The 144,179-nt window shown below is 48.9% G+C and overlaps 2 protein-coding genes across 2 annotated transcripts; one reads left to right on the top strand and one right to left on the bottom strand.

Annotated features, from left to right (window-relative positions):
* Positions 1 to 25,446: 25,446 nt before the first annotated feature.
* IDH3G (isocitrate dehydrogenase (NAD(+)) 3 non-catalytic subunit gamma) lies at positions 25,447 to 65,624 on the bottom strand. The gene is made up of 13 exons (XM_085629780.1): positions 65,469 to 65,624; positions 54,154 to 54,207; positions 49,185 to 49,282; positions 48,468 to 48,583; positions 48,284 to 48,344; positions 47,465 to 47,597; positions 42,012 to 42,145; positions 35,351 to 35,453; positions 34,428 to 34,574; positions 31,125 to 31,219; positions 28,253 to 28,313; positions 28,049 to 28,155; positions 25,447 to 26,578 (listed from the first exon to the last, which is right to left on the bottom strand). The coding sequence occupies exons 1-12, from the start codon at positions 65,562 to 65,564 to the stop codon at positions 28,054 to 28,056; spliced, it is 1,200 nt and encodes a 399-aa protein (XP_085485906.1). The 5' UTR covers positions 65,565 to 65,624; the 3' UTR covers positions 25,447 to 26,578; positions 28,049 to 28,053.
* Positions 65,625 to 118,894: 53,270 nt separating this feature from the next.
* On the top strand, positions 118,895 to 129,672 carry SSR4 (signal sequence receptor subunit 4). Its single transcript, XM_085629779.1, has 6 exons — positions 118,895 to 119,047; positions 119,920 to 120,038; positions 120,924 to 120,998; positions 124,808 to 124,897; positions 125,519 to 125,584; positions 129,437 to 129,672. The coding sequence occupies exons 1-6, from the start codon at positions 118,984 to 118,986 to the stop codon at positions 129,539 to 129,541; spliced, it is 519 nt and encodes a 172-aa protein (XP_085485905.1). The 5' UTR covers positions 118,895 to 118,983; the 3' UTR covers positions 129,542 to 129,672.
* Positions 129,673 to 144,179: the final 14,507 nt, after the last annotated feature.

Genomic DNA, 144,179 nt, shown 5'->3' with positions numbered 1-144,179 from the left:
TCGAAGGCTTTAATCTGACCCCATTTCCTCTTCATGATGAAGAATCTGGCCGTTCTAGGCTCGGTAAATAAGCAGCATAATCGGTCTTTCTCTTGAGTGTCTTTGCAGGCCTCCCTGAAGACAAATGAAACGCTGCACTTAAAAAGATATATATAAAACAACTGTTCCTGGTTCCCCGCACGTGAACGGGACTATTCAGTGCTGGGGACTATAATGGGAATACCCCTACGAGAGAACAGGAGTTAGAGGTAAGAAACCATTCCTTTTATGTCTACCCCATGTCAATGTTCTCCTCAACAGACAATGGTCTTCGATTGTATGGGCCAGATATTCCGCTGCAGTCATTTTTGCATATAATAGGGCACTGCAAAAAAAAAAAAGTACAACTATGTATGCAATAAGTGTGCCAATGAATAGTAGGAGTATTCCTGTGTTGTGGGGTGTAGTAACCTCCATATGTTGTGTATCTGGTATTGTCTACCTGGCTCCTAAAGTGGTGTGTCTGTCTACAGCTAGTGGCGTTCAGCATTGGGGGAAGGAATCGATCCCATTTCTGGTCCAGGACATAGTTGAAGTACCCCACACGCACAGGGCTTGTAAGTTGCGCAGAAGGGCTGGGGGTCAGTTTTTTTAAATGCTATAATAATTTACGTTTGGAGCATATATTGCTATAAGAGTTAGTGGTTCCCTATCCAACTGTCCCTTCAATACCACATACCTGCCATCTGGGTCTGATCTACATGTCTTTGTGAAAAAGAGGACCTCTGGAGCTATCCACAGTAGCACTTGACGGGCATAAGCTCAGTAGTTTGTGCCATATATCTGTCCCCACCATCTCTTGCGGAGCTTGAGTAGTTCTGCTTGTCCTAAGTGGGTTTCCTGATAGAAGGCAATGGGTATGTTGGCATTTGAGGTACGTGTGCACTGCATGCCGCCTCTTTGGTGTTGCCATGGCCCCTACATTCCAAGTTATAATGGTACAGGAGAGGTTATGGGTTTTAGTTGTTTGCGCCAGCAAGCAGAACTTTGCTTACTTGTCTCTCTGTGTAAATAGGCCTATTACTGGTCATCTGTATGTGCACTCGGCCCCCTAGTCCCTTTCAGATAGGTCTTCCAGCGATGGTTTGTAATTACAGTTGGTGGAATTGTGTGGTGTACCGTGTGTAAAATATAGCTGCCTTTGACAACCCCCACAATATTCCCCCCTCCCAAGGCATGGTGCATGTCGTGCACAATGCCAGTGACAATTACTAAATGTAATCTGAAAACAAGTCATTGAAGCTGTCATTTTGTTCCATTCGATCGTGGGAGCATGTCTACAGGCTTGTTGTCTTTTTCTCCATTGCAGTACTCCTAATTACTGCCAGCTGTTCCAGCCTGACTCAATACTGCTTCTGCTATTGTTGGGGATCCCGTACAACCCTCTTGTAGTTCCAGCCAGATGACCAACCCTTCCCGTAAAATGAGGCTGTCTACCAATCTAAGCATCAGGAATGGGCAATGCTGGGTACCCTCAGATTCTGAGTCAGATCCATGTTCTGATCTCAATGATTCTCTCTGGTTTCTGCTGTGTTGTTTGAGGTCCTCTACAACTTAGCCCCATGGGTGGCTGTGGGATTTTTTGCTCCTCCTTCTATTTGGTTTATGAGTCTCTATCTCTCCGCGGTTGATCGCAAATCTGTCTGGATAAGGCTCCCTTCGATTGCAGCCATGTCCAGGTTTAATCCGGGGTGTGGAAGAAGTGTGACATGTCTCCCTCTGTTACTCGAAGTTTGGTGGGGGACAGGAGTGCATATCTCAGTCCCATGCATCAAAGTTGTTGCTTCGCTGCCGCTAAGGAGTTGCGGTGTTTCTGTTCCTCTGCAATGTAGTCAGGATAGGCCTGGACTGTAATGATTTCTAGGTGCCATGGCGCTTTAGTTTAGAAGAGTTGCAGGATACGGTCCAGGAGGAGGGGGGTAGTCCGGCATCCAATGCACTTGTTCAGTAGAGAACAATTTGGAGAGCCTTTTAGCCAGCATGTTTCCGTTAGCCATTTCTCCAAGAAAAGGTCCATGTTCGGTTCTTCTGCTAGTTCTGGTATCCCCAGAAAGCAGATATTATTACATCTAAAGCAGGCTTCCACGTCCTATGCCCGACGCTGTACTTCCCTCACCTCTGCTCAAAGTCCCTGCATTTGAGTGTGCATCTTGTTAATTGTAGGATGCAACTAGGTTAACGTCACTTCCGTGTCATCGACTCAGTCTACTAATTTCCTATGATCCGCTTGCAGCAGTTTCACTTCTATAGTACCCGTATATATTTTTGTTTTGAACACCATTTTGGTTTTCTTTATCGTCTGAAAGACCCATTCAACTTGTCCCTTGTGCTTCTCCAACATGGCTTCTAGCAGGGTCAATTGATTGCCCCAGGAGAGTTGTGACGGGAGCATGTCCACAACTTCCCTGGCTGGATTGGGTACTGACTTAAGTTGTTTAGGCTTTACCATCACTAGAGGGCGGGTATCAGGCAATGTAGCTTTAAGGGTGTGATACCATGGTGTTGCTTCATGCAATGTCTTTTCAATCTGTACTGGCTGTTTGTCCACTGTGGTAATAGTCAGGGGAGGGAGGGCCAACTCGGGGAGGGGAGGGGTAAATAACACAACCCTGCCCTGGGCCACACTGCCGCTACTCTACATCCTCAGAAAAAGAGCGGTGATGACCAATCAGACAATCGCACCGGTCAGTCGTGCTATATGGGAAGCTGGGCTTAGCTCTCGCCAGCTCTGTGTTAAGTTTTGTTTTTAGGCATAGGCCCCTGCACTGGCTCGTACAGTAGGGATCAGCTCCAGACCCCCACATCGCCCTATATCACAGTCTCTTTCCGGCGGCCCTTTAGGCCTGAGCTACGCTCTCTGAGGCCACAGCTTAGGCAACTCTTGGAGATAATGGGCCCGCCGAGCACTGCTGCAACTTCCTTGGGCTCCCCCAGCACCTTCACCTCGCTGACATGCGGCCTTTCTCTCTCCAATTGACGGGTCTCCAGGGTGCCATGCCCGGCTCATCTCTGCGCTGCTGGATCCTTAGCTTGCCATGCCTCCACAAGCTGCCCTGGGCCTCGGCCCCCTCTCTGCATCGCAGGACCCTCTGCGCTGGACACGCATTGCTGCAGCTGCCCCCTGTGCTCTCCCGGGAGCCGTGGGTCTACCGCTGATGCATCCAGACCCCTGAGGCCACTCCTACCGACGCACCTGGATCAGGCCAGGCCTGGTACCCGGCTGCAATGCAGATCCCCTTCAGCTGCTTGGACCTGTTCTGTGTACACACATGCTTCAGCTCGGTTCGGGTCATATTAATCAGGATATCTGGCCAGGTTGTGGACGGAGCTGTTCAAATCAAATCCGTCGCCATATTGAACAGCTAACACAATTTTTACATGGCATTTATTAATCTGGTGTACATTTGGCAAGACCTTGAAATTTGAATAATTTATCTCGTGCAATATTCATTGAGGCGCTGATTAAGTGTGGCCTCTTAATTCCGATGTGGTGACAAGAAGAGTTTCTACCCAGATCGAAATTACCTGCATTTCTGCGAGTTTGCAGGGTATGCCCAGACATGAGTCCTTGCTCACTTTGCCACTGGATTCAAGCAAGCCTGGCTGATGAGGGGTGTTACCCCGAAACTGGTCCCATGATGCTTGTTTCCTGTCCAGGAAAGGCCTGGCTTGGCATTTCGGGCTGGACTGTTCCCATGAGGCACAGGGTCAGACTGATTTGCATATGGCTGGGTCTGGACTGGGGTTGCCAAGTGAGCTAAAGAACGATGATGGATTCATCCCAGATCTGTGATTGGGGGAGAGTGACTGATAAGTTTCAGCGCTCCGTCCATCATCTCCTTGTGTTTGCTCTGTATTACTGTATGCAGTAATATCACAGGTGACTCCAGGCATACTTGCACCAGCTCAGAGCTGGTGGAAATTTTCATTGGTGTTTGGTGCAGTATTATACTACCCGGGATATTGGTAATACCGCACTACAGTACATCATAATAGAAGTGTTTAGAATTCAAACGCCCAGGGATTAGCTTTCAGGGATAATCTCCCTTTGGAACAGAAAGGTTCGCTCATGATACATCTGCCTGCCTCCATTACCAACCTCATAGGACCATCCATTTCACTACCTTCTAACAATTTATTGCATTCTCTGGTGAATAAAAGTCATTAGAATATACGTGCCTTGCTCAACACACCTCCTTGGCTTCATTTTAAAAATATGCTACTCCTGCTCGGGAACAGAAAGTAAGGCTGTCGGCATACGTCAACCTCCCTCCATGACCAACTACGGACCAGCTGAATAGGAAGACCGCCCTCCTGACTCTTCCCATCTCCCTCACCTGCCCATTATATGCTGTGCCAGTCTTCAATGAGGATCTGGCGTTGGGCTGCTCAGGGTCTCACTCATTAAGCAAAACTCTTTGTGTGAAGCCTGCTTTTTAAAAAAGTTTTTATCCTGTTCACATTAATTCGAATGCATCCTTTGTTTTCAGCCTGTGACCTGCCATCGGGTAAATGCATTAAGTTCACAATTCTGTGAGTTTCTCATGGATACTTCTAAACACAGATGCCTCACCTTTAAACTATTTCCAGGTGCCAGACTGGATCCAGAAGAAGCATAGCCCCTGCATGTCAGAAGGGGAAGTCCTGCGGCTCCACGTCGACTCGGCTCTGCCCTGAAAGTGATGGCTGTTGTCACATATAGGTTCCACCCAAGTGTGCTGACGTCAGTTTAATTTTTTCCATGCCTTTGTATGCAGGTCCAGAGCTAGCTCCTATTTTTTTCTCCTCAGTTGACAAGCATTTTTCTTCTCAAAATGTATTTCCATTGTGCAAGGAAACATTTCACCTCCTAAAACTTCAGGATTTAAGCCTTGTAGGAACTGTTTCAAACTAGTGTCTATAACAGATACCTAATGAGGTGTGTCTTAGTTCGGACCAAGACTCCAAGTTGTGCGGGAGTGTGGCCTTTTCTCCAGTATTGGGGTGTCTTTCATAGATTCACATGCTTGAATATTCCCCGTCGTCGGAGTGGGAGTCCCACGGTAAATAATATAGCAATATATATACAGTCATAATATAAATATATATATACATAAGTAATCATAAAAACAGAGATATAAGTAGGTGATAAACATCAAGAATGTCCCTATATGAAATCTCCATAGAGATACATGGAAAGAGAAATAAGACATTCGCAGTCTATCTCGGTCATTATGTTAGTCCAAACTACAGCCAATCAGGCGCCAGCTCCTCTCTAGAACCTTCTCCTCAGAGCTCCTAACCTCAGATTTTCTACCGCACGTCGTGTGACAGGGAGTCTCCCTGAGCTCTGCTCAGTTTTTTCTCTTCAGCATGTCTTCAAGTAAGAAGTCTTTGTTTAGACCTTGTTCCTCTTGTGGAAAACTACGTTTATTCTCAGAAGATCCACACAGTAAGTGTATTTACTGTCTTTACCCTGACCATGAAGTGGGTAAATGTAAATTCTGTAGAACTTTTTCTACAAAAACTCTCAAAGACAGGGAAGGCCGTCTCTTGTTGTGGCTCCAGAGACTGAAAGATAAAGATGAAGTGGTGTCTGAAGTAGAAAGCTTTACTTCTGGCCGTTCCCACACAGCCTCAAAACGCAGTAGTGTACATGATTTACCTTCGCCTTTTCTTAAAAAGAAGAAAATGTCTCTGTCTATGACAGCTGCCACGTCTTCTTCCTTGGCTACTGCGTTGTCGCCCACGAGCCATAGCTCTCAGGCTGCTGAGGCTTCAACTTCCCAGTTTTCTGGCAAAAAACTGGCTTCATCGTCGACGAGGCTTCCGACGACGAAATCCGCAATTTCCTGCTCGTCGACGGTGACTGACGACGACATCAGCATCAGGATCGTCGACGACGGTTCCGTCGACGTTGTCGACGATGATCATCAGTACTATAAAGACTGTATCATCTATATTGCCTATTGCATCGTCGTCGTCAAAGAAGGAAAAGATCTCGTCGACGTTACCATCGTCGACGTCGAACCTGGTAAAATCTGCCTCGTCGACGATTACGTCGTGATTCACCCGGCGACGAGTGCTCCGTCGACGAAGAAGAAGAAGACCTAGTCGTCGTTCCCGTCGACGCCGATCCCGTCGACGATGGTTCCGTCGACGATGGTTCCGTCGACGATGGTTCCGTCGACGATGGTTCCGTCGACGATAGTTCCATCAACGATTCCGTCGACGAAGATGTCTTCAGTAGCCTCTATGCCTCAGATCCCGTCGACTGCGGTCTCATCGGTGAAAATAAAGATTAAAAGGACGACTTCTGCGCAGAGGTCATTAAAGGACCAAACTTCTTCCACGCCTTCAGCGTCTACTGCGTCCTTTGCCGCTGCTCCTTTGTTACCATTGCCACCTAGTACTCGACAAGGTATGTCAGGTGAGGTTATATCTTTGGATGATTCCCACCTTCCTTCACCATTGTTTGCCACTGATTCGGATCAAGATTCAGAAGAAGGTTTACCTGAATCATTTGGGGCGGCACACAGTCCATCGGATTTAATAATTAAATGCCAAGATGATACTAGTGAGGATGAGGAACGATTTTATCAGGAAGAAATTCCTACGGAAGGACAAACTGCGACGCTACCATTGTCGCTTATAACGAATCTTCAACTCATGTTGGATGATTATAATCGGCGTTTTCCTTTATCACCTCAACAGTCTGTGGTTCCGCCTACTCCAGTGGTACCAACAACTATATCAGAACCAGTGCCGGTTCCAATACCTTCTATTGTACTACCTTCAGTACCGCTGCGACATTCTTCAACTCGGACAGTACCTCCTCATGATACTGAAGAAGAAGTTCCTCAGGACAGGGAAGATGGTGAGATTATGGATGATGGTGGCGATGATGAGGATGATGGTATGGCGGAGTGGGATGACTACCATGCCCAAACACCATCTCCCTCTCCGGTAATACCTGGTGACTCACCACCTGTTGACATTGCAAGTTTTCACCAGTTAATGGATAGGGCAGCCCAAACGTTCAAATTAACAACGGAACACAAGGAAGAGGATTGTTTCCTGTACGATTTTACAAATCAGCCTTTTAAACAAACACATACAATCCCTATTATCGAATTCATTTGGGAGGAAGGCAAAAAGATTATGAAGACACCAAATAGCCTTCCGGCACAGGTGCCTAGATTAGAGAAAAAGTACAAGTCACCATTAGGAGCGCCAGCGTGCCTCACTGGTCAATCAAAGCCGGATTCTGTAATCACACAGGCAGCGCAACGTTGGGCTAGAAACCCTGCATCTACGATCACTGCACCACCTGATCGTGATGGACGTCGTTTGGATGCTATAGGGCGAAAATTTGCTTCGATGGCTTCTACCATTGTGAGAGCGGCTAACGCCTTAGCCATCTTAGGTCGTTACGACCGTCAAGTTTGGGCGGATATATCAGCGCTAGTTGAACAACTGCCTGAACCGTCGAAAAGTGAAGCCGTGAAGCTACTCCAAGAGGGAGAGAGCACATCTGCGGAGATAATAGACTGTGCAGTTGATATCGCCTGTACGGGTTTCCGTCAACTTGCTGGAGCAGCGGTACTACGCAGGCAAGGTTGGTTGCGCTCAACATCCTTTCGTCAGGAAGTGCAGGCACGGATATTAGACATGGCATATGATGGAGAGGCTTTATTCGGAGATCATGTGGATGAAGCTCTCCAATCGATAAAGAAGGATACAGACACTGCTCGCTCTCTGGGCACATTGCAATTTCGAAAACAGCACCTTTCGGGGGGTGCACGCGGACGCGGCACCTCCTCTAATTTTCAAAGAGGAAACAATCAGTATCGACCATATAACCAGGGTTCCAACCGTTATTCCTATAACCAACAGCAATCCTCTCGACAGCAGTCTTCCAAGACTTACAGAGGAAAATCCTCTTACAGGGGTTCCACTCCTAAGAGACAATGACTTGTATCAGTTCCAGAAAATTGGAGGTCGAATCTCTCTGTACTCTTCTCAATGGTCCTCCATAACAAGGGACCGTTGGGTTTTGGACATTGTAGAAAGAGGTCACACTTTAGAATTCATCGAATTCCCTCCACCCACACCACCTACCGGACCACCACCGGCTCATTTCAAGGAACTGTTACATCAAGTTCAACTTCTAATGCACAAGGGAGCCATAGTGGTAGTACCAAGATCTCAAAGAGGAAAAGGATTTTATTCCCGATTCTTCCTTATCACCAAAAAGAACGGGGTATGGAGGCCCATTCTAGATCTGAGGGCTCTCAACAAGTATCTAAAGAAACAATCCTTTCGTATGTTAACACTAGAGATCTTGCGCTTACTCTCACAGGGAGATTTCATGGCAACAATCGACCTCCAAGATGCATATTTTCATATCCCCATACGACAACAACATTGGAAATTTCTACGCTTTCGAGTGGGTCGGAAGGATTTCCAATTCAAGGTATTACCATTCGGTCTACGCTCGGCCCCTCGAGTGTTTACAAAGGTGCTAGCTCCTGTGGTAGCGTTCCTACGTCTCCAGGGTGTTCAGATCTTCCCATATCTGGACGACTGTCTCCTAAAATCACAATCGGAGGTTCATCTTCTACAGCACACACGTCTTTGCCAGAAGGTATTTTGCGCCTTAGGGCTCTCCATAAATACCACAAAGTCCCATCTACAGCCTTCTCATCGCAAGGATTTTCTGGGAGCAACTTTAGAAACAGTGTCAGCAAGGGCATTTCTCTCCCAGGACCGTCCTCAAAGGATTCTCCGACTGGTAACCCTTATCAGATCAAGAAGATCAGTTTCTGTAAGACTGTTAGTCATTTCTGGGGATGGCATCATCGTGCATTGCCTTGATCCCTCATTGCAGATCACGGACACGCCCCGTCCAAGAAGAACTGGACGTTCAATGGTGTCAGATTACGGGTTCTTTCAACGATGTTGTAAACGTCACAGATCGCATGAAGTCGGCGCTCAAGTGGTGGACACAACCATTAAATCTAACAGAAGGCATTTCATTTCTGTCAATAATACCAGACATGACAATAACAGACGCCTCTCTGGAGGGATGGGGTGCTCATTTGGAGGACTTATCAATAAAAGGAAAATGGACAATATGTCAAAGAGCCTGGCACATCAACAGGCTGGAGCTCATGGCTATATTTCTGGCACTCAAATCCTTTCTTCCTTTAATCCAAGAAGAAACAGTACTAATACAGACAGACAACACAACCTGCATGCACTATATAAACAAGCAGGGCGGAACAAAATCTCCGAAACTGACTCGACTGGCTCAGTCAATCTGGGATTGGTCTCTCGATCATCACATCACGATATGCAGCAGTTCATCGACCGGGGGTATCCAATATCCTGGCGGATTCCCTGAGCAGGTCCTCCTCATCGACCCACGAATGGGAGTTACATCAACCAACTCTAGAGATGATATTTCGACGATGGGGTCGCCCTCAGCTGGATCTCTTTGCCTCACCAGAGAACCGGAAATGCCGAGACTATGCAAGCTGGCATCCCCACCAAGGCTCACGGGGCAATGCCCTTTTGATGAACTGGTACAATCTGTTTGCCTACGCTTTTCCCCCAATCCCTCTCATACCTCGTGTCCTGTGGAAGATGCGGAGGCAACCTTGCCATCTACTTCTAATAGCCCCCCGTTGGCCTCGGCAGGCATGGTTCTCAGAATTACTCCTACTGTCCCAATGCGAACCAATCCTTCTACATCCTCGTGCAGATCTACTCACAATGAGCAAAGGGAAAATTTGTCATCCGAATCCCTCCTCACTGAGCTTATCAGCTTGGAACCCGAGCACTGTGAATTTGCCCATCTAGACATTCCACAGGACTGTAGAGACATCTTGGCTCAGGCGAGGGCTCCTTCTACGATAAAAACGTACAAGTTAAAGTGGAGAAGATTCTGCCACTGGTGTGCATCTAATGGGGTTCACCCGTTTCACTCTACACCAGAACAATTGTTACCGTTCTTCTTGCAGTTAGCTAACTCCGGACTATCTCATGCAACCTTGAGAGTTTTTCTGGCGGCAATTTCCCGTTTCCGTCAGGATGGTTCGACTTCACTTTGTTCTTCAAGGATTATCCATCAATTCTTCAAAGGGTTGTTTCGCAAATTTCCTCCTGTTAGACGCCCTCCTCCGATGTGGCATCTTAACATCGTGTTGGCACAACTAATGAGACCACCGTTCGAACCTATTCACAAAGTTGAATTGAAGTATCTAACATGGAAGGTGGCTCTTTTGGCGCTAACGTCTTCACGTCGCGTCAGTGACATTCATGCATTTACAATAAATCCACCTTTCCTACAGTTCAAACCAGATTCTGTAGTATTGCGCACAAATCCAACATTCTTGCCGAAGGTGCCTTCAGACTTTCATATTAACGAACCAGTGATTTTAAAAACTTTCTTTGCTAATCCTCAAACTCCTGCGGAGCAAAGATTACATTCCCTGGATGTGAAACGATGTTTAAAGTTTTACATCAGCAGAACAGCTTCTTTTCGAAAATCTGATCAGCTCTTCATAGCTTATGGACGCTTTCACAAGGGACGTCCAGTTACTAAACCAACTATTGCACGTTGGGTTTCAGCTGCCATCGTCTTCTACCATCAAAAGGCAAACAAGCCTTTGCAGTCACCAGTGAGGGCTCACTCCACTAGAGCGATGTTTTCTTCAACCGCATTGTTTGCTGGAGTGCCTTTGCATCAGATCTGCAAAGCAGCTACGTGGTCGAGCAGACATACGTTTACAAGACACTACTGCTTGGCGACTTTAAACGAGGAGGATGCTGCAGTTGGGCAGGCAGTGCTTCGCAATCTTTTTAAATAAGGTGACCCTCTTCCTTCCCTCCTCCATATTGTTTCCATGTACCGTTGAATAATGGTTTCATTTGCACTTATATAGATATTGAATAATATATATATAAGGATATTGATTGTCATTACAATTTTAAGTGCTGTTATAATTATGGAAACAATGATAATGGTTACTGCTGGCTATTCTATATTCAAGCATGTGAATCTATGAAAGACACCCCAATACTGGAGAAGAACAATTGTTACTTACCTGTAAACAGGTGGTTCTCCAGTATTGGTGTCTTTCATAGATTCACATGCGACCCTCCCTCCTCCCTTCTGAGGCTCTCTTCTCCTCATACACTCTAAAGTCACTTTGGTGCTACGAAAATCTGAGGTGAGGAGCTCTGAGGAGAAGGTTCTAGAGAGGAGCTGGAGCCTGATTGGCCGTAGTTTGGACTAACATAATGACAGAGATAGACTGTGAATGTCTTTTTTCTCTTTCCATGTATCTCTATGGAGATTTCATATAGGGACATTCTTGATGTTTATCACCTACTTATATCTCTGTTTTTATATGATTACTTATGTATAAATATATATTATGACTGTATATATTGCTATATTATTTACCGTGGGACTCCCACTCCGACGACGGGGAATATTCAAGCATGTGAATCTATGAAAGACACCAATACTGGAGAACCACCTGTTTACAGGTAAGTAACAATTGTTCATACACCCTAAGCTGTACATCTTCAAGTACTGCAGGAAGTTGCTTAAGGCCTGCTCCTTTTTTTTTTTTCTTTTTGTGGGTAAAAAAGCTTTATTGTGCAGAGAAAAAGGGTACAAGCACGGGCCTACAACCTCCTGGGCCGGCCGCTAGTATTCAGAGATGTTCAAGCAGTTCAAAAAACAATGACTGGCCCACAGGGGCTCCGCTAAATTACAGGAGATCAGACTGCACATAAGGGACGTCAGGATACACCCTTTTAAAAAAAAAAAAAAAAAAAATTAAATAAAAAACCAAAAATCAAGGCGAGAAACATTTAAAGGGCGTCTAACCACAGCAGAGGAACTCCACACCCGACCACCATAGGGTGGTCAATAAAAAGGGGGTCTGAGCGGGAGGGGGGGCCACGGGAAAACCAAACCTATACACAGATGAACAAATTAAGCAAGGAACCCTCAAGGATCAGGGGGACAAGGCAACCTCAGACGCATCCACCAGGGGGGAGAACAGATAGTCCCTCGATACACATTCCACTGACCCCAGATTCTACCCCATGCCCCCGGTTTACCACGAGCCACATACACCGTCTTCTCCCTGAACATGCACCAGTCCATGTTCTCCTTCCATACGGACACGGTGGGAGGCCGTCGGGAACCCCAAAGCTGCGCAATATCTCTCTTTGCAATCATGTTCCCAAGGGCCGCCCACCGAGCCTGGGCCGCATTATAGTCATTGGGCTCCCACACATTCAGAACACATCGGCGCACCTCCGGCAGCAGAGCAACCCCAGTGACTCGTTTCATAACATCATGCACCTGGCGCCAATATTCCGCCACCTCGCAGCACTCCCAGAGGATGTGGAGAAAGGTGGCACTGAGCCCGCAGCCACGCTTACAGAGCCCGTCGTCAGAAAACCCCATCGAGACCAAACGGGGACCCGTCACATAGACACGATGGAGAATCTTAAGCTGGACCAGACGGAGACGGGCCGGGATGGCAACCTCCTTAGGGGATGACCGCGCAGACTGCCAGTCCTCGTCATCCAACTCAACCCCATCCCCCGTCCACGCCTCCCGAAGACGCACCAAGAGATCAGCCCGATTATTTATTAGTTTTTTATAAATCAGAGAGATAGTACTGTCGGGCACGTGTCCGTCGAGTATACGGTCCTCGAGAGGCGAAGCAACAGGGACCGTGGTCCCCTCCCCAAAGACAGAGAGTAGGGCGTGCCGAACCTGGGCATAGCGGAAGAACTCCCTTTCACTAAGCTCGTACTCGCTCTGAAGCGCCGCGAAGGATTTAACCGCGCCTTTAACCCATAGGTCCCCCACTCTGCTAATGCCGATCGTATCCCAGTGCTCAAAGCCTTTCGTTGTCCAGAGGCTTCCCAAGCGCTCTGAGGCGAACAAAGGAGTAGCACACGTTAAACGCTCACTCCAGCCCACAGCTACATTCGCCGCCTTCCACACACGTACCGCAATCCTAGTAGGGCCCGTGAGGGTCCTCCCGGCAGATCGAGAGTAAAGCGCTCTGTTATAGTTACCGCCGGGAAGCAGGAATTTATCCATCTCATATGCCGGGTTTGAACCAGGAGCGTACGTAGCATGGTTAATGGCAGACAGCTGGGAGGCCCAATAGTACCTTCTAATGTCAGGAAGCGCGATGCCCCCGTCATACCAGGGAAGAGTCAGCTTTGCCAAAGCGATACGCGCCCGACCGTCCCAAACCAGTCTCCTCTGCAAACTCTCCACTTCCCTAAAGTAGGCCGCCGGAATGATATCGAAGGAGTTCTGGAGTGCGTAAAGAAATCTGGGGAGGGACATCATTTTAAACAGTGCTGCGCGACCAAGTGGAGACAAGGGCAAGTTACACCACCGAGCCTTATCCACCCTCAAACGCCGGAGGGGAGACAGGAGATTCTGCTCGTAGCGGACCGCCGGATCCAACGAAACGTACACCCCCAAGTATTTAAAGCCGGATTGAGATGTTTGAATCGGAAGCCGAGGCGGTAAGAGAGGAAGGCCACCGGAGATAGGATACACGCAAGATTTGGACCAGTTAATTATCAACCCCGAATTCCTCCCGAAGGAAGTAAGGACATCAAAAAGCACATTGAGCGACTACCGCGGCGAGGTGAGGTACAAAAGAATGTCGTCCGCGTACAATGAGACCCGATCCTCGAAGCCCGGGGCCCACCGGATCCCTCTGATCGAGGGCTCCCAGCAGAGCCAGGCAGCGAGCGGTTCCAAGGCGAGAGCAAAGATCAGAGGGGACAACGGACACCCCTGCCTAGTACCCCTCCCGAGAGCGAAGGGCCGAGAAACCCGCCCATTGACAACAACCTGAGCCATTGGTCCAGCATAGAGGAGCTTAACCCAACTAATAAATCCCTCCCCAAAGCCAAACTTCGCCAAGATGGCCCAAAGGAATGGCCACTCGATGGTATCAAAGGCCATCGTGGCGTCTAAGGAAACCAATATGGCCGGTTCAGAGAGGTACTCCGCCCTAGCGAGGACGCCGTGTAGACGCCGCAAGTTGAGAGCAGTATTCCGATGAGGGATAAAGCCGCATTGATCCGGATGTATCAAATCACATATAACTCCCAGCAAGCGATTAGCGAGGACCTTGGCGAGGATTTTCGGTTCGGCATTTAGTAGGGAAATAGGCCTATATGAGGCACAGCGGTCTCGTGGCTTACCGTCCTTGGGAATCACAACTATAGTAGCCAGACGCTGGTCGTCGGGGAGGGAACCCCGCTCGAGCGACTCCAGAAACATACGACGGAGGAAGGGCGCGATTTTATCCGGGCGTAGTTTATACAGTTCAATCGGCAGTCCGTTGGGGCCCATAGCCTTGCCCGAGCGAAGGGAACGAATCGCGGTAGCAATCTCGTCGACAGACAGTGAGGCCTCCATCTGCTCACGGTCCTCGACGGATAAGCCGGGCAAGGCAATATCCCGCAGCAAGAGACGAGAGTCATCCTCATCTCTATCAGACACCGGGGAGTACACCGTCCGGAGGTGGTCCGCAAAACACTCCACAATCTCACCAGGGTCAGTCACACACACTCCATCCAAACTCCGAAGCTCCGGGACCACACGATTCACGCTCTCCTTCTTATCCAACCAAGCAATCAGTTTACCCGCCTTGTCCCCGGCATCATACAACCTACCCTGCTGCTCCCTATACATGGTCTTGGCAGCGTCCATAACAAGAGACTTATATTCAAACTGCTTCAAGCTGAGGGCATGAAGCCCATCCTGAGTGACACCCGTCTCCAAAGCTGCCTCCAGCCCCGATATTTCGATCTCCAGCTTCACCACCGCCTCATTCTTGACCTTCTTAGCCTCCACTATCTGGGATAGGGCATGCCCGCGGAGCACTGCTTTGAAGGCTTCCCACAGGGACACTGAGGACAACACCGACCCCTCATTCTCGAGAAAATACTGATCAATCGACTTAACCAGGCTATCACGAATCTTGGGGTCTCGTAAGTACCAAGGGTTAATAGGGGCGATCCGCCCAGCGGACCGCGTCCCGGTGTCGAAAAGCAACCACAGTGGGGAATGATCAGAGATACCCCGGGCCAGGTGCTTAACCTCTCGAATCCGGGCAGTCTGGGCCGCGGGCATAAGAAAATAATCCAATCTGGAGAGACTCCCATGGGCCCCAGAGTGAAATGTGTACTGACACTGTGTCGGATGCATTAACCTCCAACAATCCACCAGACCGAAGGTATCCAAGAGCCCGCCGAGCCACGCCTGGGCAGCAGGGAGGGCCCTGGGCGGGTGGCGATCCAGATCACCCGAAACAACCGAATTAAAATCCCCACCCATAAGCAAAAGACTGTCAGGAAGCTCAAGCAGCATACGACCCAAGTCTGAGAAAGTGGAGTTCTGGAGGCCCGGGGGAACATAAACCGAAACCAAGGAAAGGGACTGTCCCTCCCACCTCCCAGTCAGGGCCGCATAGCGCCCTCTATCGTCTAGGACAACCCTGGTGATCTCTAGCGGAAGTGAAGATCGTAGGAGAATGCCCACCCCTCTAGAGCCGGTCGTGAAACCGGAATGGGCCACAAGTCGGTAGCCCCCCCTGTTCATGGCATGACAAACATTACCAACCAAATGCATCTCCTGTAAGAATACCACATCAGGAGTCAAACGACGCAAATATTGCAGCACAACCCCCCGTTTGATACGATCCCCCAATCCGTTGACGTTCCAAGACATCAATCTCAACCCGTCCCCCCCATCCCCTCCAGTAGATCAAGGGTCCCCCAGCAAATAGCGCGACACCTGAAACTGAAACAGAGCCAATACCTCGCCTTGAAAACAAAAAACACAAATCCAAACAACCCCTCCCACCCACCAACCCCCCCCCCCCCCCCAAATTCAACTCCCCCCACCCTGCACCCCTGCGGTCCAAAAAACCACCCCAACTTGCAGTGTGCCTGTCGCCCTACAAACCCCATTCTATGAAAAGACCCCGGAGGAGGAGAGGGACCTGTCCCTGCCCGCCCCCAACACAGATCATAATTAAACAAAATGTACAAAAGAAGTAGAACCCCGCCGAACAAAACAAAATGTCAAAGTCAAGGACCAAAAGTCACTCCGAAGGAGGCCCGCCACCCTCGGTACCACCAGAAGGCCCAGGCCGGTCACCCCGGTCCGGCAGAGAATCCAGCCAGTCACTCACAGTCGCAGGACAGTCAAAAAAGGTAGTCCGGTCTTCGTATTCCACTCGGAGCCTAGCAGGAAAAAGCATGGAGTACTTAAAACCCAGGTCCCGGAGACGGCGCTTCACCCCCTGGAAGCCCATCCGCTGTTTCTGGACAAGTTGGGTGAAGTCCGGGAAAAATTTAACGGATGAGTTCTCATATCGGACCCGGCCATGTACCCGTGAGGCCTGCAGAATCGCATCTCGGTCTCTGTAGTGAAAAAGTTTTGCAACAATAGGCCTCGGGGGAGCTCCCGGTCGCGGCCGACCGCCTGGGATTCGATGGGCTCGCTCCACGGCAAAGAACTTACTCAGGCCAGCGGGGGCAAGCTGGTTGAGGATGAGATCTTCAACCATAAGATCAACCGGGCGATTGTCGAAGGTCTCTGGAACACCTATGACGCGGATGTTATTGCGTCGAGCCCGTCCCTCGAAGTCCTCCAGCCGCCGGGCCATCAGGTCGTTGGCCGACTTGAGGTCGCCAAGAGCAGTCTGCAGGTCCGACACATCCGTACCAAGGGTGGACGTCCGCAAATCCAGCGATTGAACCCTCTCATTGGTCTTAGAGAGATCCGCCCGAATTAGCGTAACATCAATGGCCACCGTGTCGATTTTACGGGCCAAGGCCTCGTACTGCTTAGCGATGGTCTCCTTGATGCCGTTAATGGCGCCCATGATGTCCTGCAATGACAAATCCGGAGGGACGGACGGAACACCACCAGCGTCATCCGTGAGAACACTGGCCGTCCTAGGGGACCCTTTACCCTGAGTGTAGCGGTCCATGTTGTTAGTCTGGACCGGTCCCCCACGTAGGGATGTCTTGGTCTTACGCCTCTCGGGATCCCCCTTGCCACCCATGTTGAACCACGCTCACCGAAGGGGACCACCGAGCGAGCGTCGAAGGGGCACAGGCGAAGCAGACACGAGCCGTACCAGAGACCGCAATGTGGCGGTGCGAGAGGATCAAAGTCAATGGGCACACTGGTATCAGACGGAGGCAAAGGCACCAAGCGAAGGCCGAGTGAAAACCCAGCCGCACAAAGCAACTCCACGGTCCAGCCACTCAGAGATCCAAAAGTGAAACCGAAAGTGATGGGACAGCCGCTGGCACAGCCCCGATGCCGTTGTTGTTCAACTATGCCCCGGCTCCACAGTTCACCTTCGCACCGGGCACAGCCATCAGTTGGGCCTCCAAAGTTCAAACCACCATAGATCAGGTCTCCCAGGTCCGATTTGGTTTCTGAAAAGAGTTTAGGGTTCAGCCAACGTTCATCTTCCAGAATCCGTCAACCAAGTCAGGATAAAGTCAGGATAAGTTCCGAGGAGCAGCGAGGGTCCGGGGAGCCCTGTGCTCACGCGACCATCATGGATGCGCGCTAGGCTCCTCCCTCCGGCCTGCTCCTTCTTGAAGTTGAATGACACGGACTCATTCCCGCTCTCGAATCTGGTCCTGTGATGACAGGTTGTCATCACAATCCGAGCAGACACTTCCTTTGGCATCACGATCCATGCTGGTTCCTGCACGCAGACGCTGACACCAATGCCAGAGAAGGATGTCGATCTCATTTTTTGTCCGACTCCAAACCAAATCTGTCTTGACCTCAGCCAAAGTCACATGCGGGCACATTCCGAAGCGTCTGTCAATAAGACACAGCCTTTGCACAGGAGCTGTCCTCCAGTGCTCCAACAGCTCTTTGGATTGGGGTCTGACCTAAGCCAACCAGCTTTTGGTGATGATGGTGGGGATAAATTCTCCTCACGATATGATGACAATTTTTACTGGGACCTACAAGAGGCCAGTCGGCTGGACGCTTCCCCTGACACAGGGTTGGGTACGTCGCTGCCACTTCTGCAGAAGGATTAGTGTTATTTGCCGTAGTCATTAGACAAGCAACTGTAGCACTGGATTTACAGTTCCTTCCACTGAGGAAAAAAACAACATCCCGATGGAAGTGTGACAGCCCAGACTGATCTTCTTTGAACCACTACTAGCATTCAGTGAAGCACTGACACACTCGGCACCAATAGGCTAAACCCTGGGCATGCCGATATGTGACCAGACTGGTGTCACGTCCTCAGAGACCCACTGGGAGCGACCCTCCTTTTCTGATGCAGCATTCTTCTCATGAGAACCTGCTAAAACAGACCTCCACTCGCAGAGTCAACCCCAGTTCTATTTCGACTATCCCCCCAGACAGAATCAAAAAGAACTAAGGCATTTCAGAGGATGTTTCCTTCTGCTAGCCTCGCCTTCAGACCGTCAATGCCAGTTTGTCACTGGTAAGGTGTTCTGATGCATTATGGGGCATGGTTACAGAGATCTTGCCAGCAGTTCCAGAAAAGTCTTGCCACAGACCACGCAAGATAGCCAGGGTGCGGCCAAGCATGTCATATGGTCAGGTCTGGATACAACTGTTTAAGCTGATCGCTTGTACTACCGTGGTGCTTATGTGCCTCGCATGGATGAGATCCACAGGCTTTTGGGGAACGTTTAAGAGTCATTCATGGGTATGAATTTCACCAAGTCTTGCCCTTTTGGCAAGAAGGCTGCCTCCACCCTAGAGCACTTCGAATAGTAGCACTCTCTCCACTTCCATAAGGCAGTATCCTCAACAATTTTTCACTATCAGGCATCACTAGGGCTTTGCCTACAGTAACAATCCCAACAAGAGGCACCCCAGTCCTTTTAGGGTTGAGGTACGGGATTCCGAAGGGAATGTTCTGGTCTGCGTGGACAGTGAACCTACCAGTCCCCAGCCCCTCCAGCAGCAGCCTCCAAGGCGTTTTATTTTGCCTTCTGCAGCCCATTACCACCGCTTAGGAGGCAGGATCAATCATTTTTTCCACGGGTGGCAAGTGATCCTGCAGAAAGTAAATGAGGCCATGAACTGACACTCCTCTTCGACCGCTGCCAGCAGCTTTCCGAGAGCCTTTTGTTCATTTTACTGCAGGAAGTTCAAGCTCTTTTGGACAAAAGAGCCACTAAGAGGATTCCTGTCTCAGAGACTAGAACTGTGTGTTACTTGTGACGAAAAAGGCCTCTGTCCAATTTTAGACCTTCGACCGCACAGTTTCTTCCTGGAAAAGGACAAATTCCAAGTTAAATCTGCCCTGGATCCAGGCGACCGGATAGTGGTATTGGACTGGCAAAGGGCCCATTTTCATGTGCCTGTTCTGTAGGTCAGAGGTGTTGCCTGCAGTTCAAAGTGTACCTCAAGCATTTTTGCTATGGTCAGCAGTGCCTCATAGGTGTTCACGAAGATGATGGTGGGGGAGTTGCAGCGTACCTTCAGAGGTTGTGGGTCCCAGTCTCCCTCTACCTCAATGACTGATTGTTGAAGGCAGGCTCGCTGCAATCAATCGTTAACCATCTAGCAAAATTGGAGTTCATGATGACCATTCCGAAATAAGACTCAAGTCCTTCTCAGAGGCTTCCCTTTCACCTGAGAGGTGTACTCTCAGGCATTCCGGCAGGATCAACAATTCCATGATCTTCCGGCTATGAACCCAATGTTTCAGCCTTAGTGCTGGGTCTTCATGAGGACGGCTCTGAGGTTTCTTGGTCTACTGGCCTCCTGTACCCTCCTTGTGGACCATGCCATATGACACATCCAGGTTCTGTAGTGGGCTCAGAACCAAGGGAACCTGTCATGATTCCACCCAGATTTCTGGGGCTGCAAAAGATCTGTAGTGGTGGCTGCTAGACCTCGTTTGGACCAGTGGCAGATCCCTCTCCCCACCCCATCCAGAGCGAACGGTGGTGATGTGTAGGCCAGTCCATCACTTTGCCTACCTTTTATGAACCACTTCATCCCTATAAGGTAGAGGAGAGACTCCACTGGCTAGACCCAAAAAGAGCTTTGTGGTTCTACCACGACCACACAAAACTGTTCCAGGTGGATGATCAACTCTTCGTGAGGTATGTAAGGCCAACAAGGGAAAGACACCATTTCGCTTTGGATCGTGCTCTGAATTAAAATCTGCTACGCACTGGCCAAGAAACAACCCTCTCAGGGTTTGCATGCTCATTCCACCAGAACAAAGGCTACGACCACTGCATTAACATGTGAAGTTCCATTTCTGTACAACTGCCAGGTAGCAACGTGGGCCTCTCTGCACACGTTCACTAAGCACTACTGCATGGACAGTCAGGTATGTCGGCACAGGCACATTGCTAGTTCGGTCCTGCAGGACCTTTTAGTGTGAAATTGGTTTGCAGACTCACCCCACGAAGGTATTGCTTGGGCATCTTTTCTAAAGGTAAGGAATCTACGGCTAGAAATCTCTACCAGATGAACAAGTTATTTTGCTTGGGTAACACCTTATCTGGTAGAGACGCATTCTGACCGCAGATTCCTTACCGACCCACCCATCCACCCAACTCTGCAAACAGATTTCTAGGAACAAGGCTGCCCCCCTTTTCAGGGCCTTAGTTTTACACACCAGTGGTCTGTGTTCTTCGTGGCTATACGGTCCTGCCATGGAAAGTCGCGAAAAGAAACAGATGTTGGCAGGCTGGGGTGGTGCCTACATAGGCACCGTGTACATCACTTCTGGCACAGACGGCACAACGCAGACCTAACTGTAATGCGCTTGACCCATAAATCGGTCCAAATTGAGTGATCCTAGGCAAATATTTTATTTCATTGAGTCACCTTTTTCTTCATTATTAAATATGAGCACCTTCAAATATGCAAGTTTAGCATGTCTGCTGCACAAAAACTCTTGTTTAAAAGGCTAAACGTTTGTACCATGTGTAACAAACATCTACCCCACGTAAAAGTTACACATGACCCCTCACTTGCCTCGGTTCAATAGCATCGTCATCAGGGCAGGAATGTTTCCCCGTTCTCTCACTTGTAATTGATATATTACTAAAGCATGATGCACTACCATTTAAAGGCACCACATTTCCATTGAAATGGGCACAAACTTTCCCCCTGATATGCAGTTTTACCGATAAACTATATAGGACATAAACGAGAATGGGGAAATATGGGTGTCAACAAATATTCATCATTTGCACATCACCAAGTAATGTGCTCTAATTTGTTTTGAAACTATTAAAATATTTGTTTTCATCACACATTAAAAAAACAACTAATTACTGAAATATATTTTGACATATTTGTATAGTTCATTTACAAGTTTTTTGTTGTTGTTTTTTTAAAAGAAACAGACAACCTATGGCCTTTTATTGCACACAGCATGATTGTAGACAGTGTATTTTACTTTCTCTGACTGCAAAGTTAAAGAATTTTGTAAACACAAGCTCCAGGATAACACGAGCAGTTTTTAAGAAAACATAAGCTGACATCAGACTGGTCTTTGAACTCCCAGCAAATGTAACAACATTTAAAGGCATCTTTATTGTTCTTTCACTTTCTTACTTACAAACTACACCTGGACTTTGTCAGCTGGAGTCTCTTGCCAGACCAGGCCAGTGGTCCCGAAAAATAGCTCACACTGATGACATCTGACTCGCCATAGTGAGTGGGCGACTAGATTCCTCAAGGCCTGCTAACTAACTGCAGAGTCCCACCTTTAGAATTCCCCCGCACTGGATACAAAACATTTCACTGCAACTGCTCCCGCGCTTTGCGAGGTGGTGCCGTCAAAACTCCTTGGTTGCCTCAAAACACCTCTGAAAGGAAAGCAGGCAGCCATATGTAGGAACCACCCCTGCATCTTGACGTCAGTATTCCTTTAGAAGTCTTCCGCGCCTCCGGACCTAGAACGATCGTGACAGATTGCAAGAGTGAAGGTGTGCAACTCTGATCTATTGTAGATCCCTTCAATGCCACTCCATACCAAGGGGATGATAGAGGGTGGTGAGGAATCTCTGGTTAGAGAATTCGCCAGAAAGAGCATGACCAATGTCAGTAACTTGTTCTTCTGATGGATACTTCTAACCGCAGGTTCATCACCTTATCAATAGACAGCAATGGATCTCACAAAAGATGGGAAGGGCTGACGGGTCGACTTGCGCCAGGTAGTCCTGTAGGATCAGGCAGGTGAAACGGCCCCAGCTGCAGGCTTGACTGTTGAGACCGTAATGCCTGGTGAACGTGTGTATGGACGCCCATGCAACAGTCTGACAGATGTTCGAAACCCAAACACTTCTCGCCAGTGCTATTGTGGTGGCCTTTGCTCTGGTGAAATATGACTGAAGGCCCTCGCGAGCTGTTTTATGCACAGGAGAAACCACCAGGACAGCGTTTGCTTCCGCTCCGCCTTCTCCTTCTTAGCGCTGGCAAAGCCAAGAGAAAGCTGCTGATCCACCCGATGCAAAAACTAAGGGCTCTTTTTGGGTGTAAACCTCCTGAGAGGGGTGAGGTGAAGCAAAAGGCATTGTCAGTGATGGACTTCCATGAGGAAGGGTAACACCACCTGTGGCGAGAGGGAAGCCCAGCTTTGCAGCACCAATTTGTTAAGAATTAAGGTGGTATTCGGAGGATGTACTGCAGCAAGGGACAGATATGGAGCCCCTTTGAGAAACACATCACAACTAGTGACTTGAATAACAAAGGTTGATCAGGGAATCATAGGAAGGGTGAAAGGGCCAACAAGTAACGTTAAACTTCGCCCACTAGTAAGCCTCGGAGGGCCAGGGAAAACCAAATCTCAAAACATCAGAAAGCTTGACCTGAAGAGGATTAACTTGGCGGTCTCCACACCAAACCATGAACACCCGTTGATTAGCATAAGCACATTTGGTAGACAACCTACTAGCCGCAAGGATACCATCTGCTACTTATGCAGGCAGATCCATTACACTACCTTGCTGCCTCTCAATCTCCACACATGGAGGTGTAGGTTGTAGAGACTGAGCACGGGACCCGGCCCAGCTGCTGAGACAGGAGGTGCTCCTGAAGAAAGGCAAATGCGGTTTAAAGTACAGCACTTTCCTGGCTCAATCCAGGACTATCATGAAGATCTGAGCCCAGGCCTTCCTGCTCTTCTTCTGAACAGTAGTGTGGGTGTAAGGCACACAGAATGCATCTCCCAGGGGCCACACAGTAATCACAAAACTGCACATTCTCTGCAGTGGCAAAAAGATCTAGCTAAGGCACACTCCACCCGATAAAGAGATCAGGGATGTGGAACTCCTATTGCCCGAAGCAGAGGACATATTGTTTGGGGTCAAGGGCAACAAGTTTTCATGTGTATTTTGTCCTTGGGACAAGTAGCCCCCCCCCACCCCCCTCCCCCAGCACTAACCCTTTGGCTGCCAGTTTGCAGTACCACATATTGGATCAGGGAAGGGCACTGTCTGCAGTTAAGGTAATATTTTTGTCCATATGTTAATGCTGTTCAAACTTGTATTGATGGTTCATTAATTGAAAGCCTTAATTATTAGGGTGAGCGCTCTAAGTAAATGTAAGCTCTGACTGCACTACTTACAGTGGCTCCAGTATAAAAATGTGTACAGACGTTTTCAAAGTTTAGCAATATGAGGCTATGCATAATGCTCCCAGAATGCTGATTTGATGCAAATATTTGCAGAAGCTTGAAAGCAAGTTTGATGATACTTTGCTTTCAAAGTAATATGTTCATTAAAAAACATGTAAGCAGAAAAAAAACATTTTGCTAAACTACTGTATAATTTCAGGTACCATTTCTTTGCAGCATCATTTAGTAACTTGTGTTGATGTATGTTAGTATGTCCCAAAAATATTCATAATGGGAAATCAGTGTAACCAGTTTCAATAAGATTATGAGAAACAAAACTAAACAAGCATTGGCAAAGCAAGTAGGTCTGAAATTGGTGGTCAGCTTTTTAGTTTTGTCAATGTGTGAATTGTTTTGGCAAGATTTTTGTAAAACCTTATTGATGTGGGAGCAGCAGGGCCCTCACCATTATAACAAACACTGGCAAAAGAAAACAAAATTGGTGTCAAAAAGCACACACTGCCCCAGTAGTTACTGGCACTGAACAAAACTACTTTGTGTGCCATTATGCACCTTGCGAAAGAGCAGAATGCTGTCACTCACAGTGAAGCCAGCCGAGACAGAGAGGCAGAATTGTAATAAACGCAAAAGGTCATGGTCAACACCAGACCTATTTAGGGGCCCATCTATTAAAGAATGGCTCAAAAGTGCACCCATGGTATATGCCCTTGCATTAAGTGCAGCTGTACAGCTTTCGTGAATTCCCAAGAAGTAGGACAAGAAATGGTACTCCTAGAAAATATTTGTGAACTGCATTTTAGCATGGGCAAATATGCATGTGTAGATTGACTCATGCAAAAATCTGAGAGTTTGCAAGTTCACTTTCCCTCCAAACACTTTTTACCCCAAACTCTGGAAGAAGGCTTACGTCTGCCATTGTCAGGCGTAAATTTCCAACATTTCTCAGTATGGGAAAAGATTAGAGGAGAGCTGTTGAAAACCCTTAAAATATGCAAGTTGGTAGGTGTGCACAGACTCAAAAGGGCATTCTAACCCTGGAACTATTGCTTACCACTACCTCCAGCACCAGTATGTAGATCTACGGAAACGTGGCAACATAAGGGGATTGCAAGTATTCAAACACTGCTATGGTATGAGCCCTGGCATAATCAGAGAGGCTATATCAGAGCTCTTATATAATGAGATTGCTGCCATAATTTGTCACCGCACTACATAGCACCAAAGGGACACATGGATTTTGTTACAGGACAAGTAGATTTATGAAGCAACCTGCTCCATGGACAAGTAGATATTTTATTAAATTCCACACCCCTGTTAAAGATGTCTTGAACCACCTTTGAATGGAGACACCATTCATGGATTCGTGGTAACTAAGATGGCTTCTGCTGATACCACCTGCCCTGGCTTTCAGCGTGCCTGCCAAAGTGATATGCCGCTGGGAGAGATCCCTTGGAGGTTGAGCCACCTCCTGAGTCTTCCTGACAAAGAACTCACAACTATGTGGACACAATAAGAAAGTACATTGTCTTGTACGTAGGCAATTGCCGCTAAGAAAGGGGCCTGTCCAGTTTCACTCTCCACTGAAATTGAAATTCCAGAAGATTTACCCACCTGCAAAACCCCTTGCATAAGCTTTAGCTGCCTTGAGGGACTCCTGGTCCCCATCCCCCCGTTCACTCTTCAGCACTTGGACTGCAGGGAGCAAATAAGCGAAAGAACTACAGTATCGCTGAATAGATAGCTTTTATTGTTCCTGCAGATTTCTGCCAAATGTTACCACGCACATACAGGGTTTGGAAAGACCGCTGTCCAGAAACAGATAATCAAGACACTAACAAACAACCCATAAGAGCTTTTCAAGAACATTAAACAAAGGCCCCCCCCATCAGCAGGCAGACACAAAGTTACCCAATAGGAGGCCAGGGTCCCAGCTTGCCAGACACACTGCAGATTCAAGGGAATGGATTGGTTCCGCATTGGAACATACATTCAATGCACTGCAAGAAGCAGCAACTGAACTAGAATAGGTGACACCAACAGCAGGTGCAACACAAAACCAGAGAATCCAACTGCTTCCAGAAAAATATACAGGCCCGCTAAACCAAATGGAACCCATGAACCCTTCCCGAACGAAGACAGCGCATGGTCTGGGACCACCAAGTGCCTTTACTGGATATAACATTATGTAAGAACAGGAATACATATGTTCAGAGCAATCAGTGCAAATACACAATGGAGTGTGCAGTAAAGTAAATGTCGCACAACCGGCCTGCCACAATAAAGGTGTCCAAATGCATTCACTGTGCCCACCATATGCCCACCATGAAAACAAGAAACTGCACACTAACAAGAGAAATAGTCTTTCTTGTAAGAGTACAAAGAAATGTCATTATGCAGCAAGGCCCAAAGCATTCGCATTGAGGCGCTCTCTCTCTTTGGTTGTTACTAAAAGAGCTGAACCTCATAGCAATACTGAGCAGCCTGACTACTAGTTCTGCTTGCACCTTTCCACAAGAGGAAACTGTGCCCGTCATGAGCCTCGAGTCAACTCTCCTCATTATTTTGCAATTACATAGCACTTTTTCAAACTATGCACATATTCATTGTGGTTGCAAGTACCGGTTAACAAGGCATATCCTTATCTAGGAGAAGAGTTAATACGGCCGTAATGCCATGGCTGTGTTAGAGTGACAGTACAGTCTCGGTTTATCTCCCCCTCCGGGACGTACATTCGTAAATAAAGCGAGAAGAAGCAAAACAGAATGACTGAGCGACGAGAGCAGGCGTCTGTTGGCTGCGTTTCCATTCTTCAAGGCGACAACCATCAGTGGGCTGGAAGGATACTGGTATCCGGGATCCTGCAAGAGAAAAGGTGAAAGTTCATTACAGATCAAGGATCCTGCAGGAGAAGAGGTCACACTTCATTACAGATCAGGGATCCTGCAAGAGAAGAGGTCACACTTCATTACAGATCAGGGATCCTGCAAGAGAAGAGGTCACACTTCATTACAAATCAGGGATCCTGCAAGAGAAGAGGTCACACTTCATTACAGATCAGGGATCCTGCAAGAGAAGCGGTCACACTTCATTACAGAGCAGGGATCCTGCAAGAGAAGAGGTCACACTTCATTACAGAGCAGGGATCCTGCAAGAGAAGAGGTCACACTTCATTACAGAGCAGGGATCCTGCAAGAGAAGAGGTCACATTTAATTACAGATCAGGTATCCTGCAAGAGAAGAGGTCCACTTCATTACAGATCAGGGATCCTGCAAGAGAAGAGGTCACACTTCATTACAGATCAAGGATCCTGCAAGAGAAGAGGTCACACTTCATTACAGATCCGGGATCCTGCAAGAGAAGAGGTCACACTTCATTACAGATCAGGGATCCTGCAAGAGAAGAGGTCACACTTCATTACAGATCAAGGATCCTGCAAGAGAAGAGGTCACACTTCATTACAGATCCGGGATCCTGCAAGAGAAGAGGTCACACTTCATTACAGATCAGGGATCCTGCAAGAGAAGAGGTCACACTTCATTACAGATCAGGAATCCTGCAAGAGAAGAGGTCACACTTCATTACAGATCAGGGATCCTGCAAGAGAAGAGGTCACACTTCATTACAAATCAGAGATCCTGCAGGAGAATAGGTCACACTTCATTACAGATCAGGGATGCTGCAAGAGAAGAGGTCGCACTTGAATACAGATCAGAGATCTTGCAATAGAGGTGATCACCCTTCAATACTGATCAGGGATCCTGCAAGAGAAGAGGTCCTAGGCAAAGCTATTCCTATTCTTGAAAGCTACCTCATCCTCCCTGCGGAGGCACCCTCTAAGCTACCTCATCCTCCCCGCAGAGGCACCCTCTAAGCTACCTCATCCTCCCCGCAGAGGCACCCTCTAAGCTACCTCATCCTCCCCGCGGAGGCACCCTCTAAGCTACCTCATCCTCCCTGCGGAGGCACCCTCTAAGCTACCTCATCCTCCTCGTGGAGGCACCCTCTAAGCTACCTCATCCTCCCCACGGAGGTACCCTCTAAGCTACCTCATCCTCCCCACGGAGGTACCCTCTAAGCTACCTCATCCTCCCCGCGGAGGCACCCTCTAAGCTACCTGATCCTCCCCACGGAGGTACCCTCTAAGCTACCTCATCCTCCCCACGGAGGTACCCTCTAAGCTACCTCATCCTCCCTGCGGAGGCACCCTCTAAGCTACCTGATCCAACCTGCGGAGGCACCCTCTAAGCTACCTCCTCCTCCTCGTGGAGGCACACTCTACGCTACCTCATCCTCCTCGCGGAGGCACCCTTCTTATATAGCCACTCACCTGTCCTATGCAGGAACCACTCTCCCGTCCCTCACCACGATCTGGCGGCAGATGGCCTGCACCACTTCCGATGTGGTGCCCTGACCCCCGATGTCAGGAGTGTGCATCTGTGAAGGGGAAGACAGGTAGGTTAGAGAGTAGCAGACCAGCCTCCTGGCGCTCCTATGCTGGTTTGTGTTCTCTGCAGCAAGTTATTGTACTCACGCTCTGCTCGTCCATGACCCCCATGATAGCCTTGCGTATTGAGGAGGCGTAGTTATGGAGCCTGCGGGAAACAGAGAGGGAGAGTCAGTGCATCCAACTCTGGGGAACAGGTTGAAAGTGTGTGATCCTCACTGTGGTGCACAAGTGTGTGGTGTGGGTCACCTTCCCAGGTGGTTACACAAGTGTCAGTGCCGGGGCACCAGAGTTTGAGTGCACTGGACACTGGAACTTGTACTTAAGATGACAGGTGGGAGGGGTGGTGGTGGTGGTGTTGAAAGGAGGTGGAGGATGTAAACAATGTTTGTACCTTCATGGAGAGGACAGAAGAGCAGTGCAAGACCTGCAGTCATGAGCATGGCGAGGCGCATTTGTAGTAGCACTGAACTGCAGGGAGGGGTGTGTGCCAGGGCATGAACTGTAAATATGGACATACTAGGACGAGAATGCTGAAAAGAATGGATAGCATATGCAAATCATCAACGACACATATGTGAGGATTGTTGAACTGTTCTGGTGTGTGTCCTAGATGTTGAACTGTGAAGAAGGGTACATCTGGAATGTGGCATGAGGGAATTATATGAGTTAGGAGACACTACCGCACTCAGAAATGCTCCTGTTCCCCCATAGATACTACTACCGGAGTGCTCCAGTGACTCCGCACATGGTGGATGGTATTTATATCCGGAAGAGCTGTTCGGACACGAACTAAAATATACTTTCTGTTACTGAGCAGAACTCAGAGGTAAGGATAATGCAGAACACACTATCCCAGGGGATCAGGGAAGCGATGGATTTAACTGGATTTAATCTTGACTGGAGGTGAATGTATCATTCATTCAGCATTCCGTCAATCATTTCTTTGCGTAGCACTTTTCGCCCTAAGTGCACCGGGTATGCCTAGACATGGGTCCCTTGCCCACTTTGCCACTGGAATCAAGCTAGCCTGGCGGATGAGGGGTAATACCCCGAAACCGGTCTCAAGATGCTTGATTCCAGTCCAGGGGGAACATGGCTTGGCAGTTCGGGCTGGACTGTTCCAATGAGGCATAGGGTCAAGACCGATTTGTATCTGGCTGGGTCTAAACTGGGGTGGCATGGTTAGCAAAAGAATGATGATGTATTAAACACAGATCCTTGTGACTCGGGGTAAATGTATGATTAATCCAGCATTCCGTTTATCATTTGTTTGCTTGGCAGGGAAACTCCAAGGCAAGTCATCTCACTACACAGTAAGAAAGGAGGACCGGAATTTCAGCACCGGAGTTCTGGGCCTGCAACACGAGGGCGGGTGAGTCAGGCGAGGGCCCAATGCATGCACAGTAAGCAGGACCGTGGGTTCAGCACCGGAACTCTGGGCCCCCGGCACATGTGCCAGGGAGTCAGGCGCAGGTCCCACACATGCACAGTAAGAGGAACCGTGAGTTCAGCACAGGAGCTCTGCGCTCCTGGCACACTAAGGTGGAGTTGTGACTGCACATTGCCTGTGCCAGAGCCAGGGCAGGTGATGGAGCAGAACTGCAGGCGCTGTTAAAATAATAAACAAGCCTTTGCTTTTTTCTCTTCTTAACTGTTAAATGAGATGCAAAAAGAGCAGTTTGCAGCAGCATGTGTATTTTTTGCACATCTCTGACTCAGTACAGTATCAGGGATCTCTGCAGTATACCACATATGAACTACAGCTGTTTTTGAATGCGACTCCCATTAAATTGTAATTTGTTGCAAACTATATGCAAACTGTACAGGGGGCACTTAATTACACACTGCAGATGCCACATTCATTTTGCATATTTACAACCATACTCGATCAAATGAAGGCGCAAGATACCAAAGATTTAACCTTCGGTGGGTAGGAGTACTGGTACGACGCTGTATTATAAGAAATACGTTCAACGTGCCATACAGTAATAGGATATTGCAAGTCACCACGGAGTTACTGGACCTCAAAGTATAGATGCCTTCGGCCTCGCTCGACTTCATAATCCTACACTTCTTCAGTGACTTGCAATATCCTTATGATACAAGGCAGGGGGGTAAAGAAGCCCTTCTGCCTTCCTTTGAGTAGTAGGTTAGAAAGTGTGTTCAGAAGAGATACCAGTGCCTTCATGTATAACTGACAAGAAAAGAAGTCTCAAGAGCGCTGACTGCAGGAAAGGTGGATTAGTAAAGTGGCTCGGTTGAGAAGGGCATGTTGGGAACGTGGACTTGTGGAGAATCAGCGTTTCTAGACTGCAAAACTGCAAAGAAAGACATTTCTTGACTGTGGAAAAGAGGATTTCTAACCCTGAAGCTCCAGGGGAGATTCTGGAACAGAATTCTAGACAGAGGAATGTCTGTTTTAATTGTGACTGCGGAAAGTTGTATTAATGGGGCCTAGAAGGACCAGCAGGTGTGTTCTCTAATGTGTAGAATCAAAGAAGGCGTTCCTGACTGACCCGCAGCAGAAGCAAGGTGTCGTTTGATGATAGAGCTCCAGAAGAGAACATTTCTGGACCATGAAACTGCAAAGATGGGGTTCTGAAATCAAATCCCCCAGAGGGGAGTATCTGGAACGTGAAATGAGAGAGGGTGTTTCTGGACTTGAGTTGTCAAGATTCTGCGATTACCATCAAGCATGTGCCTCGTGGACCGTGTCTCGACCATGAGGTGAGTAAGACACCGGTCCTGCACATACACAGTAACAAGGACCGTGGGTGCAGCTCCGGAGCTCTGGGCCCCCGCACATAGGCTGGTGAGTAAGACACCGGTCCTGCACATACACAGTAACAAGGACCGTGGGTGCAGCTCCGGAGCTCTGGGCCCCCGCACATACACAGTAAGAAGGACCGTGGGTGCCTCGTGGACCGGGTCTCGACCAGGAGAGCGATGTACGTACTTGAGGTGGTCCAGCATCATGCAGCTGGCCAGCAGGGTGGCGGTGGGGTTTGCAATGTTCTTGCCAGCAATGCTCTTGCCCGTGTTTCTGGTCGCCTGAAAGAAACCAAAGATGTGAAGCCGAGAAACCACATGCCTCTCACACATTCTTCCACACCCGATGCTCTCCGACTCGCCTTCCTTCTACCCTTCCCTTTGAATGCTCCTTCTTCCCACCCGTACCCCTGCATCCTCTTTCCTTTCACCCATCCCCATCCCGTCTCCTTCCTCTCACTCATCCTTCTCCAGTCTCCTTTGGAGGAAACTGGGCTTTCGTTGCCATTGTTCTCCAATATTTTGACCCCCTTTTATCTACTAGATGCCGACGTGCGCACGGAGGCCTGCTAACTAGACCCCAGTGCCAGTGCTCCGGCCTCAAAACAAGGTAAAGTCAAATTGTTCTACAATTGGCTAAAGATTTTAGCACCCCTGTAAGTCCCTAGTAAACGGTACTGCAGGTACCTAGGTCAAGGGTATTAAAGAGGGTCCCTAAGGGCTGCAGCATATCTTATGCCACCCTGAGGGACCCATTTATAAATTCCACACTTACTGCCACTAGAGGCTATGTGACATGGTGCAAACCACGAGTGAAAACATGACATGACACACTCCTGTGTGCCATGGCAAAGTAACTGCATCTAATATATGCAAGTCACCCCTGCAGGGGAATTATACTTTTTATGTGAGAACATAACGGCCTGAGCAGATGTGCCCCTGTGATGTCTAGTTCTATAGCTAGATATTGCAAGTGAGCAGGGAAGCTCATCTTAAGATATGTATTGGGCACTGACCAAAACTAGTTCCCCAGCTACATAATGGCTTTACTGAACCTTATAGTGTTTGGTATGAAGTACCTCATATTAATAAACCCACACTGATTCCAGCGATGGATTTGTTAATACATGCACCGAGAGGCTACCTTAGTGGTACCCCCAGAACCCTACTAGCCCTTTAGAGTGCCGGCTGACTGCTCCAGTCCAGCCTACCGCCACAGACGAGTTTCTGACCCCCTAGGAGGTGAGAGCCCCGCTCTCAGACGTCAGAAACAATGTCTGCTCTGGAGAGAGGGGTTTACACCTCCTCCCCCAGAAAGGATAATAAATGAACACATCAAGGCAGGAGGCTTCAATGGCCTCTGTCGCCTTTGACAAGCAATCCAAGGCTTCCCCAGACAGGGGAGATGCTACCCCCTGCCCTGGGTTCATCTGGCATCAGGCCAGCCAGGACAATTAGCTATGCAGGACGTGTGTTGCACTGCCAGTCTGGACCCACCTCTAGGATGAACAGGCTGAAGTGAACACGAAGTTAGAAATTCCACCATCTTGTGTGTAGTGAAATTAGGACTTCTGGGACAGGGTGATGCCCACTCCACAAAGGAAATGGTCATCTAGGGGGTGTAGTTACCCCACAGTTAAATAGCCCATTGGCTACTACTCCTCACTTCCCTTAATGCCCCTAAATTGAGTATTTAGGGGACACCCTAATACCAGGACTTCAGATTCTGATGGACAAAGAGAAGGAGTGGACAAAGAAGAGTGCTCACACGAGGACAGAGGAATGACTAACTTGGTGCGAACCCTGCCAGCCGTCCTGCTGCCCCCTGCCGTTGCCCTGCTGCTGTGCAGACCTAAGGAAACCCAGAGGGCTGCCACTGCTTCGCCAATTGCCAGAGCAATTCCCTTTTGAGTAGAGGAACTTCTCCCCAGCAGCTGCAGGCACCAAAGAAGCATGGTCTGGTTCACCGTCCTGCCACTATCCAGGACTATCAATGCTGCAGGAGCCCAGGAAGAGGTCACCATGCTCCTAAAGGTCAGATCCGTTCTCCCTCAAAGTTTGGGGATGCCAGGAACGACCAGAGCTGCACAGCACCAATTCCCTAGGGACCAGACCCCTTGCCGCAACCAAGGCTTGATGTGTCCAGTCCGGACACTAATGCTGAGGAAGACTGACCTGCATGTCAAGGGACTTCAGGGACAGTGAGACTCAGGTTAAGTGACCCAGCTGTCCTGTTTGTCCCTTTTCTACAAACTCAAGCCAAAAAAGTGAGTTGCAGACATCGGAAACCTCAAAGCACCTCTGCACCCACGCCCGAGTCGGAGGGAGGTGACGGTGCCAAAGGGGTCCTGAGATCCATAAGAGCTGAGGCCACCCTTGGGCTTGGCCAGACTGGACTTCTAGTCGCCACCTGCAGCCTCTTTCTGCAGACCCCATCCAACCACGAGTGCCTCCAGCAACGCGACCCAGCAGCAAAAGACACCACTGCACCCGAGCCCCACAGCTGAGAAGAAGTAGATTAACGGTGCCGCTACATCTCAAGGACCCGAGCCCCCCTGTGGGTTCACCCCGACTGCCCCCCCCCCCCCCCGTCCCTGCTTGCAGCCTCTTTCCCAACGGACCAATATCTATTTTAGTGAGTGACCCTACGCTGAAAAGCACCTCTGCATCCGGCCGCCCCAGTGCCGCCCAAAGTGACCTGTCGGTGCTGCTTTGGACCTTGCTCAATATGCACCTGAAGTCCAGTAAACCAGTCCCGTAAGTCACTAACAAGAGCCTGAATGCAGTATATGTTTTTTTCCTATAGGATAACATTATCACTCCAGAAATACCACGAAGTGTCAACTTTTGAAACCTGTGAAAATTAATCTCTTAAAAAGTACTTAACTGTTTGCACTGGTATTGGTATCTAAAGTCATATAAAAATGTGTGTTCTTTTATAAATTGGTGTTGGATTTCTTTATTGGGTTTGTGTCTGACTTACTGTGTTTGTGCGTGCAATGACTGCTTAGCACTATCTTCTGATAAGCCGATCTGTTCGCTCACACTACCACAAGAGAGCATTTGGGGTATTGCTTGTGCCGCTGTAAACCACTTGGGGTTTGCCTGGACTCTTTACACAGTGCACCTCTTTTTAATCCACTATATAAAGAGCCAGCTTCCTCCATCCTTCCTCTCACCTGCCTTTATACAATCTCCTTCCTTCCAGCGGTCTCTTTTCTTTCACTGAACCCTCTCTGTTCGCCTCCATCCTTCTCCTTCCTCCCACCCATACCTCTTTCACTCTCCTTCCTTTTACCCATCCTTCTGTCATCTCCTCCCTTCTGCACATCCTTCTCCATTTCCCTTGGTCAAACATGTCCTCTCCCAACCAATAACACCCCAGAATCTTGATGACACCATCCCCACACTAAGTGCAGCATATTGTGTGCCTTGGATCCGGAGTCTTGATTCAGGAATTCCCAAAGTTATCTTGGTGGCGGTCTCTCACCGTTTCGAAGACAGAATAAACCTTGCCATAGTTGGCTCCAGGCACCAGACCTGGGCCACCGACCAATCCGGCACAGACGTTGTTCACAATATTCCCATAGAGGTTCGGCATCACCATGACATCAAACTGCTGTGGACGGGACACCAGCTGTGGGAAGGAGAAACCGAGAGGATTGGAGAACCAGTTTGGAGAGCCATGGAAGGAGAGAAGCGAGAAAAAAAATTAAAGCAGTGGGGTAAAAACAAAGAGAAGGCAAATGGACAGAACATATAGGACAGCTGTAGGCTGGTGCAAGATCTCCAACCGGGTGATCTTGTGCACACATATGGGGAAGGAAGTTAATGTTGTCCCAGAGTCGAGGGAACCAGGAAAAGGTTCTGTGCTGCGAGCAGTAGAATAGTAGTTCATTTTGGGTTTCCTATGCCCACTCCTGGCTTTAGATCCTTAGAGGACTGTACCTGTGCACTCGCTCCATGTCTAATGTCTTCGAGACAGGGAACTTACAAGGAACCGACACCACAGCAGGGTTTACAAGGAACAGATCACAGCACAGGCCGCACTGGACTAAGACTGCAGTCTAATATACAAGGGCCTTATCTAACGGCAGAGATCACAAATGATAACACAAGAGGGTTTATGGTGAGCCGCCACAGCAGAATGGATGTTACTGGTTAAGGTTCAGCTCTGTTGCAACTACCGGGTTCCAACCCCAGGCCCTCTCCTGGTGGCGTGGAGGGCCAATGCCTCGGTCAGATTGGTTTAGAAAAAGAAAAAAAAGGGGAAGGATACAATCCTTTTACACAAGGTCAGAGTTCCTTTTACACAGGGGCAGAGCTAATGTTGGAAGGATTGATGCAGAAAGAAAAGGTGCACAATTATCAGAAGACAGCCGGGAATAGCCAGTAATGCCGAGGAACCTTTACCTGCATGGTGGTGTTGTCCACGATCATGCTCTCGAAGTTGATGTCTGGATACCCCGACGCTACCTCCTTGCAGCACTGTAGAAACAGCCCATCCCCTAGCTTCCTGTGGGCAAACAAGATGCTATCACTCACTTCTTTCCGGCTGTGCCAAATCGGACAGTGCATTTCACTGCTAAGCAACCCACTCCAGTCACCACAAACTACCACAAAGTGTCTCCTCATGCAGGGCAAGCGCAACAGAGCAGGTCTCAAACTGCAGCACATCTACCATAGCCTATCTCTGTACTATGTAGCCTGCCACAGACCCAACTCAAAGGGTCTCCTCTGGTCGCTCTTGTGAAGAAACAGACTGCTACCATATGACAAAACAGTCACAGCTTTTCATTACTTTGCATCTCGCACCAGTCACCACAGGCCCCCTACAGCGAACCTCTAAGCGCCCGCCTCTTCCGATAAGAAACACAAGAGCTTTAACAAACACATAAGTAGGCCTGGTTGGAATTTCAATTATGCAGGAGCTGTCACAGTCATTTCAGTAATTCCGTGTTACTCTTAGATGCGGAATTTCCGATACTATCGCAATTTGGAGCACTCACATAATTAAGAGTAATTTGGTGGAAAAAGCATAAGCGTGTGTTCACGCTGCTGTTTATGTTCTCTTGCATTCAGTGCTATTTTCTTGTGCAAAATGCAGCCTTGTATCTATTTTGCACGTGAAGCTACATTTTGCACTAAGAAGCTGGTGCTAAATGCTGTGAGTACGTTGAGTGAAAATCCTACCCCAAGAGCACATTTAATGAGTGCGAGTGGCTGTTCACGATCGCTATTGATGTTTGGTTGCATTTACCGCTATTTCTTGGGGCAAAATGCATTCTAGTGTCCATTTTGGACATGAGGGGGCATTTTGCGCTAAGAAGATTGAGCTAAATGCAGAATTACTCTTTTTGCATAATTGGGCATGATCTCCCGGAGTTGTGTGTGATCGCGTGTGATTTAGTTACACTGAATTACGCGAGTTACACCCACCCCTAAACACAAACACAATCCTTCAAATAATCAATTCTGATGTCAATCGGAGAGAACATGAGGAAGGAAGTGGCCCAGGAGCTTTGATCTAATTGGGCCACTCCGCCACCTTTAACACAGTCACCTGCACAGTACGAACTGAATGACTTGGGCACTTGGATACCCAGCGGGTGAATAGCCTGCCGTACAAGCCCCCATAACTTAACTCCACACTATGTGGACAGGTAGCCTATCATGGACCACCTGCTGCCTGGCAGTAATTACAAACAGTAGGTTGTGCTCCACACAGGCAAGTAGCACAAGACTCATGTGAAGTAAAATCTGGTCGCCTTTATTTTCACAAACAGCTTATACGAGCCACCGCTGCTCTCCTTCCTGGAGAACGTTCAACTGCAAACCTCGAAGACTCCAGACAGTATGCAGTCATGGCGACAACATAACATCCAAGAGTTGATGGAGCATCAACTCTTGGTAAAATCATACAGATCTCTTTTTTATGCAATGAAAAAAAAACTGAACATAACAAATCTTATCCAAAAATCCGAAGGAAACTCAATGCAGAAACAAAATAAAACCCTATTCACAACCAAATGTCAATGCATAGAAAAACATAAAACAAGAGGGACAGAACAAAATAATCCCCCACACTGCAGAAATCAACACCCCTCATCTTAATTTCCATGGTAAATACCTTCGATCTACAGAGCACTGCACTGATGGCCTTATCGCAGGAAGTTGCCGAGTCCGCTCCTTCCAGTCTGCCTGCAGGACTGGGCGTGTTCAGAGCTTTCACAACCTTCTTTACATTCCACCAGTGGCTGCCCTGGACCATGCCAGTGCTCCCACACCCCCTTTCAATGGACACAGGATCACTGTACACAACTCCCCCTTTCTTCACAAAGTCAGTTTATTTTAACATGCACCATCTCACCAGCCCGAAACAATGCTTGCCTCACAGATCTCTTGAGATCGTATCTGTTCTTCATTCAGTCCTGTCCTTTTTCCAACCCCACCTGATCTATGCTGTACAAGACTTTGTTATGAACAATTTTCAGAAGCCACGCAGGATACAGACTAGAAGAAACAAGGCGACCTCTAAGGGCTACAAAAGGAGCCACCTTGATGAGGGAATGTGGTGCGATTGAAACACAGCATAGACCTAACTGTAACCTCTACATCATAGCCATTGGCTTTAGCCTACTTGATACACTCCCCCACCACTCTATTCATTCTTTCCAGTAATCCGTTCATTTGAGGATCGTAAATCGAAATTCGTGTTTCACAACAGACTCATTCAAGAACGTACTCCTGTCATGATTCACGAATTGGACACCATTATCTGACACTAGTGCCTCTGGGAAACCTTCTCTCGTGAAAATGTCTTTTAGAACTATGACAGCATAATTTGCAGTACGAGAGCCGAAAAAAAACAAACCTCAGGCCATTTACTATGGTAGTCCATAAGCACAAATGCAAGGCATAAATTATACGGGAGAAAGTTGAACCGGCCTACCAAATCCACACCCACCTTCCTCCACGGCTTCTCGGGTAATGGTATTGGATGCAAGGGTGGAGTCACAACTTTGTAACCTCTCTCCGTACCACTGCAAACACACTCTTTCACAGCCAATTCAATATCTTTGTCCATGGTGGGCCAACAATAGTGTGATCAGACCCTCCGTTTCTTCATAGTACAGCCCAGATGTCCTAAGTGAGCACAATTAGCAAGTAGGTCACAAATGGCAGATGGGGAATGCACTTGTCATCCCTCATTACCACCCCATCCTCTGTGGACAAGTCTTCCGCAACCTTACAGTAGGGCTGAATTTCACTATGTACTCTTTGACCTTCCCCAGCATGACATCATCACTCTCAGCCTTTCTCCACCCACACTTGCTACACGCTTTTATCCCAACAGCGTCAACGCTAGCAATGAAGCAATCTTCTCTATTCTCCTCCGCATCAAGCATATCCTCCTCGCCAATTGGTAATCTAGAAAGAAGGTCAGCTCTAACGTTTTCCTTACCCCAAATGTATTTTACCACAGTCATACTGGAGTAATTTCGTGGTAAGATGCGCTATGTGCGATGTAGCATATTTAACCTTATCTCCACTCAGGATGTACATAAGTGGCTCGTTATCCGTCTGTATTACAAATTTTCTACCCCAGACGTGGCACCTGAATTTTTCGCTCGCCCAGTAGCACGCCAACAACTTCTTCTCAATCACTGAGTATTTCAGTTCTGCATCACGCAAATCCCTCACAGACATCCAGATGCAGTGTCAACACTGCCCCCAGACCATAGTTGCTCGCATCCACAGTTATTGTGCATGGCACGCCAGGATCATAAGCACTGAGAGACTTAGCATTGGTCATTTCTACCTTCACTCTATCAAACGTGTCTTGGCATATACCATCCCACACAACTGGAACCTTAACCTTCAACATGTTGGACAACGCCTTCATCTTGGTGTTATAATCCAGAATGAAATGGGCAGGAAATTCACAAAGCCCCATAAATGAGCGTTGCTCGTCTTTGTTCTTAGGGCTAGGACATTCAACAACGGCCTTGACCAAACCAGGTCTAGGTCTAACACCTTCACTTAATACCATATGACCCAGAAATACAATCTCTTTTTTTCCAAAACTCATTTCTTTTTTTATACCACCACCCCTTTTTCCTCAAATGTGAGAAGCACAGATCTCAAGATCTTGTTATGATCCTCCAAACACTTTGAAAAAATCAAAACATCATCTTGAAATAGGAGAACGTCCTTCACCTCACCCAAGATCTGCTGCATTATTCATTGGAAAACTGAAGCAGCTGATGCCAGACCAAACTGCATACGACAAAATTGAAAGGACCCAAAGGGCGAGTTGAAAGCAGTATAGTGACGAGATTCCTCTTCCAACACCACTTGGTGGTATGCCGCAGTCCAGTCAATCTTTGAAAACCATTCAGCTCCTCCCAGTTCTTTCCAATGATCGCCAATCTTAGGTAGCAGATGGGAATCCTTGCAAATCTCCTTGTGGAGGCTTCTCAAATCGACACACTGAAGCATGTCTCCGTTGCGCTTGCGTGCGACGACTAGGGGAGATAACCATAAACTGGATTCTATGGGTTCTATAACACCTTTTGCCTGCAGGTTGTCCAGCTCCTTCTTGAGATAATCTCCAAGACTAAAAGACACTGACCTCACTTTGTGCTTAATGGGTATAGCATATGTCTTGACCTTAATTCTTTGCTTAAACCCTTTCATTTTTCCAAGACTATTTGAAAAAACATATGGAAACTCACTTTCAAGGGGTAACGAGGGGGACATGTCTTTAATAACTAAAACTTGTTAACTTGTCCCCGGCCTTAATACCATACCAAAGAGACCTTGGGGATACCAATCCGAAATGTTCAAACCCATTACAGCCACATAAATCTTGCCTTGAATCAGACGACCTTTGAATTCCAGTACATCCTCGATGAACCCTTGCAGTTCAATTTTCCCACCCTCATAGGACACTGCTGCTCTGTTCGGTTACCCGATGTCTTGCGAAACAACTCAGATGTAATCATAGAAATGCGAGCGCCAGAATCCACCAAAAGACTGAGACACTTCCACGAACCACCACTTCAGCATACGGATCCACTTAGTTGTTCGGATCACCAGAGACAATATCTTTATCAGACACCACAACAATCCTATGCTGAAATTCTTTGACCAGCTCCTGATCATTCATGGACCCTTCATTCAATACACGAGTGACCGTGGCGGATCTGTTTTGACCTGACTGGCACACCTTTTACGATGTGCCCAATCTTACCACACTTACGACAACTCACACTCCTGGCAGGGCACAATCTATTTTCCTTACTGTGGGGAGCGTTTCCACACTTGAAACAAATGTTCGTAAGTTTGAGGAAATTCTTGTCTAGCACCTTGCTAACCCTGCGTGGTGCTGAATTGGCTGTAACAGGATTGACATGATCCTTTACAATAGGTGATACAATGAGTACTTTAATGGAGAACTGTGCAAGCTCTACCCTTGTAGCTACCTTAATTACATCCTCTAACATAGGATTGCCCATAGTCAGCAGCTTTTGTTGTATATGTTTGTCCGTACAATGAGCAATAAACCGATCGCTTACCAATTAATCATGAAACTCTCCAAATTGACATTGTGCGCAAAGTTTACATAATGCACTGATGTAAGCATCCTCATTTTCATTTTGTACCTGTGTATACATGCCCTTTCTCTACTCCCAGGTCTGCCCTGCCTGTACTTCCTGGCGGGTGTGGGGGTGGGTGGACCTACAAGGGTCTTTCTCCCTTTGTCCCCTCAACCTTCCAACTCTGAATTCCTCAAAATAAAGAAACCACTGATGTGCGCCACTTTAATACTGGGTACGCGCTCCATAAAGGTCGGCCTCTACTGAAAACCTGGCTATTCCCATGATCTCCACTCTGAAGTTCTGCCTAGGATCCTAATTAATAGATAGCCAACTCATGGGCCAGGAGGCACATGAACATCAGCCATTCCTCACCTGCCCTACAGCCACACATTCAGACCAACATCTGTTCACGGACAGAATAAAAAACACAAGCACCTGCAAATACACGACATTACTCAAAGGACATATGCTGCTCTTCACAAGTAAAACATATCATATGGTAGGCATGCAGAGAGACGTTCATATTGGGTCTCTTGTCAGCTTTCCACCCCTCCCTGTCTAATATCTGCTTTATAACCCCACCCTCTTCTGTGGGTCTCTTCCCATATAAATATCATGTGAGGGTAAAACACATTTCTTATTTCCACTCTGATTACTGAACACACGCAGGTGACTTTTTCTCTTCTACGGATGTAATTGGTGGACATTTTTAAGGGAAGTCATGGAAACTTACCTCAGTACAGAAACAGGAGCTTTTTAATACAAGGTTCATCTATTTCAAAGGCATCTGCCCCTAGCAAGGCCTGCACAAGTGTTAACTCACCCTCCTCAGCAACAACTGCCTGTTCAACGCGTGCAAAGAGATGATAACCTAACGTGGAACCTTCTATAGCGGCATCATTTCCTTCCTTCCACAGCAATCACAGGTAGCTGAGGTAGAGCCCATGCCCGCCGTCAGTACTCTGGCCCAGCACCAGGAGTCGCCACTGCTTCTCTGGTATCACAAGTCAGGGTCATATTCCGAATGTCCGCAAGATTTGGTGCTGCGCCATCGATCTGTACCCCAACAGCCATCAGATGATGATATAATAGAACTAACCAGAGGACTTCACTACTGTACCAGCGTCTCTTAGCTGCTTTCAAAACCACAACTAAGGTAATGCTCCGACTCGCCACTGGGTGCCACTGCTGCCCCTGTATCTGCTTCCTTCTGAGATCAAAATGAGGCATACTGAGTCTAGCCACTAGGTGTCACTGCTGCACTTGTGCCAGTCTACGGTTTAGCGCCACATGTTCTGCATGATCTGAAAGCAAGCATCCTAATGCAATCAGCTAAAACGAATAATAAACCTCTGATCGCATGCATGGTAGCTCCAGAGTCTTCACATTTCTATTCACTTGAATCGGTCACGCTCCACAGAAATGTTACAGCCGTAAAGGAGTCTGGGCCTGATGGGACCCTCACTTACATGATGTTTGCCTTGTGAACAGCTGTGATCTTCTTACGACCCTTCTCCCGAGCCAGCTTAAAGGCGTACTCTGCGATGCGAAGGGAGTTCACTCTTGTGATGATCTTAAGGCTCTCCACAACACCAGCAGCGCTCTGCAGAGCATGGGGAAAAAGGTTAGGATGTGAACAGAGATGGTGAGCCTGCAGCATCAGAGACCCTCTGGAGGTAGTGGATGCACGGTTAGGATGTGAACAGAGATGGTGAGCCCGCAGCATCAGAGACCCTCTGGAGGAAATAGATACACGGTTAGGATGTGAACAGAGATGGTGAGCCCGCAGCATCAGAGACCCTCAGGAGGTAGTGGATGCACGGTTAGGATGTGAACAGAGATGGTGAGCCCGCAGCATCAGAGACCCTCTGGAGGAAATAGATACACGGTTAGGATGTGAACAGAGATGGTGAGCCCGCAGCATCAGAGGCCCCCTGGAGGTAGTGGATGCACGGTTAGGATGTGAACAGGGAGGGTGAGCCCACAGCATCAGAGGCCCCCTGGAGGTAGTAGAAACTCAGATAGGATGTGAACAGGGAGGATGTGCCCGCAGCATCTGAGACCCCTTGGAGGTAGTAGATGCACGGTTAGGATGTGAACAGGGATTCTGTGTCCGTCCCTCATTTTCTGTACCCCCTGGTGTCTAGTCTGGGCTGGGCTGTGGATTCTGTCCCCCTCTTTCATTCTATGTACTGCCTGGTGTCTACTCTGTGCTGTGGATTCTGTGCCCCTCTCTCATTCTCTGTACCCCCTGGTGTCTAGTCTGGGCTATGGATTCTGTGTCCCTCTCTCATTCTCTGTACCCCTGCTGTCTAGTCTGGGCTGTGGATTCTGTGCCCCTCTCTCATTCTCTGTACCCCCTGGTGTCTAGTCTGGGCTATGGATTATGTGCCCCTCTCTCATTCTCTGTACCCCTGCTGTCTACTCTGTGCTGTGGATTCTCTGCCCCGCTTTCATCCACTGTACCCCCTGGTGTCTACTCTGGGCTGTGTATTCTGTGTCACCCTCTTTCTCTGTACCCCCTGGTGTCTACTCTGTGCTGTGGATTCTCTGCCCCTCTTTCATCCACTGTACCCCCTGGTGTCTACTCTGTGGATTCTCTGCCCCCCTTTCATTCTCTGTACCCCCTGGTGTCTACTCTGGGCTGTGGATTCTGTGCCCCTCTCTCATTCTCTGTACCCCCCTCTCTCATTCTCTGTACCCCCTGGTGTCTACTCTGGGCTGTGGATTCTGTGCCCCTCTCTCATTCTCTGTACCCCCTGGTGTCTAGTCTGGGCTATGGATTCTGTGCCCCTCTTTCATTCTCTGTACCCCCTGGTGTCTAGTCTGGGCTATGGATTCTGTGCCCCTCTCTCATTCTCTGTACCCCCTGGTGTCTACTCTGGGCTGTGGATTCTGTGCCCCTCCCTCATTTTCTGTACCCCCTGGTGTCTAGTCTGGGATGTGGATTCTGTGCCCCTCTTTCATTCTCTGTACACCCTGGTGTCTACTCTGTGCTGTGGATTGTGTGCCCCTCTCTCATTCTCTCTACCCCGGTTGTCTACTCTAGGCTGTGAATTCTGTGCCCCGCTCTCATTCTCTGTACCCCCTGGTGTCTAGTCTGGGCTATGGATTCTGTGCCCCTCTTTCATTCTCTGTAACCCCTGGTGTCTACTCTGGGCTATGGATTCTGTGCCCCTCTCTCATTCTCTGTCCCCCTGGGGGTCTACTCAGGGCTGGGGATTCCGTGCCCCTCTATCATTCTCTGCACCCAGTGGTGTCTACTCTGTGCTGTAGATTCTCTCATTCTCTGTACCCCTGCTGTCTACTATAGACTGTGGATTCTGTGCCCCTCTCTCATTCTCTGTACTCCCTTGTGTCTAGTCTGGGCTATGGATTCTGTGCCCCTCTTTCATTCTCTGTACCCCCTGGCGTCTACTCTGCGCAGTGGATTATGTATCCTTCTTTCATTCTCTGCACCCCCTGGTGTCTACTCTGGGCTGTGGATTCGGTGCCCCTCTTTCACCTTCTGTACCCCCTGGTGTCTACTCTGTGCTGTGTATTCTGTGTCACCCTCTTTCTCTGTACCTCCTGGTGCCTACTCTGTGCAGTGGATTCTGTGCCCCACTCTCATTCTCTGTCCCCCTGGGGGTCTACTCTGTGCTGTGGATTCTCTCATTCTCTGTCCCCCTGGGGGTCTACTCTGTGCTGTGGATTCCGTGTCCCTCTCTCATTCTCTGCACCCCGTGGTGTCTACTCTGTGCTGTGGATTCTCTCATTCTCTGTACCCCTGTTGTCTACTATAGACTGTGGATCCTGGGTCCCTCTTTCATTCTCTGTACCCCCTGGTGTCTACTCTGGGCTGTGGATTCTGTGCCCCTCCCTCATTCTCTGTACCCCCTGGTGTCTAGTCTGGGCTATGGATTCTGTGCCCCTCTTTCATTCTCTGTACCCCCTGGTGTCTAGTCTGGGCTATGGATTCTGTGTCCTTAACCCCTGGACTCTGTGCTGTGGATTCTGTGCCACGCTTTTATCTTCTGTACCCCCTGGTGTCTACTCTGTGCTGTGGATTGTGTGCCCCTCTCTCATTCTCTCTACCCCTGTTGTCTACTCTAGGCTGTGAATTCTGTGCCCCTCTTTCATTCTCTGTACCCCCTGGTGTCTAGTCTGGGCTATGGATTCTGTGCCCCTCTTTCATTCTCTGTAACCCCTGGTGTCTACTCTGGGCTATTGATTCTGTGCCCCTCTTTCATTCTCTGTAACCCCTGGTGTCTACTCTGGGCTATGGATTCTGTGCCCCCTCTCTCATTCTCTGTCCCCCTGGGGGTCTACTCAGGGCTGGGGATTCCGTGCCCCTCTATCATTCTCTGCACCCAGTGGTGTCTACTCTGTGCTGTAGATTCTCTCATTCTCTGTACCCCTGCTGTCTACTATAGACTGTGGATTCTGTGCCCCTCTCCCATTCTCTGTACTCCCTTGTGTCTAGTCTGGGCTATGGATTCTGTGCCCCTCTTTCATTCTCTGTACCCCCTGGTGTCTACTCTGCGCAGTGGATTATGTATCCTTCTTTCATTCCCTGCACCCCCTGGTGTCTACTCTGGGCTGTGGATTCGGTGCCCCTCTTTCACCTTCTGTACCCCCTGGTGTCTACTCTGTGCTGTGTATTCTGTGTCACCCTCTTTCTCTGTACCTCCTGGTGCCTACTCTGTGCAGTGGATTCTGTGCCCCACTCTCATTCTCTGTCCCCCTGGGGGTCTACTCAGGGCTGGGGATTCCGTGTCCCTCTCTCATTCTCTGCACCCCGTGGTGTCTACTCTGTGCTGTGGATTCTCTCATTCTCTGTACCCCTGTTGTCTACTATAGACTGTGGATCCTGGGTCCCTCTTTCATTCTCTGTACCCCCTGGTGTCTACTCTGTGCAGTGGATTCTGTGCCCCTCTCTTATTCTCTGTACCCCCTGGTGTCTACTCTGGGCTGTGGATTCTGGGTCCCTCTTTCATTCTCTGTACCCCCTGGTGTCTACTCTGTGCTGTGGATTCTGAGCCCCTCTCTCATTCTCTGTACTCCCTTGTGTCTACTATGGGCTGTGGATTATGTGTCCCTCTTTCATTCTCTGTACCCCCTGGTGTCTACTCTGTGCTGTGGATTCTGGGTCCCTCTCTCATTCTCTGTACTCCCTTGTGTCTACTATGGGCTGTGGATTATGGGTCCCTCTTTCATTCTCTGTACCCCCTGGTGTCTACTCTGTGCTGTGGATTCTGGGTCCCTCTCTCATTCTCTGTACCCCCTAGTGCCTACTCTGTGTTGTGGATTCTGGGTCCCTCTTTCACCTTCTGTACCCCCTGGTGTCTAATCTAGGCTGTGGATTTTGTGTCCCTCATTCATTCTCTGTACCCCCTGGTGTCTACTGTGGGCTGTACATTCTGTTTCCATCTCTCATTCTCTGTACCCCCTGGTGTCTACTCTGGGCTGTGGATTCTGGCCCCCCTTTCATTCTCTGTACCCCCTGGTACCCAATCTGGGCTGTGGATTCTGTGTCCGTCTCTCATTCTCTGTAGCCCCTGGTGTCTACTCTGGGCTGTGGATTCTGTGCCTCTTTCATCTTCTAAACCCCTGGCGTCTATTCTGTGCTGTGGATTCTGGGTCCCTCTTTCACCTTCTGGACCCCCTGGCGTCTACTCTGTGCTGTGGATACTGTGTCCCTCATTCATTCTCTGTACCCCCTGGTGTCTGCTGTGGATTCTGGGTCCCCCTTTCATTCTCTGTACCCCCTGGTGCACACTCTGGGCTGTGGATTCTGTGCCCCTCTTTCACCTTCTGTACCCCTTGGTGTCTACTCTGTGCTGTGGATTCTGTGCCCAATGTAGAAAAAACAGTATGGAGGAACAAATAAAACGAAATTATTTGCAAAAGGACACTTTTAATTATCCTTTCGTGTGTATATAAATTCACATCTCATTTTTCATTTTTTTGCTGAGCGTATAAAACAAACATATATTTACAAGACACAACCTATGTACATTAAACGAAAATACGCTACTGTCCAAAAACAAATTTTCCATTATGGATCCACCTTTCAATAGTGTGGACATCCAAGAGGGCATATACATTGCATAGGAAAAACAATATCTCCACAAATTCAAAAGCAATGCAAAGTTCATAAGTCCCAACACATTCCAATTTTTTAGGGGCCCTCTGTGAAACCAAAATGTCGACGCGGTCGTGTTTCAGCCAATCAATTCCTTTTGGCCTCTTCAGGACAAGGAAAGCAGCAGCAATCTCAAGTCGAAAAATCCGCTCAGCGAATCAATTGTACTGGAAAGGAGAGGATAGTAGGAGTCCAACCCATCTATTTCCAATTCTTAATCTGGTGGCAACGGAGCCCCCTGTCCGTGTTCTAAATTTTCAAAGGGAGCCGTCCGGCGTGGTAACTTACTTTTCTACCATCTCTTGAGCAAATATATCGCGTTCATCCGTGTAAACTTTCACGCAGAGCGTGTGAAGTGTTTGTTGTATACGCTCAGCAAAAAAATGAAAAATGAGATGTGAATTTATATACACACGAAAGGATAATTAAAAGTGTCCTTTTGCAAATAATTTCGTTTTATTTGTTCCTCCATACTGTTTTTTCTACATTGTGCTTTCCTTACCCAGGTATGGGAGGGTGATTGATGGGTATACCCCCAATTTTTGGAATCGTGGATTCTGTGCCCCTCTCATTTGCTGTGCCCCCTGGTGTCTACTATGGGCCTCTGAGGTCAGGTCCCCGACACCCTCACTCTGAATTGTGATCCCTGAAAGCTCCACTGTGCTCTGACCCTTGTGCTTCCTGCTCACCGGTGTGACCCCATATGTGGTACCCTCTGACCCGTGCCCGTAGCTGCATAATCTTACCCCTGTGCCCTCCACTATAGAGTCCCCCTTGTAATTGGGGTGCCTTTACCTCGTGCTCCAGGCTGCTGTACTCTCCCTCTGTATTCTCTCGCACAATCAGAATGTCGATGTTCTTGTGTCGGGTCTGCACCCCAGGCAGACTCTGGCAGTGAATCACGTTGGCATACAGGTCCAGACTGGTCCTGGTGGCACAAAAAACCCATGGTGAAGAAGCATGGAAAACATGAATACCTACATCTTGTTTCGTGGATGACAGTGCTTCCGGGCAGCAGTGACTGCAAAGGAAGGCAGCAGAGAACACAAAGACCCTTCTACGGGGGAGGAGGGGATTAGAACTGAACATAGGTCGGCGCTCATTCAGGAGTGAATAGAGAGGACATAGCAGCGATAAACCCTCGTTCAGGAGAGGGCAGGAGAACAGCTACCACCACAGACGAGCACCACTGGCAGCGATACAGCAGGATAGGCCTGATCAGGAACCAGTCAACTTACCACAGGCAGACCCTCTAGGAGATGTGAGAAGGTGCGCGAATGCCAAGGGCAAGAATGGAACCAAGGAGGGGGCCATTCCTAATATTTTACAGACAGTTCGTCCTCCGTAGAGGATCGCTAGAGATAAGGCCTCCTCCAGGTCTCGCACTAGAATGTACTGGAGGTTAGACTGAGGTCTGGGGGATTTTTATGCCAAAGGGTGCCCAGCAGTGCCCTCTCCCGCATTCACTCCAGGTGAGAAGGCAAGGCCACCCACCCTGCCCTCATCACTGAAGAAAGTCAAGGCGAAAGAAACCATGACCCCAGGCAAGGCGTCCGCACCAGAATCCTAGACACCCACCAATACAACACACACAGAAGCCAAGCTACCACTCACCGGAGAAGGTTGTTCCGGGATCTGTGTGATGGAGGCATATTGTGATTGGTTTCAATATTTCCTGCAAATTAACACAGAATGTAGGTTAAATGCACAGACACATCCGGGGACGGTACATGAAGGGTGCTAGGTAAGCAGCATACAAGCCAGATAGAGGAAAGGTTTTTGTAACGCACAAGCTTACCTTTCAGAGCCACTCTGTTCCTTCGAATCGCCATGATGGCAGTCTGGATATCATCCTCGTTAGTGGCGGTGGAGTCCACATTCACTACCTCGAAATCCACAGGGACGCAGCAATGTCTGAGGATGAAGATTTGGACACTGAAGAGAGATGCACAGACTCAAGCAGCTACACACTCTAAATCGCTCCCCACAGCACTCCACATCCAATCTGACTCTTGGGATCCATTGAAGTCTTGAAACCCAGCCCTCTGTGCCACAGATGTCCCTGACCTGGTCTGACAATGGGCTTTTGTTTCTTCTCTACAGAGCTATAAACATGTGATGGCTCTGTGCTGAAGAAATTGATTTAAAAACAACTTATTTGGATCCCCACATGAGCTATTTATCAATTTACATACTCAGCACAAGCTATTATTCTCTGACCCCACTTCAGTGTCATTGCCCAGACAGAATGGAGACAATTCACAGAGATCTTCCTCGCACTTCCTAGATATGAGACTCCTTGTTCAACCTGATACCCTAGAGACCTTTTGCAGGGCACAAAAACCACACAAAGCGACTTCTGCTAACCACTCCTTTCTACAATGTCTCTTCAAATGTCAAATTACAGATGATTGTTTGGCTAGAGGTTAGCATCCCGGATTCCAGAGGAGCCCCTTCCTTTAGTGCAGTTGGCACCACCACTGCACACAGAGCATTTCACACTTGACGCAGGTACCTGAAAACCTCAACTACATGTCGCATCAGCTCCGGCCCGATGCCATCTCCAGGGATCATGGTTACGGTGTGTCGGCCACCATACTTGGCCGGAGGAGGCTGAGGAGGAAGAATAATACAGATATATATTTTAAAAGAGGTTTCCTTTTCTCTGGTAGGCTGTCCAGATTTGTGGAGGCAGAATGCCGGTTTCTCCCTAAAAACCATGATACTATCACTTAATCAGACTCCAAGAGGTGCTAGCCATGCACTTTGTTGATCGCATCCACCATGCGCAGAGGAACCAGTATTAAAAAAGAAGAAATTAGTACAATGACAACAAGGCAAAAGAATACTCCAATATATGAGACCCACTGACAACCAAAATCACATGAGCAGAACTCCCGCATACTTTGCCTCTCAATTTTCAGCTGCACAGAAAGTCACATCCCCACCTTTCTGACCCCTTTGCTTGATGCCTGAAGTGAACAAACCCCTCCCCAGTTATTCTCTGCGTGAAAACCTATTGACACCTGTTGGGAACAGACAGGAGTCAAACAAAGTTAAGTGGCATTTACCTCCAACATTCTTAATGTACAGACACGTCTTTAATTCCACCTCACAGGCAGCCTAGTAGCACTTTGTACGGCTGTGGAGGGGAGGTGCATAGGGGCCTGAAGAATGTGCTAGACACACACATGCCCTCAATGCATGTTGGTTAGAGAGGAATCATTGTAAGATTGCCACTCTGGCCAATTTGGAATAACACAAGTGGTCTGATGATCCTGCACCCACGATTACCCACTACAGAATCAACGGGCGCGGGTCTAGGGGTGCGGAAGCACACCAGGAAATGCACAGAACTTTCCACGGACAGTTTCCATTTGCTCCAAGCAGGGAAAAATATCAGTGTAAAGGCAGCAGAGAAAGAAAAAGAGGTGTCTGACCCGATAACTCAGTGCGTCACCGGTATTTCCCCATTCTGGGGCCTGCAACTCACAATGGCAGGAAGGTGACGCTGCGATACAGCCCGGAACCGTTAATTCCAGCCCCAGTGTCACCCCACAAACCTCATTTTTGTCAACCTCGTAATGAGGGCATTAGCTGTTTACTTCAGCTCCTTTCAGATATTTGTAAGTACATAAATATGAGGAAAAAGTCAAAGAGTTCCGTAAAGTACATTGTGCTTCAACTAAAACCTTCAGATTTGGACCATCAGAAGTAATCCTAAAATGTCAGAGGTCCTGCCCATTCGCTGAGCCAAGACTGGAAGTCTTGCTGTCATCATGGGCTGCTTTGCTGAGAAGCTGCTCTTCTTCGTTAGCCCACACGTTGGGACCCTTCTACTTTGTGTGGATAGGGGCATCCCCCTCTTCCTGTGGGTGTGTGCATGGACAGGACGAGGGCAGAGAGACAGGAAGAGGACGGAGGAGGCGGCGGCTGGCCATGTTCAGTATGAAAAATTCGACATGATCAAAAAGATCAACAGAGACCACGGGAGTTTTTAAATTGAATTTAAGAATTGCCCTGATGAAGTCCCTGTAAGGAATGTAACTTGTTGGCCGGGTCTCTCAGTGCTATTGAAAATTGGATATTTAATAAAAAGATCCTTATGTGAAATAGACACCAACGTTTGGTGATTAATTAAACGGAAATGAAGGACGTGGTATGAAAAAATAGAAGTAATTGAGAAAGTGATTACAGCTACAAGGGGATGGAATTTGGAATGTTCACTGTGAGCAAGGATACATTATTACCCTCCTACAAATGAGAGACACATTTATAGTAAAGTTTATTTTTTTTCTGCCATTTTGCTAAGTGTCTATCTCGTGCATTTCACAGACTCCGCGCTGCTGGGTCCAGCCTCTGCTTTCCTGAAGTAATGAGTAACGTCCTATAAAAGTGTTGAAGTGAGAGCAGTAGGTCAGGTGCCTGCATAGGTGACTACGGTCTGAGCCGGGAGTTCGGCAGAGGAGATTCATCGGTCTATGCTCAACTAGTGGTTCGTGTACTTTTGAAAAGGTCAGTTTGACGATTCATTTTACATAATGCTCAAAGACTATGCCAAGCAGAGGTCTGACCACGGATCTCATGAAGCGTCTGTTGCTCGTTTCTCTGAAGTGCTGCTGGAGGGCATTCTTTTCACTGACTGGGCACCACGAAGGTGTTGGAGTTACTTCTGTTTGGCACTTGTTTTGAGATCGTAGAGCAGAGACATGCCAGGGATTTATTGAGGGTCACCCCAAGAACCACTGATCTTGCACTGTGAGACTGGGTGATGGGCCATCTTTAAGGGACTCACAGTGTCACCGCTTTGAGGAGGGAGAGGGACTGGGTGACGGACCATCCAACTTCAACCACAGTCCATCAGCCAGGATAAGATGGATGTTGGCGCTGATGAGAGAAATGAGCTGCAAAGTGACATTGGTAGCAATCGAGGCGGCTTCTGCCAACATAATACAAGAGCAGAATTCAGGGTAAAATAAGACAAGGAATTTTTTTTCCAGCAATGAGCAAGAGCCCAAAAGAAACTGCCTCTCCATGAAACCCCAGACATGTGAAGAAGATTTCAAAGCTGGCAGCAAGTGGTCAACTGAGTGAGTGTCTGGTAGCAGTCAGGGGAGATGAGAGGTAGAAACAATGGTGTAATGTACACTTCATGTACTTCCTAAGGAGTGAAAGAGGAGTTTTGAATTCAGAGGCAATAGTGGTCACCTCTCTGTGTCTGTCATGTTGTTCCCTCAGGTTTGCCGCCAAGGCTGGATGGACCAGGGAACCGAGGATGAAGCAGACTGTGCACACTGAGTGAGAAGGAGGGACACACACAAAAGCACACACGTGCTTGCCTTTTGTACGCTGCTTGATGTCCTCAACCTGCTGTTTTTGAAGCTGAATTAGAAGAAGCACATGTGTGACGGGCCGCTACGCCAGGAAAAGAAAACCAAGGAGAAGTAAAAACCTGCGGCCTCGTTTTAAAAAGTGGAACATAGGAGCTGGTGGGCTGCAACACACTGTTCATGACAAATGTATCAATCAATGCTCCCTTTGACATGTTCAGAGATGGTTTACACACATACTGAAGCACCTGGAAAGGTTTGTTAACAATAGTTGTAAAAGAAAGAGGTATCACTAAGCGAGTTGATCCACAGACATGATACAGAACACAGCAGTTCACTGCTGTGGTTCACACACACAACACAAACCAGAGCAACAGCGACGTCATTCTTTAACGAAGCTGCATTACAGGCACATTACACAGTTATCTCGGTGTCGTGGGATTGCCGAGGTCATGAGTGAGAATAGTAATTCATTGAGGAATGGCTTGAGGGAGGCAGGCCTGCATCGGTGAAAACATCACATTTCGGCTGACGAATTCAGTAGTGGTTTCTGTTCTCTTTAAAGCTGAAATTCTAATTTATACGTGCAACAAATGGGCACCACAAAGTCAAGGAGCTCACTCTGAACTGTTCAGTGAAAAAAGCCTGGGGATTGCTCAAGAGAAGCATATTGATGAATTACAACAGGTTTTGTGGTTTACGTCTGTCCTTGTTATTATTGTGTTTGTCACCTTTACATTATGGCATGGGGAATTAGTGACTAGGATGGGTTCAGTCCCATTCTTTTAACCAACTGCTTGTTACTCAAAACAGCAAACCAACCTACTTACTACTGAGTTAAGACTATGTGAATGTTGCATGTATCTGGCAATAATTTGACTTTTTAGTCATATATAGAAAATTGACTTTTTAGTCAAATCTGGGAGTTTTGGTTGCAAACTTACATGAAAACCTTGTTGCCAGTTTGTTTAGGCTAAGAAGACCTGAAATGTGTTTTAGCACAGCACTGGGGATTCTGGCTTGGTGCATAATTTTGGGACCTTACGCTTAGTGGTATGCGCAGACTAGCCCCTGGAAGGAACATGTCCACTGTAAGAGCAAATCCCCACTTGTACAAGCACTGTGGTTTACACCCCCTCTACCCTCTCATACAACCTCCCCCTCACCCCCCAAAAAGAGAAAAAAGTGGCACTTACAATGACTTGTTGCTGATTTTCACAGGTACAAAAAGAAACAAGAAACAAATACATGTTAGAAGAGTCTGACCATCAACTTGTGCACAATCCATTTCATTTAAAAAAGTATAGAATTTAACTTGCAAAAAACTGTGCACAGCTCGCTCCAGATGCTTTCCCTGTACACATGTGCATCCATGTGCACTTTGAGGATTGTTTTGGTGTGCTCACCATGTTCAACAAGACACCTGTAACTTTTAGTCTGATTTGGGAGGAGTCCCAAAGTTTTGATGTGTGACTTTGTTTTGGTATTCTGCCTAGATTCAGGCAGGTATCTTGCAGATTGTTTCCACAGATAGAATTGATAGACGCTATGGGAATGCACCATCTCTTGGAAGGCTGGGGCTGCGGCTCGTCGGAGAAGGAATTGTAGGTTGATAGATTCACATTTGATTTACAAAAGTGATAACTATGAAACAAACTGATTATGTTCAAACCTGCTCATCCATCTGTGCATTGTGAAAGTTAATTTACCTTCACTTTATGTTATGTATCAAGTATGAACGTAAATGATATAATTGGATGTAGTTTTAATGTTTACTTGCACCATGCTCACAGATATGACAAAGTAGATGATGTGTTTCAACCAAGTCGTTGGTAGTAAAGCCAGACTGCATCAGGTTGATGGAAGACTTGTTTTCTCTATTGTCAAAGAGTGATGTTTACAAACTAAAATCACATTAAATCAAGCTAAACCTAAACAATGCAGTGGAAAGCTTTCTTCAGGCACAAACACACCACAGACCCCAACAGCAGAGGTGCTGAACTCAATTAAAGGGCAAAGATGAAGCTGGTGATTTCTAAGTACGCTTCGCAGTCACGCTAGCCATTACTCAGTGCCTAGAGATGTGCATTCGTGCAGCGCGCTCTACTAGTATTCTCTCTTTCTCCCACTATCTTAAGCTGTAAGGAGGATCACAATTGCACTCACCGACGAGTAGGTCCGCCTGTTGATGGAGCTGGCCCCCAGTCCCTGAAAAGAAAGGCCACAGCTGAGTCACAGAGAGACAGACACAGACATAGACATATGGTTCACTACTAAACCCATCCCCAATGTCTAAGCACATGGGCCCAATGGAGGCCATTGCATACTGTCATTGTGAGAGTTATTAAATGATTCCATGCCAAAGGGTCACCTTGTTTGCACTGCTGAACTTCCAAACCAATTTAACACACCAGAAAACAATGACTTGTAAAAGGAAGTCACAGGAGTCCAACTGTTGCGTCTCAGTGGAATGGAGGCATCTAGTTGCCACACAGAGATTCGCTACCCAGGGTAACAAATTACTTATTTTCAGAACACACAAACTGTATACTATAAGATGGTCCACTGCTGCCCAACCTTGGGCCATGATTTTTTTTTCACATATAAGGAAAACGATTTTTTTTTCTTGTGTTTTATATGTTAGCTTCTTCACCCCTTACTTTTCCGAAAGTTAAACACTACCCAACCCCAAACACTATCCTTTCTTTGCACAACGTATGTGCAATATGTATGTGCAACAGGCTGCAAGGGGGACAATTTTTATATCAATTTGACATTCGCCAGCACAAGAACCATCTGCATAAACATATCAACCTGTTCATGTAAAACAGGCAAGGCCTGAATAAAGTGTGCACAGAAACGAGCAAAAAGTAACTGTTTTCTCTCTCAAAAGGTGTGGGTACAATAAGGGGGAGAGATACACTTCTTCTAAAAGGAGGCTTAATGTAGGTATGAGGCAATGTGTATTTTCAAAAAAGGGGTGTGGCACCAGAATGAGGTGTATATTCCATGAATAAAAGGGAGCGTGTTTAAAAACATACACGCTTAATCATAAATTGGCATTACCTGGGAGTAAGGGATGCCATTTGGTTTAATCAAAACCTCCTCCTTGTTTTAATATAGTTGCCAAGTGTCCTCATGTCGTGTATGGCCACTTCAAACACTCCTGGCCTTTTAACCAATAGAACGTTGCATTGTGGGAACTGTAGTATGTGTTTGCCATGGTTATACTTCTACTGAATTCAGCTCAAACTTGGAGAGATAATATTTGACATGTTACACCTGCACCAGAACTCTCATGAGTCCTATTTTCATACGTGAAAGCACCTTCCTGTGCAGGATTTTCATTTTCATGCTGGTGCTTGTCCTATTTATCATATTATAAATGCAGGAAACATGTAATGGATATTAAAGAAATACTTGGACTGGACAACATTTTAAATTCTTACTCTTCAAAACAAGGACCATGAACAAAACAATTAATTTAACATGTTTGACCTGCATCTAGAAACTACACCAGAGCTCCCCTTTACAGAACTTGGCTCAGCAAAGACTTTGCACCCACATGCCACAAAGCCACCCCACCAACATTTTGTAACATTAGCAAGAACCATATTAGCAAGAACCATATTAGAGGAGGCTCAGAGGTCATCCCCCAAAAAACCAGTAAAAATAACACATCAAAAACCTCACCATGGACAGCTGTGAATCCATGATGATGTCACCCCCCAACTATCAATTACTCCTTCCCCTTAATATGTAGACCACCACACAGCAATGTAAACGATAAAGATATCTTACTAGATACGGTGACCAAGGTCCATCACATCCACTTCACCTTATAGGAGACCCTAACATATGGTTTGACAAGAGGAATCTAAATACAATCAGCGCCATCACAACCGACCTTGAGACCTTGAACTGCCAACAAATTGTTTCTGGCCCAAGTCACTCTGATGGACACACTCCGCTTATCATATTTGTTCCCCTGGAGAGTCTCAGTGACAGACAGCTCCCCAGTAAGCTGGAGCAACCACAACATTACCTCTAGGTTAAACAACAGCACTTCAAAGACACCAACAGCAAATGCCAATACAGACAATTGAAATAATTAAGCCTCCAAAAACAAACTCCTGTCTGCAAATAATGCCAATAAACATGTGACCACAAGAGATACATACCTTCTACAACTGGAGCTCAACTGTATTTGATAAACAGATGCCAATAAAGCCTACGTTCAGGGTTATCCACAAAAAGATCACATAGATTAATTACATCATTAACAAAAAATGAAAAACGACTCAACATACAACGCAAATGGAGAACATCAAGCGATGAAAACGAAAAAACTCTAATCCACAATAACAGAATCACAAAAGACAACCCAACTTCACACGCTTAACTGAAGCTGAATGACTTCCTAAGAAACTCCACAAGATTCATGCAGAATTCCGCAATCGAGAGTTCCAAAACAAAGCACAGAAATGAATCATACAAATTCTGTGACAACATTTCCAGGGACTTGATTAGAAAGATCGAAAATTACCTTAAGGAAAACACAGACAACACAAGATACAAACAGCATAAAAACATATGAAAATAATCTTCCACCACCACATACTTTCAATACATGCTCAGAAAATGATTCCTAGACATGATCACTGTGAGCAGACCCATCAGGACCACCTTCAGACCCAGCACTTCCAAAAATCATTAAAGATATCCTTCGCACTTCCTCTGCAGGGGAAGCAGATAGATGCTTACTCAACAACTCAATCGAACTAGGTTCATTCCCACCTGAGAGGAAAACCTCCTACATTAGACCACTCCTCAACCATCTGGCCCAGCAAACTATAGGCCTATGTCAAATGAACGATTCTTAAGAAAAATATTTGAAAGATCAGTGTTTATTCAACTTTAAAAAAAATACAGACCAAAATTACTTAATGTTAAACCATAATATCTATTTGTGGTGATCAGAAAAGAGTGGCCGCCCTACTGCTTCTGGATTTATCAGCTGTATTTGACACTGTCCACCATCACACATTCCTCCAAAAACGTCATTACGTTGATCTACATTAAAAAGTTCTAAACTGGGTTGCTTCTTACCTCAAAGACAAAGTGGAGTTTACCTACCACCGTACAGATACGCTCCTTACACCCTCTGGGGTCAATTCTATCCCCTCTTTTACTCAACATCCTCACCTGTTACAACTATACACATGGCATGCAAACCATCTATAAAATGGATGGCCAGGAAGACCTCTACAATCAAAACTTGACTGCCTCTGTGCAATAAACATATGGATGAGGGATAACCACCGAAAGACCAACACCCAAAAACCCAAACTCTTGACCTGCGGACAGTGGCAAAAACACAAACCTACTACAGTGTGGCCCAATGAACTAGGGCTATGAACGTTGTATACGTTAGTGGAGCACTCCTTTTCTAAACACAAATACTACATGTTAATCCAACAAACTCTAGCGTGCTATATTGAGAGGGGTGATGTCTAGCAAGTCTCAAAATCATCAAAACCACACATTCAACTACATGTACTTGTTCCAATGTGCACAATTTGCAAAAACAAAGGCTTACAATCTTTTACTTTCTATACATCATTGAACGTGTAGACATTATTGCGATATACTTAAGAAATGGAGCTGCTGTTTTTTAAATTCTCAGATTGTTATAGTTCCACCACGAACCAGAGTTGCGGCATTCAAACTTCTCTGAGTACGTTTTGTAGGATCACAATGAACAGATTACAAGCATGAACGGAGAGAGGTGTTATTTAACATCTTACACTCACAGAGTTTACGTATTTCCAAGCACACAAGGTGTGGAATATGGGGACTAACAACCTGTTGGGTACAACTGAGACATCGGATGATGCATTTTAAATCGAATGAGATTACTTGATAACTTCATCACTACCATCATGCATGATATTTAATTGTTGGAATTGCACGGAGTAGAAGTGCTCTCATAGAAGGATGATGAAAGGTTCACCCTGCACATTGTTTTAATTTCTTACAGATTGGCCCCTGACGAAGGGACACATGTCCCGAAATGCATTGGGCATGGAAGAAAGAATATTTGTATGTTAAAAGCTGGAATACAAAATCTGTGATGTGAACAGATGTATAAACATACATGTAAAAAATATATTATGGATTCTGTATAGGTTTCATGAAGACTTCAAGTAATAATCCCTTATTCAAACACAAATTATTTTTAAAAGAAAGTAAAAGATTGTAAGCATTTGTTGTGTACATTGGGACAAATACATGTACTTGAATGTATAGTTCCAAAGAACTAGGCGCCAGAGATGTACGTAGAACTGTCGCAAATTGTGACTGGTATTTTTGCAATCAAAGTTTTATTTGCAAACTGACCTATGAATTAATAGTTCGGTTCGCAAAAAAAAAATGCATATGATATATAGTTGGTTTCCATTTAACCTACCTCATGAATATTAATGAGGTAGGTCGTAAATTGCAACCCACTAGGAATCGCCGCCATCACAGGGATGGTGGCCTACTGAGGTCGGCAGACCACCATGTCTGTGATTCCTTTTAAATAAAGCAACTTATTTTTTAGTAGTGCAACCCGTTTTCCTATGGGGAAAACGGTTTGCACAAAAAACAAGCATTGGCATAGCCAATAGGTCTCGCCTTTGGGACCTTATAAGTGTTTAGCCATGCAACAGTTGATGTTCTTGCACCAAGGATATTGTGCTGGATAACTAAACACTTATAAGGTTCCAAAGGCGAGACCTATTGGCTATGCCAATGCTTGTTTTGGTTGCCAGTGTGGCCCCTTCACCTGAGAACTGTTTACCAGCAAGACGTCTTAGAAGGCACTATGCTTACCAGATGGATCATGTACCTGGAAGCCTGCCCCTCACAACGCTTGCCTAACAGAAGACTCACTGGAGAGAAGGCGTGCTTACCTAGCCGGGTGCAAGAATGACTGCATGAAAATTAGCTTACTTGTCAGGCCCACTTATTAGAAAACATCCTTACCAGAATGTGTGCTAATTAGAAGGCTGGCTTTATCGAAGGCTTGCTAAACAACAGGATCAATAATCAAAAGACCTGCGTTCCTACTTGCCCGAGGACTTGAGCACCTGAAGGCTTGCTTACCTGGTCGCACACTTACCTGGAGGCACATTTACATGAACCTGCGCTTACCCCAGTGATTATTATGAGGCAGTATACTTAGCACGTATAAGATGCGGGCAGGACACACGTGTGTGCAGTGGAAACATAGTTACCTTACTTACCCAGTGGACTATTTAGTTTGGCTGCATGTTTACCTACCGGAATAAACGCCTGTTGGCGCCTTCTGGTGAAGGCCTTGGTGCCAAAAGCTGCACTAGCAATTAGAGAGGACAGCTTTAGCATGGTCTTGGTGTTGTTCCTGCTGCCCGGCAAGATGAACCGCCGGAATGGCGCAGCACCATGCGTGACCTGCCCGATGTCGAGGGCTTGCAGTTAGCACCCACTACCACTCGCCCACCGCCACCGCACAGCCCAGCCCATCATCAGCATCATGTGTGCTTCAACACGTCCAGCCATCACTAACGTGTCCGGCAGCAGAAACCCGGAACACAAAGGATGATTGAAGCCCACTCTAGGCGCGGCTGATCATAATCAAGCTGAGTGGGCCCACGAGGAAAAGGCACAACACAAGAAACATACAAACTTGAGAAATAAATAAATAATTGGATACACAAGCCACAGATGTTGATGTGAGCACCCGGACAGCAGCTGCAGCACCCCCAGGAAGCTCCCCAGGAAGGCCCGATTCGCCCGCAGGGAGCTCCTCGCCGCCTGCGGGGGCGGGTGGGCAGGCGGGGGCGTTGGAGGAGGTGAGTAGGGTGGAGGGGGCATAGCAGGCATCGAGAAGTCAGGCTCCTGCGACAGACAGCGCTGCCCACCTAGGACCGTCTAAGGAAACTGACAGCCCAGCGAAGTTCTTCTGAAGAAAGAGCACTGTCCGAGCCACAAGTTTCTGAGAAGAGAGCGCGCGCCAACACCACCAAATCTGGACACGAGCGAGTTGCCTATGCAAACAGCCAAAGTGACAGTGGGCATGCGTGTGAGAAAGTGCCATCTTTCGTGCATGGTATACCGCCACTTTTTGCTGAATTGCTGATGTACTTTGACTGAGTGTGCCCTGGGCTCCTGCCAATCAGGTGCCCAGTGCCCGTGTTCCTTCCCTAAAACTGTGTTGAAGCCTAAACCCAATTGGCATCTCTGGCCACATGTCAGCCCCTGGTAAATGATACCCTAGGTACCCAGGGTCTTGTGACCAGAGAAGACCCCTAAGGGCTGCAGCACTTATTGTGCCACCCTTAGGGGCCCTGTACCCTGACACACACACACTGCCTTTGCAGGCTGAGTGTCTTGGTGCAGAACTAAACAGAGAGTCAACATGGCACACATCCCTGTGTGCCATGACCATAACACACACTGCCCTGGCATACCTCAGGCAACCCTCTAGCTGGGTGCCCTATGCCAGTGGTGTGGGCACAGGTGCATGAGCCCTGTGCCCCTACAGTACCCTGGTCCATTCCTGGGCACTAAGTGCAGTGCTGCCATTAAGAGTATATGGTGCTGGGAGGTCGTCAACACAAACTCCACAGCACCATGATGGCTACACTGAAGACTGAGAAGTTTGGTATCAAACTTCTCAGCACATTAAACCCACACTGATGCCAGTGTGGGATTTAATGTAAGATGCACGACAGAGGGCAACTTAGAGTTGCCCCCTGAACCTAACCTACAATCCATGTCCTGTCTGAGGGGCTGCCTAGGCTGCCACACAGCAGACATGTTGCTGGACCGCTGGGTAGAGAGCCATACGCTCTCCTGGGCCTGCAACAATGCACATTCTGGGTGAGGTGCTAACTCTCCTCCCCCAGGATGGGCAAGGGGAAGCTTCAAAGGCCTGCCGCCTTTTGTGAGCCTCCCCAGGCCACTTGCTGTACTCAGAAACTGTACCCCACCGGTTGTGACCCCCACTCTGGCGGGAAGACTGGCGGGAAACCCCAAGGAAGGAAAGGGGGTGTGCCAGCCTCTGCCAACCCCACCCCTCAGGTGGGGGAGACGAGGTGAAGCACATCCCCAGGCTCTCGCCATCTTGAAGATGGGGATCCCTGCCCAATCAGGACTAGGCTACTGCCTCCCTCCCACAGGAGAGTGGCAGGATAGGGGGTGTACCCACCCCAGGGAAGGGACCCATTGGTCCCTGCCCTTTACCTACCTGTAACACCCCTAAATGTAGTATTTAATCGGCACCCTGAACCTTCCATCCTCAGATCCAGATTCTGAAACAAGCAAGAAGATCAAGAAACAAGAAGACCTGCCGTGCAGCTGCTAACAAGAGGGAGACACCAACTGATTTGGCCCCAGCCCGACAGGCCTGTCGACCCTCGAACCTGCTCCTGCTAAACCCCGGTGTCTCCAGTGGTCTAGAACCGCAAAAACCCTGGAGGACCCGACTGCCTTGTGACGCTAACCAACTGGGACTCCAACGAGCAGTAACCGCGACTCCTGCACCCGCCAAGCCTGGCCTGTGCCGGAGTGGACAAAGACCACGAGGACTTCCCCTCCGGCGACTGTGACCCCGAATCCAGCACCCAAGGACCCACCTAGATGCTCCTGATGACGCCTGCAGCCTCTGAACCAGGGAACCCTCCAACCGCGACCAGCTGAGGGTAAGATTTCCCGATGCGAAAAGACACCCTTGCACCCGGTGCCCTGTGGCCCCCTGTGCCCCGCTCCTGGGTGCCTACCTATACTACAACTACCCAACTTACCTCTCGAAGAGGTGGTTGCACGTGAAGAATCTCCGTCCCCGAGCTTGCAGCCTTTGTTCATCACGGAGCTTCTCCATTGAAATCCATTGAGCGCCCAACGGCTCAAAAGCACCCTGCACCCAGCCGCCTGAGTGCCCCCGGAAGTGCAACACCTACTCTCATCTACTTCCCCACTTTCCCTGAGTAAGTGACCAGGAGCCAAGCTCCCACAGCCGCGTGGCCTGCTAGCCAGCAGCCACCAACCAAGGGCCCCCTGCCTCCCATAGGATAACATTGGGCTTAACTCTCTCTGCACCCGGCTAACCCTGTGCCGCTGAGAGTGTAACAACTGTACCTACCCGACCCTGGGAGAGCCCAGAGTCTATGCCCAGACCCTTAACTCTGCCAGTCGAGTACTTACCTAAAAGCCGATAACTCACTTTTCTTCCATAGGGTAACATTGACAGGTTTCACTTGGAAATTCTTCTAAGTGTCGAGTTTTTAAACTTTAGAATATTCACTAAAAATCAGCCGATCAACGAAAACGAATTTACTCACCTGCTATCAGCAGAGATCCCAGTGCTGGATCTTGGGGCCCAGCACTGACCCTGCAAAGTAATTACAACCGTACTTACCGCTAACTTGATTTTCCTCCATAGGATAACATTGCCTGGTTTTTGCCAGAAATTCGAAGTGTCGATTTTTGAAACTTACAAATATTCCTTAAAAATCGCTTGTCTAACAAAAACGATTTCTTTCAACTGTTTACAGGAGATGCACCAGTGCTGGATCCAGGATCCAACACTGAGTTAGAAAAAGTAATGATAACCCCACTTACCTGCTATGTGAATTTCCTCCCATAGGATAACACTGGTGATTCTATGTGAAAAAGTTTGTGTCAACTTTTAAAATACAATAATATTCCTTAAAAATCATTCCTGTAACCAAAATGTATTTACTTACCTGTTTCCAGGAACTGTCTCAGGACTGAATCTAGGATCCAGCACTGAAGTTAGAAAAGTAATCCTAAAAGTAATCCACTGCATTTACTTAGAAATTCCCTTTGAGCTCAATGTTAAATTGTGTTTGAATTCTGTTGCCCATTGCAACAACTGTAACTATTACATTCAAAAGTCTATTGCCTATAGAAAAGTATTTAACTAAAGCCTCTCATTCTGAGAAAGTATATTTTGATACCTATTGTTGGTTCTAAAATAAAACAAATATATATTTTTATACAAAACCATTGACCTAGAGTTCAGTTCTTGAGTGTGTGAGACCATTTGCTGACCGTGTACAACAAATGCTTTACACTGTCCTCTGATACTGCCTTACTGCTCGACCAAGCTACCACTTTAGAGAGTAAGGTTATATCTAACTTTAGCCTCTGCCAAACCCCTGGGGACTGTGGACTCTGTGCACACTGTACCTATTTGGGAACAGTATATGCAGAGCCACTTTCTTACAATGCGCACTAAATTTCCAATCACGGGCCAGCATTTGCCAGAAACCTTACACTCCCACGTCACGGCAAACCAAGATGGCGTCGGCCTGTCCAGATGGGCCGTCCTAAAAGTGGACAAGGCGGTAACCCAAAAGCCCGGTTTTCAATAACGCGCCAGCGTTTATCATAAATTATGACGCGTGCCAGTTGAAAACAGGGGCGGGGATTAAAGTTCCTTCCGAAACTATATTGATTCCAAAAGGCCCTCGCATGGCGAGTGCAGCACATGCGCGCTGCTAATGCCAGGAGAGACCTGAAAAGGTGCTTACGTTAATAAAAATACAATAAAAAGTATAACTAACATTTTTTAAGAGTAGGCCATAACCCATTTTTATTTCAACATTCTCAAGAGAAAGGGGTCCTGAGGGAACCCTTTCCCGTTTACTGAAAAGTAGTGGCAAGGCATTTACAGTCTGTAAAACAATTATGTTGTTGCAAACAAAATTCGGTCGCAAAACATTAATCCATACTACTGCGAATTACTATTTGGAATAGACGCCCTAAGCATGCCTGTTTCAAACACCGATTTGGTATTTAGTCGCAAACCCAAACATGTAAACTGAATCGCTATTTGGGTTTCATACATTCCAAAAGGTCTTTTTGCAGTCACAAACTGCCTGATTCTGAAAACTGAGCCATATGCAACCTAAAAACAGGCTTTGTACATCCTGCCCTAGATGCCCCTCCAACATCATCAACAGAAGTCAGAAACCTAGATGTAACCATTGTGTTAGATCTATCCTTGATACGACATGTCCAACAAGGTCACAAAGAGTGCCTTATACACAATGAAAACATAGCGTTGCATCGTCCCATACCTTGGACATAAAAAAAAACGACCGGCCACTCAAAATTTCCTAATCTATACGTTTGACTATACCAACAGCCTAAACTTCGGAGAGCCAAGATTCATCACATGCAAAATAAATGCTGCTACAAGACGCCTTCGCTAGTAGCCAAAATTCAAAACATCCAGGAACATATACAAATCAGAAGACAGTTTATAACAGTTATTTCCATAAATTACATGCCTATCACTCACACATCTTCATACACCACACTGCTAAACGCTGCGCCCCGTAATATGAAACTCGTACCTCTGTGGTCATCACACAAGACCTGGAAATAGGGTAAAAAAACAAAGACAACACCCTTCCAACCACACACTCTAGCTTGCTGCTTATGTACATAAGCGCTTCAATGCCCCACAAAGGGGTGGTAGGCGCTATATAAATGCTGCAATGCAATACATCATTCATGAAACGTTGAAGCTTTAAACTTGTGCTGTACCTAATCGAACTTGTAACGTCCACACACCACTTTGATGCCAGAGAGACACCATTACAGCCTATAGCATTTCAAATTATTCAAAAGTGGATACAAATTTAAGGTTACCAGGTGATGATGTCATGCCATCAAGAACACTAGGCTCCGGTCCTAGGTGTTCCTTTCCGGTGTTTTGGTTAATTGGTTTATTTGAAATTAACGTAAAACTACAATTTCCAGAAAGCACCAAATTGATAACTAAAAGCCTAAAACTGGAAAATATTGCCCAGCATGACATGGAGTCACCTGATAACGTGATACAGTGCTTCATATATAACGTATGGATTAAAAAATGGGCTCAAAATACCATCATGAAAACTGCTGTTTCCTACAGAAACAGCCGAGAGTTTACACATAACATGGGATCTCACATGACAACATTGCTCGGCCTTGCAAAGTTTCCAAGGTCCAAGTGTGATGTGCTGTTCCAGTCCAGGCTTTTTTCTTTGAATTCTGTGACTTGTACTCTTGTTTATTTCATTATAAAAGTCCCCCAAAATTCAAAAGCAAAAAAAAAACAAAAAAAAAAACTAGGCAACAGCCCTTTACATATACACACACACCTGGGAAACTTGGGGGGTATGCGCACAATAAAATACCACCCTCAGTCCAACATAACCTCCTTTGTCCCATCCCATCTGCTTCAGCTACAAGTCCTATAGGGGAGGAGCACTACTATAAGTGACATGGGCCACAGGTTTGAAGTGCTTTCTGGGAGTTGCAGTCTCTGGTAGTGCCCTAGCAATGCCTGCGTTCAACGGCCGCCCTTTCCATCGCAGTCCCCTAGGGGGTCTCCGGTGGGGTTCCCAGACGCTGGCGATGTACGGTACCTGCAAGGGCTGTCCGAGGCCGCGCTGCAGCGGCTGCAGGAGCCGAACCGCGTTGAAGGAGATGCGACCAGCCATGATGGGTCCCTGCACAACCATTGCAGTGTACAAGGGCAGGTGACTCTGCGCATGCGCACACAGTGAGCAAAGGCTTCGGTCTGCCGCCATTTCTAATTGGGATGGCCCCGCTCTTCTTGTACAGTAAAAATAGTAAAATATTCATTTTGGATTTGGATTTTCTACGCCTGTGTCCGCCCTAAAGGTGAGATGGGCGCCATCTTAGATTGGGCTTGTAAGAAAGCCACACTGGAAAATATTTTTAAATTAGAGGTTCATTCAATAACACCATGCACTTCATTGAGATTACCTTAAAGCATACATGTCAATATTTCAGAACAAAAAGTGGAAGATTTGTAGAAATAATCGAGAGGCTGTATTTTCCCATTCCATTGACTTCTATTGTAGTAGAGGCAATTTCAGGTGGGAGACAGATAGAATAAAACCATTGTTGGCTTAGAAAATCGGAAGTCTCCCACCTGAATCGGTTCTGTTGGTATATATGTGGAGGCAGACTGCTTTTGTGCTTATAGATCTACTGTAGAGACATTATTTGGGTTTATACAAGATCCTCGCAAAGAGTACTCAGGTGAAAATTCCTTAATACAGAGCACACATGCCAACATTAGCAAAGTGGGAGATTTGGAAAAATGAAGCTTTATATTGAATGATGTTTCACACAGGCATGCCCATGGTGGGTACACTGTGTGGGGGTTACTCATCAACCATAATTTCTGTAATGCAAAAATGTGATTAGTAATCCCCTGTGGATTTGATGCTGAACCTCTTGGATTTATGTTTACAGCGTTGCCTGCTTCTATCACTTCAGTTTAATTTTTAAAACTGAAATAATAAAAGCGACTCTAGTATCTTCAACAAAAACATGTCCAGTATTTTGACTCGCAGTTCTTTTTGACATCTCTGGTGAACATCCACTAGAATGGAGCATTTGGTATGGCATGGTCCTTGCTTATGTATTTCTAATTATATTTATATAGCGCCTACTACCCCTGATGTGGCGTTGAAGCACTTTTCGGCGAGTAACATGCTACTCTGTAAGCCATAGGTGGATTAGTGGTGGATTAGCAGAGGGAAATATAAATTGTTATTTGGAGTGGTAGACATGTGAGCCTGTTAGTTGGATGAATAGGATAAAGGCTGGAAAGTGGGGGGTGAGTTTGGAAAGAGCTATTTGGGAGTTAATAGTAGTGAAAGAGGTTTGGGATAAGTTAGAGTGGAGGTTGGGAATATTTTGGAAGCGGAATAGGATGAGTCATAGAGTGGGTGTATGGTGAGGTTTAAGATTAGTAAAGTAATTCTCTGCAGTAGGAGGGAAATATATAAATATGTAGATACACAGCAACACATAAGAGGTATACAAACATAGAGATCTTAACATGATAAGAATATGGAAAATAATCAGGAGATATAAATTGCATAGATAAAGTCCCATGTGTACATGTATGATAAACATTTACAAACTCCGTTTTTTATGTTTTTTAAGTAAATTAGGGTTATTTTATTTATTATTATTATTTTTTTTGTAGATGCACTTGAGAATGAACACTGTACGGCCCAAAGCAAATTGGGTCTTCTCAGGATTTATTTATTTGGAAAAGGCCGAAAAGAGTTCAAACTGTTACCAGCTTTGGAAACTGCCACAAATCTAAAAACATTTGAGGGAGCAGTGAAACTAAAATCAGCTAGATATTATTGAAATAATGCAAACTTAATAATGGAATGCTTCACTTCAAATTGTGTTTGAGATTTGAAGAGTTAGGAGAATACATTGAAGACTACATTGCTACACTAAGGTGCCGATCACGATCCGGTAAAAAATTCCCCCGTGCGACTCGTATCGGGTCTTCTTACCGTACGAATCGTACAAGTGCCGTACGAACTGGCAATCACGATTCGCATGGTAAAAAGTCCATACGAACCGCACTGGGAATCAATCCCCACACGTCCTCGGGTCGGAAAATGTGTCCGACACGTCCTCGGACGATTTACCTTACAAACGTGAAAATCCAAGTCCGACCGAGGAATCACGATCCATCCCGTGCGTCCGAGGTTACAACCGTATGGAAAAAACACCGTCCGCACCGAACTCCTACAGCAACCATGGAGACATGTGCCCGCATACGCGCCCAACACTCCCCCCAGCCCCCGTACGTCCGACACGTACCCCCCGTATATGTATACCCCCACCCGTCTAGGTACACCCCAGTACGTTCCAGTCGAACCCCCACCCCAGTACGTGTCATAGCCCCGTCTACCTACACCCCAGTACGTTCGAGCCCCACCCCCACCCCAGTACGTGTCATACCCCCCGTGTACCTACACCCCAGTAAGTTCCAGTCGTACCCCCACCCCAGTACGTGTCGTACCACCGTCAATGTACACCCCCCCACCCCAGTACGTGTCGTACCACCGTCCATGTACACCCCCCACCCCTGTACGTGTCGTACCACCGTCCATGTACACCCCAGTACGTTCCAGTCGTACCCCCACCCCAGTACGTGTCGTACCACCGTCAATGTACACCCCCCCACCCCAGTACGTGTCGTACCACCGTCAATGTACACCCCCCCACCCCTGTACGTGTCGTACCACCGTCCATGTACACCCCAGTACGTTCCAGTCGTACCCCCACCCCAGTACGTGTCTGTTAGAAAAGGTAGACGGACCGGGAGGGTCGGCCGGGGTCAGGAGGAGAGGTCTCCGGGGAGAGCCGTCCCCAGCGATCGTACAGATAAGTAACTTCCCCCCCACAGACAGATGCCACACAAGGATAAGGTTCAGTGTTCTTTATAAGCACTTATTTAAGGTACGGTGGAATGGTACAAGGAGGTCTGGACTCAGGGGTCCCCTCGATTATAGTCTCGCAAGGTAGGGAAGGGGGTAGCGGGGCAGTCTATTTACCAATTAGGTAGTTCTGATGAGAGGATGATGAGCTCACAATCCTCGAGCTTGGTGGTTAGGTGGTACGGGCCGCGGCAGCGCCAGCAGGTCCCGGTGCGGATGGTCGATACAACGGGCCGCGGCAGCGCCAGCAGGTCCCCGGAAGATATATGGTCCGCGGCAGCGCCAGCAGGTCCCGGTGCGGATGGTCGATACAACGGGCCGCGGCAGCGCCAGCAGGTCCCCGGAAGGTATACGGTCCGCGGCAGCGCCAGCAGGTCCCGGTGAGGATGGTCGTTACAACGGGCCGCGGCAGCGCCAGCAGGTCCCAGGAAGATGGCTGTTGCAGAAGGCCGCGGCAGCGCCAGCAGGCAGGACGATGGTTCACACGAGCGGCTACGGCAGCGCCAGTAGACCGTCACGGTTGAGTTCACTCGGTGTCTCTCGACTCCAGGATACAACTGCCTTCCTGCCCCGGAGCTGCCTCAGTTATAGGGCTGGTGCCCTTTGATGTCCGGACCCTCGCACTTGGAGGTCGGAGGGTCCGGGATGAAGGTGTCCAGACACCCAGCAGGGGGTGGAGCCAGTGCCTGGGGAAGCTGGGGGCGATCGGCACCTGGCGGGGGAGAGCCCTTGACAGTTCGTTCTCCCGTTGACTTGCCAAGTGGTCCGCTCACCTCCTGGGGGGATGGTGGTGCCGGGATGTCGGGGCCGGCCAGGCCCGGGGTTAGGGTCGAGGGGAGGCCATGCGGCCGCGTGGTGCAGAGCCCCAGATGACGGCTTGACCCGGCCGGGAAAGCCGGTGGGGCTGGACCCCGTGATGAGTAGGGGTCCGAGGGCAGAGGGTTCGTCGGGAGACGGGGTACAGGTGCTTGTCGTGGGGATATGCCAGGTGGGCCGGAGTTCGGGCCCTGTCGAGCAGGGAGGGAGCAAGCCGTCTGTGAGGCCTGTCCAACATGCGTCCCCCCCAGCTGAAGGCGGGGAGAGTCACCCATCTCCTTGGGGACTCTCTTCGTCGAGGCGGAAAAACCGGGACAGGCCATCCGCGTTGGCGTGGTCTTGGCCTGGTCGGTGCTCCACGGTGAAGTCCATTCCCTGCAGGGAAATGGACCAGCGCAAGAGTTTTGGGTTTTCCCCCCGCATCTGCATCAGCCATTGCAGGGGTCGATGGTCGGTTTGTACCCGGAAGTGGGTACCGAAGAGATAGGGTCGGAGCTTTTTGAGGGCCCACACTACTGCAAATGCCTCCCTCTCGATGGTGCTCCAACGCTGTTCTCGGGCCAGGAGACGTCGACTGATGAAGGCCACCGGCTGGTCATGACCTTCGGGGTTCAACTGAGAGAGGACGGCTCCGATGCCGTGGTCGGAGGCGTCGGTCTGCACCACAAATTCCCGACTGTAATCGGGGGCCTGGAGCACCGGGGCGGTGCACAGGGCGGCCTTCAGCTCCTCGAAGGCCGCTTGACAATCAGGAGTCCAGTTGACCCGCTTCGGTTGGTTCTTGGATGTGAGACCCGTGAGGGGCCCCACGAGGCTGCCGTAGTCCTTCACGAACCGCCGGTAGTAGCCGGTGAGCCCCAGGAAGGCTCGGACTTCGGTCTGGGTGACGGGGGGCTGCCAGGACTGGATGGCAGCAATCTTAAGTTGTAGTGGGGCCACCAGCCCGCTCCCCACTTGGTGCCCAAGGTAGGTCACAGACCCTTGGCCAATCTGGCACTTGCCGGCCTTAATGGTGAGGCCGGCCCGCTGGAGGGCGTGTAGGACTTCCTGGAGGTGACGGAGGTGGTCGGACCAGTGGCGGCTGTATACAGCGATATCGTCCAGGTAGGCGGCGCTGAACTCTTCAAGTCCCGCCAAGACCTGGTTCACAAGGCGTTGGAACGTGGTGGGGGCATTCTTCATGCCAAAGGGCATGACCTTAAATTGATAGTGGCCATCGGGGGTAGAGAAGGCTGACCGTTCCTGAGCCCTGGGTGTGAGGCCGATCTGCCAGTAGCCCGCCGTTAGGTCGAAGATACTAAGGTAGCGGGCGGCACCCAGCCGGTCGATCAGCTCGTCTGCTCGGGGGATGGGATGAGCGTCGGTCCGGGTGACAGCGTTCAAGCCCCGGTAGTCGACGCAGAATCTCAGTTCAGGGGCGGAGCCGGGGGCAGCGGCCTTGGGAACTTATACGACCGGGCTGGCCCAGGGACTGTCCGAGGGCTCGATGACCCCGATCGTGAGCATCTTGGCCACTTCCTCCTGTATGCAGGCCCGTACCCGATCTGGTACGCGGTAGGCCCGGTGCCGGACAGGGGGACTGTCCCCGGTGTCTACGTCGTGCAGACACCAGGGGGTGACCCCGGGGGTGAGGGAGAACAGGGCAGCGAACTGCAGCAGGAGGTCCCGGCAGTCCTGGCGTTGCTCCGAAGTGAGGGCGTCAGAGAGCCGGACCCCGTCCACGGAGCCGTCCTTCTCCTGAGTCTTCAGGAGATCCGGGAGGGGCTCGGAGTCTTCTTCCGTGCCACTGTCTGTAGCCATCAAGAGGCTTAGTTCGGATCGCACAAAGTGTGGTTTGAGCCGGTTGGTGTGGAGGACCCGAAGGGGGTTCCGGGAGGACCCCATGTCGATGAGGTAAGTGACGGGGCTTTTGCGCTCGACCACTTTGAAGGGCCCCGTCCACTTATCCTGCAGGGCACATGGTTCGGTGGGGGACATCACCCATACTTGCTGCCCAGGCTCGAATTCAACGGAGGAGGCATTGTGATCATACCACCTCTTCATGTCCTCCTGGCTGGCCTCGAGGTTCGCCTTGGCCATCTCCCTGAAGCGCCGGGTCTGGTTTCGTAAGGCCAGGATGTATTTGAAGACGTCTGGAGGGGTCGTGAGGGGGGCCATCTCCCAACCTTCCTTGACTAGGCTGAGGGGCCCTCGCACAGGGTGCCCGTAGAGGAGTTCAAAGGGGCTAAAACCGAGGGACTTCTGGGGAACTTCCCGGTAGGCGAAGAGGAGGCACGGGAGCAGTACATCCCACTGGCGATGGAGAGGCTCTTCCAATCCCCCAATCATCCCTTTGAGAGTGCGGTTAAAACGTTCCACTAGTCCGTTCCCTTGGGGGTGATAGGGGGTCGTGAATCTGTAGGTGACCCCGCATTGTTGCCAGAGGGACTTCATGTATTTGGATATGAAATTCGTACCTCGGTCGCTGACGACTTCTCGGGGGAAGCCTACCCGGGAGAAGATCCCCATCAGGGCCCGGCCAACCACCGGAGCGGTCACCGTCCGTAGGGGCACCGCCTCGGGGTAGCGGGTGGCATGGTCCACTAGTACCAAGATGAACCTGTGTCCTTGCGCCGTGCGGGGGTCCAGAGGTCCCACAATGTCTATCCCCACCCTTTCGAACGGGGTGGTGACCACAGGGAAGGGTTGCAGAGGGGCTTTCAGCTTCCGACCACTCTTCCCGCTGGCTTGGCATGTGGGGCAAGATCGGCAGTGGTTCAGGACGTCATTCCTCATTTTCGGCCAGAAAAAGTGGGTCACCAGGCGACTGTACGTTTTGTCCTGGCCCAGGTGTCCAGCCAGGGGGACATCGTGGGCCAGGTTGAGCAGAAAGTCTCGGAAGCGGAGCGGTACCACCAGAACTCGACCGGCCCCCAGCTCGGCGATTCTTTGCTCGCTGTAGAGCAGGTCGTTATCCCAGTAGACCCAGTAGGTTCCGGTGGTGTCCCCGGCGTTTTGGGTGCTGGCTTGTTGGCGGAGTCCCTCGAGGGAGGGACAGGTCTTTTGTTCCTGGCGGAACTGTTCTTGGGTGGGCCCCCCTTCTTGCCGCCACTGAGCCAGATCCGGGAGGTCCTGGTGTTGCGCGTCTTCTTCGGTAGACGGGTCCGGGAGGTCGGACTCGCCGTTGTCCTCTACGGGGGCAACCGGGGGCGGAGGTGCTGGCCATTCGGTTTCTTCTGATCGGGGGGCGGCACGGGCGGCCATGGATCGGGTGGTTACGCAGGCCCAGTCCGGGAGGCCCAGCATTCCCAGGTGCTCCCTTCTCTCGACGGTGGCCCACGGGGAACTCTCGAGGTCATTCCCCAGGAGGCAGTCCACGGGGGCATCGTCCCGGACCGTCACCTTCAGTAGGCCGGAGACCCCTCCCCATTCAAACGGGACGCAGGCCATCTTACACATGCTCTCAGAGTTGTCCGCCGAGCGGACGGGGCAGAGAATGTTCGGTAGGATCTGCTCGGGCTTCACCAGGTGACAGCGGACGGCCGTCACGCTGGCGCCGGTGTCACGCAAGGCCTCGGCTCTCTGTCCATTAATGGTCACCCACTGACCGTATTTTCTGGTGTTGGCGGGTAGGGGGGCCCGCGGAACCATGTCTCTTCCCCCTAAGCATGCCAGGACCATGGCGGCCGGTTCCCACCCTTGCTGGGCCGGCTCATACTCTTCGGGTCCCTCCGATGATTGCTCTTCCCATAGGGCAGCGGCAGCTACCTGGCGGGGCTTGGGTGTTTGGTTTAGCGGGCAGTTCGGATCATTGGCGTAGTGGCCTAGTCGCTGGCATCGGTGGCACGTGACGTTGGCTCGGTACCCAGGCCGCAACGGGGGGTTGCCCCGGCCGGCCGGAGGCGGGGTGCTGGCTACGGGTGTTGCGGGCAAGGCGTCTCTCCCTCGCCCCTGGCCCCCTCCTCCTCCCCGAGGACGGTGCTGGCCTTGGTTGTTTCTGGTCTGTTCGTGTGGCCCCCTCCGGCCCACTCGGGTGCTTTCCCATCGGTCAGCTTCGGCGGCGAGCTGCCGGGGGTCAGTCAGCTTACTGTCGAGTAGGTGCTGCCTGAGCTCGACGAAACAGTTGTTTGATAGGTGCTCCCATACCATAAGATTGAAGAGTTGTTCGTAGGTGGTGACCTGACTTCCCTTGATCCAACCCTCGAAGGCCCGGCTGAAATAGTTGACGTACTCTACCCAAGTTGTACCTGGGATCCGGGTGCAATCTCTGAACCTCTGGCGGTACATCTCGGGCGTGAGGCCGTAGCGGGTGAGGAGGGCAGCCTTCATGTGGTCGTAGGACGACATTTGGTGATCGGGGAGCTGTAGCAGGGCATCGCGACCCTCATTGATAAATCTCCCCCAAAGTCCGGCTCCCCAATCGCTCCGGTCGATCCGGTGGGAGGTCATTGCGATCTCATAGGCTTTAAACCACTGTTGTATGTCGTCTTCTCGGACATACTCGCGGACCACATCCTTGGGGATGTGAACTTTTTTCTCAATTGGCCCTGGGGTGTGTGGTCGCTCAGGCACCCCCAGTTCCTTATTCTGTTTGCGCAGTTCTATTTCCGCCAGTTGGCGCTCGTGCTCGAGCGTTATCTTTTTCTCTTCCAGCTCTCTCTGTCTCTGCTTTTCCTCTCGTTCCTCTCGAAGCCGCATATGCTCGAGGTTGAGTTTCTGTTCCGCTAACTTGAGTTCCCCATCCATCTTGAGTCGTGCCATCTCTAATTCGTGTAATCTGACTCTGTCTCTTTCTCGTATCTCCTCCTGCGAGAGGCCCGTTCCCCGCTCCTCGGGAGCCGTGGCGTTCCCCTCTGGTGTGATGCTGTTTTGGTCTGGTGTGACGCTGTTTTGGTCGGGGGGTCCTGCGACCCCAGTTTCTGTCCATGACTCAAGAGCGCGCTTTAGATCATCCTTGGTACTCAGGCCGGTGGTAGCAATGCCAAGTTCTATGCAAAATTGTCTCAGTTCGCGGTGGTTGTATTCTTCTAATTTCTCCATTTGGAACTTCTCGGTGGGGCTGCTATCTTTGCTCGACATCGTGCTTTGTCGTGGGGTGAGCTACTCTCTGTACGATTATGCGTTGATTCGGATCGCGCCGCTGGCCACCAATGTTAGAAAAGGTAGACTGACCGGGAGGGTCGGCCGGGGTCAGGAGGAGAGGTCTCCGGGGAGAGCCGTCCCCAGCGATCGTACAGATAAGTAACTTCCCCCCCACAGACAGATGCCACACAAGGATAAGGTTCAGTGTTCTTTATAAGCACTTATTTAAGGTACGGTGGAATGGTACAAGGAGGTCTGGACTCAGGGGTCCCCTCGATTATAGTCTCGCAAGGTAGGGAAGGGGGTAGCGGGGCAGTCTATTTACCAATTAGGTAGTTCTGATGAGAGGATGATGAGCTCACAATCCTCGAGCTTGGTGGTTAGGTGGTACGGGCCGCGGCAGCGCCAGCAGGTCCCGGTGCGGATGGTCGATACAACGGGCCGCGGCAGCGCCAGCAGGTCCCCGGAAGATATATGGTCCGCGGCAGCGCCAGCAGGTCCCGGTGCGGATGGTCGATACAACGGGCCGCGGCAGCGCCAGCAGGTCCCCGGAAGGTATACGGTCCGCGGCAGCGCCAGCAGGTCCCGGTGAGGATGGTCGTTACAACGGGCCGCGACAGCGCCAGCAGGTCCCAGGAAGATGGCTGTTGCAGAAGGCCGCGGCAGCGCCAGCAGGCAGGACGATGGTTCACACGAGCGGCTACGGCAGCGCCAGTAGACCGTCACGGTTGAGTTCACTCGGTGTCTCTCGACTCCAGGATACAACTGCCTTCCTGCTCCGGAGCTGCCTCAGTTATAGGGCTGGTGCCCTTTGATGTCCGGACCCTCGCACTTGGAGGTCGGAGGGTCCGGGATGAAGGTGTCCAGACACCCAGCAGGGGGTGGAGCCAGTGCCTGGGGAAGCTGGGGGCGATCGGCACCTGGCGGGGGAGAGCCCTTGACAGTTCGTTCTCCCGTTGACTTGCCAAGTGGTCCGCTCACCTCCTGGGGGGATGGTGGTGCCGGGATGTCGGGGCCGGCCAGGCCCGGGGTTAGGGTCGAGGGGAGGCCATGCGGCCGCGTGGTGCAGAGCCCCAGATGACGGCTTGACCCGGCCGGGAAAGCCGGTGGGGCTGGACCCCGTGATGAGTAGGGGTCCGAGGGCAGAGGGTTCGTCGGGAGACGGGGTACAGGTGCTTGTCGTGGGGATATGCCAGGTGGGCCGGAGTTCGGGCCCTGTCGAGCGGGGAGGGAGCAAGCCGTCTGTGAGGCCTGTCCAACAGTGTCGTACCACCGTCTATGTACACCCCAGTACGTTCCAGTCGTACCCCCACCCCAGTACGTGTCGTACCACCGTCAATGTACACCCCCCCACCCCAGTACGTGTCGTACCACCGTCAATGTACACCCCCCCACCCCTGTACGTGTCGTACCACCGTCCATGTACACCCCAGTACGTTCCAGTCGTACCCCCACCCCAGTACGTGTCGTACCACCGTCAATGTACACCCCCCCACCCCAGTACGTGTCGTACCACCGTCCATGTACACCCCAGTACGTTCCAGTCGTACCCCCACCCCAGTACGTGTCGTACCACCGTCCATGTACACCCCAGTACGTTCCAGTCGTACCCCCACCCCAGTACGTGTCATACCCCCCGTGTACCTACACCCCAGTACGTTCCTGGCGCATCCCCAACACAACCTCCTAAGTACGGAGCGCACCCCATGCCCCAACATCACAACCGCATGTACGAGTCGTACAAAGCCACACACAAGGACATAATCGTACAACCAAATGGCCCATGTACACACCGTACACACGCTCAAAACGCACGTACACAACAAGGACAAAACAAAACAACACAAGAATACACCATTCGAAAGGCACACAGCCACTAAACATGGCCAACAACCACTAAAATAACACAATCACTGACCTGCAACTGTCAAAAACAAACAGAGGCCCAATACACCACCACTCCTTATAACACACCCACCCAAAATTCAAACACTGCCACACCCACCCATGGACCAATAAAAAGGGCCCACACACACAAACCATGAGCCTTTGCAACAGACTCACTGCTGCCAGACACCACAGAACCAGACTACAAGCTACACCACATCTTACACTTGCACACCTTCACACGACCACCCTCACAAACACCCTCTCATCACATTCACACACACACACAACCATCCACACCCCCCCCAACATCCACACACCCCCCACACCCACACCATCCCCACCCACATCCCTCACCATGCCCACTACCAAGAATCCAAAGTTAAGTCACCGAGAGTTGGAGGTCCTTGTTGATCAAATCCTCAGAGTCGAGCCACAGATCTTTGGAACATTGGTCAGAAGCACCAGCCAGGCAGCCAAAACAGCCATGTGGCAGACCATCGTCGATGCTGTGAATGCTGTTGCGGACACCAGGAGGACCAAGCAGGATTGCCAGAACAGGTGGTACGATCTGCGGAGGAGGGTCAGAGCCAAGAGGCAGGAGGAACACGACCAGGCCAACGCCACCGGAGGAGGGCCCTCCCGCAGAGCCGTACAGTACCATCCCTGGGAGGAGAGGGTGATGGCCATACTGCCGGTGGAGGCAGTTGAAGGAGTAGAAGGACTCCGAGACCCGGGTGAGTACACAAACAACGCACCTCACATGGGGGGAACTGCAACCACAACCAAAATTAATAACAGGCACGCAACCACCACAAGCCATCGCATGACTCAACCACACTCCATGAGCAGGCACATGCCACTGCTGCCACCATGCCCCATGCACCCAGCTGGACAATGTCAAGTCACAGGCCACAGAAGACAACAACACATGACACGGTAACCCGGATGGCGGGAGGCTGGGCACCAAGAATCCCATAGTGCGACTCCAAAGCAGACAACAATGCCCTCTGCCCATATGGCCTAGGTCACAGCCAGACAAACACTGTGTCCCAACACAGGAATGACTTGCCAGCAAATGGCGGACGCCTTGCATCAACACATGGGGGTGAAGGCACTGTTTTGCACATGACAGCAGCTAATGAACATCCAACATTGTGAAAGAGTGGCAGCACACACCACCACAGCAGCAGCGCACAGACACACAGCAGACAAAATGGGTGCCTGGAGATCAGAAACAAACTCACATCAACAGGCCAAGGGCCACTCAAAGATCTGCTAACAGTGTGTGCCCAGGAAGCTGGGCCAAGGTGACAGAGGGTGACACACGGAGGGAGGGAGAGGGGGACACAGAGGGAGGGAGAGGGGGACTGAGAGGGAGGGAGACGGACAGAGGGAGGAGGCTGACACACAGAGGGAGGGAGAGGGGGACAGAGAGGGAGGGAGAGGGGGACAGAGAGGGAGGGAGACACAGGAAGATGGACAGAGGGAGGAGGCTGACACACAGAGGGAGGGAGAGGGGGACAGAGAGGGAGAGAGAGGGGGACAGAGAAGGAGGGAGACACAGGGAGAGCAAATCAGTCCTTTGGTGTGTGGGAATGTCTGCTCGTCAGCAGGTGGACTGCGTGCATGTAGACAAGGGTGGCCAGTGCCAGAACCCCCCCTCTTCATCATGGCAAAACGCAGGGCCATGTCACAACCTGTACACGAGCACAAGGACAGCCACCTGCATCATATAAGTGTGTGGATCCACTCCATGTGCACATGTACAGTGCTACAAGGAAGGCGCAAATGCATGGCTCGCCACACATGCACACTCCACTGCTGACTGCAGTCACACTTGACGCAGCAAGTAAGACTGTGCCACACATAGTTAAAGGGGCCAAATTGGTGGCCAAGGGACACACCTATGCACAAGTGCACTGTGAGTGGAATGCAAGACAGATCCTAATTCCAAGAGGAAATGTGCCAACTTTGTAACGGATGAAACATGGATGTTGCATGGATCAAAATTAACATTTTCTCTCTCACACACAGGTCAACGTCGTGCTGCACCCCCCAACACTGGGGGGGAACACTCACAGGACCCGGATCTGCAGGAGACCGATCCCACCGGCAGCGACCACTCTCACCACTCTGCGGACGACCCCGACCGACCTGGCCCCTCTGGTGTCCAACCACCTGCAGCACCTGCGTCAGGTACAACCGTGCCAACCACCACCCCCACTCCTGCCACATCCCAGGAGACACCCAGGATCCCTGCCCCAACACCACAATGCAGCCAGGCTCGCCAGGAGGGACACGGTGTCCCGGGCACCCAGGAGGAGGCAGGCGACAACGCCAATGCCACCCCTCAGGGGTCCCGGAGACCCGATGTTCCCACAAGTGCAGGCCAGACGCAAGTGGGCAGGGGTGGTGGGAGTGGAGGACGGCGGAGGCGCGAGCCTGACCAGTTGGCTGGGGATCCGGTATTTGCCCATGTCCGTAACATCCTGGACTCATACCGGCAGGACACCACGGGCATGGCCCAGGTTGTGTCCGTCCTCGAGGGGATCAAGGTCCAGCAGGCCCAGCAACATGCGGAGCTAATAGCCTGTCTACAGGTACACCAACGGAGGATGGAGGACAGACAGGCTGAGCAAGTGACGGCGTCCCAGGGGATTCACGCTGAACTCCGTCGGATGGCCGACACCATGGCCGACCCTCCCTGTGCCAGAAGGCGGAGAACATCACCACCCACAGGGAGGGATCATGAGGAGGAGGAGGAAACATCCGACGGAGCATCCCAGATGTCGTCACGGCCTGCTGGTGAGGTTCCCCGCAGGAGGCCGGGTCGTCCACGGAAAGGACCACTACGGGTACGCATACGCGTGCAGACCCATAGTGATAGTGATCGTAGATGCGTGTGTACGGCCCTATCACTATGGGTCTGCACGCGTATGCGTACCCGTAGTGGTACGGACCGTACACACGCATGTACGCTCACTATCACTATGGGTCTGCACGCGTATGCGTACTCCTAGTGATAGTGAGCGTACATGCGAGTGTACGGTCCGTACCACTACGGGTACGCATACGCGTGCAGACCCATAGTGATAGTGAGCGTACATGCGTGTGTACGGTCCGTAACACTACGGGTACGCATACGCGTGCAGACCCATAGTGATAGTGAGCGTACATGCGTGTGTACGGTCCGTACCACTACGGGTACGCATACGCGTGCAGACCCATAGTGATAGGGCCGTACACACGCATCTACGATCACTATCACTATGGGTCTGCACGCGTATGCGTACCCGTAGTGGTACGGACCGTACACACGCATGTACGCTCACTATCACTATGGGTCTGCACGCGTATGCGTACCCGTAGTGTTACGGACCGTACACACGCATGTACGCTCACTATCACTATGGGTCTACACGCGTATGCGTACCCGTAGTGGTACGGACCGTACACTCGCATGTACGCTCACTATCACTAGGAGTACGCATACGCGTGCAGACCCATAGTGATAGTGAGCGTACATGCGTGTGTACGGTCCGTAACACTACGGGTACGCATACGCGTGCAGACCCATAGTGATAGTGATCGTAGATGCGTGTGTACGGCCCTATCACTATGGGTCTACACGCGTATGCGTACCCGTAGTGGTACGGACCGTACACACGCATGTACGCTCACTATCACTATGGGTCTGCACGCGTATGCGTACTCCTAGTGATAGTGAGCGTACATGCGAGTGTACGGTCCGTACCACTACGGGTACGCATACGCGTGCAGACCCATAGTGATAGTGAGCATACATGCGTGTGTACGGTCCGTAACACTACGGGTACGCATACGCGTGCAGACCCATAGTGATAGTGAGCGTACATGCGTGTGTACGGTCCGTACCACTACGGGTACGCATACGCGTGCAGACCCATAGTGATAGGGCCGCACACACGCATCTACGATCACTATCACTATGGGTCTGCACGCGTATGCGTACCCGTAGTGGTACGGACCGTACACACGCATGTACGCTCACTATCACTATGGGTCTGCACGCGTATGCGTACCCGTAGTGTTACGGACCGTACACACGCATGTACGCTCACTATCACTATGGGTCTACACGCGTATGCGTACCCGTAGTGGTACGGACCGTACACTCGCATATACGCTCACTATCACTAGGAGTACGCATACGCGTGCAGACCCATAGTGATGGAGAGCGTAGGCATGCATGTACGGGCCGTTGCCATGCATTTGGGGTGCCCTAGGGCCCCGAAACGCATCGTACCTGTGTGTGATGCTCCAAATTACATAGGGGACAAGTATTAAGGCCTACATGCAGGCTGGTTGCCATGGAGACCAAGTTCAAAATTCGAAATTGTTCTGGAAGGTGCACAGCAGAAGTCAGTTGGAATTCTTCTACTTTGTTGCAATGTGTTTGTGGGGCTGACATCATGCAGGAGAATGAAACCGATAGAGAACCCACAGACTGCTAGGTTTGAAGGGATTGGTGGAAACATAGGATGCAAATGTGAGTGACCAATCACTCTGTACTCCTGTGCATGAGACTGGGCAGAAGGGCACATATAAGGCAGCCAGGTCCCATGAGGGAGCACTTGCCTGCACATCTTTGCATTCGTCGACCCAGCTGCTGCTACTGATTCCCTGGAACCATGTCAAGGGCTGTGGAGAGGACACAGCCATTCACCCTGGAGGAGAACATGGCTCTGCTGGATGTGATCCTCCCACAGTACTCCATGCTGTATGGGCGACCAGGGTATCAGGTGAGTGCATAGGCCACTGCCACAGACTGTCCCTATGTTGTGACTGTGACTTCTGCCATTGCGTCCAGGTGTAACACACATGCCATGTACTGTCGGGGGGGTCCCAGGGGGGGGGTGCCTGATGTCTCCCAGCAGTGCCCTGAGACAGGAGGGGTGGGGGCCTATCACTCCCAGCAGTGCCCTGAGACAGGAGGGGTGGGGGCCTATCACTCCCAGCAGTGCCCTGAGACAGGAGGGGTGGGGGCCTATCACTCCCAGCAGTGCCCTGAGACAGGAGGGGTGGGGGCCTATCACTCCCAGCAGTGCCCTGAGACAGGAGGGGTGGGGGCCTATCACTCCCAGCAGTGCCCTGAGACAGGAGGGGTGGGGGCCTATCACTCACAGCAGTGCCCTGAGACAGGAGGGGTGGGGGCCTATCACTCCCAGCAGTGCCCTGAGACAGGAGGGGTGGGTGTGATGCACAGTGTGAGCCTTGATCATTGATTGTGACATTGCCATCATTCCACCTGTGTACCCACTGTGGCACGTACTGCTTTTTCCCTCACCAGGGGATGATGTCCCTATGACAAAGGTGCAATGCGTTGGCTGCATGACATGCCTTGTTGTAACCAGCTAATTTGTACCCATATGTCTCTCTGTGACATGTGGCTGGTGTATTGATGTGGTGTCACTTGTTCCTCCTCACAGGTAGGCGCCACTGCCAAGGAGCAGATCTGGCTGACCGCCGTCAGTGCCGTGAGGGGTGTGGATGGTCGGAGGCGGAGCCTGCCCCAGGTGAGGAAACGCTGGCAGGATATCCGGTGCTGGACGCGGAGGATTGCACGGCTCCTGCTGGGGGACTCACCTGAGAGCCACAAGAACCGCGGCCGCCGCCGTCTGAGCCACCTCCACAGGCGTGTGCTGCCGGTGGTCTTTCCAGACCTGGAGAGGCGCTTACAGGCGATGCAGCAGCCGGAAGGGGGTAGGTACATGTGTGTTTGTTGTGTGTCACCGGCATTTGTAAGGGCACAGTAGCATGAATTCACTGGCAGGGTTTAAAGGTGCTGTGCAGATCCTGTTTGCCCCAGTATAGCGCTGTGCCCCTGCCACCCTTCCCCTCCTTGCAATGTGTTCCCTGGTCTGTGTGTAGTCACTCCTTCACAAGGTAATGTAGGCTGGCGCTTTGTCCACGAGAACAATGACTGTAGCATCATGTGTGGGGGTGGTGTGTAACAGGTTGTGGGACCTTGCCTGTGCACTGTCAAGTTCACTGCATGTGGGTTCCATGTCAGTTGGCACTGATGCTGACTCCAGACATGGGAGTTGGTCTCTCATGTGTCATGCCTTACAGCGCGCATGTCCTATGTAGTGGCCTGTGACATGATGTGCATGAGTGTGCGATACACATAGTGCAGGGATGGTGACGTGTGTTGCAGTCATTACCATTCAGTAGCATGTAGTTGTGTGCCCACTACTGTCCCCTGGGGCAGCTCTTCCTCAGTGGTGTATGTGTCATCATAAACGTGGCCAATCTCAGTGTCTACAGCGTAGGTTGTGCTCTGTGCCATTGTCCCCTGTCACCATGTATATTGACGTGCTATTTTGTACAGGTGTCCACTGTGCAGCCTGACCTGATTGTCCTTCTTCATACTCACAGTTGCCAGTGCCTGTGTGTCTTGTTATACTCTTCTGAGGATGGGCACTGGTACCTCATTATTTGTACAGGCGCACCTTGGCTGTTTGGCGTCCAATCTTGCTTTTTGCCTGCCCCTGTGTGTATCACCCAGACTATGAGATGTTGGTGCCACCTGTGTCTCAACAATTTGCCTCGTGTAGGGTCTTGTTGGGGCGGGCAATGCCTATGTGTCAAATCCTGATTTCCACTTGCTGGGTCTGGGCAGTGTGTGATGTGTCTGGACACACACGCAATGTGCAGTGACCGAGTCATGTTGGGCATGTTTTCAGCATTACCTATGCAGCATGTGTCTCAAGTTCATGGATATGGTCCCTGGTCATCGGTATTTTCGCCAACGCTGTGTGGTGCAGATGCAGTGCTGGATTGTCCCCAGGGCCTGGGTGCTATGTCAGACTCCGTTTCCTGTCTTTAGCTATTGTCTCATGCTCTCCATGGTATTTCAGTGGCATGGTGGCTCAACCAACTGTGTGTTTCATGCCCTACATCGGTACCCTGTTCAGTAGATGTTAGGGATCTTCCTTTTCAGGCTATGCAATGTTACCTATGTAGATTGGACTCATGTGACAGATGTGTACAGGTGTCTGATTAATTTCTGTCTCTCCACCCTGCCCACAGCATCGTCGGGGGACACAGAGGGAGACATGGACACAGACCAGGCGGAGGGACCGAGCACCAGTGCCAGCCGTGACATTGGGTCTGGCACATCGAGTGGGACAGAGGCGGAGGAGAGTGTGGCCGAGGACCTGTCGACTGGCACATCAGACTACGAAGCTGACAGGTCCGGGGAGGATGTCTCCGAGTGGGCGGAGGCTGCACCAGCAGCTGACAGCGGAACAACACCTCGCACCGCCCCCTCAGTTTCCATCAGCCGCCTCCCACTTGCTCGTGTCCCTTCCCAGCGTGCCCGGTCACAGCATGTCTCCTTCCTGCCAGGCACCGCACCCCCTGCCCCTGTCTCCACTGCTGCCGCCAATGCAGAGTCTGTGGACATCCAGCGGCAACTGCAGGTTGGTCAGGCTGCGATCCTTAATGTCCTCCATGCCCACGGCAAAACCCTCACCAACATCGAGGCTTTCTTGGAGGGCATTCATTCATCGCAGGCTGACCAACGCAACTTGCTGAGGTCCATAGACTCCACACTGACTGCAGCAGTGGGTCTCCTGCAGCGCGACCTCCCCCCACCTACCCCTGCCCCATCCACACTTCCCACTCCCATGCCTGTCCCACGTACACCCAGACGTCGGCATGCACCCACATCAACGGACACGGGCACCACACCAGCAGGGAAGGTCCACCGCACTCCTCCTGACACGCACACACAGGGTGAGGTAGGCATACCCACTGGGTCGGGGGGCAAACGTGTGACACGCAGCCATAGTGGGAGTCCGCATTCCACCCAGTCCACTCCCTCCAAATCCCCTCCCCTCAGCTCTCCTGGCCACATCTCCCCCAAGGACTCCTTCATGGCCGCTCTGTCCCTGAGCCCCACGGTTACACCACCACGCAAGCGGTCAAGGAGGTCCCCGGTCAGGGTGGTTGAGTCTCCCCCCCTGTCTCCACCCTCCCCCAGTGGCGCTGCGACCCATCCCTCTGACCCCCCCCCCTCCTTGGGGCCTGAGGTCCCTTCGGGTGCAGGGGACTCCCTGGAGGACCTTGCAAAGGTGTGTAGTGCCATCCTGGCCTCCGCCTTTGGCCCTGCCCCACCCCCTGTGGTGGAGTCCTCCATCCCTGCACCCACAACGCCGCCCCTTTGCCCTGATGTCCCTGCGGTGCCTGTTGCTTCCCCCCCCCCTGATGCCCTCACCAGTGTGGAAGACGATGCCATTTGACTGTGCAGGCAAGGTAGGGGACACGCATCCCACTGTGTCCCCCATCCAGCTGAGAATCATTGACTGCCCTATGGGCTTTGTGAAGATTGAACTGCCTGCGATCCACGGACATTGTGCTCATGCTGAATAAAGCTTAATTTTTTTTTCATTATCACACTACTGCTATGCTGGTATTGGTGTTGGTGGGGCTGCTACATGGTTTTGGGTGGTGTGTAAGGGTTTGGGTGTGTGGGATGTGTAGTAGTGTACTGCTCATTGGTGGGACCCTGGGATCTGTGTGCCATCACAAGGTGTTGGCTAACTTTCTTTGTTCATGTAAGCAGTTACTGCATGGTGCACTTGTCCCAGGGTGTATTCCTTCCTCTGTGTACCCAGCTTTCTTCCCTGCAGGGTGTTCCCAATGTTTAGCGCAGAGCTGTGTCTACATGAGCTGTGTGTGTGACGGAGCCCTTCTACTTTGGCCATGCATGCAGGGCCATGTGTCCACCTGCAACAATCGTGGCATCCTTGGTGATCACTGTACTTGTGTGTGGAGTCTGTTGACATGAGTTCATGGGGACATGTTCCCTTGTAGCCAGTATGCATGTGGATAATTCTGGCCTCACACACATGTGTTACACCCCTCCTGTCTCAGGGCACTGCTGGGAGGACTCCACACCCACCCCTCCTGTCTCAGGGCACTGCTGGGAGGACTCTGCACACACCCCTCCTGTCTCAGGGCACTGCTGGGAGGACTCTGCACACACCCCTCCTGTCTCAGGGCACTGCTGGGAGGACTCCACACCCACCCCTCCTGTCTCAGGGCACTGCTGGGAGGACTCTGCACACACCCCTCCTGTCTCAGGGCACTGCTGGGAGGACTCTGCACACACCCCTCCTGTCTCAGGGCACTGCTGGGAGGACTCCACACCCACCCCTCCTGTCTCAGGGCACTGAGTACAACCGTCCCCAGGGATTTGGGGGGGGAGAGGAGAGAGGGAGGGGAGGTAAAAGAAAGTGCCTGCCCCGAAGGACCCATAGATATTTCTCCTTAGCCTCTTATTGAGTAGAACGTGCCTTGGCCATAAAGACGACTGTTCTCAGCTTGACCCTAAAAACCTCTCTTGGTGTTACCAATTCCCCTGAGAAGAAAGAATTCTCTTAACTATCAGACCGTATAAGGTCACAGTTGGTTTTTGGTTGTTTTCTTTTCGTGTATGCACGCTCGTGTCCTGCGCACCCTTAAGGACAAGAGAAATCCCATAGAACACTTCCGGGTGTGGTTGTGAGGGTTCGGGTGCCGAAGCGCCTACCCAGCGTCTCGGGACTACATATCCCAGCAGCCCTGAAACCAGGAAGTGGGAGGCTTCTTAAGGCCGTCACGCGCGTCTCCCGGCGTGCGTTATTTTGAATTCGTATCGCGTCCTGCTCGCTGCTCGGAGCTCGGCGTCCCAGCGATCAGGAAGTATCCGGCGTATCCCGTTTGCAACCAACCCGGACCTGCTTTCCCCGCCCCTCGGAGCTTGGCGACCAGGCGGGGAGAGACACTACCGGAGATACAGACGAAGGGGGAAGAAGACCGAGAGGTAGGAGTATCGAGGCTCGGCTGAGCTGGTGGAGGAGGCATTCTTGGTAGAGAGTGCTGTACCCCCCCCCCCCCCCCTCCAGGGTGTTAGTACCGAGTGTACTGGTGAGTACAGCCTTGCGATAAGGCAGAAAGCTCGGAGGAGCTGACATGGAGATCGACTCACGGAGCCTACCCGTGATTTAAATATAGTAGGGTACTTGGAATAATGCGTCAGGGGTGATTAGTACTTTCGTTTGTTGCGCTCGGCTGAGCGAACCCTTCAGTGCCCCCTGTGTTCTGGCTAGTCCCTGCGCCACAGTGCGCCTACGCATCTTGAAGTACGAGACTTGGTTAACCCGGCCTTGGGCGCTGCTTAGTGGGAGTCTAGAGACAACTTCAAGCGTGTTGATATCTCCGGTGAAGGAGCGCTGCTACGTAGGGAACCTAGGCGGCGGTGTAGCACCGTGGAAGCCAAGTTACCTTTGGAAGGAGGCCGTGACATTATCCTTTTAGGAGGCAGGGAGTCACCTAGTAGTTTCTGGGAGAGTTTTAGGATGCCATTTATTGTTGTTACACTGTTAGGATCTCTTCACACTAGCGAGACCAACCGAGAGTAGTTTGTTGTGAGCTTTGTGTAGTACTGTGTACTTTAGAGAGATCACCTGAGTGTAGACGGTTATTTCAAGCTTATGTGTTGGATGTTTTGAAGTGTTGTTTTTTCTTTTGCAGATCCTATTCCCTGCTGATCCTACCCCTATCCTTTCCCTCGCCTGATCCCCTCTGGGCTCTGTAACCTTTTGGTTGGAGTCCGGGGAGATCTGGAGGTGGAACTCTATTTCACCACCCGGATCCTGAGGAGCTCTCATAACTATGACAGAATAACACACCCACGTTTGGTGCTCCTCCTGATCCGGAGTAAGGGCGGAATAGAGCATGGCCACCTTAGATGAGGTAGTGCAGGCATTGGCTTTGGTGCAACAAGAGCTAGTGGCTTCCCGGGTAGAGGCAGCCGCTTTAAGGGATAGGGTGGAGAGACTGTCGCGCAATCCCTTTGAGGTATCCGCACCGGCTGGGCAACAAATACAGGTAACCGTACCACCTCCGATTCCCTTGGCCAATCCCGAAAGGTATGCGGGAGACCCGCAAAAGGTACAGATTTTTCTTACGCAAGTGCTGTTACACTTCTCTTGCAATCCCTCTTCTTTTCCCACCAACCACTCTCGTGTGGCGTTCGCCATCTCCTATTTGGTGGGAGATGCAGCCTCTTGGGCGGTCCCCTTGGTCCAGAATAACGATGAGGTGCTCTCGGACTGGGAAGCTTTCAGAATAGCGTTTGAAGGGGTGTTCGATAGGCGCACGACCACCTTCAGCGCGGACAAAGAGCTGCTAGCGTTAAGACAGGGGAAGAATGACCTAGTAACGTATCTCACGGCGTTTAACAGGTTGGTGGCGGAGGCGGCGTGGCCGGAGGAAAAACGCATGTCCCTGTTTTATCAAGGGCTTTGCGAAGAGCTAAAAGACATAGTCGCCCAGATAGACCCCCAACCCACGACCTGTGCGGCCTTGATGACTCTGGCCTTAAGGCTAGACGGCCGCCTAGCAGAAAGAGGGGGAGACAGATATAAGGGGAGCGGGATGGCGACGAAACCCCTAAGGAGAGAAAATAACCCTGTGACAACAACGACGAATGAGCCTATGGAAGTAGGGGCATTGAGACCGTCGTTAACCAGGGCTGAGAGGGAAAGTAGGAGAGCGTTAGGGCTCTGCATGTACTGCGGAAAAAGAGGGCATTATGTACGCGAATGCCCTTCTAAACCAAAGACAACAGGAGTGCCGTACCGAGGGAAGAAAGCCGCAGTGTCCACACGGGTGGCTGAGGCGAGCACTCCAGAGCTTGTCTCCTCTTCTCCACCGGTGACCACCGTATGGAGGATACCCTCGTTAGCCAATACCAAATCCACCGCCACGGAAGCACACATTGTGTTAACCGCGGGATTAGAGGTAGGGGAACAGGAGCATCAGGTATTGGTGATGCTGGATTCTGGAGCCACAGGGAACTTTATGGATAGTGGACTGGTTAGTCTACTCTCCATTAAGGCCGTTCCAAGAGAATCCCCGGAAGAGGTGCTGGCAGTTGATGGAGAACCTCTGAGGTCAGGTCACATCACCCTGCACACCGGTAATCTGAAAATGACACTAAAAGAAGGAGAACAACAACATCAGGAATTAATAGAATTCAATATCATAGCCGCCCCACAGTATGAAATAATACTAGGAATGCCCTGGTTTGTTCGCCACAATCCCACAGTGGATTGGAGGAACAGAACAGTACGCTTCCTGTCTCACGGGTGTGTCGACCACTGCCTGACAGGGCATCAATCACCGGCCAAGGCACTAGCGAGTCCCTTTCATGTGGCTACAGCAGCGGAAAAGGACGTAGAACTGCCGGCGGCTTATGAAGGGTATGCGGATGTGTTCAATAAAGGCCAGGCGGAACAACTGCCCCCGCACAGACCTTTTGACTGTCGCATTGATCTAATAGACGAGACGGTAGTCCCGTCCTGCCGGGTGTACGCCCTATCTGACCCAGAAACGCGGCATTTAAGAGAATATCTGGACAAATATTTGGCGCTAGGTTTTATTAGGCCTTCTTGTTCTCCTGCTGCTTCTCCACTCTTTTTTATAGCAAAGGCTAATGGAGATTTAAGAGCCTGCTGCGACTATCGGACTCTCAATAAAAACACCATAAGAAACAGATATCCGTTGCCACTGATAGGGGTTTTGTTGGATCAAGTAAGAGACGCAGTAATATATACCCGCCTAGATCTCAGGGGTGCCTACCACCTGGTAAGAGTTAGGTTAGGGGATGAGTGGAAAACCGCATTTAAGACCCGGTTTGGACTATACGAATATCTGGTTATGCCGTTCGGGCTGTGTAATGCCCCGGCGGCTTTCCAATATTTCTTAAATGAAGTGCTTAGAGAGTACATGGACATTATCGTAGTGGTCTACATAGATGACATTTTAATATACTCCGCTGAAGAGCGGGACCACACCAAGCACGTGAAACTGGTCTTGGATAAATTAAGAGACAATGGCTTGTACTGTAAACTCAGCAAATGTGAGTTTGGGGTCACCACGGTGGAGTTTTTGGGAGTCATCTTAACACCTAAAGGCCTGGGCATGTCGGAGAGGAAAGTGCAAGCCATTCGCGACTGACCCAAACCTCGTTCAGTAAGGGAGGTACAATGTTTCTTAGGGTTTGCGAACTATTACCGCAGGTTCAGCCAGGATTTCTCCCATACTGCGGTACCCCTTACAAGATTACTGAGGAAAGGGGTGCTCTTCCAGTGGACGACAGAAGCGACGGAGGCTTTCGAGGCACTGAAAACCAGCTTTACAACGGCTCCCATCCTCCGGCACCCCCAAGCAGATGTACAGTTCGTTGTGGAAGCTGATGCATCGGAAGAAGCCATAGGGGCGATTCTGTCACAGAGAGACAGAGGCACGGGTAGGCTCCATCCAGTAGCGTATCTGTCAAAGAAATTGGACAACGCAGAGCGCAACTACACGATAGCAGAGAAAGAACTTCTGGCAATAAAAAAGGCGTTTCAGGAATGGCGTCAGTACCTGTGGGGGGCGCAACATCAGGTGTTGGTCTATTCAGATCACAGGAATTTGTTATACATGAAGACGGCGCGCCACTTAACACCAAGACAGATGAGGTGGACCCTTTTTTTTGCAGAGTTCGATTTCCTTATTACCTACCGTCCAGGCACAGAAAACAGGAAGGCGGACGCGTTGTCCCGCCTGAACTTAACAGAAGGGTGCGTCACCCCAGCGCCTCTCTCGATAATCAACCCGGCTAAGGTGATTTGTGCATTGAGGGCCGAAGATTTCTTGATTAACATAAGGGCCAGCCGCTCGACCGACAGCTGGAAGGCTTGGAGAAGCAGAGCACCAAACCGCAGCCTCAAGGATAGGCTTCCTTTTCATGGACAACAACTGTTTCTACCAACGAAGACGTTGAGGATCCAGGCCTTTCAATGGTGTCACAACTCCCCGCTGGCAGGACATCCAGGAATACACAAGACCAGGGTGACCGTCTCGAGACATTTCTGGTGGAGCACCTTGCAGAGGGACATCCGTCTTTGGGTGGCGGCCTGCGAAGAGTGCGCGCGGAACAAGAGCGAAAGAGGGAAGAGAAAGGGCCTGTTGCTTCCCTTACCCACGCCTCAACAACCCTGGAAAACGATCAGCGTGGACTTCATTACCGGGCTGCCTGATGACGACGGTCGTTCAGCTATCTTGGTGGTCATAGATAGTCTGACAAAGATGGGTCATTTCATCCCCTGCCACAACCTGCCCACGGCGGCTCAAACGGCGCAACTCTTGTTGACTCATGTGGTCAGGTTGCATGGATTGCCAGAAGTCATTGTGTCAGACAGGAGCCCTCAGTTCGTGGCCAGTTTTTGGAAGGCCTGGTGCAAGGCCCTGTTGATTGAGTCCGCTACGTCCACTAGTTTTCACCCCCAATCCGACGGGCAGACGGAACGCCTGAATCAAACATTGAAACAATATCTACGGTGTTACGCGTCGCATGCTCAGTAGTCATGGGTACCCATGTTACGGATGGCCGAGTTGGCTTACAATGGGGCATGGCATAGCTCGATTGGGGGGTCACCGTTTAAAGCCAATTTCGGGTATGAGGCAAAGACGCTGCCAGTGTCATGGCCGGAAAACGTGGAAGAGCAACCGGCGGTCTACTCCCGGCTACGGGCATTGCGCCAACTGCACCGGCGCACACAAGGGGCCCTGAGGGCGGCGAAAAGGAAGTACAAGATGTGGGAAGACCGGAAAAGGAGAGCGGGTCCAGTGTATGAGGTGGGCGATCGAGTGTGGCTCTCCACTCGGTATATCCGATTTAAAGTGAGAAGCGTGTTTCACCCGAAATACATCGGCCCGTACCAGGTAACGAAGAAAGTCAACCCGGTGGCTTACAAGCTCAAGTTACCGGGATCTCTACGCATATACCCCGTGTTTCATTGCAGTTTGCTGAAACCTGCGTTGACAGCGTCCAGGAGACCTCCCCCTCCGGTGTGGGTTGAGGGGAGCCTGGAGTATGAGGTGGAAAGCATCCGAAACGCCCGGTATAGGAAGGGCAAGCTGTGGTTCCTGGTATCCTGGAAAGGATACCCGGCGGAAGAGGATTCCTGGGAACCTTCGAACGCAGTGCATGCCCCTGTGGCAATTCGAAGGTTTTACGCTAAGCATCCGGAGAAGCCTGGCTCTAGGAGGCGCTGGGGGAGAGGACATACTGTGAGGGTTCGGGTGCCGAAGCGCCTACCCAGCGTCTCGGGACTACATATCCCAGCAGCCCTGAAACCAGGAAGTGGGAGGCTTCTTAAGGCCGTCACGCGCGTCTCCCGGCGTGCGGTATTTTGAATTCGTATCGCGTCCTGCTCGGAGCTCGGCGTCCCAGCGATCAGGAAGTATCCGGCGTATCCCGTTTGCAACCATCCCGGACCTGCTTTCCCCGCCCCTCGGAGCTTGGCGACCAGGCGGGGAGAGACACTACCGGAGATACAGACGAAGGGGGAAGAAGACCGAGAGGTAGGAGTATCGAGGCTCGGCTGAGCTGGTGGAGGAGGCATTCTCGGTAGAGAGTGCTGTACCCCCCCCCCTCCAGGGTGTTAGTACCGAGTGTACTGGTGAGTACAGCCTTGCGATAAGGCAGAAAGCTCGGAGGAGCTGACATGGAGATCGACTCACGGAGCCTACCCGTGATTTAAATATAGTAGGGTACTTGGAATAATGCGTCAGGGGTGATTTGTACTTTCGTTTGTTGCGCTCGGCTGAGCGAACCCTTCAGTGCCCCCTGTGTTCTGGCTAGTCCCTGCGCCACAGTGCGCCTACGCATCTTGAAGTACGAGACTTGGTTAACCCGGCCTTGGGCGCTGCTTAGTGGGAGTCTAGAGACAACTTCAAGCGTGTTGATATCCCCGGTGAAGGAGCGCTGCTACGTAGGGAACCTAGGCGGCGGTGTAGCACCGTGGAAGCCAAGTTACCTTTGGAAGGAGGCCGTGACATTATCCTTTTAGGAGGCAGGGAGTCACCTAGTAGTTTCTGGGAGAGTTTTAGGATGCCATTTATTGTTGTTACCCTGTTAGGATCTCTTCACACTAGCGAGACCAACCGAGAGTAGTTTGTTGTGAGCTTTGTGTAGTACTGTGTACTTTAGAGAGATCACCTGAGTGTAGACGGTTATTTCAAGCTTATGTGTTGGATGTTTTGAAGTGTTGTTTTTTCTTTTGCAGATCCTATTCCCTGCTGATCCTACCCCTATCCTTTCCCTCGCCTGATCCCCTCTGGGCTCTGTAACCTTTTGGTTGGAGTCCGGGGAGATCTGGAGGTGGAACTCTATTTCACCACCCGGATCCTGAGGAGCTCTCATAACTATGACAGTGGTGACGGTTAGACTAAAACTACCCAAAAGAACATAAACAAACACAGAACTGACGGCTCCTTTTTCTCTTTTCTCCTATGAGCCTCCGGGGAGACCCCGATACTAGCGACGCAGAAGAGTCCCACCCTGCGGGTTCAACATCACCTTTGGGTCCAGCTCAGGGAGCAACAGGCGGAGAACCAAAAGGAACTGTTTATTCACTACCTCGTATTGCCACTAAAGAAAATAAAACTACCTCATTTGGAAAATATATACAGCCTCCTCGTCTGCATATCAAACCTGCCCTCCCACAGCTACCCACATGGTTTTGCTGGCCTAGGGCTTGAGTGCACGATGGCGTGCACGTGCACAGCTGCTCCTTGCATTCCCCCCTCCCTTCTCACCCAGCCCTTTGATGCTCTGCTCGATTACTTTCAATTTCGCCGCTTTGACCCTTGCATTCCCCCCTCCCTTCTCACCCAGCCCTTTGATGCTCTGCTCGATTACTTTCACTTTCGCCGCTACAAACTTTCCACTCCCTTCTCTATAGCTTTCTTTCACTTTAGCCGCTTTGACCCTTGCATTCCCCCCTCCCTTCTCACCCAGCCCTTTGATGCTCTGCTCGATTACTTTCACTTTCGCCGCTTTGACCCTTGCATTCCCCCCTCCCTTCTCACCCAGCCCTTTGATGCTTTGCTCGATTCCTTTTCACTGTCCTTAAATCCCTTTGTAAGTCCATCTTGTTTGGGTCACCTTTGCTTCATTAGACCCATCTTTCCCGACTAGGAACAGGTTATTTTTGTCCACTCCCTTTAATTTACTTTAATAATAAACTCTCGCCTTAAGTGAAGCAATTGACTTTTAAATGTCGTCGTAATCTACAGCCTTGTTCTCAAACAAGAAAACTCCTCTCCTTCCACACGTTTCCCATTCGGCCATTTTCTTCTGCAGTAGTTGATAACATTGTGGCCATGTTTTAACCAAAGCATCAGGTTTCTGCAATTTTGTAACGACGTGGTGATGCACATACTTTCTGTATGTTGTACATTCCGCTGCCCCTAATGTGTCCGAGGTTTGTGAGCTGTGATGCATGCTAGCGCGATCCCACGCCATGCGCCTCTTCAGCCCTCCTAAAATATACCATCCTCACTCTCCAGGTTAGAATTCGACACTTCAAAAACAAACGTGTAGCAACGATCTTCTATTAATAATGCTATAATGGCAGCGCTTCTATGCATTCCATCGTAAATGTTCTGTGGAAAGTATCTTTATTTTATCATTTTGCAGTGGTTCCGGTAGGTCGGAAGTCATTGATTCCTTGTTTGTGTACCTTTGCCCAGGGGCGTTTCTTCAATTGGTGCAGCAGGTGCAGTGGCACCAGGGCCCACGAACGCTGATAATTCGTGTATTTAATATAACTGTAGCATATTGAGGAGGTTGGGGGGTCATTTACTTACTTGCCCTGGGGTCCATGACACTGAATAGGCTGGTGTTTCGCCACGTAATTTCATTGGTCAGTGTTTAGCATTCGAGGTTGTACTCCTGAGTGACGTGACATAGAATGTAAGATTGATTGTGCCAGGGCATGAAAAGGAAATGCTGCTCAGGGCGCCAATTGTGTAAGGCGTCTAGACCTCACATATGCTCTTCCCTCTATGTTTTTCTCTCTGGTCTCACATGTGCTATTCCCTCTGTATTTTCACTCTGCCCTCACATGTGCTTTTCCCTCTCTATTTTTCTCTCTTTCCTCACACATGCTATTCCCTCAGTATTTGTCTCTCTCCCCTCACATGTACTCTTCCCTCTGCATTTTTTCTCTATGCTCTCACATGTGCTCTTCGCTCTGTATTTTTTTCTCCGCCCTCGCATGTGTTCTTCTCTCTATATTTTTCTCTCTGCTCTCACATGCTCTCTTCCCTCTATGTTTTTATCTCCGGTCTAACATGCGCCCTACCCTCTATTTTTTTCGCTTTGCTCTCACATGAGCTCTTCCCTCTCTATTTTTCTCTCCTCCCTCACATGGACTCTTCCCTCTGTATTTTTCTCTCTGCCCTCACATGCTTTTCCCTCTGTATTTTTCTCTCTGCCCTCACATACTCTTCCCTGTATGTTTTCCTCTTTGCCCTCAAGTGCACTCTTCCCTCTGATCACATGCATACACAACTATGCACACATACAAACACACACATGCATTTACACACACATATGAACATATACAAACACACACAGACATGCATACACATATGCATATACATGCACACCAACACACCAACCCCACATACCCATATAAACAAGCACGCACACCAACATACTCAAACTCATATACATACACACAAACATGCATACACAGACATAGGTATACACACAAACATATGTGTACACATCCATGAAGACAAATGAACACAATGACACACCCATACTTGCACACCAACACACACATGCATACACAAACATATACACATACAAACACACACACATGCATACACACACAGATATATACATATAGACACACACACTATGCACACACACGCATCTCCCGTACTGTCTCAGGGGAAGAGTCGTTGACAGCTGTCTCCTAGAGGGAGATCTCGCATGAGACAGTAAGACTCAGAGACATGTGGCGGTGGGGAGAGACAGACATGCCTCCCTTTAATTGTGTTGTTGCAAGATGGGGACTATCTTCTGCCACTGGTGCATTCAGATAAGCGGCAGGAAGTTCGTCGGACACATGCACTGGTTTCAATTTCGAGAAAGTGGGGTGAACGTTTCACAGATCGGGAGTGTGTGTCAACACGTGTTTCTCCTTCACGGCAAGGCCAATCAGTACGTTTTGTTTAACCGTGTGGTCATGAATCCTTTAATTGCATAAGTGAGCGGGTATGGATGTAAACAAAAATGTAACACTAATACCACATTTTCTGTCACTCTTGTGAACAGGTTTGCTGTGAATGTATGAATGAGAATGGCGTTTTGGAATACGTTGCATGGAAAAGGGTCAACATGGTGTATACGTGTTTTTGAGTGTTTTTTTTTAATTTATTTTTTATTGCATGGTTAACGTCATGATATACCGGATTCGGATGCTTCATTGCAGATCAGTTGTTTGGCCCGTGGTTATTTACGAGTTTGGAAAATACTTTTTTATTGTTTCGATTCTTTTTGTCTCTGCCCTATCTATTGGCTGCATCCTTACTCTCTCCCATCTTCTCTCTCCACCTCTTTGCTACATGTTATCTCGTAATGTTTTCATTTTCCCCAACTCTCCTCTTTACTCTCTCTAATTCTTTTTTTGCTCCTTTTCTGTCTCTGTCCCTTCTCTCCTCTTTCTCTCCCCACCTGTCCCTTCTCTAACCCCACTCCTCTTCCTCTGCCCGCCCCCCCATCCCTCTCTCTCGCAGTACTGCAGCATAGGCAGCACCAGGTCTCTGATGCCTTCTCAGTGTTGGCCCTGGGGGTGGAGGAGGTAAGTCAGCCCCCCAAGTGAATCCCATTATCAACAGATAGTGAACTTCTATTTACCAACAAGTACGGAGCGGTCTCGGGTGACGGCTGATGCGAACAGTGATCTGCTCTCGGCCCCGGCAGGGTCTGTGGGGTGGGAGCGTTACCTTACACTAGGAGAGGAAGTAAAAGTGATATCCTCCCCCCCCCCCACTCCACCACTGTCTCTCCTCACCCTCCACCTCTCTCTCTCCTCCACTTCTGATTCCCTTCCAACTCGGTCTCTCCTTACCCTCCACCTCGGTCTCTCCTTACCCTCCACCTCGGTCTCTCCTCACCCTCCACCTCGGTCTCTCCTCACTCTCCACCTTGGTCTCTCCTCACCCTCCACCTCCGTCTCTCCTCACCCTCCACCTCGGTCTCTCCTCACCCTCCACCTCGGTCTCTCCTCACCCTCCACCTCGGTCTCTCCTCACCCTCCACCTCCGTCTCTCCTCACCCTTCAACTCTGTTTCTCCTCACCCTCCACCTCACCCTCCACGTGTCTCTCCTCACCCTCCACGTGTCTCTCCTCACCCTCCACGTCTCTCCTCACCCTCCACGTGTCTCTCCTCACCCTCCACACGTGTCTCTCCTCACCCTCCACACGTCTCTCCTCACCCTCCAACCGTGTTTCTCCTCACCCTCCACACGTGTCTCTCCTCACCCTCCACACGTGTCTCTCCTCACCCTCCACATGTGTCTCTCCTCACCCTCCACACGTGTCTCTCCTCACCCTCCACATGTGTCTCTGCTCACCCTCCACATGTGTCTCTGCTCACCCTCCACACGTGTCTCTGCTCACCCTCCACACGTCTCTCCTCACCCTCCACACGTCTCCCCTCACCCTCCACATGTCTCTCCTCACCCTCCACACGTCTCCCCTCACCCTCCACATGTCTCTCTTCACCCTCCACACGTCTCTCCTCACCCTCCACACGTCTCTCCTCACCCTCCACACGTCTCTCTCCTCACCCTCCACCTCACCCTCCACACGTGTCTCTCCTCACCCTCCGGGTCTCTCCTCACCCTCCACGTCTCTCCTCACCCTCCACGTCTCTCCTCACCCTTCACGTCTCTCCTCACCCTCCAAGTGTCTCTCCTCACACTCCACGTGTCTCTCCTCACCCTCCATGTCTCTCCTCACCCTCCATGTGTCTCTCCTCACCCTCCACGTGTCTCTCCTCACCCTCCACACGTGTCTCTCCTCACCCTCCACACGTGTCTCTCCTCACCCTCCACACGTGTCTCTCCTCACCCTCCACACGTGTCTCCTCACCCTCCGCCTCACCCTCCACATGTGTCTCCTCCTCACCCTCCACATGTGTCTCCTCCTCACCCTCCACAGGTGTCTCCTCCTCACGCTCCACATGTGTCTCCTCCTCATGCTCCACACGTGTCTCTCCTCACCCTCCACACGTGTCTCTCCTCACCCTACACGTGTCTCTCCTCACCCTCCACGTGTCTCTCCCCACCCTCCACGTGTCTCTCCCCACCCTCCACGTGTCTCTCCCCACCCTCCACGTGTCTCTGCTGCACGCCTCACACTGCTGCACGCCTCACACTGCTGCACGCCTCACACTGCTGCACGCCACACACTGCTGCACGCCACACACTGCTGCACGCCGCTGCACGCCACACACTGCTGCACACCTCACACTGCTGCACGCTACACACTGCCACACACTGCTGCACGCCGCACACTGCTGCACACCGCACACTGCTGCATGCCGCACACTGCTGCACGCCACACACTGCTGCACGCCACACACTGCTACACGAAACATTGCTGCACGCCGCACACTGCTGCACGGCACACACTGATGCAACCGGCATACTGCTGCACGCCCCACACTGCTGCACACTGCTGCATTACTCACTGCTGCATGCTGCACGACACTGCGGCACGCAGCACACTGCTGCACGCAGCACACTGCTGCACTCCGCACACTGCTGCACGCCGCTGCACGCCACAGTGCTGCATGCCTCACACTGCTACACGAAACACTGCTGCACGCCGCACACTGCTGCACGCAGCACACTGCTGCACGCCGCACAGTGCTGCATGCCTCACACTGCTACACGAAACACTGCTGCACGCCGCACACTGCTGCACGCAGCACACTGATGCACGTCGCACACTGCTGCATGCTGCTGCATGTCACAGTGCTGCATGCCTCACACTGCTACACGAAACACTGCTGCATGCCGCACACTGCTGCACGCTGCACACTGCTGCACGCCGCACACTGCTGCATGCCGCACACTGCTGCACGCCGCACACTGCTGCACGCCGCACGCGGCACACTGCTGCACTCCACACACTGCTTTTATGTGAGTTTATGCTACTGACATTGTAAATGACAATGCCTTTTATTTGCTTTAAAACCAAAACATAAATAAAAGGCATTGTAACTTTACAATGCCAATAGCTCAAACTCTTATAAATGCGAGACCTATTGCATTGCAAATGCTTGTTAGGTTTGGCTTAAAGAGTGTTGTGTGTGCCATTCATCCATGAAGTTGGGGAAATACAAATAATAGATGTTGAGGTGCGGCAAGTGGAATTACCATTTTTCCATTAATTTAGAAAAAGGTGGGCAAGAATCAAGCTTGTGTGCCAATTCTGTTTTACTATTTTTCATCGGTGACATGTTTTTAGTTTTAGCTTCTAGCAATATATGTTTTTCTGTTTTTAGTCCTTAACAAAAATATCATACTCCTTTGTTGTAGACTATGAGTTTCAAAGTAGGTCTTTGTAATTAAACTACTGTGCCCAAAAAAATTAAAAGCAGCACCTCCCTCCTCATATCCGGGGTAGACCACAGGTGGGCTGGTCTGTAGGAGCATCCTGCTGCGTTATTGTTGCAGCATTTACGTAAGACCAGGAAGTTCAAGAAAAAAAATTACAGAACGCGTGTCAGTGCAGACGACTTGGAAACACGCTGCAGCTCTGCAAATTCTTTTCAGTGCGATGGCGTATCTTTTCTCCACATACATTTTACGCCCAAGCATGGCTCTGAAAATATATCTATTTTAATTCTTTAATCGGATGGTAAACTATGTTCCTCGAGTATTGCAGATGAGCGATAAGGACCCTCTTGATTTCTGCACACTCGATTAAAGGTGACTGCACAGACTCGTTTTTGTTCATACATTTAAGAAAATTCGCTGCCAGTGTCCGTGTGCTGCTGCAGGCTTGCAGGTTCGTAGCACCGTAAATAACTCGCAGTGCCCTCCCACTGGTGTGCAAGAATCAAGCTTTAGGAAACCAGTTTAGCTCTTATTCCTTTATTGATGTTATGAGTCTTTTACTACAGACATTTTCAGTTTTTGTACTCACTATGTTCACAAGCTAATCTTCATGCGAATGTGGCATATGCTGTTTCATTGGTGCAAATTGCACTGTTAGAATGGAGAGCTGTCTTTACGCAACTACTTGGAAAGTGGGCATTTACTTTGATAGAAGCCTATTTGCATATATGCATATCACTGCGCTTTTATTGATGGTAACAAGCCATCAGTTTCAAGAAGATTATTTTTTACATTCCTTGTTGCATTAGAAGGATGTATTGCTTATGACCCAAAGCCTGCAAAGAAATGTAAACATGTGTTTATGGAACCAGCAGAGTAACGTAATTACAAAGAATGTGGTAGTGTTTGCTTTTACTTTATCTACTATAGTTGTTTAGTTACAAAACTGTTTAATAGCTTTGGAGGCAGATTAAAAAACATAAGTGAAACACCAAGCGCTTGTATTGTTTAGTGAAGGAAACCGGGTAAACGTAAGTTTTATTATACTGCGTAGTAGTTGGATTTGCTAGATTTCTCTCTGTATGCTGGCATCATATTTTGGACCCCACACTTTCACTTTTTACATCAATGCATTCTGGGAATTGTAGTATCCTGACACTAATGGTTTGTGAAGTGAAAGATCAGGAATAGCTGTATATAGGGTTATTACACACTGCTGCTAAAACCGTATGCCAAATCTCGGCTGTGCAGTTGTTATTTGTGCTGAGTTGACATGATATTAGTGCATCTGATTTACACAGTATCTAAAAAAAATGGGGTAAATCGTAGGCAAATCCTTTTGCAGATATTTTGAGCGAGTTATTACTGAATGCTTGCTGTTTTGTGCTCACCAGCCAAAGTAGTTGGCAGTAAGAGTGAGTGTAAAGTAAGAGTGAACGCCATTTTCTCATTTCTAAACCTGTACAATTGCAAAGAGGTGTGACCATTTCATTTACATCCTTTTTACTTCTCGCACCAGTTTCTACTTGCGGAACACTGTTCCACATAAATTTAATGATGTGGAAAACCACAGTATGTCGTATGCTATTACTAGAAAGATAAAGCTGCTACATTCAAACACTACATATATTTCATTATTCCAGAGTGTCCGGGGCTGGACATTGTCTGCAGAGAACACTGTATTGCTACTTACAGGCTATCATTTAACAAGCATTGGCATTGCCAATAGGTCTCGCCTTTGGGACATTAAGTGTTTAGTTATCCAGCACAATATCCTTGGTGCAACAACATCAACTGTTGCATGGCTAAGAACTCATAAGGTCCCAAAGGCACGACCTATTGGCTATGCCAATGTTTGTTGTTGATGGCACAGAGGTCCTGCTAATATTGGACTCATGCACACTGTATTCTGTTTGAAGAACAGCAATTCACCTAAAGCTTGGGGGAGAAAAAGCATTGTTTCCCACTGATATTTGACACAGATTATACTTGTCACAAAATTAATACTTTTGGGCTGATATGGCATTCAGAGGTTGCAGAACCCATGAGAAAGATCCTAAATTAGGTTGGCTGCCTCAACAGTAAATGGAGACACAAACACTCCTTAAATATGATACATTACATTAGTATAATGTTAAGAGAAGAGACATTTCATTTTCCTTGCCTCTGTTGAAAACAAGAGGCAACATTTCTTACAAGTAGTAGTTGCTCCCGTCTTTCCTTGTCCTTCCAGTATCCTCACGTGTTGTCTTTATAAATAGTTTGTCACTTTTAGGTCTCGCCTGAGCCAGCGCATGCGCTGTTCTGGCGAGACATTTAGTGAATGGGCTTTAAAAAGCCGACCACAGCTTTTTGGGTGGCATAGAGCGTGCGGTTACGCGCACAGTTACGAACAGAGGCGCCATCTGGCTTTCCTCTCGCTCGCCCAAGCGCGCGCGCCTCGCCTCTTTGTTTTGCTCGCGTTCAACGCCCCTCCCCGTTTTATCTGTCTCTCGCCGTGCTTCTCTTTTACACCTCATGTTCTTTCTTTTTTCATCAGCCTCATGTGTGTGCCTTTATGAAAGCAGGGGTGCTCGTCACTCTGTTTTCCTCTTACAGAAGAATAGCAGGTTCACTTTGTGAAACAAGCTGCTTGTACTGTGCACACCATGGCAATTAGAGTACATTTCAACCTCACATTCCTTGATAGAGGACTCTTAATGCGTCCTCGTACTACTTCTTAGCCCTGAATTTCATACTCCCGCACTTGAGTGAGTAGCACTAATCTTTTAAGTGAAGTGACTAACTCTGAGCACAGCAAGAAAAGAATTGATGTGCACTCGAAAGTTTTGAAACCATCTCCGAGGTTGCAACCTAAGTGCAGCTAAAAGGCAACAGGCAGCTCTACATCCGAGCGGTGATGCGTAACAATGCCCGGAAAACATGTTTTAGACGCATGAAGCGCTATACAAATAAAACGTGTTTTTATTCACTTTGGCGCATGTAGCACTAAACCACGCCACATATTCCCACGCTGAGCAAGACGTGGAAAATGCATAATGTCGAAGAGATTTATCTGTCAGTGCTGTGCGGTTCCCTTTCCGAGATTTGCATGCAATGAAAATATTCAAATCTGTGAATATTTGAAAAATGTTTACGAGGCTGAGTGTGGTTCCCCTTCATTGTCTCAGTACTCTCCTCGTACTCCTTACAAGTGCCCTACAACATTTTGAGGATTATTTTCCCAGGTACTGCTAAGGTACTACTCTATCCTGCATGCAACCAAGGGCAACTAGAAAACTTCCTAACAAGTGCGTGCTTCAATTTGCGGTATTAAATATGCAGCTTTAACGCTACTTGAATTCTGAGAGGCTAATTGCGTTCTCTGACATTCCAGTGATATATATTTCGTGAAACGAGTGAGAGACGTCTCTTAATTAATTAGTAGTTCGATGGGTTGGTTTCAATGTGAGAATTCTTCTCCTCGAGGCGTGAGTAATGCGCCGCCATATTCTGCTGCGCTTTTTGTATTAGTGATATGTTGTTACAATTAGTAATTAATATTTTCCCGTCCTGATGAGGGTAGGAGGGTGGTTGTGTTTATCTTTACATTTAATGTAGAGGTGCCCCAATTACTTTAGATCCTTTACTTCACTTCTATTAAGGGGTTGGTGATTGGGTCAAATGGTAGCGCCGATGTAACGGGTAGGGCCAGTCACGTGGACCGGAAGCAGATTCACAGGACTACTGTACAGACAGCCAGATCAGGAGGTCTTGGCCCCAGTCCTGCCGGTCTTTGAGAAACAGCAGCCCTAAGGCCAGCAAACAACTAGCCAAGCTCGTTTTCTCCAGTCATAGGCTTTGATTTAATAAAGCAACGCATTCTGGGAGTTGTAGTATTTCTCACTTGCGAGTACACAAACTGTTTAATGTGTGGGGGCCTCAAATTCACATAAGTATCAGGATGACAGCACGTGCGATTCTCACAGGGCGCCTGTTATGTCCCATGTACTTCCCACCCTTGCTTGTTTAATAATTCTTGACATACATTATGAGCGCTGACGGGCGCTGCGCTGGTTTCTCTCTCATTGTCGATTTCCCAGCTCCTTCGTCTCACTTTCTGTGCTGCCCCCCTCCTCCCCAATCAGTCAGCAGGCTTCAGCACAACCAGGTGGACGAGAGGGAGAGAACAGGTACAGTACAGTGTGTGTAGAAATCAATCTGACGGGGTATCTTATGTTAACACTAATATGTGGATTACAAGCAGTCGTTTTCATAAAAGCACCGAGCAATATGGACCCGTAAATATGTGCTTACTGACAGTTCAGTGGTACGCAGTTACTTCCTGGCTGGACTTCTGGAGTAGGTGAGTAGCACTGCAAAAGTAAGTCGCACCTACCCACAGTGATATCTGTGAATTGGCCAGCAGTTCAGACATGCTTGTTTCATGCGGCACTTCCTACCGCGCGCTTGCTGTTAATACATTTTAAGCTCTGGGAATGGCATTCGATCTTCACGCGGGTCTCAAGTGAACTTGTCGCAGCTTCATTTGCTTTGGCCACCAGCTGTTTCCCATTGCCACGGTATGCTTTGCTGTGCTCTCGCCACTGTGCTCCCGTGGCCTGCATCTGATCCCTCCCCCTGCATTCACTCCCAGGTACTGACCTGGTTCCTGCATTGAAACTCCAGCCGGTCCTGTGTTGCCTCCGGCGCCGCAGAGACACTTGGTCTAAGCCCGGGCTTCACACATGTAAGGCAATCGACTTGACAGGATCTCTCGCAATAAAGGTTTCAGCCTCTGACGCTTTACACTCGCTTAACCAAAGGGCTGAGCTAAAAATAAAAGGACGGCATGGACGTCTTTATTGGGTCTGAGATTAAACTGACCTAACGCAGCGCTGCGCTTGAATCCCAGACATGTATTTTATTGTGGTGTTTATTGCGTCTTACTTGGTGTCGGGGCTCTTGATAACTGGGGTCTGGCACAGCGAAGCAAGCATGACTCCACGATAACTCTTGAGGAACTGCACATGATACCACAAATGTACAGCGTCTGTGGTCGCACATGAGCATGAATACATTCTGGTGGGAGGTGCTTGCAGCCAGTAGATCTATGGGCTCGAGCCTCAGCAGAGACCACTCAGAAGAACTACATCATTATGAGGAGAGAACATTGATTAGCTATATTGACATTTATAAAACATGGTCGCATATGCTACATACATTAGAAAATCCCTCGTCCCATTCATGACTTTTCAAGGGCGTCCACCTCCATCATTGCTGCATTTATTCCATCATTTGGACATTCAACCTCCAGTGGCGAAATAATATGATCGCAACTCGCCCCAACATCTTAATCTGTTTCTATGGAGAGAGGCTGGGACCAGATTACACATAGGATTAGTATTGGTTCATAACAATAACTAATGGGAAATTACTATTATTAATTACAATACCGTTTAATTTTAAAAAAGCCATTGCCATTTACAATGCCATTTACAATATCATTTACAATACCAATAGCTCCAAAACTCGCAGCTGTGAGACCTATTGCATTGTAAATGCTTGTGATGATATGCTATGACCTTAGCCCACTCTGTCGTTTAATACTCGGTGGCGGCTACAGTAAATAAACAAGCACTGGCATAGCCAATAGGTCTCACCTTTGGGACCTTATAAGTGTTTAGCCATGCAACAGTTGATGTTGTTGCACCAAGGATATTGTGCTGCATAACTAAATACTTATAAGGTCCCAAAAGCGAGACCTATTGGCTGTGCCAATGCTTGTTATGCTTTGTGTCAAATCCTCTGGCTATTCAGAAGAAGGAAAGATTTGGTATTTACCTTACAGCATTTCCAGAGATTCTATTCACTAGGTCATTTGCTGCCAATTCAACAACTTCCTTGAATTATTCATGGTCTATCATAATTTAACTGACTATCGTTTTGTTTTCCCCACACTGACCAAAGGAGAACCCAAGAAACATCTGTCACCTCTTGCACTACAGAGCCACACAAAACTGGCGAAAAATCGGAAATTGGACACATCCAAATAGGATTACATTTGTATTACACTCAATCTATTATTTATTTTTTATCTGGCTACAGATATTTATCACGGTCTAGAAGTCTCCATGCCATCAATTCTCCAACAAGCATTGGCAAAGCCAATAGGTTTCGCTTATAATGCAAGTGAGCTGTTGGCTTCACTGACCCTGGGAGACCCCTGAGTCTTACCCCTGAACCCTAACTCAAAAGACCGATTACCTACCTGGAAACTGATAACCTCTTTTTCCTCATAGAATAACATTGACACTTTTTCTCCCAAAAAGTTTCCAAGTGTCTACTTTTGAAAACTGAGAATATTCCTTAAAAATCACACGATTAACCAAAATGCATTTTCTCAACTGTTTTCAGGAGATGTCCCAAAGCTGAATCTATGTATCCAGCACTGAGTAAGAAAAGTATTGGTAAAGTAACTTACCTGCTAAGTGAATTTCCTCCCATAGGATAACATTGGTGATTCTATGTAAAAAAGTTTCTATGTGTCAACTTTTGAAATACAAAAATATTCTTTAAAAATCGTCCCTCTAACTAAAACGAATTTACTCAACTGTTTTCAGGAAATGTCCCAGTGCTGAATTTAGGATCCAGCTCTGTGTTAGCAAAAGTAATCTGAAAAGTAATTAATTGCATTTTACTTAAAAAGCCCAATCATTCGATTGTACTATACCTGCTAAGTGTTGCAACCTGCTTACTTAAATTGTAGCCAAAACCAGTACAAGTTATACTGCAATTCTGAACTGTGTTCATACAAGTAATCTACTACTGCAAAGTATTTTTATGCTTACCTGTGCCAGGCTTGCTTGGTTCTAGAAATAAAACAACAGTATATTTTTTATACAACAACAATTGGCCCAGAGTTCAATTCTTGAGTGTGTGAATTCATTTGCTGACCGAGTGTGTGCATCAAATGCTTTACACTGTCCTCTGATACTGCCTTACTGCTCGACCAAGCTACCACTTTAGAGAGTAAGGTTCTATCTAACTTTAAATTCTGCCTATCTCTGGGGACCCTTGGACTCTATACACACTGTACCTCACTTTGGTGCAGTATATATAGAGCCAGTTTATTACATTTGCGCTATAGAAATAACATATAAATACGTACATGGTATACAGCAGTGCAGACATTTGACACCTCTTTCAGAACAGAACTCTTAAAAAACACATTACCGACACCATCCGAAGCACTACGTGTTTTGTCGGTGAGAAGATCAGGGTGGGCTGATCTCTGGGTTTCTCCCTGGAGCAACGGAGCACCCAAAAGACTCTTTCTCTGAAGCAAACCTATTGCAACTCATCAGGTACTGGACAAGGTGAAGATTCTTTGATGAAACTAGGAAGTGAGTGGCAGAGCCAACTTATAATCACTGCAGGCTGGTATCGGCTAAAAGAACTCTCCAGCAGCAGACGAGAACGCTGGTGCGAGCACCAAGGACTGAACTGGCAGCGAGGAAGTAGGGTGTCGTGTCTACTGGCCAAGGCAGACTTTGAAGGACCAGAAGAGATTCTGTCTGCAAAGGAGAGACAAGCGACGCACCCCCACCTCCAAGAAACTCTGTGAAGTTTGGTCGCTGTGAACGACGCCTGCCTTCATAAGGCAAATGACTCTTCATCAGACCTTCTGCCCTAAAATAAGACAAGAACCAGCCTGGAGCTGGGAGTCGTGCTGGGCTACTGGACAGGGAAGAGGCTTCCAGAAGTAACTTTTCAATACTGCACAGGAACTTTGATTGGCTGTGCATGCAGAATGAAGAAGCCTTAAGGAATACGTCTATCCATTTAAAACTTATATGTTTGCATTTGTTATCGAATTGTTGTTGTTGTGGCCTCGTTTTAACCATAAAATACTTTTCGAGATTGCAAAATTGATTTGGGAGCTTTACAGAGTGGTTCCTGATTCAAGTGTTGTGCTGGTACTATTATCCCTCAACACACATTCTATGAAGTAACCTTCCGTCTTGGTTCTGTGCTCCTGGGCTGTCGTAGAGAAATAGGGTAGGCCTGACTTAGAGCACTTTTTTCACATTGGTAGGAGAATTTGCACCCCGGCAACCTTACATCCTAATGACTTGAGTAGTCATTATGGACAACCCAGCTTCCTATTAACTTCTGTAGTCATTATTCTTCAGTCTTCACTGGCATGCATATTAATAAGGATATATTGTAGGCTAATTTATCAAGCCTTTCCATTGTGGGGCCACTCACCTGCGGCCACGGTAAGACTGATCATTTCATTGATTTTTATTTGTACTTGTAGGAGCCTGGCTTAGTGTATGGAAAAGAACAACTGATGGAGAAAATGCAGAACAATGTCATACATTCACCCCAGTACAGAGACCTGAGCCTAAATCCATCGTTTTTTGCTCACCATGCCATTCCTGTTTGGACACAGCTATATGCAAATCAATCTTGACATTCTGCCCAATGGTAACAGTCCAGCCCGAACTACCAAGCCAGGTCCTCCCTGGGCTGGAAAAAAGCAGCTTAGGACCGGTTGACCCCTCATCAGCCAGGATAGCTTGAAACCAGTGGCACAGTGAGCCCGAGACCCTGCAAAGTGTAGAAAATTGACTCCGGAGTTTGTAGGGGTGTCCTGCTCATGCAGGGGCACTCCCACACTTGTAACAAAGCACCCTGTCATCAGGATTGAAGAGCCAGCCATAGGGGTGACGTATAGTTTTTAAGTGCAGTTACCTCAGATATAAGGAAACTTATATCTGTCATGAGAGGTGCAAGCACCAACTCACACAGGCTGCAATGCCAGGCCTGAAGTCACAGTTTAAGTGACCTTCGATGGGTGGCACAATGCATGCTTCAGCCCATGAGAGACCCCTGTTGTACCTATGCCCTGGGTACCTTAGTACCATATACTAGGAACTTATAAGGGTACACCTGTAGCCAATTGTGGAGTACCAATGTACTTACCAGAACCAATTTAGGGTAGAAAGCACAGTTGTTCGGGTCCTGGTTGGCAGGAACCCAACAGACTAAGTCAAAAACACACTGACACTAGGCAAAAAGTGGGGGTGTCCATGAAAGCAGATTCTACTTTCCTACAGTTCTAATGAATTTAATTTCAGGAAGTGTAATGGACAAAAATATGCTGATGACCAAGAAACTGCTGAGTCTAAGAAGCTGACGGGATCAAGATATAGGTAATATTGAGGAGAGTTTGTGGGACTAGCCTCTCATGAGGTACTTGTGGAACTCGGCAACCCAGAAGGGGGGTTTTATGCCAGTCTTTATTCTATTGGGAACGCAGTGTATGGCCATTATGTTTTCAGGTTTAGGAGCTATGTTGTCTAATGATGTGGCGATTACACCTTCCAAGACCAGGTTTTGGTGCTTCAGTGAACCATGACTTGGGGCCATCAAGGGTAGTGCAGAAAGTCCATGCTGAGCTTGGGCCAGAGCTCAAGGGCACTCTTCTTCCATGACTTGTGTTCTACATTCTTAGACACCTGGCAAAGGGTCAAGTGATTGATTAGGTCCTCCTCGTGCACCAAGCCCAGGAAACTAGACCTTATCCATAGGCAGCTGAGACTGGAGAATGGGTGTTGCGACTCGTGCAGGAGGTTTATTTCCCAAGAAAGCAAATTCAGAGCAAAATGTTTTAGGCATCATGCTTCAGCTGTCTGGTGCTGGTGAAAGTGCCAATTACTCATTAAGTCATGTAAAGTTTGGTTGCATCTGTTCAACGCAAACACATGGAGATGATGGACGTTGCGCTGAAACTTTTCAGACACTCACCACCAGTCACAGATCTAGATTGAATTCATCATCATTCTTTAGCTCACTTTGCCACCTCAGTTCAGACCCAGCTATATGCAAATCAGTCTTGACCCTGTGCCTCATGGGAACAGTCCAGCCCAAGCTGCCAAGCCAGGTCTTCCCTGAACCGGAAACAAGCATCCTGGGACTGGTTTCTGGGTAACACCCTTCATCAGCCAGGCTTGCTTGAATCCAGTGGCAAAGTGAGCAAGGGACCCACGTTTGGGCATACCCTGACAACTTAGGGCGAACAAAGCAAACACAAGGAGATGATGGACGGAGCGCTGAAACTTTTCAGACACTCCCTCCCAGTCACAGATTTGGGTTGAATCCATCATTATTCTTTAGCTTACTCCGCCACCTCAGTTCAGACCCAGCTATATGCAAATCAGTCTTGACCCATCGCCAAATGGATGAAAAACAGCTGCCTACAACTAAACACCAACAAAACAGAAGTACTCATCATGGGCCCAAACCCCGATGCCTGAAACGACACCTGGTGGCCCCCCGCCCTCGGAAGCCCACCCACCCCCACGGACCATGCACGCAACCTGGGAATCATCCTGGACTCCGAGCTCAAAATGGACCGCCAGATCAACTCTGTCTTATCCTCCTGCTTCCACACCCTCCGCCTACTACGTCAGACCTTCAAATGGATTCCCCTTGAACACAGAAAGACTATCACTCACGCCCTGGTCACCAGCAGACTCGATTATGGCAATGCACTCTACGCCGGAATAAACAAAAACCACACCAGCAAGCTACAGAACATCCAGAACGCCGCCGCAAGACTGGTCCTAAACCTGCCAAGACACTACCACATCTCCCAGCACTTGCGCACACTCCACTGGCTTCCCATCGAGGCTATAGTCCCCTTCAAGATGCTCACCCACGCACACAAGGCCCTCCACGAAACCGTACCAGCATACCTGAACAGCCGACTCAAATTCCACGCACCCCAAAGGACCCTATGATCAGCCCAGCTCTCCTACGCCTTGGTCCCCCACACCAGAAAGACCAGATCGGGAGGCCGCTCCTTCTCCTTACTCGGAGCCAGAGCCTGGAACACCCTTTTGCTCCACCTCAGACAGACAACATCGCTCCCCATCTTCTCAAGAAACCTCAAACCCTGGCTCTTCGACAGACCCCCTCCTTGATAGACTGGAACCTGCACCTCCCCCCCCACCTCCAGCATCTTGAGACCCTTATGGGTGAGTAGTCGCGCTTAACAAATACCTGATTGATTGATTGACCCTGCGCCTCATGGGAACAGTCCAGCCCAAACTGCCAAGCCAGGTCTTTCCTGAACCGGAAACAAGCATCCTGGGACCGGTTTTGGGGTAACACCCCTCATCAGCCAGGCTAGCTTGAATCCAGTGGCAAAGTGAGCAAGGGACCCACATCTGGGCATACCCTGCCAACTTAAGGCATATGTTCAACACCAAGCTGTGCAGTATTTTTTGAAGTTATGGCTAGGGAAAGGAGCACTGTGACCATGTATAAGTAAATGTGATTCACACATTAGCTCAGTTTTGGGCTTGTTTTCGTCTGTAGATATTGTTGTCCATGGTTTTAGCTGAGGTCCCTGTGTCAAAGAAGGCAACTATGTGCCATATACAGTTTTTTTCCTGCTTAGTCTGGGACTGCTTTTCTAGGCACAATGGGCAATAGAACAAATGTACTGTTCTCCCTTTCAACCTATTGTCCACGCCTTGGTGTTTCACCAAGATGGTGAAGCCCATGGCAGAGAACCTTTGAGTTAGAGGAGTGAGTTTGATTGTGCACCTAGACAACATGCTCTTCATGTCTCAGGACTAGGTTCAGGTAACCTGAACAATCCAGCTCCTTTCAGAGTTTGACTTCTTGGCAAACAAGAAGTTCATTTTGATGCCAACACAAAGCATAGAGTTTATGGGGCTCCAGATAAACTCAACGACCCTCAAGTATTGTTGCGGGCTCTCGAGGTAAAAACAGTGAAGAACTGAGAAAAGCTCTGAGCAAAGAATTGGTTTTGGTGCAATTGTTGGCCAGGATTGTGCGATTGCTAGCATCTTCCATCCAGGCAATGTTCCCGGATCTTCTTCATTGTAGAACTCCGCAGGGACTCAAAATTCAGCACCCGTTCAATTAACTTTCTTGTACTGAACAGGTGTAGTTGTCCTTGGAGGCCAGAGCAGAACTGTCATGTAGGTTGGAGCACATGACGGCATGGAACCGCAGGGTAATATTTGTCTCTCACTCAGACCCTGACATAGAATCAGAGGCCAACCGATGGGGCTGGAGAGCCTGGTGCAGTGCAGTGCCATGTCTATTGGAGGTTGATGGTTGGAGCCAAGTTGGGTCTAAACATAAACTGCCTGGAACTATTAGCGGGCTGTTTTACCATAAAGACTTTATCTCACCGGAGCCAAATTGTTGTATTCTCTTGCATCTGGTCTATGTGTTGGGGGTCCAGTACATAAACAAACTGGGAGAGCACAAAATTCAAGGTGTTAGTTGAAATTCAGAAAGATTTGGGGTATTTTTGCCTACAGCACAGAATGTTGGTAATGGCAAAGTACCTTTGGAACAATGTGATAGACTGGAACTCCAGGTATTTCCGAGATGCCAGTGATTGAAAGCTGGATCCACGGTTCTTTCAGAGTCTTCAGGACTGACCTTTTCTCTTCTCGCTTGAACAAACCAGTGTACACATTCTTCCGCTTGAGCCCGGATCCATTGGCATTTGCTATAGATCCCTTTCTTCTGGACCGGTATTACCCTCTAGATTACGCATTTTCCCGGTTTGTGATGATTCCTCAGGTGGCAGCTTAAGTGAGGGATCAATGGGTGGAAGTGATTTTGGTGACTCCAATCTGGAAAGCACAATAGTGGTTCCCTGTACTTCTAGAGATATTGTGCAAGACCCCGGTGGAACTCCTGTTTTTTCTGAAAATGTTGTTGGGTCTGATGGGTGTTCAGCACCCTTTGGTACTTCTAGGCTAGTTACACCCTATGGCATGCAGGGTTTCATTGGTCTCTGGCTCTTGCCAAGACTGTATCACACAACGAGTGTGACGATCCAATCGTAGGACTAATTTTGAAGCCCCCAGGAAAATGAACAAGCAGGTGTTCACCACAGAATTTGGAAAGTTCACCTCACCCAAAGGTTATCATGGCACGCTTCATCAATGGTGACCTGAGCACACCAAGGTGGATGAATAATACCTTGACATCAGCAGGTTTGGAACGCTTACGTTAGAGGCGCCTTGGCACCCAAAACACTTCTGCTGGGTTCTACATTGCAGTACACTATGAAGGCTGCAGATTGGTCTATTGATTCTTCCTTTTTTATTACAAACCAATAATGGATATTGCTTCTTTTGTGATGGGAATGCTTTCAACAAGCATAATCATAACCTCTGGCCCTGACACAGAATAAAACTATCTCTAGCTAGTGTGCCAAGAATGTTCAATTTTCTAAGGGACACAGACTAGTATCGAAAGGAAATAATTTAAGGCAAGGGAAAGCTAAATTAAAGGCATTTTTTAACTTTGAAACCCAGGAATTTCCCGTCGGAATCGGGACTATTGGTATATTTGCTAATATGGTATCAGGACTGTTTCATGAGTAAGTTAATGATGATTGGTGGATCAGACAGTGATTCATACATGAGTCATGGTTTAAATAAGCTTATGTGTGACATTATGTGTGACGTTCCATGCTTTATGTGTGACACTATATATGAAGTTTAATTGTGATCAAAACTATGCAGAAAAATCCTTACAAAGGTAAATATCAGAAATGTTGGTGCCAAGGTAGCTCTAGAAGTAAGTGTCACTTTTTGTACAAATGTACTTGCACTGAGGGAGTGCTGCTCACTGGTACCATAATGCCATTGAATTTAGTTACTTGTGTTACCTGCCGGAGCAGGGACCACCCACCATGAGCCTTATAAAACAGGGCACAGTGCCTCAAGGTTTAACCATAACAGCAGTTAATTTTAACTTGACCCCGTTTAATCTGTTCTGGCTGCACACACTGAGCAAATCTCCAATTTGTGTGACAAAATGTTCCAGTGCGAGAATGACTATCGATTTGCGTTAGTCTGACCCGTGATGTGTGCCACTTGGCAGGGCTGTTTTTTTCTGGTTTTTGTGTGATTGGCTGCTAGAAATAAACAGTGATGAAAGAAAAGGATAATCTTTGCTTCTGTGTCCTTAAAATAATCTTGCCTAAGAAAGCATTAGTAATGGAGAAAGGTATATTTGAGTGAAAAATGCTATTAACCCGATTCCAAATTTGATGTTTAGATAGCTGTTTTAATGGATGTGAAAATATTATAGGTATCATTAGCAGTGGCTTTTTAGCAAATTTCAGAAAATTGGAAAGATTTTGATCCGTTGTAACTTAAAATGTGATGGTATCCAGTATGTAGTCATCTTAGATTAGATACTACTTTTATGCATCCTATATCAGTCATCTTAAAGCAGAACGCCTGGTGAACCCCAGTCACACTTTTTCTAGACAAATACACAAAACCATCTTTTGCCTCCTCACCTAGTGAAGTTCTCAAACCTTTGTGGCTTTCCACTTATGACAATATCACCTTCTATGCATATGCATTATTCTGTATGCACCGTTACTTTTTCTACGCACTTATGAACCATGTATACACCTTCCTTTTTCTATCCTCCCTAATCTATTGTTACTTATTTCAAAATCGTAATGTATATCTACTTTAGACCATACATGCCAATAGACCCGATGCAGTTGGGAGAATCGCGATTTTCTAAGCCAAAAATGGCTTTATTTTGCTGGCTCCTGCCTGACATTCCCTTTGCTTCATTAGAAGTCAATGAGGGAAAAACATTCTCCCGATTATTATTTTTTAGGTCTCGCCTGACCCAGCGCATGCGCTGGTCTGGCGAGACATTTAGTAGGTGGGTTTCGAAAGTGCTACCCACATTTTTGTGCTGGCTACAAGCGTCAGTGCACGATGGCGTGCACGTGCACAGCTGCTCCCAGAATTCCCCCCTCCCTTCTCGCCCAGCCATCTGCCTTTCCTGCGCGCGCATCCCTAGCGTGCGTCATCACGATCACTTTCGCTTTTGTGATCGCGATCGCGATGAGGGCACTGCCACCCAATCAATGGAGGAAAACAAACCCTGTTACACTGCCCAACGCGATTCACACTCCCTCTCGGATATGTCTTGTGTTATCTGTATCTTGGCTGCCGGGACACCAGAAAGGCTTCCTTTCACATGCAAATGAGCTACATGGGAAACACTAATTCCGGCGCTTGCTTTCATCCTGACCCAGTTCACACTGAAGTCACGTGACCCAGCTGATCAATAGCCACTCGCCTTTCAGCGGGATTCCCAACATGCTGCGGGGCTGATTGCATTAGGGTAACCCAAGTCTAAGTGTAGCTTTATCTTCGATAATGCACATAGGGTCCAGAAAATTTGCAGGTGAAGAATACCCGTAAGTTATTTGTCACAGAGCAATTTACCCCCATTTCCGTTTCCCCTAAGTGCAACCAAGTACTTTAAGATGAATAACAGACCATTGTTTGTTATCTGATCTGGGGAGTCAGATGGGATTGAATTTTTTTTTATTACAGCAGAGGATACCTTTTAAAATGTCACCGGTATTGTCATTTCACATCTAACTAACCCTGCATGCTTGAAGACCCCTGCAAAACTGAAGAATGAAATTTATTTTGAAGTACTAATATGAAGCAAGCGCGCCACCTAGTGTCGACCAACTTCAAGTTTATTATGATCGTAAGAATTCCATCTTTCTTTTTACTGCCTATACTGTTCTGCGTTATTTATTAGGTGTGGCCTCGAGGCCGTTTTAGCTGTGTCGTCATTCTACTGTAATAAAAAAAATCATGCATACAAAAATAAATCTTTAATCTGGGCCAGTTCTCTTTACCATTTGGTGTGTTCGACTGTCATTCACATTTTGCTTTTGACCGTAGAGGCACGGGCAATTAATGTATAAACCCATTCCAGCCTCTCCTGTAACATTAGCAATGGCAATTTCGTAATCACCTTTACATCTGGCTCAAAACAAGAACACGTTATTCCTAGGGTTGGTGAGACAACAGTGTACTTTGCCATTGCTTTTCGCGCTGCATTCTTTCATAGGGTTGTACGACGGTACAACGCAGGGAAATACATCGCTTGCCTTTATAATGTCAGCTCCTATGGACACGCTTCCGTGTAGAACAAGGGTCTTCAAAGTGTGGGGCGCGACCCCCAGGGGGCCGTGAAGTGATGGAAAGGGGGTCGCGCATTCCCGGTCACACTTCTGCCCAGGCCCATCGGACAACAAAGGATTCAGCCCCCCTCCTCCCCCGTAGTGTGTCTCAGCTCGAGCTGCTGTGGGCTCTAGGCTGTGTCTGCAGTCTTATCTCCAGCACAGCCCGGCACGCCTGAGTTTTTCACAGGTCGTTAAAGACCATTTGCATGTTTACATACCTTTTGTAAACTGGTTACTGAGGCTGTCCCCGCAGTACTGTGAAGCAGGCAGGCGAGCGCAACGTTCTGGTCGCATTTACACATGGGAGGAAGCAGTGCATTCATCAGATTCCGTATGTGCATTTTAAGATTATTATTATTTTGGTCTGTATTAGGTGCAACTCGCTCCGTTTAGCTGGATGATGTCACATTCAAATCTGCCATAAGTCAAATACGACCGAGCAGATCTGGAGTAAGGCGCCACAGGTAACCACTACCAGAGTGCTTTCTGCGGTGGTGGAGCGGTCCATACTCCATGCCGTGAATATTACACTCTGCGATCTGACGTTTTCAGTTTGCTCAGTTAAAGCATGCATCTCCATCATTACAGGGCTCTTGGTAGCTGCGGGAATCATTGTGATTTTTATTGCATATAACAATAAATGTTCTCCCGTACTCACCCGAGGGGCTGACTGAAGCCTTGCTGTCCAAAATCAACACTGCCAGATCGAGGATGCCACCAAAAGGGGGGCGCGGTTGGGAGTAGAGGTGGCAGTGAATGATAGGAAAGCCCCGTTTTCACTGTCCACACAGGGCGTTGCACTTAGTGTGTGTGTGACAAACTGAATGGGCAGGTCGATGCCCACGGCCTGCTAGGTGTATCGCTGCAACACCCACTGCTGTACGTCTCCTTCATCACGCGAGGGTCCTTGATTTCGAGGGAAACGGGCTCAAAGGAAAACACTTGTAGGCTCTCATCTGTGGAAACATTTTTTTTTGTTGCTGTTATGTTATGGCTCCTCTGAGCGGTTAGTGGTAAGCAAGCTGACTTTGGTTTGGCACCGGCGCCCCAGTGCTCGGCCCAGTGGCGTAACGAAACTTGAGGGGGCCCCCCTGCAAAGCACAATGAGGGGGCCCCCCCAGTGGCCCGGCCCACCACCTACCACTTTGCCCCACCAACAAAAATAAGCAGTCACCTAAAGCCGTATTTTCAGCACTTATCTGTGTATACCTCTAACAGCAAATATAAATAGAATGCACTTTAATTGTCTTCTGGGGCTGCCTGAATGATGAGATCCATGACTGATAATTAAAGGGAACAAAGACAGAAAAGTCACATTACAAATGATTACATACTTTTTTATTTATAACCCTATTTAGTGCCAAGACGAGGTCTTTCCAGGCTCTTTAAACACATGGCTGGCATTTTTCTTTTGGCAACCCTACTTTATATTCCTTTTCATTAAATGCATTCTCATACTACAGCAGTAAATGTACAATTTATGAAGTAGGACTGTTATGAGGCAACTCACTGGTGCAACTAACGCCGGCGAGAGAGTGTCGTGCTGCCCGTGTGCGCTAAAGCGCTGATGGGGCCCCTGGAGGCTGGAAAACGGGGGCTGCTGGGGGCATAGCTGCCAAGGTTTCAGATTGCCATGTGTGACATTTTCATATTTTCAGTGTAATTATGAGTGACATTTCAACGACTATGAGTGACACTTTCTTGCGAGTAAAATTAAGCAATGAAAATGATCAACACATATAAATATCAGAAATAACAGAAAATGAGGTGAATGAGAAGTGCAGATGGGCCTGGGAGGTGACGGGGCCAGAGAGGCCATGAGATAAATGTGAGAAACTGTTAGAGATGAGGGCAGTGAAAAGACAGAATGGCAAGAGGTGATTAAGGGTGAAGTGAGAAGTTGAATGGGGAGAGTTCAGAAGTTGTAAAAAGGGGTTAAAGAAAATGGCCTGCAAAGTGAGAGAGGGATCAGGATTGGGAGAGGAGCGGAGAGAGGGATGGAAGGGAGGGGTGAGAGGAAAGCGACATGGGTAAATTGCTTAACTCTGCACAAGACCGCCAGGGCTTTAATGGACCCCTGCTGCTCCCGGCCAGGGCCAGGTGAGCTTCTAATGTGGCAGCACGTATTCCTGCAGAGTGGAAGGCCCATCACAAAGGTTGACTAGACATCTTTCTGATGTTAATTGATGTATTTTAGTTATAAACTGGTACTGATGGGGTGAAGTCTTTCCTCAGTGTTACTGTGTGCAAAAAATGTCAAAATAATGATGCAATTCTATCCCAAAATAATGCGGCATTACATAACATTATTTAAATTTTCTTCCCACACAATTTAGTCAAGTCTGTTGTGTAATTTGGTCCTCACCTGCCTCGTAATTCCAGAAGCCCTGCCTACAGGTTTAGAAATGTTTGTCAGGAGGGGGTCCTTACGACTGAAAATGTTGACAGGGGGGTCTCGGCACCCAAAAGTTCGAAGACCTCTGGTGTAGAATAAAAGTTCATCAAATGTAGGTAAGTAGAGGGAGGCAAGTAATGTCTCTTAACGTATTTTCTTTGTCTTTATTCAAGAAAACAACACAAAGTCCAGCCAACACCTGTTTTGTCGTTAGGGAATTGACCCTCGACTTCTTCAGGGCTGTAACATTTTATATAAGGAATTCAACACCTAACTGCCTGTTATAATTCCAACCCGGCTCGTCATTAATCATTCCAGTATCACAAATCCAAATAATTCTGTGCCGTAAATCTAGAGGAGTAACAACTTTAAAGTAATAACATCCGACGTGTATTCTTTAACAACCACACACACAACCACACACACAACCACGCACACACACACCCACACACAACCACACACACATACACAACCACATACACAACCACACACACACACTCAACCACACACACACAACCACACACACACACAACATATACACACACACACACACAACATATACACACACACACACAACACATACACACACAACCACACACACAACACATACACACACAACCACACCCACACACAAACCACCCACACACAACCAACCACACAACCACACACACACAACCACACACACAACCCCAAACACACACAACCACACACACACTCAACCACACACACACACACACTCAACTCTCACACACACAACACATACACACACAACCACACACACAATCCCACACACAACCTCACACACAACCCCACACACAACCACACACAAGCACACACACACAACCAACCACACACACAACCACAACCACACACACAAACACATCCACAACCACACCCACAACCACACACACAATCACACACACAACCACAACCACACACACAAAGGGAGGAGACAACTGCAGCAGGACATTCGGCTCAATCAGGACAGCAGAACCACCGGAAAAGAAACCCCTCGGTACAACCTGGGCAGCAAGAAGTTGTCACTGGAGACATCGTGATCCTATGAACAATAGTGTCATCAGTGATCTAATCCAAACTGTAAACTGTGACAAATAACATCCGTATATATTGCAGTACCACAAAAACAGCAACAAGCATTGGAACCGTATAAGTGTTTTGCCATGCAACAGTTGTTTTTGCACCAAGAATATTGTACTGCATAACTAAATATTTATAAGGTCCCAAAAGCGAGACCTATTGGCTATGCCAAGGCTTGTTAAATCTCCAACTTTCCTCTTCTAAAATGTTGGCGTGTATGTAGATATTGTAAAACATTATTTGGATTTTACCTTTATTGACGTATACTAAAGTTATTTTCAAACTTGTAAACGAATCTCGCATTTTTCAAATAGTATTTATGGGCGGTTTGGTATTATTTACATCTGTCGAAACATATGTTTGTTTCAGCAGTTTTAACTCGATAGGAAGTGCAGTGATTGACAGTCTCGTGCTCCCATTCTGTCCACGTAGCCTACGTAGGAACACGAGCCCAGAAATTACTTGATTGGCGGGTCTCTCTGAGAACCTCATCCAGTAAGAGATAGCCCCGGTAGGGTTGTTAGTTCATCTCTCCACCAATTAAAAGCGAGACCTGGCGTCCTCTTCCTGCACCCTCGTCCAATGCAAGCAAGATCTGTCTGTGTGTTACGCCCCCCCTCCAGGGAGGCTTGTCCAATGGATGCCGGCCCCGGTGGAGATTGTTCGTGGGCCCGCCTTCGGACACTTCGATCCAATTAGAGCGTGGCCTGGGGTGTTTGACGGCATGGGCTGCCCAATCAGAGCACGCTCCCGGCATGCCAGGCGCGCTGCTCGCTGAGCAGGCTCTCTCTAGCTCAGACTCTGCTGCTGGTCGGACATGGCGGGCGCGGTGAGGTTCCTGGGGGCTCTGGCGGCGGTGCTGCTGCTCACCGGCTGCACGGGTGGGTATGTGAGGGGCGCAGGGCGGGGAGTCTCTGTACCACATCCTTTGTTGTGCCCTCTTCTTAATGGCGTGAAATGGGTTCAGCGGCCTTTAGGGCCACAGCCCCCTGCAGGGAGACCCATGGCGTTAAACCCTCCCCGCTCACATCTGCTGTGATCATAAGTCTCAAAGCTGAAGCTTGGCGAGCCCAGTAGGTTAGTAGATTGAGTGCAATTGTCTCGAATATTAGGAGCAGACGTCTAGCGCCTAGTGAGGCAGCGAGGGTATTTCTAGGGGTTCATGTGCGCTCCAGGGGTGCATTATCTTAGGGAAAACATGAACTGGAGCAGGCAGGCATGGGCCTGGGACTCCTGGCATGGGTATTTGTGGGGGCCTGGTGCATTCTAGAGGTGCTTTACCTTAGGGAAAACCTGAACAGGAGCAGCCAGTCAGTCATGAAACCGGGATTCTTGGCAGGGGTATTTGTGGGCTTTCTTGAACATTCCAGGGATACATTCTTAAGGAAAACCGGAGCAGCCGGAAAGGCTTGGCACTGGGACTCAGCAAGGTTTTTCTTGGGTCAGATAGTCCCTGGGGTTAGTTATTCGTGGGGCATTGCAGCCTAGGTCTTTGGGCCGCAGAGGCAGACACGTGTCCTTTTCAACGGACATCCAATCCACTCTTCTGTTAGTAGTTTCAGCTCCGTAACTACCACTCGCCCCAAAATAGACACCGGAATAATGTTTTTGACCGCATGTTCAGTCTTTAATGCTTCTGTTGTAGTGATGGGCATCAGATGTTGGGGTGGGCGAGGGAGGACTCTTGTGTATGCAGGCCTCAGACACTTGTGTGACTCGCAAGTAATCGTTTCCTTCTCCTTTGCTGTTGTAGCTGAAACCTGCACAGAGCCGGTGATCGTGCCCTCGTATTACACAACGAATGATGCAGTCATCTCATCGGAAACTGTGTTCATAGTGGAGATCTCGCTGACCTGCACCAACGGGGCACAGGTATGAATGCAGGCCATTCTGCTGACGTCACCTTGATCAGCGCGAAGGGTGAGGGCTGGTGTGTGGGTGAGCTGTGTTCATAGTTGGGTGCATTTAAAAGAGTGTCACCGAGGGCATCCTGTCAGTACACTGACCCCAAGCAGCTCAGCTCGATGCCCGTTCTGTACCCCACTGTGTCAGGGTGGTTAATGTGTACTTCCCAGCTGTTATAATCCGCCGAAACCTGTTTTACTGTTCCGAATATATATATCCCCCAGTTTATTGGGGTGTGAGGAGTTTTTTCCCCAAAAGCAAAATGAAAGCAAATGCCTTTCATAAAGAATGGTTAAAATCAACCTTGTGGACAAAAACGTTTACCGTCTCAGTGTTAATTAAACACGACTCTGCTAACAGTTCCCTCACACAACCCCAGGCAGGCGCTCCCTCCAGATGTTACTAGACATTTGACAGGAAACCTAACGGAATAAGGGAGGTCTCAAGTTGAGTATAGTGCCACACGGCAGCTGTCTATAGTACACGTACACCCACAGTAGCGCGAGTGAACCATATTGTCTGTCTTCAAACTTCTCTTTGGACAGATGAATAGTCAGATTTTAAGTGACGTCTGTACAGCAAGCATTGCTACTACCCTCCAGTCCAGAGTGGTCCTTTAACGCATGGTAGATTTATGGCTGGTTCCTGCCTGTGAGCCTGCACATAGTGTACCCCATGCTAAAGTGATGACTGCCCCCAACCATTGCCACGCTTGTTCGTTCATCTGGCCTGGCACTGAGGCGGGCAGCACACTTCTCCCTTGGCACTTCAGCTGCCGCTTTGCACAAACCTTTGAAAGTGACTTGTCTTCTTTGTACAACTGTTGTCTAATGAAGAACATTTTCTTTCCAGAATGTTGCTCTCTACGCCGATGTCGGTGGCAAACAGTTTCCAGTCACGCGGGGGCAGGATGTGGGGCGCTACCAGGTAGGACAAGGGTACTACCCCATGCTATTCCTTGTGGTCAGAGCCCCGTGTGCCCTTGGCTCCCAAGGTTTAACCCAAGCGCTTATGTCTCACATGTATGCTTCTGGGTTGGGGTTGGTAGTGAAGGTTCCAACTTAGTTCTAATTTTCTTGCTTTTCCTTTTCTTTAATATTTCTCTTTTTTCCATCTTTGGCCTTTCCTGTAAAGAATGAAGTTACAGCTAATCACTACAGCATTTTATCTCGATATTTCTACCTACTAAGTTGTACTCTTCCCCCAAATTGGTTTTGTACGGTGTTTACTGTTGTATTGTAGTGCTACGAACTCTTTTTTACTTATTTATAAAAAATTATTTGGAATGAAAAAAGATGCCAACCTAATGTGCGTGGTGAATTTGGTGCAGATGCTCTTATGAATGCTTTTGTTTCTAGTTGGCAGTGGGTTCCTTAGTTTCTGGTGCGTATTAACACCGAATTCAGCTCTTGGGTCACGTGCTGCATGCAGGGCAGTTGTTGGAGTTTGGGATGCTGATATCAACAGAGAAAATAGGAACTCCAAACCTTTTCTTGGAAGCCAAAAATGAGTTGACGGTGTGGTCGGGTCGGAGCATCGATGCTGGGTGATCCACAGAGGGACAAGGCGGGGGAACATGAGGACCGAAAAGAAACGCCTTTTCAAAATCTTACTAGAAAATGCATCTTTTTGCACACTTTGGAGAAGCCTACTTCATTAGTGTGTTGCCTGTAGAGAAGAGATATTTATTTCAGTTAATAAAAACCACGAAATATTACATGGATAAAAACGTTAAAAACGTATTTCTGCTGAAATTAAAATCCGGTTTTGAAAGTTTCCTTGAGCATCACTGGAGCTTCAATTGTGCTTTTTTTTTAAAATAAAAGCAAAAGAAACGATTGATGGACGGAATGCTGGACAATACAAACATTCACCCCCAGTCACAACGATCTGGGTTAAATCCATCATTATTTTGCTCACCACACCACCCTAGTTTGAAGCCAGCCGTATGCAAATCAGTTTTGACCCTGTTCCTTGTTGGAACAGTCCAGCCCGAACTGCCAAGCCAGGTCCTCCCTGAACCGGAAATAGCATCCTGGGACCGGTTTCAGGGCATCGCCCTTCATCAGCCAGGCAGCTTGAATCCAGTGGTGAGCACAGGATCCACGTCTGGGCATACCCTGCCCAATTAGGGTGGCAAATGCAATAGAAACCATGGATGGACGGAATGCTGGCGGAAGCATGTATAAACAATGTCTAAAATAGTCACTGTAGTGTAATCCTTACGTTACATTTTATTGACTGTTTGCGATCATTAATTGTTTGGCTGTGAGAAGATTTTATGAAGGCAGGAATTTGTCTATTCCTTTCATACAGAATAGTAGTGCGCGCCGACATATTCAAACATCTTTTCAATGAGATTTTTCTCTAAGATCGGGCAAATTAAGGTGCGAGTCAAACATTAAACGAAGCTTGTATTGTGGTTACTAATGGCTGAGATGTCGAGCTTTGTCATTTCCGGTGAATTCGCTGGAAAGCTGAAATTCAAGAGGCAATTCTTGGTTTTAATGCACTGAGTTGTGACTGCTGTTCTTGTAACCATACTCCAAGATATTTGTATGTCGTTGCTCGTGTAATTGGGTCCCCCCCCCCCCACACACAATGACCAGTTTCCTGCTTTTCCTACCAAAAATCGCAACCTGTGTTTTTGTGACATTGATAACAATCTCTTTCTTGATGCAATAGATATTTAGTCAGTTGAATAGACTCTGTAGGCCCATCCCAGTTAAATTCATGAGAGCAGGATCAGCAGAGTACTGCAGCGATGCTACATTCCTAGTTAGTTTTGGTAGATCAGAATGGTCACCAGATAAGCACTACGGTCTGCTAAAAACAGGTTAAAAAGTACTGGCGCCAAGGCGCAGCCTTGCTTCAGACCTCTTAACAACAATTTTTTCTGTCAGATTGGTGTTTTGACCGAGTTTGACCTGGGTCCAATTATTGGACTATAAAAGTTGACTTGGGTCCAGTAATTTGGGTGGCATTTTCCAACTACATAGCTTTTCCATAATAAATTGCGGTTAACTTGATCGAAGGCTTTTGAGGAATCCACAAAGGATGTACATAGTTTCTGTTACACATTTATCAACAGTCCTGTTTAGAGCTACTACTACATTGTCAGTCCTAGCTTTGATCCAAAGCCAGTCTCATTAAAAATGGAATTGGGTTTTTCTTGTCAGCCCATTCTTCGAGCTCTGTCAATCAGCCCTGCAAATGTTTTGAAATAAGTCTCTAATAAAGCTATAGTTTTCCGGTGGGGGGGGGGGGGGGCATGCCAGGTTTCTGGGATAGTTCCTGTGGTTCAATAGTGGCATTAAATCTGGAAACTGCTGCTCAAAGGCCCGGTCTTTGTTGTGGCCCCTGGGAGGCCATTTGGGCCAGGTGCACAATTTCCCCTCCTTTTCACAATTCTTTTTGAGATTTCGCTTTGTGTGAGGGTCAACGCTGTTTCGCATGCTATATTCATCGTGTTTATTGGCCGATCCTCTTTCCAGATAAGATTTCCAAGCTTCTTCGGTGACATTATTTCCCACTGATCCCGTGCAGGGACTTGTCTACTGGGTTTATTATTGACCATAGTGACTGAGTTAGTTTTACACGCTTGAACTATATCCTACCAGGCACGCTCTAATTTTACTCTGCTTTCCAAATTGCCTTTTTTCCAAGGCTTTCGTAGTTCTCGAAGCTTTGTTTGGCCCTGTGGGTTTAACTGGAGATGAATAGCTTTCATTTCTCTATCCAGGCTTCTTCGTGTGTAGCCTGTACATCTTTTTCCCTTAAATTTTGTATCTTATCTTGTGTAAACACATTTTTTGCATACTCAGTGTTTACTGTCACAGAATGAGATCTAATTACACTATACACGCCCTGTTTTTCTCCTGTACACCGACCAGGATTCAAGTCAGTGGGCCCTTCCGTTTGATCGGACCGAGCTTTCCTACCACCTCTGTAGTAATCACTTTTTCTACCAGAACAATTCATTTTCATGTATTACTCTAACATGCGTTTGCTTTCATCTAAGATGTGGTGCGTTATGTTTTATACAGTTACTGTATGTTAAAGATCAGCAAAATAGCTAAGTATTCTGTAATTCTCTATTCCCCACCCTCGCTACGCCGCCCTGCCTCTTTGTCCTTCTCTTAAGTTCACGTTTTTCGATGCGGTTCAGTCTGCTCCGCTCTGACCAATGAGAGCAGAGGTGCCGAAGAGTGCAGACAAATGTACCTTTGCAACATGATTTTCTTTTCTGGGCTTGACCGTGTTTGCCTGGGTGCATGGCGTAATGCAGTGTTGGAGCGTGGAATCCCTGGACGTGCTGTAGTCATTGTGTAGCATGGATTTTGTCTGGGTGCATGGCGTAATGCAGTGCTCACGTCTGGGATCTCTTGGGTATGATCTTCTGCAGACTGTCATTCAGCCTAGTGGTGTGCGCCTTGTAGGGAAGCATGGTAAACATATGATGAGCGCTTTCAGTTAGCCTCATAGTGTATCCCATGCTACAGTAAATTGCTGCCACCAGCCATTGTCGGGCCTGCTCTCCTCGGGGCCGGTCACTGTAGTGGACAGCACACTGTTCGTAATGCCTGCTGACGGGGCATGGCACTCTAGTAGGGGGGTTGTTTGCTGAGAGCACTGGCAGCTACTGTCACAAGGCTATTCGGATGAACACATCATTTATTCAATCTAATGCTCTGAATGGATTGAATAGACTGACTCGTTTCTTTTGGTCTTTCCAGGTCTCCTGGAGCATGGAGCACAAGATTGCTCGGTCTGGTACCTATCCAGTTAAATTCTTTGACGAGGAGTCGTACAGCCTCCTGAGAAAGGTGCGTGTGAAGCTGGCATCTCTTTGGGGTCTTCTGCACTCATGTATGTGATGAGACTGGGGGTGCTTTACTGGTAGGATTGCTTATGAAGGCATGGCAGATTTATGGTGGGCTCCTCCATGGGCCTCCCTTAGTGTACACCATGCCAGAGTAACTCTGCCCCAAACCATTGTCGGGCCTGCTCTCCACATGCCTGTCACTGATGAGGGCAGCACAGATCCTAGCATTGCATTGAAGTTGGAGGGAGAGTGAAGCCTGGAATGTTAAGTCTTACCTAGGGGGAGTGATTGGGAGGGGGTGGTTTTATTTGCCTTCTGATGGTGTGATTCTGTTCCCTGTACGCACCCACCTATGCACTTCCACCTTATTTTGTCTGTCATTAGTGGTGCAGCTCATGCTCCTTTGTATCTGGGGTGTGGACCCCCTTTCGGAGTGTATCCATTCTGTCCTCTGTCAGATGGGTGGTAAAGCTGCATACTTTGTAGGTCCAAGATGCCGGCGTGTGGCAGAGCTGGTTTGATCGGATAAACTGTGGAGCACCGCTAGCTGCAGTTTTCTGAATTGTGTTGCAAGGGAGAAGTACCGCCATGCATGTGAACTAAAACCACTCCTGTCTTGTAGGCCCAGAGGAACAACGAGGACTTGACTTCCATCAAGCCGCTCTTCACAGTTAATGTGGACCACAGGGTAAGAAGCGAATGATTCAGTGCTTCGGGATATCTTGCAGTTGTGGCGGTTACACTGTTGTATCCATAGGTAGGACTTGGAGCGAGAAGCAGGAACTGCAGATGCTTTGTAGATGGGTGGGGGGGGGGGGAGGGGGGGTTACCTTCTGCAGCCGTCTCTGATCTTGCTTTGGATTTCATGGTTTACCGGAGACTGGCCTAAATTCTGAGGACTGGGAATTCCGAAGGCATGTTAGACTTATGGTGGCCCTCTTCAGTGAGCCCCCCCATAATATATACATCATGCTAGAATAATAAACTTCCCCAACCATTGTCTGGTCTGCCCTCCACAGGCCTGCCACTGATGTGGGCAGTACAGCCCTTCACGAGGAGATCGCTTCTAATAGAAATGTTTATCATGGTATGCTTGAAGGGGGGGCAGGCTTGTGTGTGTCTGAAGGGGGGGCAGGCTTGTGTGTGTCTGAAGGGGGGGCAGGCTTGTGTGTGTCTGAAGGGGGGGCAGGCTTGTGTGTGTCTGAAGGGGGGGCAGGCTTGTGTGTGTCTGAAGGGGGGGCAGGCTTGTGTGTGTCTGAAGGGGGGGCAGGCTTGTGTGTGTCTGAAGGGGGGGCAGGCTTGTGTGTGTCTGAAGGGGGGGCAGGCTTGTGTGTGTCTGAAGGGGGGGCAGGCTTGTGTGTGTCTGAAGGGGGGGCAGGCTTGTGTGTGTCTGAAGGGGGGGGCAGGCTTGTGTGTGTCTGAAGGGGGGGGCAGGCTTGTGTGTGTCTGAAGGGGGGGGCAGGCTTGTGTGTGTCTGAAGGGGGGGGCAGGCTTGTGTGTCTGAAGGGGGGGCAGGCTTGTGTGTGTCTGAAGGGGGGGCAGGCTTGTGTGTGTCTGAAGGGGGGGCAGGCTTGTGTGTGTCTGAAGGGGGGGCAGGCTTGTGTGTGTCTGAAGGGGGGGCAGGCTTGTGTGTGTCTGAAGGGGGGGGCAGGCTTGTGTGTCTCTGAAGGGGGGCAGGCTTGTGTGTCTCTGAAGGGGGGGCAGGCTTGTGTGTCTCTGAAGGGGGGGCAGGCTTGTGTGTGTCTCTGAAGGGGGGGCAGGCTTGTGTGTGTCTCTGAAGGGGGGGCAGGCTTGTGTGTGTCTCTGAAGGGGGGGCAGGCTTGTGTGTCTCTGAAGGGGGGGCAGGCTTGTGTGTCTCTGAAGGGGGGGCAGGCTTGTGTGTCTCTGAAGGGGGGGCAGGCTTGTGTGTCTCTGAAGGGGGGGCAGGCTTGTGTGTCTCTGAAGGGGGGGCAGGCTTGTGTGTGTGTCTGAAGGGGGGGCAGGCTTGTGTGTGTGTCTGAAGGGGGGGCAGGCTTGTGTGTGTGTCTGAAGGGGGGGCAGGCTTGTGTGTGTGTCTGAAGGGGGGGCAGGCTTGTGTGTGTGTCTGAAGGGGGGGCAGGCGTGTGTGTGTGTGTCTGAAGGGGGGGCAGGCGTGTGTGTGTGTCTGAAGGGGGGGCAGGCTTGTGTGTGTGTCTGAAGGGGGGGCAGGCTTGTGTGTGTGTCTGAAGGGGGGGCAGGCTTGTGTGTGTCTGAAGGGGGGGCAGGCTTGTGTGTGTGTCTGAAGGGGGGGCAGGCTTGTGTGTGTGTCTGAAGGGGGGGCAGGCTTGTGTCTCTCTGAAGGGGGGGCAGGCTTGTGTCTCTCTGAAGGGGGGGCAGGCTTGTGTCTCTCTGAAGGGGGGGCAGGCTTGTGTCTCTCTGAAGGGGGGGCAGGCTTGTGTGTCTCTGAAGGGGGGGCAGGCTTGTGTCTCTCTGAAGGGGGGGCAGGCTTGTGTGTCTCTGAAGGGGGGGCAGGCTTGTGTGTCTCTGAAGGGGGGGCAGGCTTGTGTGTCTCTGAAGGGGGGGCAGGCTTGTGTGTCTCTGAAGGGGGGGGCAGGCTTGTGTGTCTCTGAAGGGGGGGGCAGGCTTGTGTGTCTCTGAAGGGGGGGCAGGCTTGTGTGTCTCTGAAGGGGGGGCAGGCTTGTGTGTCTCTGAAGGGGGGGCAGGCTTGTGTGTCTCTGAAGGGGGGGCAGGCTTGTGTGTCTCTGAAGGGGGGGCAGGCTTGTGTGTCTCTGAAGGGGGGGCAGGCTTGTGTGTCTCTGAAGGGGGGGGCAGGCTTGTGTGTCTCTGAAGGGGGGGCAGGCTTGTGTGTCTCTGAAGGGGGGGCAGGCTTGTGTGTCTCTGAAGGGGGGTGCAGGCTTGTGTGTCTGAAGGGGGGGCAGGCTTGTGTGTCTGATGGGGGGGGCAGGCTTGTGTGTGTCTGATGGGGGGGGCAGGCTTGTGTGTGTCTGAAGGGGGGGCAGGCTTGTGTGTCTGATGGGGGGGGCAGGCTTGTGTGTGTCTGATGGGGGGGCAGGCTTGTGTGTGTCTGAAGGGGGGGCAGGCTTGTGTGTGTCTGAAGGGGGGGCAGGCTTGTGTGTGTCTGAAGGGGGGGCAGGCTTGTGTGTGTCTGAAGGGGGGGCAGGCTTGTGTGTGTCTGAAGGGGGGGCAGGCTTGTGTGTGTCTGAAGGGGGGGCAGGCTTGTGTGTGTCTGAAGGGGGGGCAGGCTTGTGTGTGTCTGAAGGGGGGGCAGGCTTGTGTGTGTCTGAAGGGGGGGCAGGCTTGTGTGTGTCTGAAGGGGGGGCAGGCTTGTGTGTGTCTGAAGGGGGGGCAGGCTTGTGTGTGTCTGAAGGGGGGGCAGGCTTGTGTGTGTCTGAAGGGGGGGCAGGCTTGTGTGTGTCTGAAGGGGGGGCAGGCTTGTGTGTGTCTGAAGGGGGGGCAGGCTTGTGTGTCTCTGAAGGGGGGGCAGGCTTGTGTGTCTCTGAAGGGGGGGCAGGCTTGTGTGTCTCTGAAGGGGGGGCAGGCTTGTGTGTCTGAAGGGGGGGCAGGCTTGTGTGTGTGTGTCTCGGGGGGGCAGGCTTGTGTGTGTGTGTCTCGGGGGGGCAGGCTTGTGTGTGTGTGTCTCGGGGGGGCAGGCTTGTGTGTGTCAAGGGGGGGCAGGCTTGTGTGTGTGTCTCTGGGGGGGGGCAGGCTTGCGCGTGTGTCTCTGAAGGGGGGCAGGCTTGCGCGTGTGTCTCTGAAGGGGGGCAGGCTTGCGCGTGTGTCTCTGAAGGGGGGCAGGCTTGCGCGTGTCTGAAGGGGGGGGCGTGCGGCGGCAGGCGCGTGTGTGACTGAAGGGGGGGGTGGCAGGCGCGTGTGTGATGCTTCAGCATTAGGAACAGGGTTCAGAACTGGACCGTTTCCCAGTATTCTCGAGCCTTTTCTTTGGGCTCTGTGTAAAGGTAAAGAGAACCTTGAGGGTGCGAGGTAGCCTTTAATGCCTGGAACAAGCAAACATTTAAATGCAAAAGCTTTGGTGGTTCTCACCCCAAACTACGTGTTTGGGTATGAACTTTCGGTTGCCAATAATATTGCAGAAGAAACCTTACCAGGTGCTCATGATTACAGATGAATGTTCAGTTAAAGCCATACAAACCAACAGTCCATTGTGGCTGGATGCACATGTTTTTTTTGCTCTGTCCTAAAGTTCCACATTCCAGCACCAATAAATGGCAGGAAATATTAAAATCTGAACAAGCTGCCGATTTAGTTGCACTTGTAAGATGCTGACTACGCAGAGTTCCTCCCATACTTGGCATAGTCTCTAGTTTTTTTATCCCAGGATAAACCGTGTATCCTCCTGCCCCGAGACCTCAGAAAAGATCATGGATTTCTGCATTTGAGGAAAATGGAGTCTACAGTAAGCAGCCCATGTTTGAGTCCCTGTAAACTTAGTATTTTGAACGATAGCCTAAAACAGTCAAGTCCTTTTTTGTTCCATCTAAAGCTAACTGGAGAGGGTGATTGTGGCTGTGAACACTGTCCTAAACTGCTTTCTCTTCTTTAGGGAGCGTGGAACGGGCCTTGGGTGGCCACTGAGGTCTTGGCTGCAGTCATCGGTCTTCTTGTCTACTACACTGCCTTCTGCGCCAAAAGCAATATTCAGGCCTAGAGTTGAGCGGAGCACTGCTCCGGCCTTTTCTGTCCACTGGTTACCGAGTCTGTCGAAATAAATTCCAACCCGATGTAAAATATGCCTTATTTTATTGAAATAAAATTTTGTATATAATTTGTCTCCTAAAATGGATCTAGTGTTTAATTTTTTTTGTCCAATGTGTCGCTCTTCTGTCTTCTCCTTGGTTAATGCAACCATGACCTGACTAGGCACAGGCTGGTTTGTTATAGCACAAAGACTTTTAATCCTCCATGGCTTAGTTTCCCCTAATGTTCCTGTGCCTTTTTTTTTTTTTAACAGTAGCATCGACTTTAAGTAGATTGAACAGCAAGAACTTGTACAAGGAAGTGATAAATTTGCCAATGCACATGTTACTATGCACTCTTTAAATCTGAAATATTCAGTCCGTTGATGGCAGCATTTGTTTTTGTCGAGCTTTCGAGATCTCGTGTATATACATTAGTATATACTTATGTGTATGTACTTTGTGGGCTCTGGAGAGCAGCCCTAGGACTTGTCTGCTTCCGTTTAGGGACTTTTCTGTTCAACTGCCTCTAACTCATAATAGAAAACGAGCAGAGCTCAGTAAAATAGCAGATTTGATTTCTGCTAGTGACTTATCTGTTTGACTTTATTAATAAACCACCAGCAGAGGTCAGTAAAATACCAGAATCACTTAACCATTCTCTAGATTCCAGTTCATCGAAATTGTCTTCCATGAGCACCCATAGACAATATTTTTTTAAATCCTGTATTTTCAGTGATATGACCACTGAAGGCCTGATTTTTATATTAAAAACCGAGCATTGGACTTTACCATTCCCAGCTGAAAAGCAATATTTCTCCATGTGTTCCCATACCTGGCGTGTCACGCAGTTTAGTGCTTATTTTCCCTCCATACTAAAGAACAGATGTTTAAGCACCCAAGCTAATGTGCTGCATAGCTAAATACTATAAGGTGCCAAAGATCAACGCCTTACTCAAAACCCAAGGCTGACCTCAAGAATTTCCGGACTATCTCACTGCTCCCAGTGAAGGTCATTGAGAAGACTGTCAACAGACAACTGACCCACTACCTCTAGGAGAACAGCATCCAGGATTGTCCCAGTCCGGGTCATAGCACCAAAACTGCCCTCGTCGCAGCCACCGACATCCGGGCCCTGCTTGGAGAAACTGCGGCCCTCATCCTCCTGGGCCGATCAGCTGCCTTTGACACTGTCTGCCACCGCACCCTACGCACACACCTCCACGACGCTGGGATCCAAGACAAGGCTCTGGACTGGACCGCCTCCTTCCCCTCCGGCAGAACCCAGAGCGTCTGCCTTCTCCCCCCCCCCTTCTGCTCCAAAGCCACCAAGATCATCTGCGGCGTAATGAACACACAAATGGTAGTGATGGTCAATCAGGAATGCATCAATTTTAGAAAGTAACTAACTGTCCAATGTATAATAAGAACTAATAGTATCAGTGCCCCTCAAGGTAGACACCCCACTACCACGTGTCTAACGAGATCCTAAGAGCTCCCATGTAAAGCTTAAATACAAAATACCTCGGCACTCTTAATGTCTCAAATTGTCACATAATTTAGAGTAAGTAATGCACCCAGAGTCAGTTTGTGGACTCACAGGAAGCCAAACCAAATGGTCAGTAATCTGCACAATGTTTTAATGCAAAATATATATATATTTTTCAAAACAATTTAAATACAATAGAAATATGGGGGTGTAATCTAGAATATAAATATAGTCCTTAAATTTCCACGGAGGTCTATCATATGGCCTCTTTAGTTAATGATGGGAAAACAGCCGACACGTGTTTAATTACTTTGTAACTTCAAGGCTTTAAGTGTTAGTTGCATTTCTCCAGTATTAGGGTGTCTTTCATAGATTCACATGCTTGAATATTCCCCGTCGTCGGAGTGGGAGTCCCACGGTAAATAAAATAGCAATATATACATATATATATATATATATATATATATATATATATATATATATATAGTAAAATATATACATAAGTAATCATATAATTAGTGCATATAGGTGTAAAACACACATAGTGTACCTATAAGAGAAACTCCATAGGAATACAATGGAGAGAGACAAAAGACCTTTGTAGTCTATCTCTGTCATTATGTAAGTCCGAACTCCAGCCAATCAGGCGTCAGCCCCTCTCTAGAACCTTCTCCTCAGAGCTTCTCACCTCAGATTTTCTACCGCACGTCGTGTGACAGGGAGTCTCCCTGAGCTCTGCTCAGTTTTTGTCAGTGAGGATGTCTTCTAGTAAGAAATCTTTGTTTAGACCATGTTCTTCATGTGGAAAACTGCGTTTGTTCTCTGAGGACCCACACAGTAAGTGTATTTACTGTTTATATCCTGACCATGAGGTGGCAAAATGTAAGTTTTGTAGAACTTTTTCTACAAAAACTCTAAAGGACAGAGAAGGCCGCCTGCTATTATGGCTACAGAGACTGAAGGACAAGGATAACTCTCCCTCTGATGTGGAAAGTCTCTTTTCTGGTCGTTCTCAACCAGCCTCTAAGCGCAGTAGTGTGCAGGAGTTACCATCTCCTTTCCTGAAGAAAAAGAAGCTGGCTTTGCCTCTGACAACTGCCACCTTTGTGGTTTCACCTACTGCTTTGTCGCCTATGGGACACTGTTCTCAGGCTGCTGAGGCGTCTACTTCCCATTCCTCGGGGAAAACTTTGTCAGCCTCGTCGACGATGCTCCCGACGACGAGATCTGCTGTTTCTACCTCGTCGACGGTGACCCCGACGACGACGTCAGCTGCTTCGTCGTCGACGAGCGTTATGTCGACGTTATCCTCGTCGACGATTACCATCACTTCTTCAAGGGCGGTGACTTCTGTTGTGCCCATTACTTCGACGTCGACGAAGAAGGTAAAGGTTCCGTCGACGAAGACTGTGTCGTCGACGAAGACGTCGTCGAGCTCGTCGACGCCCATTCCGTCGGCGAAGAAAAAGAAGATCCCGACGACGACACTGTCGACGGTGGTTCCGTCGACGAAAGCCTTGTCTACGAAGACCTCGACGACTGCTCCGTCGGCAGCGGCTCCGTCGGCAGCGGCTCCGTCGGCGGCGGCTCCGTCGACGGCGGCCCCGTCGACGGCGGCCCCGTCGACGGCGGCCCCGTCGACGGCGGCCCCGTCGACCGCGGCCCCGTCGACCGCGGCCCCGTCGACCATCATTCCTTCGACGACGGCTCCGTCGACGAGTACATCCCCACAGACATTCGTAAGGGTACGAATACGCGGTGTGGCGACTACCCAGAAAACAAGAAGGGAAGGAGTTTCTTGGACACCATTACCTCCTACTGTGGGCTTGGAGAGCCAGGAACATAATATTCCTTTGGGAGTTGCACAGCCTCCCTCACCATTATTCGCTACAGATTCGGATCAGGAATCCGAGGGGTTACCGGAGTCTTTCGGAACGGCACAAAGTCCATCCGACTTGGTTATTAAGTGCCAGGATGTCAGTAGTGAGGATGAGGATCCGGTATATATACACCAGGCCCCTCCGAAGCATAAAACGGCGACTCTTCCTCTGTCGCTCATTACTAATCTCCAACGCATGTTGGACGACTACAACCAACGGTTCCCTCTATCCCCTCAACGTTCAGAGGTTCCGTCAACCCCGGTGATTCCAGCAATTATTCCACCGGTACCTATTGTAAATCCTGCTCCACAGATGCCGCCTGTACCTCCACGACAGGTTCCGGAAAGGGTGTTGCCTCATTATGAGCCTGTAGAGGAAGGCCCTCAGGACCCAGAAGAGGGTGAAATCCCAGATGATGATGGGGATGTAGATGACAATGATGATGATATGGCGGAGTGGGACAATTACCAGGCACAAACACCATCCCCCTCACAGATAGTAACAGGGGATTCACCTCCAGTGGCATAGCCAATTTTCACCAACTGATGGAAAGGGCATCACACCGTTTTAAGTTAACAACGGAGCGCAGGGAGGAAGATTGCTTCCTTTATGATTTCAAGAATCAACCCTACAAACAGACTCATGCTATTCCCATAGTTGAGTTTATTTGGGAAGAAGGCAAGAAATTAATGCAGACACCGAATACCTTGCCAGCTCAGGTGCCTCGATTGGAAAAGAAATATAAGGCACCGATAGGAACCCCAGCATGCCTCACGGGTCAGGCTAAACCTGAGTCGGTCGTTACGCAGGCAGCGCAACGTAAGGCGAAAAATCCGGCATCTTCTATCACCTCGCCTCCGGATCGTGACGGACGTCGGATGGATGCCATAGGGCGTAAATTCTCTTCTATGGCCTCTACGGTGGTTAGAGCAGCTAATGCCTTGGCCATCCTGGGACGATATGACAGACAAGTTTGGGCTGATATCTCGGATGTGGTTCAGGAGTTACCAGAGCCATCTAAGGTGGAGGCAATGAAGTTGCTCCAAGAGGGAGAAGCGGCATCGGCGGAAATAATCGATTGTGCAGTGGACATCGCCTGCATGGGTTTCCGTCAGCTTGCCGGAGCGGCTGTTCTGCGTAGGCAAGGATGGTTAAAATCTACATCCTTTCGTCAGGAGGTTCAGTCTATGATCTTAAACATGGCATATGACGGCGAGTCTTTATTTGGGAGCCACGTCGATGAAGCTCTACAGTCCATAAAGAAAGACACTGAAACAGCTAGATCACTAGGAAACCTTCAATTTCAGCGGAGTAATTTTCGTGGTGCACGCGGACGCGGCACCTCCTCAAGTTTTCGAAGAGACAATAAACAATACAAACCTTACAATCAAGGGTCCAACCGTTACTCTTATGGACAGCAACAGCAAACATCACGGCAGCAAACCTCCAAGTCTTATAGAGGAAAATCCTCATACAGAGGATCCGCATCAAAGAGACAGTGACTCTTACCGGACAGACAAGGTTGGAGGTCGAATCTCTCTGTTCTTTTCCCAATGGTCCTCCATCTCCAAGGACCGTTGGGTTTTGGACATTGTGAAGAAGGGACACGCCTTAGAATTCACCAAATTCCCTCCTCCCACTCCACCCTCCGGACCGCCACCAGCTCACATGAAAGAACTGTTGCATCAAGTCCGACTTAAGGCAAAAAGGAGCTATAGAACTGGTACCAGTGTCTCAGAAGGGAAAAGGTTTTTATTCCCGGTTCTTTTTGATCACAAAGAAAAACGGAGAGTGGAGGCCCATCCTCGATCTAAGAGCACTAAACAAATATATAAAGAGCCAATCCTTCCGTATGATGACGCTGGTAGACATCTTGCGCTTACTCTTGCAGGAAGATTTTCTGGCGACTATAGATCTCCAGGATGCCTATTTTCATATCCCTATTTTACAGCGGCATCGAAAGTTCCTGCGTTTTCGAGTGGGTCAACACGATTACCAATTCAAAGTGTTACCATTTGGCCTGCGCTCAGCCCCTCGAGTGTTCACGAAGGTACTGGCTCCAGTAATAGCGTATTTGCGCCTCCAGGGAGTGCAAATATTTCCATACCTGGACGATTTTCTCCTGAAATCTCAGTCAAGCACTCACCTGCGACAACACACTCTTCTGTGCCAGAACGTGTTTCGCTCTTTAGGCCTGTCCGTAAATGTGGAAAAATCCCAACTTCATCCGTACCAACAAAGAGATTTCCTGGGCGCAACTCTGGAGACTGTGTCAGCGAAGGCATTCCTCTCCCAGGAGCGTCTCAAAAAGATGCTGCGACTGGTGGCTCTGATCAGATCAAGAGAGTCAGTTTCTGTGAGACTATTAAAATCATTTCTGGGGATGGCGGCGTCATCCATTGCCTTGATCCCTCATTGCCGGCTGAGGACACGTCCTATCCAGGAAGCTCTGGATGCTCAGTGGCGTCAGGTAACGGGATCTTTCCACGACATGATATGTGTCACAGATCAGATAAAGTCAGCACTCGCATGGTGGGCAATTCCAGCCAACTTGACGGAAGGCATGTCCTTTCTGTCGCTGCCACCGGACAGAACACTCACAACAGACGCCTCATTGGAAGGATGGGGCGCTCATTTGGAGGATCTCTCTGTGAAGGGAAGATGGTCCACACATCAAAGATCTTGGCACATCAACAGGTTGGAGCTCATGGCGATTTTTCTGGCTCTAAAATCGTTTCTACCTTTGCTCCAAGGAGAGTCAGTGCTAATACAGACAGACAACACAACCTGTATGCACTATGTCAACAAACAGGGCGGAACAAGATCCCCAAGTCTCTCCAGGCTAGCTCAAAGAATTTGGGACTGGTCTCTCAGTCATCAGATCTTGCTTACGGCAGTCCACCTGCCAGGAGTATCCAATGTCCTAGCGGATTCCCTGAGCAGGTCCTCCTCGTCGACCCACGAGTGGGAGTTACACCAACCCGCTCTAGAGAGGATATTCCAACTATGGGGCCGTCCGCAACTCGATCTCTTTGCCACGCCGGAGAACCGGAAATGCCGAAATTACGCAAGCTGGCATCCCCACAAGCAATCACAAGGGAATGCCCTTTTGATAAACTGGTGCAATCTATTTGCGTACGCCTTTCCTCCAATACCCCTCATACCTCGGGTTCTTTGGAAGATGAGGAGACAGCCTTGCCACCTGATCCTAATAGCCCCGCGCTGGCCACGGCAAGCGTGGTTCTCAGAACTGCTCCTCCTGTCCCAATGCCAGCCAATCCTCCTGCAACATCGGACGGATCTGCTTACCATGAGCGAAGGGAGAATTTGTCATCCAAATCCCTCCTCACTGAGCTTATCAGCATGGAACCTGAACACCATGAGTTCGCCCACCTAGACATCCCCCAGGATTGTAGGGATATTTTGGCCCAGGCAAGAGCACCTTCTACAATCAGGACGTACAAGTTTAAATGGAAACGATTCTGCCATTGGTGTGCTGCTAACGGAGTTCATCCGATACATTCCACGGCAGAGCAATTGCTACCATTCTTCTTGCACCTAGCCAGTTCTGGACTGTCGCATGCAACCCTAAGGGTTTTTCTAGCGGCCATTTCCCGTTTCCGGCAAGATGGATCAAGTTCCCTTTGTTCCTCAAGAATAATCCGCCAATTCTTTAAGGGCCTATTCCGGAAATTTCCGCCAGTTCGGCGTCCTCCTCCGTTGTGGCACCTCAACGTTGTGTTGGCACAATTGATGAGACCTCCGTTTGAGCCCATTCACAAGGCCGACCTAAAATATCTCACTTGGAAAGTAGCTCTACTTCTGGCACTAACGTCTTCTCGTCGTGTCAGTGACATCCATGCTTTTACCATCAAACCTCCGTTCCTGCAGTTCAAACCGGATGCTGCAGTGTTACGCACCAATCCATCATTTCTACCCAAGGTGCCTACTGACTTTCACATTAATGAGCCAGTAATATTAAAGACCTTTTTTGCCAATCCTCAGACACCTGCAGAACAAAGATTACATTCTTTGGACGTCAAGCGGTGTCTTAAGTTCTACATCAGTAAGACAGCTTCTTTCAGGAAATCCGATCAACTTTTTATAGCTTATGGACGCTGTCATAAAGGACGTCAGGTTACTAAACCAACGATTGCACGCTGGATCTCGGCAGCTATTGTCTTCTGCCACCAAAGGGCAAATAAACCTCTGCAGTCTCCAGTGAGGGCACACTCCACTAGGGCAGTGTCATCATCTACTGCCTTATTTGCTGGAGTATCTTTGCAACACATCTGCAGAGCAGCTACGTGGTCGACCAGACACACGTTTACTAAGCACTACTGCTTGGCAACTTTAAGCGAGGAGGATGCTGCGGTGGGACAGGCAGTGCTGCGCAATCTTTTTAAGTAAGGTGAGCCTCTTCCTCCCGCCTCCATATTGTTTCCATATATATTATGCATTTACAATGTTACAGTTGTTCAATACTGTTTTTTATGCATAAGAAGATTGATTATCTATATATGTTGAATCTATTTGGCATGGAAACAATGGTGATTGTTACTGCTAGCTATTCTATATTCAAGCATGTGAATCTATGAAAGACACCCTAATACTGGAGAAGAACAATTGTTACTTACCTGTAAACAGGTGGTTCTCCAGTATTGGTGTCTTTCATAGATTCACATGCGACCCTCCCTCCTCCCTTCAGAGGCTCTCTTCTCCTCATGCACTTTACAGTCACTCTTGTGCTACGAAAATCTGAGGTGAGAAGCTCTGAGGAGAAGGTTCTAGAGAGGGGCTGACGCCTGATTGGCTGGAGTTCGGACTTACATAATGACAGAGATAGACTACAAAGGTCTTTTGTCTCTCTCCATTGTATTCCTATGGAGTTTCTCTCTTATAGGTACACTATGTGTGTTTTACACCTATATGCACTAATTATATGATTACTTATGTATATATTTTACTATATATATATATATATGTATATATTGCTATTTTATTTACCGTGGGACTCCCACTCCGACGACGGGGAATATTCAAGCATGTGAATTTATGAAAGACACCAATACTGGAGAACCACCGGTTTACAGGTAAGTAACAATTGTTCGTATAATGGATGCTCCCAAATCTCCACGCGTTTATTTCCTATTCCTTGGAGTATATGGGAATAATTCTCAATTCAAAATAACATGTTAATTCTTGTATGCGTAGTAGCTTCAGAAATAACTTGTAAGAAGACACGGTTCACTCAGTTTTTGAGAATCCCCATAGGCACGAGACTTATTTTCATTTGTATATTGGGTGTGCTTGTCAAAGGTATGGTCATCTAGTTAACCGGTCAGCTCCGGGAGGAGAGGCTGTGATATGCCTCTTCTGGTCCGGCGTGTCGCGACTAAGAGCACGGAACACGCCGGTCCAGAAGGAATAGGAAATAAACGCGTGGAGACTTGGGAGCATCCATTACACATGCAACTAACACTCAAAGCCTTGAATTTACTTTGTAACTAAACACGTGTCGGCTGTTTTCCCATCATTAACAAAAGAGGCCATATGATCTCGACCTCTGTGGAAATTTAAGGACTATATTTATATTCTAGATTACATAATACAGAGTGGATCAGGGTCTGATGGTGGTTTGAGACTGCATATAATACAGAGTAGGGTGCATCAGGCGTTTAAGACCATGTATTAGCCTAAAGAGACCCTGGCCACTGCTTGAACATGAGCCTGAAAGGTAATGGCGGTGTCTACCCATACTCCAAGATTTTGAAATGGCTGCTTCGGAACAGGTGAGATGCTTAGAGTGGAAGGCCACCAAAGCTCACTCCACAGTTAAGCATTTTTACCCACAAGCAGGATCTTGGAGACAGTTGGCGGTCATCCAGTCAACGATGACAGTTAAATCATCTTTGAATTTAAGCACGTCCTGCCCCGAGTCTTCCGATGGTGCCACCACCAACTGTGTATCATCTGCATAGAGTACCACAGTTAATCCTCTGTTCCTGGCTAGCTACTTCTGCCAGGGGTTGGATGTAGATGTTATATAAGGTAGGGCTCGGGGCAGAGCCCTGAGGGACCTCCTGGCATGCATCTGCAAGCAGAAGGGGAGGGAGAGATACTTGGATGAACCTCTCAGATAAAAAAAAGCCAGCACGGCCTGGCTGCCAATGCCTTTCCAGTTGCTGCAATAGGCTCTGATGGGATACAGTTTTGAATGCAGCGCTGAGGTCATCCAGAGAGCACCACGGATGTTCTGTCACAGCCAAGAGGGCAGTTTCAGTGCTGTGACGTAGATGGAAGCAGTTTTGGGAGGGGTCCAACCGATTATCTTCAATAAAAGCCGTATGGATGAAATTTATGTAGGCTTTGGTGATTTTTAGATACCAAGGGGAGGAGAGAGATGGGGTGAACATTCTCTGGTTTAGAGGCATCCAGCACGGGCTTTTTCAGCAAAGGAATTGCCTTGCATGGTTTCAGGCCAGGAGGACTGCTGCAGAGGTCATAGAAAGATTAATGAGATTGCAGAGAGGAGCTCGGGTATGAGTTTCTGAAAGAGCTCTGGTTTGAGAGGATCTGCTGGGGATCCTGACTTGAGTTTCTTGCAGGTGGTGCACATTGCTTCTGGAGAAAGCGCCAGAAAGACACAGTATTGGGGAACCACTGGGCTGAGGAGGAGAACCATACCAATCGGTTTGTGGGGGAAAAGTCTTATAGATGTCCTCAACCATCTTAAAGGTGGCGAGGGCCTCACATTGCTGATTAGAGGAGGGAGGAGACGCAGAAGGTTGCCCTGAAGTTTTTAAATCATTAGGGCAAAGATGCATTTATCAGGGTTACTACTGTTTCTGATTTTTGTCTGCAAAATATGCTGCTCTTTCCTTCTGAATGGCCTTATGATGGCTGCTCTGTATCGCGTTTTGTGGGTTAGATCGTAGTCCCGTTTCCACGCCCGTTCCAGGATTTTACGTTTTACGGGCCGAAGCCAGATTATGGGCTCGACTGGGTTCTGTGTCTCTGGGCCCATCCTAAGGGGATGAGGGTGTCTAGAGTTTGTGAGCCAATCAGATAGAATTCCATCAGCCCTATCGGGGTTGTCCGGGAGGCAAGGGGATTGTCTCTAGAGGGTGCACGGAACTGCTCATTATCCAATTTATACCAGTGGCGTTTTAAGTTAGATTTGCCAGTGGTGTTCTTGGGGGTGGGGGGGGGGGGGGACCTGCTGCGTAAATTGAAAGGCGGCGAGATCAGCCAAAAAATTTCCTATCTCAGTCTTGGCCAGGGCTCTGTGCATAGCACGTTATTTTAGGGCGCAGTAGATATTTGGTTGGTAGGTGTTTCTGCTGTTGTCACCTGAGTGAAGTAGTTATCTAGAGCAGTGATCTTTAAACGTTTCAATGCTGTTTTTATATCCATGTCCTACAATTGGTAATTCTGGACAGGCACAAGGGTAGGAATAGCGGACCACGACATCCAGAGGGTGAACTAGCTTATCACCCAAATTAACATTTTCAGTGGTTTTGGACTAGTATCGGAACCACCCATCTGGTAAATTAACCAGGGTACTCTTCATTTCATGCAAGCGTATAAGTTGAGAGCATTAGGTCAGTGAGAGCCATTCAAGTGAGGTGCTGTGTGTGTGACCGTGTGATGAAAGATCGTATAGAGTTTCTCACAGGACTTCAAGTGGTCCATGGGTCACTGCCTTAATACAGCCAGGGACCAAGGGCCATATGTGGGTAATTTCTATTTACCGATTCCTAAATACCTAATTTTACCGATTTGGCATTTAAGAATCTGTAAATAGAATGTAGGTAAACAATCGGTAAATTTTACTGAATCTGTAATATTCGTTATTAACTATTCGGAATTTACCGAATCGGTATTAAGGAATACCTTCCCATTCATTCCTATGGGCCTGGAGGCCCATAGGAATGAATGGGAAGCCATTCACTATTACCGGTTCGGTAAATACCGATTCGGTAATAGGGGGGAGCATATTCAAGGGTGGCAGGGTGTCACATTGACACCCTGTTGCACCCCTGAATCGTGCATGTGTGCACATGTGGTGCACATACATGCCCTAAGGGCATGTATGTCTGCCACATGGCACTTTAAAAAAAGCACAAAATTGCTTTTTAAAAGGTATTCGGTATTTACCACCAACCTATAGTTGGTGGTAAATACCGAATCCTTAAACCAAAAATGCACTCACTAGAGTGCTCCCTACATAGGATTTAAGGATTCGGTAATTTACCGATTCCTTAAAATAACGAATCTGTAAATTACCGAATCCTTAAATCCAGCCTCCTACATTGCAAAGGGCTAGATACCGGTCGGTAACGGAACATTTACCATTTTTTTTTTTTTATGCCATTACCGACCGGTATTGGTCCACCTACATATGGCCTCAAATGTCTGAAAGATGCTTTCATTGGCAGCATCAAGAATTCCAAAACGGGGCACTGGGATGGATGGAGAGGGGAGTGCAGCGCTAATGTATGATTTTAGAAAATGAAGGTGGTAGAGTGATCCTGACAAGGGAGGGGCAATAGAGCTGCACTCACCACCACAGATGGAATTCACTTACTAGAGTCATTAAACTTTTCTGCCCAGCATAGGTCAGAGGAAGCTGACAAAGATCTATTTGGAGGCATTGCTTTTTGAATTTCCTGGTTTTTGGGGGCAGGAATCGGCACGATCCCAAGCTTAAAGAGAAGCTGCGACCCAAGGATCATCAGATGATCCCCAAGCCTAAAGAGAAGCCGTGATCCAAGGATCCTCAGACGATCCCAAGCCTAAAGAGAAGCCGAGACCCAAGGTTCCTCAGATGATCCCGAGCCTAAAGAGAAGCTGCGACCCAAGGATCCTCCGATGATCCCTAGCCTAAAGAGAAGCTGCAACCCAAGGATCATCAGATGGTCCCAAGCCTAAAGAGAAGCCGAGACCCAAGGATCATCCGATGATCCCAAGCCTAAAGAGAAGCCGAGACCCAAGGGTCCTCAGATGATCCCAAGCCTAAAGAGAAGCCGAGACACAAGGTTCCTCAGATGATCCCAAGCCTAAAGGGAAACCGCGACCCAAGGGTCCTCAGATGATCCCAAGCCTAAAGAGAAGCTGCGACCCAAGGATCTCGGATGATCCCGAGCCTAAAGAGAAGCTGCGACCCAAGGATCCTCAGATGATCCCAAGCCTAAAGAGAAGCTGCGACCCAAGGATCCTCAGATGATCCCAAGCCTAAAGAGAAGCGACCCTAGGATCCTCAGATGATCCCAAGCCTAAAGAGAAGCGGCCACCCAAGGATCCTCAGATGATCCCAAGTCTAAAGAGAAGCTGAGACCCAAGGATCCTCATGATCCCAAGCCTAAAGAGAAGCGGCCACCCAAGGATCCTTAGCCTAAAGAGAAGCTGTGACCCAAGGATCTTCAGATATTCCCAAGCCTAAAGAGAAGCTGTGACCCAAGGATCGTCAGATGATCCCTAGCCTAAAGAGAAGCTGCAACCCAAGGATAATCAGATGGTCCCAAGCCTAAAGAGAAGCCGAGACCCAAGGATCATCCGATGATCCCAAGCCTAAAGAGAAGCTGCGACCCAAGGATCATCCGATGATCCCAAGCCTAAAGAGAAGCTGCGACCCAAGGATCATCCGATGGTCCCAAGCCTAAAGAGAAGCCAAGACCCAAGGATCATCCGATGATCCCAAGCCTAAAGAGAAGCTGAGACCCAAGGATCATCCGATGATCCCAAGCCTAAAGAGAAGCTGAGACCCAAGGATCCTCAGGTGATCCCAAGCATAAAGAGAAGCTGCGACCCAAGGATCCTCAGATGACCCCAAGCCTAAAGAGAAGCCACGACCCAAGGATCATCAGACGATCCCAAGACTTGTCTTAGTCCAACTTTCTGAATTGTGAAAAACTTGTGAGCTGCAGAACAAGGGTGTAGGGGATTATCACAAAGTGCTAGTAGGTGTGAAATTGAAATCTCAAGCTAGAAGTCATTTTGGCACGAAGCACTGGCCTTTCTCAAAATCATCTCATATTATTTTACCATAAGTGAGGTGACAGTCTGTCCTTTGAGGATCCTTGGCTTTGGTGCTTTTCAACCACGTTCTAGCGCATGCAGTCATGTTTATGAGCTATTTCTACCACTAAGATAATACTCCAAGTAACAAACAATTAATTTCCTCTCACTTATTTGTCAGGTCAGATGGAACACTCACTGAGTCAATAACAAGCAAACATGTTACGAAGGCGGACATTGCAAGTGCAGCTGCATAGTGTTCACCACCTCTGACGGCCCTCCTGTCCAATCAGTTGATTATTAGGTGTTTGATATCCTCCATCACACAAATATCCAGAATGTTGAAGATTGTGGTCCCAAATAAACTCAACCCAAAATCAGGCCTGGAGGCTTACAACAAACTGTTCAGCTTAGATCTGGCGTACATAAAAGATTAGGGTCAGAAACGAGAGCGGTGGTGGTTAAAATGGGAAGTGACATAAGAGAGAAACGGGAGGGGCACATGAGGGAGTGTCTTAAGGCAGCCGAGAAGGCAAAGAGGGCTCTCTTGGGAACACTTCTCTACCCGGCCTTGCTCACTCTAGGGAACAATTTAAGTATTCTGCAAATTGCAAGGTTTAAATAACGCACCTGGCTTCTCAAATCCAACCAGAACTGAAAGTCGAATTAATTTTACAACAAAATCCAAACAAGCCAATCTGAAATCCCAGATCAGCTGTAAACGTCATTGTGCTTATTAACCGAAAACCCAGCATCAAATTTGGGTGGATGAGGTAACCTGGCGGCTGACAGGTTTTTTGAGAAGCAGTCAATATTGTACACCTACCCAAGTAGGTATTTCTAAAGGAGGGGCGTTTGCCCCAACATGGGTCCCCTGGTGCCAAGGCTAACGGTACGTTGAAAGATGACATTCCCAGGTGACTGGGTCAGACATGCAAGTTTTCAGACCGTGTCTCAATCTCAAGAGAGGTTTCTTGACTGCGCGCCATAGTTTTGCCTTTATTACCCTGTAAGCTTTAATATCACGTTCTCTAGATGTAAAGCAGGAGGTGGCAATCCATGTGGTTGCAGCAGATCTAAATCTACGATTGAGGTGTAACAAACAGCTATGGCTCTTGTGCATGTTGCAACGGGCCGTAAAAACATACTTTCTTTATACAAGTTGCCAATGCAGATTTTTAAGCTTCCTGAAATAGGTTTAAAGTTGCTCAAGCTCAAGAA

Source organism: Triturus cristatus, chromosome 10 (assembly GCF_964204655.1).
Source record: "Triturus cristatus chromosome 10, aTriCri1.1, whole genome shotgun sequence".
NCBI classification, from domain to species: domain Eukaryota; kingdom Metazoa; phylum Chordata; class Amphibia; order Caudata; family Salamandridae; genus Triturus; species Triturus cristatus.
Note: the sequence above shows the minus strand (reverse complement) of the source record. Positions and strands in the feature narration are given on the sequence as shown.

What these genes read in the sequence shown, in the direction of transcription:
- IDH3G (XM_085629780.1), bottom strand. Translation starts at nt 65,564, where the DNA reads ATGGTTGTGCAGGGACCCATCATGGCTGGTCGCATCTCCTTCAACGCG. An exon ending in TGGACAACACCACCATGCAG is followed by an intron (nt 34,575 to 35,350) that starts GTAAAGGTTCCT and finishes TCCTTCCCACAG; the next exon opens with CTGGTGTCCCGTCCACAGCA. An exon ending in ATGATGCTGGACCACCTCAA is followed by an intron (nt 28,314 to 31,124) that starts GTACGTACATCG and finishes TGTTTCCCGCAG; the next exon opens with GCTCCATAACTACGCCTCCT.
- SSR4 (XM_085629779.1), top strand. Translation starts at nt 118,984, where the DNA reads ATGGCGGGCGCGGTGAGGTTCCTGGGGGCTCTGGCGGCGGTGCTGCTG. An exon ending in GCTGCTCACCGGCTGCACGG is followed by an intron (nt 119,048 to 119,919) that starts GTGGGTATGTGA and finishes TTGCTGTTGTAG; the next exon opens with CTGAAACCTGCACAGAGCCG. An exon ending in CGTACAGCCTCCTGAGAAAG is followed by an intron (nt 124,898 to 125,518) that starts GTGCGTGTGAAG and finishes CCTGTCTTGTAG; the next exon opens with GCCCAGAGGAACAACGAGGA.